This window comes from Mytilus edulis, chromosome 9, assembly GCF_963676685.1.
Source record: "Mytilus edulis chromosome 9, xbMytEdul2.2, whole genome shotgun sequence".
Lineage (NCBI taxonomy): Eukaryota > Metazoa > Mollusca > Bivalvia > Mytilida > Mytilidae > Mytilus > Mytilus edulis.
The window spans coordinates 1,450,865-1,595,043 of record NC_092352.1 but is presented as its reverse complement, the minus strand read 5'-3'; the positions used below and the strand labels follow the sequence as shown (position 1 = coordinate 1,595,043).

The 144,179-nt window shown below is 32.1% G+C and overlaps 2 protein-coding genes across 3 annotated transcripts; both read left to right on the top strand.

Moving 5' to 3' along the window:
* The first annotated feature begins 28,693 nt into the window (after positions 1 to 28,693).
* LOC139487436 (fibrillin-2-like) lies at positions 28,694 to 136,801 on the top strand. 2 transcript variants are annotated; one of them, XM_071272216.1, is made up of 70 exons: positions 28,694 to 28,901; positions 34,571 to 34,648; positions 38,120 to 38,611; positions 39,259 to 39,380; positions 43,035 to 43,340; positions 48,284 to 48,491; positions 49,402 to 49,506; positions 50,153 to 50,274; positions 60,457 to 60,762; positions 62,863 to 63,070; positions 64,065 to 64,315; positions 65,098 to 65,311; positions 66,110 to 66,361; positions 66,820 to 66,951; positions 67,429 to 67,632; positions 67,827 to 68,084; positions 69,717 to 69,927; positions 71,505 to 71,674; positions 72,477 to 72,641; positions 73,654 to 73,776; positions 74,247 to 74,369; positions 80,004 to 80,135; positions 80,867 to 80,983; positions 81,958 to 82,224; positions 83,290 to 83,421; positions 84,370 to 84,495; positions 85,583 to 85,708; positions 86,949 to 87,080; positions 87,322 to 87,579; positions 88,213 to 88,326; positions 88,820 to 88,945; positions 89,317 to 89,451; positions 91,188 to 92,477; positions 93,491 to 93,612; positions 97,492 to 97,797; positions 98,875 to 99,082; positions 100,054 to 100,304; positions 101,100 to 101,313; positions 102,156 to 102,407; positions 102,846 to 102,977; positions 103,432 to 103,635; positions 103,829 to 104,086; positions 105,963 to 106,173; positions 107,354 to 107,523; positions 108,315 to 108,479; positions 109,901 to 110,023; positions 110,456 to 110,578; positions 112,191 to 112,322; positions 113,048 to 113,164; positions 114,149 to 114,415; positions 115,491 to 115,622; positions 116,564 to 116,689; positions 117,387 to 117,512; positions 119,677 to 119,808; positions 120,047 to 120,304; positions 120,938 to 121,051; positions 121,545 to 121,670; positions 122,009 to 122,143; positions 122,681 to 122,803; positions 123,231 to 123,488; positions 123,788 to 124,054; positions 124,447 to 124,710; positions 126,642 to 127,283; positions 130,315 to 130,424; positions 131,182 to 131,252; positions 133,576 to 133,766; positions 134,508 to 134,613; positions 135,086 to 135,102; positions 135,823 to 135,958; positions 136,560 to 136,801. In XM_071272216.1, the coding sequence occupies exons 2-70, from the start codon at positions 34,576 to 34,578 to the stop codon at positions 136,768 to 136,770; spliced, it is 13,800 nt and encodes a 4,599-aa protein (XP_071128317.1). In that variant the 5' UTR covers positions 28,694 to 28,901; positions 34,571 to 34,575; the 3' UTR covers positions 136,771 to 136,801. The 2 variants fall into 2 exon arrangements, with proteins under 2 accessions (XP_071128317.1, XP_071128318.1); XM_071272217.1 differs by having other exon boundaries at positions 28,795 to 28,901; positions 38,201 to 38,611.
* A 6,647-nt stretch (positions 136,802 to 143,448) lies between these two features.
* On the top strand, positions 143,449 to 143,940 carry LOC139489372 (uncharacterized). Its single transcript, XM_071275682.1, has one exon. The coding sequence runs from the start codon at positions 143,449 to 143,451 to the stop codon at positions 143,938 to 143,940; it is 492 nt and encodes a 163-aa protein (XP_071131783.1).
* Positions 143,941 to 144,179: the final 239 nt, after the last annotated feature.

Sequence of the window (144,179 nt, the reverse complement as noted above, 5' to 3'; positions counted from 1 at the left end):
TTTAAACAATAGCAAAATCAAGAGCTGTAACACATCAAACGAATGGAAAACTGTCATATTCCTGAAATTGGTTTAGGCATTTTTTTGTGTAGAAATGATGGATTTAACCTGGTTTTGAGGCTACCTAAACCTCCCGATTGTGTGACAGTCGCACTGAATTGCATTATATAGACAACAAAGTGTGAGTAAAATAAATAGATAAATAATGTAACAATGCAAACAAGTTTTTTTTGTAATATATATTTTTACTTTTTCATATTATTCTCAAGGCTCATTTTCAAAAAAAGATGTACAACTAATACTTTTGTAATAGCTCATACATATATGGTTAACCATAGTTGTTACGGATATTAAAATACTAGGTCAATAATACATTTCAGAATACATTTTGATTGAGCTCTATTTCTTAATATTGTCAATATTTGGCCAATTTTCTTTTATTTTTATTGCTTTCTTGGTCGAGCACAAACTCAAAGAGACCATGTTAATCTCATAGTAATATCTACATATCTGTTCAGTATCAGAATACATATATTAAGAATATCTTAAAATACATGATATTTAACACACAATACACAGTGTATGTAAAGTGCGGATCCTAAAATACCATTTTCACTGTATATGCCATGCATTTCTAATGTAGAATGGTAAATAAACAGACGAAAAAATTATGATTTTTGAAGAAAATGAAGAAAATTGTTCACATGTACTATATTTAGTAATAAATAATACAAGTTATACAAAATAAGAGAAGGGAACGGGTTTTTAACGCACCGAGAGCCATCCGTACGTGAAATATATACCGAAATAGGTGAATATTTAGGACCTTTTACGAACAAATCGTGTAGGTGATTAAAAACTAGCAGGGAAGATGTAGTTGCAGAAAAATATTCATTACAACACAATTATTAATGTTGTATAACGTAGAATAGCTTTTGTTATTCAGTTTGCCCATATTGTATTGAATTCCACTATGATGCTATCTTTATGCGAGTCATGTTTACTGTTGAATAATGATACTTTACTTTCATTTTCACTGTAGAGCGATTCATTAGTATTGTATATGCGGTGCATTTTCACTGTATGAATTTTATTAATTTTTATGCATTAAATTCCAAATTCAGCCGACTTGCACAAACAATAATTAAAGTAAGAAAAGGAATTGATAGTGCTGACTTTGAGATGAAAAGTTTGATTGAACACTCCGATAAATTCAATAGAATTAATATTTATTTCAAATAAAACACATCGTTGTCATAATATAACAATATGTGGATCATTTCAGAGTTGAAAGTGTTTCTTAGATTAATGCAAAATATTTTCAAATGCATGCCAACTTGATAAAAGTCATGTTTCTGCAGTAGTCATTATACGCATGTGCAAACAAATTTTATCATCGGATTTCGAGTATGAGTCTATTTACCAATCATAAGAAGCATGTCATAGAATTTTTTATAATTCATCAGAATCTTTATTTAGAGTGTAGTTATATTTATCCAATCATTGAAACTTCATCACTGAATACGTACATCTCGCATGTCTATCGAAATAGAATGGGATAAAAACAACGATACTTTCTAATATTTTTTTTATAAATCACTTCTTGACCAATTTCAATGATGTTTTGAAGTAAGATTTTTGATTTTGGGTCCGGTTTTAAATTGGCCCACAGGGTCCAAAATAAAACGTGAGGTACTTTGGTAGGCTGAATCCATACATGATTGTGTTTATTATTATTTTTTTTATTTTTGGCCCATATAACAAGTTTATGGGGTCCAAACTGTCAAGAAATAAATTCTTTTGGATTTCAACAATAGTTGAATATTTGGGGTACTTTGGAATGCTGAATCTTACCGTGTTTTTAAATTTGGGATTTTGATATTTTGGGCCAAGTAATGGAAATGGTCCACATTGAGGCCCAAAGGGTCCGAAATTCAACATTCTTTTGATTTCATCAAAAATGAAGTCTAGCTTGAATGCTGTGTACATACTTACCCCAAACTGTAGTATCAAATGTGCTGTACAACACGTACATCATGTTCCAATGCAACTTTATCAGTATACGTTTTTGACAGATAAAGTTTGCCCTACACAACTTGACTTGCATTTCACGCTTTAATGACTTTGGATAATTATATGTCACATTGTCGTTTCATTTTATACAGTAAAGAACATGCAAACAACAATCGAGGTAAAAACTATCTTTCCTTCAGAATATGGATGTTGAGACATTTGGGGGCTCAACAATGGGGGAGGCAAGTGAAGATGAATCTCAGAAAAAAGAAAGAAAGTTAAGGAGGGGTCTTCATACCAATGCACGTATTGTCCTTTCAAGACAAAATGGGTAGCTAGTTTTCTCAGGCATAAGAAGATCCACACTAAGGGGTTAAACAAATTGAATCAATTAGTTTATGTGAAAGATTTTAACTGATTTAGTCATTAAAAACGATCCGATTCAAGCTCAAATATGAAAAATCTTCCAAATATGCCAAAACATTTCACTTTTCAGATGGTTTTGTCAAAAATGAAAGTGGCCGCATCCGTGTTCATCCTCAACCTTTATATACGTTATGTATTGTCATAAAATACAACTTAATTTTCAATATTAAGGATGAACACGAATGCGGCCACTTTCGTTTTACACGAATACCGTCTTAAATTTAACTAAAATGCTAGAATTGTGAAGATTTCAGTAATTTAGCATGACTTTATGGTGCTAGTACTCGATAAATGTGCATTGTTATGTCAAAAACAACCCATATTTATGAAGCTTAAGCATTCTACTGTCCAATAAATAACTAAAAGTTTACATTTTATCAACTTTGTAAAACTGTTATATTTTGGGGCCAAAAAGGGGTCTTACTGGACCTACTCCTTTGGACAAAGCTTGATACTATCTGAATTTGGATTGTGATCAGATTTATGACGTTATACAGGTTTCTGACACAAGGTAAATGTGGTCGAAGATCTTAAATCGTATGCGCAATACTGTGCTGTCAACGTATACATGTATTTGTTCCACCTAACAGAAGTTCCAATGGAAACTTTGTTATAAACATTGTCATAATATCTATTCCTGTTGAAACAAATATTTTATAACATTTATTCCGTTAGGAACATATACTGTAATATTTCTTCCTGTGGAAATAATATTCCAATTTATCTTTTCCTTTTGGAACTTATATTATAAAGAAACTTCTATTACGTGACAGTGCAACTGAAGGTTTCTTCCCGCCCATAACATTTTGTTTTCCTTCTAGGATAAATAACCATTAATCCAAATCCGAGTCTTTCCTTTCTGGTAATGAACCTTGTAGTACAATTTTAGAGAGATCCATACACTGGAACACAAGATATTGTCTGGAAACTAGAAAAATGTTTGTTTTGCCATTTCTTTTGTCCCTAATTTCTGCATGTTTGGGGCAATTATCCCCGAATAAAATCCCAGTCTTCCATTTGTGATAATGCGAAAAAGATCCAAAAACGTCTAACAAGTAATTATCCGGAAACTACAAACATGATTGTTTTTTTGTCCCTTTTTGTTCCTTCATTCCCAAACTGTTAGTACCATAACCCCAAAAGTAAACATAACATTCTACTTGTGGTATTGAACACTGTGGTACAATTTCAGAACAATCAAAATTCTTATACACACAAGTAATTATCCTAAAACTAAAAACATGCTTCTTTTAGGCCCCTTTTTCGTAAACGGTTAGAACCATCATCCCCAACATTATCCCAACCTTCCTTTTGTGGTATTGAACCTTCTTTGAAATTTATATAGATCCATTTACTTAAATTAAAGTTGATCGGAAACCAAATGGGTCTTCGGACGACGCAGACGATAACGACATCATAGCAATATACGAACCGGGAAAAAAACATTGCGGGGAAACATTTCAGTTTACAGTTCACACATGTCAATACTGTGGGAAAACGTATAAATGGCCAGCCAGTTTCTATAGACATAAACAAGTTATATACATAGATGTTAATATTAAAGTAATCAAATAAGTTTTTCATTTGTTTCAAGTTTAATTATTACATTAATCTACAATAAAAATTCATCGCATTTTCGAAAATTCTACATCAGAAATGAATGCCATACAGTGATAATTCATCGCATCTATAGTGAAAATGGATCGCTTTTAATAACTGATATCCTATGTTATGTTGCTTTTATTACACATATTTTAACTTTAATACTGTTATTTACATACTCGCATACAACAGTGAAAATGAAGTGACTGGATTCGCACTTTAAATACACTGATACAACACTTGTTAAGGTTAAACATATTTTAGTTAACAGAATTTGACGAGACTGGCATCAAAGTGAGAGGGTTAGCGCTATAAAACCAGGTTTAATCCACCATTTTCTTCATTTGAAAATGCCTGTACCAAGTCAGGAATATGACAATTCTCGTCAATTCGTTTTTGATGTGTTTTGTTATTTGATTTTGCCATGTGGTTATGGACTTTCCGATTAGATTTTCCTCTAAGTTCAGAATTTTTTGGATTTTACTATTTACATACTTCTTCCAACTTTTGAAAAATATTAAGCCAGACTGTTCGAACATATCTACATAAAAAAAGAGATGTATACATGTTTCTTTAGTTTCTGTACAAAAAGTGCACACTTCTGTTTTACTATATTTACACTTCATAAGTAAAGTATTTGTACTTAGAATTCTAAGGGGTAATGTGTATTGAAATGCCTTTAATGTGGGATCTTCGGTAATAAGTATAGGAAGACTAAAAAAGAAACTCCATTCTTCCGCCACGACATATAATCCAAACTTTAATAAATCATCTACCAAGAACAGTTAATTCTGATTCAGATCTCATTACTTCTGATACTGTCAGTCTTTACACAAATATCTCTTATGCCTTAGTAATTACAGTCGTAAAATATTGGTTAGAAAATGCGGAAAACGTCATTGAAAACAGATTAACAATTTAAGAATTTATCCTTGCAACTCCTACTAAAAAGAAATGTTTTTACTTTGACGGCACATACTGTCATCAGAAAAAAGAAACATCTATGGGTATGTATATGGCGCCTTAATATGCCACTTTGGTACATGGATATTTGGAACAATTGTTCTACGAAAAAAATAATCATAAATACGGAAATGAGTTTGCCACTTACCTACGTCAAAACTGGAAACAATTTCTTGACAATTGTTTTATTATTTGGAATTTGGATATATCTGTCTCAGGTTTTCGATCTGATTTACATTATTTAGATCCACATATTCGTTTCACTAGGAACGTAAATGTCAAGAAAATGTCTTTTTGGTGTATTTTAGTAATTATAACGGAAAAAATGAAATTGTCACAGTTATCTTCTCTAAAGACACCGATACAAATATGTATTTATATGTTTACTCAAACCATCTAAAACATGTAAAATTAAATATACCTTTTAAATCCAGTGTTAAAAACAAATACCACTACTAGTACAGACACATTGCGCAAGATTGGAAGCATTAAAAGTGTATTAAAAAAAGCAACAATATCCGGAATTAGTAATGAATAACGGAATTCAAAAGGCACAGACAAAAGGGCCAATTATTACAGAATCATGGCGATCCGAAACAACGAAGCATCATCGAAAAAAAAGAAAAAATTATCCCGTTTGTCACAACAAAAAGTGATCAATTGAGACCGTCATTATCTTTTATTAATTTTCTTATATATATTTATATAAAGATCAAAATGACAATTCTACGCTGTTTTATGGTAAATGAAATGAGTTTAAAAAGTGACATACCTTGCAAAGTCTCATTGTATATATTTTGTTTTAATTCATTTGTATTTTTGTTTGTTATAAGTTAACATGAGCTACCTTCCAAGCATCTCCATGTGCTACATTTTTATCTAATTGAAACTGTGCGCAAAATGTAACCGGAAACATGAAATCCCACAAAATGAAACTTTTCAAATTTTCTCCTTTTCTCTCATGTTTGTAGAGTCTTGCAAGTATTACAACAAAGTCAGTCTACTTTTTGTTCAAATTCAAATCTAACGAGTTCCCGCCATTTTTCAAAAATTGCTTATCAAAGTCAAGTGAAAGCTTTATTCTGATTGGCTGAATATTTGTTTAGTATCAAATCAAAAACTACTTCTTCAATACTTTGGATATAAAACAATTTTGTACATTTATCGTTAGTCAATAGGTATCAATTAAAGACCAAGTTTATATTTTTAAAACTTTACCCCAAAAAATTAACAAATAATAACTTGAAGATATTTTGAAATGAAAATGATTTAACATGTTGAAGTAATATCTAGTAATTTAAAGAGATTGTATTTTTGTTTGTTTTGGTAGGCGGATGACTTATGTAGTAATTGTGTGATCGCCCCCTTTTTTTTTTAGTAATTTTAAGTAAAATTGTAATTTTTAAGTATTTCAAAGTTTTATTTAGATAAAATTGCTAATTGTTCAAATTTTTCCCGACTGTTCAACACACATATATGTTGAAATTTTATAATTAGGAAGCATTTATTATATTTTTTTTTTATTTAACCTCATGCAAGTGAACGATACTATGTAGTGCCTTAGTATACGTAAAAAGGCCGCACGGTGATCTATAGTTGTTAAATTCTGTGTCATTTTAGTCTCTTGTGGAGAGTTGTCTCATTGGCAATCATACCACATCTTCTTTTTTTTAAGTTAGTAATAAGAAGTTTTGTTTAAGAAGTACAACTAATATGTGTAATTCTTTGAATGCTTTTACTAAATTCAAGTAAATTCGTTCTACTTAAATATCTTTGTTAAAATAAAGATAAAGCGTTTATCTGTGTAACTTGTAGTGTTCATATATAAGTTTCTGATTTAAATTTTGATCTAGACCTTTTTGAATTTATCTGAAAATATTCTCATTTAGGAAACACAAATGTATGATTGACTTTTTTTTTTGTTTTATCTAATAATAATTATTTTGTTTAGGAAACGGGACAAAAATAAAACATCGCATATATTTTGAAAATAAACCGCAATATACAGTTTATCAAACTCTTTTTTTTAAATAAGTCGTTTCGTTTTTAGCTCACCTGGCCCGAAGGACCAAGTGAGCTTTTCCCATCACTTGGCGTCCGGTGTCCGTCGTCGTTAACTTTTACAATAATCTTCTCCTCTGAAACTACTGGGCCAAATTAAACCAAACTTAGCAACAATCATCATTGGGGTATCTAGTTTAACATATGTGTGGCGTGACCCGGCCAACCAACCAAGATGGCCGCCATGGCTAAAAATAGAAAATAGAGCCGAAATGTAGATTTTGGCTTATATCTCTGAAACCAAAGCATTTAGAGCAAATCTGACGGGGTAAAATTGTTTATCAGGTCAAGATCTATCTGCCCTGAAATTTTCAGATGAATCGGACAACCCGTTGTTGGGTTGCTGCCCCTGAATTGGTAATTTTAAGGAAATTTTGCTGTTTTTCGTTATTATCTTGAATATTATGATAGATAGAGATAAACTGTAAACAGCAATAATGTTCAGCAAAGTAAGATTTACAAATAGGTCAACATGACTGAAATGGTCAGTTGACCCCTTTAGGAGTTATTGCCCTTTATAGTCAATTTTTAACCATTTTTCGTAACTCTGAGTGTTCCATTACAAAAATCTTCTCCTCTGAAACTGCTTGGCCAAATTAATCCAAACTTGGCCACAATCATCTTTGGGGTATCTAGTTTAAAAAATCTGTGGCGTGACCCGGCCAACCAACCAAGATGGCCGCCATGGCTAAAAATAGAACATAGGGGTGAAATGTAGATTTTGGCTTATATCTCTGAAACCAAAGCATTTAGAGCAAATCTGACATCGGGTAAAATTGTTCATCAAGTGAAAATCTATCTGCCCTGAAACTTTCAAATGAATCGGACAACCGGTTGTTGGGTTGCTGCCCCGAAATAAGTAATTTGAAGGAAATTTTGCAGATTTTGGTAATTATCTTGAATAGTTTATAGAAAGAGATAAACTGTAAACAGCAATAATGTTCAGCAAAGTAAGATCTATAAATAAGTCAACATGATCAAAATTATCAGTTGACCCCTTAAGGAGTTATTGCCCTTTATAGTCAATTTTAACCAATTTTTCGTAAATTTTTGTAATCTTTTACAAAAATCTTCTCCTCTGAAACTACTGGGCCAAATTTAACCACACTTGGCCACAATCATCATTTGGGTATCTAGTTTAAAACAATGTTTGGCGTGACCCGGCAAACCGACCAAGATGGCCGACATGGCTAAAAACAGAACATAGAGCCGAAATGTAGATTTTGGCTTATATCTCTGAAACCAAAGCATTTAGAGCAAATCTGACATGGGGAAAAAATGTTTATCAGGTCAACATCTATCTGCCCTGAAATGTTCAGACAAATCAGACAACCTGTTGTTGGGTTGCTGCCCCCGAATTAGTAATTTTAAGGAAATTTTGCAGATTTTGGTTATTATCTTGAATATTATTATAAATAGAGATAAACTGTAAACAGCAATAATGTTCAGCAAAATAAGATCTGCAAATAAGTCAAAATAACCAAAATTGTCAATTGACCTCTTAAGGAGTTATTGCCCTTTATAGTCAATTGTTAACAATTTTCATAAATTTTTGTTAATTTTTGTAGATATTTAGGAAATATTTTCGACTGTTATTACTGGACCAAGTTCATTATAGATAGAGATAATTGTAGCTAAAAGAAAGATCTACAAACACATCAGCATCACCTAAACACCATTTTGTCATGAATTTATCTGTGTCCATTGTTAATATGCACATAGACCAAGGTGAGCGACACAGGCTCTTGAGAGCCTCTAGTTATTTATTTTCACCAATTCATCCCTTATTTCCAACAATAAGTTTTAAAACGCCTCGTATAATGCATATCGTTCAATTGGCCAACGATATATGAATACTTGCAAATATATTTCATTGAGCATTTATTTTCCATTTCGACTGAATTGTCTGTTATTGGCTTTGTAATAATGGCAAATTTGATAGAAATACAAGTGCAGTATATGGAAAAATCGTTTTGTTTAAAACACAATGTTAAAGACATGTAAAGAGAAAGTTATGAACAATTTAAGTTTGTAAGGTTTAATCAGTTGACCTAAACTAAGCTATAAAATATTACAAAAATGTACATGTAGAGAAAATTAAACAGCTTCTTTACTTCCTCTGAAATCTAATTCTAATAGAAGTAATTTGCATATTTATTTCAGGATCTCAATGCAGTTTTGTAACAGACAGTGATATTTCATTTTACATGTGACCAGTATAATAAAGAATTTCACTGGATTGAGCTCTCTGTCTAAGTGTACTTTTAAGGTTCCTTGCACTGAGTTCAATTTGGTGATATGCGTTTTAATACCTTCTGTATGAATTTTTAAGATTTAAAATCAGACCATCCATATCTACATGACCATGAAATGAAATTTTAGGTAAGATGAGGAAATATTTTGCATTATCTTTCACAACTGTCAGCACATGGTACTACTGAAGCAATAAATGTTTTCTTTAATTTTTACTGGAATTAAAGGATTTAATTTTCATTTGAACCTAACATTCTTAAAATTGAGAATGAAAATGTTACCTGTCAAAAGAGCAGAAAGAAGTCCAAGGCCACCAATGGTTTTCAACAAAGCGAAAAAATCCATCACTCGGAGGCGGGTTTCATCTGGCCCATAAACACACATGTATACAAGTTCAAGCTCCAAAACATAAAAAAGAAATTACTATTAAAAAATTACAAGACTAAAAAAAACCCAGAGACTCATGGCTTGGAACAAGCACACTGACATGCCAGCTCTAGACCTCAATTAAACTGATTGAAAGAGGATGTCTTCATAATATGAAAATCCAGGATACTCGCTCGCATTGGAAGTGATTATTATGCCAGCCAGCACAAAATATATTAGAACATACCTGGTCTAAATTGATCTACCAGACAACCAATAAAAGAAAGAATAATTAAATACACACAGAATGCTAATTTCAAAACATGCAAAGGCTCCGTGTTGAAGGCCGTACATTGACTTGTCCCATTGGCACTTACACCACATCTGCCTATATCTATATGATGTACGGTTGTTAAACCTGTACTATCTACTTGAAATAACTCATCATAGATACAAGGATTAAATTTTGTATTTACTCCAAAGGCGCGTTTCGTCTACAAAAGATTCATCAGTGACGCTGGAATTATAAAAAAGTTATAAAAGCCTAATAAAGTATGACGTGGAAGAGCGTTGGGGACAGCTCAGGTAATCTATTCCTGAGGTAGAAAAGCCTTAGTTTTTCAAAAATTCAAAATTTTTGTAAACAGTTGATTTGTAAATATGACCATATCAACGATAATTCATGTTAACACAGAAGTATGGGACTGGTAGTACCCTTGGGGAATTAAAACTCCACCAGCAGTGTCATCGATCAAATGGTTGTTAATAAACTCATCATAAGAAGTACAAATTGTCATTAATTGATAGATAATATTTATGTAAAAGGACGAGACTCACAAAGCCTATAACTGACTTCTTGAATTGAATTGCGTTATTTACTTATTTAATTAGTCCAATTATATATATTTTTTTATATCATGATATGAAAACTGCACGTTTCTATTTTCATCATCACATTCCATTAAGATTCATTTATAACTTTATTCTCAAAAAATATATTTTGACATAATTAATCATGCAACAAATACTATAGTCATGGTGTTAAATTTGTATTCTTCATATTACTTTTCTTTCTCGTCGAAATCTATAATCATTGATTAAATAAATAAAATATATATTTGAAAAACAAATCTTTGAAATAATTTAAACCAAAGCACGGGATTCTAGGAGCATGCGAAAAGTTTCTTGATTCACAATACAATTTTACTTTATGCTCCTTCTATGTATGTATAAGTTTACCTTGCCCTTAAAATAGCCTGATACAAATTTTGAGTGTGTAGCCAATGGAAATTCAAGATAGCCAACACAACTAAACACAGTGTCAATTAAAACTATGAGATATGAATAAACAAAGATTTCCCCATGTCTTGTATATATTTAAACACAATGTATCTCGAATGATCCTACATTTACTTTTTGCTATTTTGAATACCATGCAGGTTCTGAAATCAGATATGACTACAATAGTGGAACATAAAGCCATAATAGAAACATACAGGTTCTCAAAACTAGATCGCAGAATACAATCCAAATTGTGCATCTATGATATTTATCTACTTATGTTATGTTCTGGTGTTTTCTGATGTGTATCTCAAAAGAAAAATTGTCACTAGAGTGCAATAGTAGTTCACCTTGGCTGTATTTGACAAAACCTTTCCGAATTACGGGTCATAAATGCTCTTCAGCTCATGTTCTTATTAAAACTAAGTATGATCAAGTAATTGTAAGTACTATTTAGTAAATCTGTAAGTAATATAATTACTCAAAGTGAGTAAAGAGTAATTATATATTTTTTTAAAGTGCACCATTTTACCAGGAATAGCTCATCCAAATAAAATAATTGCAAATGTAAGACTGGTGATTTCCGTATCTATTTAAATAATTCACATGAACATATCTAATGATTTGGAAAATAAGCAGGACAGTCTAATGTACAAAAAGCACATAGGTCAGTCACCATGTGGTGAAAAGGGGACTTGAATTTTGTTCACCTGCAGATCACTGAATAAATTCTATCAATTCTTTTTTAACTAACTCGTTGTCTTAGAAATAGTTAAAGATTGAGTCTATTGAAAATTATTTTACAAATAATTAATGAACATTCATCATTTTCATCTTTGTAAGTTTATTGTCAATCATTTATTGACAACAAAAACCTTCAACATTATTCTATGAAACATAAAACCTGTTTACATATAATAAACACATGCTGTTGTCTTGCTGAAATTATATCAACAATTACATTGTACCTCTGATGAGATATTGTGAACAATGTACAAATTTTCATTTTTAATAACATGAAGACAAAGGTCTCATCATGATATTTTGAAATAAAGTACCGTTTTCTATCACATAAGTTCCCGTTTTTCGTTATTTAAGGGAAACAATTCACATTTCTAATGCAAGTAGTATATTTCTTTTTAAAGTGCTATATATAAAAAATTTCTCTGTACAGACAGTTACAAAACTTTATATCTGTATTTTCAACTAAAAAGAAAATACGGGGTTATTCAAATAGGTTTTTTTGAATTTGAAAACATTGTTTGAAAGACTATTCATTTGGTTTTTTCTTTATCTAAGGAAACTCATTAAAATTGTACTGATTTTATGCTACAATCATTGAAAGTAATATATCCTTTATAATCTATTTTTCAATTTCCTTGTTGGCCGATATTAATGATATCTAACGCATGTGCGTCTTGGGAGGGGCACATTTTTGGACATATAATGTTTGTTGGTAATTAAAATGTAACGTTAGATTAAACAGAACTGTTGATATTATATTCCGTTTTCCTTTTGTATCATATTGCATTGCGTTCTTATTTGGAAAGGTAAGTTTATTTTGTTTATTCAAATTAATGTTAAGGATAGTAGTGATTATGAAACAGAATTATTTAAGTTGATCATATCAACACTTTCAGCGTTTGGTATGCCCACAATTCAATTGATTAATAATTTAAAATAATTGATATAAAATTGAGAATGGAATGTGTGAAAGAGACAACAATCCGACCATAAAACAGACAATATAGATTGTTGGGTTTCATTAATTTTAATACAAGACTAACAAAGGCCGGAGGCTACTGACTTGGGACAGGCGAAAAAATGCGGCGGGGTTAAACATGTTTGTGAGAACTCAACCCTCCCCTATACCTCTAGCCAATGCAGAAAAGTAAACGCATAACAATACGCACATTAAAATTCTGTACAAGAGAAGTCCGAGTCTGATGTTAGAAGATGTAACCAAAGAAAATTAACAAAATTAAAAACCAATTGTTCAGAGAACCATTGATGGTCTTTCCACCAGTAAAGATATTTTTTTATATGAAAATATTCAAATTTGGTTTTAAATGTCAATTTTAGCGTCAAATGACAGCTTATTGAACGCTGATTCCAAAAAAATATGGTTTCTATACAAAAAGATATAAATAAGGGAAATCATTCTTTACTTCCGGTTTAAAAGATGTTACTTCCTGTATTTTTTTATAGTTTACTTGACACTGATTCCAAAAATATATGGTTCTATATACTTTTACATTAATTTAGTACAAAAAATAGCTACTTCCGGTTTACTAATTGTCACCTCCGGTTGGCTTTTTCTAGATCACATTGCTTGCAACCTAATGCAAAAAGCCCCATGGCTTTATCATGTATACATATGAGGTAAAAGCAAAGGGTAAAATCTTGATAAAATCTTCAGTCCTTTTTTGGCAGTTTTTAGATCTGGTTTTGGATGTCAGTCAACTTTATTAAGAGTAATTGAAGATTGGAAATTAGCCTTAGATAAAAATAAATACCTTGCAGCTATCCTTATGGACTTGTCAAAAACATTTGACTGTCTCCCCCATGACTTACTGCTACTGAAACTAAAAGCTTATGGTCTATCCAAATCATCACTTGATATGTTATATAGTTATTTAACAAAAAGAAAACAGTGTGTGAAAGTAAACCAAAATTTAAGTGGTATGCTTGACATATTTAAAGGGGTACCACAAGGTTCTATCCTTGGACCCATCCTATTTAATATTTTTATTAATGATTTGTTCTGTTTTGTAAAAAATTGTTCTTTATATAATTATGCTGATGGCAATACTTTGTCAAAGTCTGGAAATTCCTTACAAGATGTAATTTCTGCTCTTGAGGAAGACAGCAATTTTTTAATACAGTGGTTTTCTTCCAATAAAATGCAGGCCAACCCAGAGAAATTTCAAGCTATCTCTCTTGGCAAAAAAAAAAAAACACATGATAAAAAGATTGTGTTTGATTTGAATGGTATTTCTATATCATGTGAGGATGAGGTTAAACTACTTGGAGTTACGATTGATTTTAAATTAAACTTTAATTTACACATTTCAAATATTTGTAAAAAGGCTGCAAGGCAATTAAATGTTTTGAAAAGATTTGGGAAACATCTAAACAAACTTAGTAAGCTTACAATTTACTACTCTTTTATTATGTCAAACTTTAGTTATTGCCCTTTGACTTGGCATTTCTGTGGGGAACAAAATACCAGGAAAATAGAAAAAATACAAGAAAGAGCGCTTCGATTTATTTATGAAGACCATCAGAGCTCATACGAAACACTCCTGCAGATTTCGAACCTTTCATCATTAACAACTCGTAGAATGCGCTCAATTGCCTTGGAGACCTTTAAAATAATTAATAAAAAATGTCCTTTATTTATTCAAGATTTAGTTGTAATAAAAAATAGTTCATATAATTTCAGGTATGTAAACACTGCTGAGGTACCTAGACCTAGAACCTCCAGTTATGGTAAAAGATCCTTTAGATTTGAGGCAGCACAAGTATGGAACTCACTTCCTAATGAGGCTAGACTCATGACTTCTTTTGACCAGTTTAGGAATTATATAAATTCCTGGTGTGGGGGTCAAAACTGTTACTGCAGTTCATGTCGTTTCCACCCAGTGCTGTCTCAAAGCTTAAATTTCTTTCTTTCTTTTTATAATGGCCTTTTGCTCTGCTTTTTATGCATTTTTTTTTAATATATCTGCCATTAAATGCTAGTGCTTATATTTATTTATTTATTGTTTTTATGCTTTTAGTCTGTTATATTTTATGATCCCAAGTGATTTGCTGATTCCCCCGTTTCAATGCTCATAGAGGCGTTTGCCACATGAACTTTGACTCTGGAGACTCACAAATCAAATAGAGTTGCTTTCATTACATTGCATGTTTTTTTTAGTTTTATTTGGTAGTATTTGCATGATGCTGCATGTTTTTTATGTGATAGTCGGTTAAAGAGCTCACCAGAGCTCATGTTTTCTCTGTTATAATGTATATATATGCCGACTCTAAATAAAATTTACTTACTTACTTACTTACTAGAACGTTAAATTTACCTATGACCTTGAGCTCAATTCCAAGGTCATCAGCCAAGGACCTCAAATCAAAAGACTCTAGGCCTCTACCTTATAGTGTTAATGAGTTATATTACCATACAACTAATGTTAGATATAAAAAGGGGGGAAAACTCACCTCAAATGTCTACATACTCTTTCAACTAATATTTACGTGTTACGACATGTTGCAACTAACAATTGTGTGAAAATATTTTGTCGATATCTTATAAGATTTCTGAAAATAAGAGATCACAAGCCAAAATCACAATTTTGAACATGACCTTGACCTTTGACCTTGACCTCATTTCTATTTTTTTGGACCAAGGACCTCAAATCAAAAGACCCTAGACCTTTATCACTTATGGTTTTCCAGTTGAAAGTACATTTCACTTATATCAAATACAAAAGGGGAAATTACTCTCATATGGAGTCTCCGGATAGTTTCGGTCAAAATAAATCAAATCATCCTGAGGATATAACGAGCAATTTGTTAAAATAAATTTGTCGGTTTCTTATACGGTTGCGAATATTAAGCGATCACAAGAAAAACAGTGTTCGGGCAGATAACTCTTACATTGAAAAGATTTTGGTTACGTGGTGTCAGTTACAAAAGTTTTATAACTGTTCGATATTATATACCATATGTCTAAGCGACATCTTTCGAAACAAAAACAAAATGCGAAGGAAAAAAAAGTTGGCGGAAGAAAAAAAAAAATAATAATAATCAGAAGAAGAAATCCAATAGGTCTTTCCACGGAAAGGTGGAAAGACCTAATGACAATAATACATAAATAACATCAGACAACTAGCAGTTAACTGACATGCCAGCTCCAGACTTCAATTAAACTGATCGAGAAATTATGTCTTCATCATATGAATATCAGGCACAATCCTCCCCGTGAGGGGTTTAGTATCATACCATCATACCATATATGAGAAGAACATAACCCGTGTCATGCCAACAACTGGTTTATTAATAATAGATGTGTTTAGTTCCGATGCAAAGACCCTATAAGTGAATCAATATCAACGCCAAAATATGCAATCTTTAATGACCTGACAAAGTATCGTAACTATATCCCTTCTTAATAAGTCTATTGAAAGATTTTGTTAGCTTCTGTGGTGAATACTGACATTTTTGTGCTTTATAAATAATATTTCTATAAAATATTGGATGTGAAATACCTGAACGTATAAGAAGTCTGCATGTTGAGCTATATTTCCAAATGATGTCCTTATACCGATGATAAAATTTAGTAAATGCTTTGACCAGTTTATATCGAAAACCCTGGTGTAATAGTTTTTCAGTAATACATAAATTTCTCTCGTTAAAATCTAAAACATTGTTACATACACGAGCGAATCGTACAAGTTGAGATATATAAACACCGTAAGATGGTGACAAGGGAACGTCACTGGTCCATCTAAAATGGATAATTAACGATAGGAAAAGAGAAATCATCTCTTTTATCAACAATTTTAGTATTAAGCTTTCCGTTAATGATATATATATATATATATACATATCAAGATCGAGGAAAGGGCAGTGGTCATTGTTAGTGCTAGCTTTATTTAAAGTAAGTTCAACAGGATAAATTTCTTTAGTATACATGCTGAAGTCGTCATAATTGAGAGCCAAAATATCATCCAAATATCTAAAAGTATTATTAAATTTGTGTATCAGATGTTGTTTCTATGGGTCTTTGCTGATTTTTGTCATAAATTGTAACTCATAGCAATACAAAGACAGGTCCGCACAGCTAGTCCCCATTGGAATTCCGATAACCTGACGATATACGCGAACAAAAATGTTATCAAGTAAAAATTCAAGGGCAGATATAGTATCAAAGCATGTCCAATTGACATAGTTTTTTTGTTTATTGCTACTAAAAAATTACCTAAAAGAGTTTGAACATATATATTCACATTCTGACTTTTTATATGCATTTAATTAGGTGTGTGATTTTTTTCTTAATGAGCATGTGAGGCAATGTGGTATATAGGGTAGAAAAATCAAAACTTTGAACAGATTCAAAAATCACCAATATACATGTAGGCATGCAATTTATCAAGTACTTCCAACGAGTTTTTGACACTCAAAAAGTAATTAATTCCACTATTTTTGAAGGCCTTATTTGAACAATTTATTATCAGGTTATAAGTGTACTGTTAAGAAGAATAGATAATTTAGTAGTGGAACAATGGCTTGAAGACGAAATAAATCTATATTTGTAAGGTGTTTTGTGTAGTTTCGGAAGTCAAAACATAGTTGGGACTTTCATTGTTTTTGGTTCTGCTTGTAAAGCGGTAGCTAAAAGTTTATGTTTGTTACAGATGTCGTTTTCTGAAAATGGAGTCAGTTGGAATGTTAATGAATAGGTGATTTTTTTTTTGTAAAATCTCAATGTAAAATTTACGTCAAACAATAATAATATTGTTAGCAGCTTTATCGGCCGGGACAAAAACAAATTCCTTGGTACGAGAAATAGGTTTATTGCACTTATTGTTAAGTGTAAAATGTTCTTTAAAATGTTGAATACGTATATCAACTATGTTCATTACTGAATTAAAAAAAGAGTCCAAAGATTTTTTGTCAGCTTTTTCCCGTTTTATCCATTTCAAACAGTAAGTACGGAGTGAGGCGTTGATGATATCACGACACTCATTCCAATTAATAATTGACGGGGGACGATATTTAGGTCCTTTACTGAGGAATTAGTTTAACTCTCGGTCTTGAACGATATTAAGATCTCCTGTTATAACATGGGAAATGGGTCCATAAATGTATTCAGAATTACTGCAATTACATGAAGTAGGTGTATTTTCACTGATATTAACATCTTTACACAATTGGCTATAATTAAACACAAATTTACGGGTAGATTTCTTGTAAATTTAACAAGTAAGAGGAAGTTCGGTATAATCAAAATATCCAGGAATGCACATTTTATACTATAAAGTTTAATGCCAAAATTACTGATTGGTAAGTCCCGTATCAAATGGCAAACTCAAAAATTTAAACACACAAAACAAACAGGTAACAACTATCAAATTCCTAACTTGGTACAGACATTTTCTTATGTAAGAATGGTGGATTAAACCTGGTTTATAGGTTACTAAACCTCTCACTTTTATGACAGACGAAAGTTTGTTTAAAACTCTATCATACCTTCATCTTCTTCTGCTGGACAGTTGAGAAAACAATGGACGCCAACATCTTCAGAGTGATGACAATGCGATGTTTCGATAGAGTGTGTACAGTTCAGTAATTTACTTTCTGAACCAAAACAGTCTATGTCATTTAACCAAATAGTACCCTGGCCGTCATAAACAAGTTTCGAGGGAATAATCTTTCCGGAGCTATAAATAAATGAAAGATACAAGGGGTTACATATTCCCTACTTTTGGTTCTGTAATTTATATTCTGTTTATTACTCTAAAGTGGAATACTCAATCATTCACGTCCCGTACAAAAAACATTGGTTGAGAGGTTCTACTACTCTTTAATTGTTAATGTCTGTGTCATGCTGGTCTATTGTGGACAATTGTCTTATTGCCAAGCATACCACATCTTTTGTTTTATATTTCCGTTCAGTCATTTACTTTTTTGTCAAGTACTTCTAATGTCTAGTTGATTACACGAAGAAAACGTGTTTGTACAAAGACAATATTGGGAAGAAACAATCTAATTTTCAAGTAAATCAATTGGATATAATATCAGTGTAAAACTTGGTGACTTGGTGTATCAGAATATCACGAATAAGTCAAACATATAAGTTATGTAAAAGCTCGATGGTAACCACATGTGTCTATTTACAAAGGAAGTTTTTTTTTTACTAAAATGATATTATGTTAAGCAAATTATTGGTTTTTGAGATATAATTGTACCACAACTCAGACGAACATGCTTTCAACTTCACTTTAAGAAAGCACGACAGAACGCATGATTACAGTTTTCATGGTATTCAGAGAAAATATCAGCTGTTTGTTGATAAAGGAGAAGGTCCAGTAAAACCCTTTTTTCCCCTAAATATAGCAGTTATTTATTGGAAAGTAGAATGTTTCTGCTGCATGAATATTGGCTGTTTTTGACAATAAAATGCACATATGTCGAGTACTAGCATCATTAAGTCATGCGAAATTACTCAAATCTGCACAGTTTTAGCAATTTAGTTAAATTTTAAACTAAATTTTAGACGGTTTTCGCCTTAAATGAAAGTGGCCACATTTGTGTCCATTCTTTATATTAAAATGTAGTTGTATTAGATGATAATACACAACATATAAAAAGGTTGAGGATGAACACGGATGCGGCCACTTTAATATTTGACAAAAACGATCTGAAAAGTGACATTTTTTGGCATATTTGATAGAGTTTTTCACATCTAGGTATTAATCGGAGCGTTTTGAATGACTAAATCAGTTAAAATCTTTCACACAAACTAGTTGAATCAACTGAATTAGACACTCCTGGAATTTGAGGCCAAAATCGGCCCTTACCGGACCTACTCTTTTCATAATATCCATGGACTTTTTATTTCGCAAAATTACGGTTATCTATCGGAATGCAATTTTATCTTTTTTTCGAATAAATGTTCGTGTTCTAGGATGACAGAAAAATGAAATAACAGAATGATTGAATGAATTCATAACGGAATGGTGAAAAACTGTATGACTGGATGGTGGAATGAGATACTGATAGAATGACAGAATGAAGAACGGAACGACAGATTGAGTTAATAGCAGAATAAGGAATGATAGACCAATTAAATAACATAATGATTGTATGAATGAAAGAAGGACGGACTACATAAAGATCTGCATATGCTAAATACTTTTGAAATTAGCTTACGAAACTAATTATATAGTATCGAATACAGATTTTTGTGTAAAAAATTAGCTGTCGATCAAACATTTTTTGATATTACATTTATAATTTAAACTTTTGAACCTTAGATGAACCCTAATACAAAGGCCATAAATTGTGACAAATGGACTTATTGGAATTGATTTTTATATTTTGTAACTGCTTCAAAATCAATACACACCAATATCCGAGCTGTCGACATGCCACCTCTGCATCAACATTTTCAAACTGATTATCAAAAACTGTTCCCCATTCACCTTCATGATAAATTTCCAATCGTCCTTTATTCGTTTGACTTGTCGAAAGTATACGCAAATCACCTAAAGATAGTTAGGCCAAAATTAAGATATAAGGTACGTATGAACATACATTTCATTTATTCATATCTTCAGAGTGATGACAATGCGATGTTTCGATAGAGTTATTTACTTTCTGAACCAAAACAGTCTATGTCATTTAACCAAATAGTACCCTGGCCGTCATAAACAAGTTTCGAGGGAATAATCTTTCATCGTCCTTTATTCGTTTGACTTGTCGAAAGTATACGCAAATCAAATAAAGATAGTTAGGTCAAAAATAAGATATAAGGTACGTATGAACATACCTTTTAATTTATTACTTCATTGTCTAAATTAATTACAGTTCAAAAGTTAAATTGATAACGTCATCTTTTATGGTCGAATCATTTGGTATGCACTGAAACTCAGGTTTACCACGTATCAATGGATGTATCAACGTCGAAGGCTATGACTGCATGTAACATACACCAAAATGATTGTCAGAGAGGTCAACCAATTATGTTGGGCATGTTTTGAGTTCTTTTGTTTACTTGTTGAATATGCTTTTGTTATATTCATAAAATTGTGGTTTTTTTTCAGTTGAATTTAAGTATATAAATTTGAAATATAATGGTTCACTTTGATAAATTGTGACTTGGATGGGGAGTTGTCTCATTGGCACTCATACCACATCTTCTTATATCTATGGCATGCATCTGTCTGCATTCGACGATTTAATTAGCAGTTGACGATGTGGCCGTTAACGTGTCCCGCAAATAACGTCGGTAATCAAATATTCTTTAGACGTGGCGTTTTTACTACAAATTGATCTGGTCATTGATGGTCATTAACAAATCAAATCTGCCTGTATCGTTGTTTGATGGTCAAAAAGGAGCGTTTCTGACGTCCAATTATCTGGTTACATCACCATTCCTTTTTCTTTTTGCAATTTTGTTATGTGCCTATTTGGACTTTTGTTGTTCAGTCTTTGCAATATCATGCAAATGTCATGAATATGGATATTTTTTCAACTGATTTTAGTGAACATATGAATTGAAAAAATTGTATCACTTAGAAATAAGCTTATAATCATTTATGGGTTTAAAATTTTGCTTTAAGAAATTCGCGCTAGTCAGATATTTATTTTGTTAAACAGAAAGAAGTATGAATAGTACTTATTTGAAAAGCAATCATGTCTTGCTTAAAACAATCGTCAAATAAGTTAGTTGCGTTTTTCAAGTCCGTCAGTATAAATGCATTTAGTCCTGAATATGATGGATAAAAAATCATTGTAAATTTCTTTATCATTATTAAAATTAATAGTTATTGTTACTTGAAAGTGTAATAATAATGGGGTAGGTCAAAACGAATGTCTAATTAAATTTACCAACCCAATAGCTGGCACTCGACCCCACATAATAAGTTCATTGTAGTTAGAAGAATGGTCCATACCAGTTGATTCATTATGTCTATAAAATAAAATATGGTATTAATAGACATTTTTAGAAAAAAGTATGATAAAAAACTGAACTCCGAGGAAAATTCAAAACAGAAAGTCCCTTATCAAATGGCAAAATTAAAAGCTCAAACACAGTAAACGAATAAACTATATCTAAAACGGTTAACGAGAGTTTCATTCGTGTTTAAAGTTGACTAAGAAACAACGGTTCTTTATTTAAAAAACAAAACAAAAAAACACTAGTAATACATAGTAAACTTAAATGTTTTTTTTATTTGAATTCCAAGGCGAATATGCGAATCATACAAACAGACACTATTGATTTATATGTTTATCGACCACATATGTCATTGTGTGACAAAGTCATTATGATTAAATATATTTTATTATGTAATTACAAAGTCAAGAATGTTTTTAAAGTTCAAATGTTCGATTGTTCACACACTGTCTTTAAAGTTGAATTGTTCGAATGTTCAATATCTCACACGGGCACGTGATCGTATAGTGGTATAACTGTTCGTTCCTGTTAGAGTATTTCGGATATTAAGCGCATGAGTTCCAGCCTACCCACGAGGGGGAGACCTTGGCGGAATCTTTGGTACCAATCTGTCCTAATCGAATTGTGTTCTTGAAGTCCATTGAGGGATCTTATATAGTCCAGTGGTCCATACAAATGTCCATAGCTGTAGGCCGGTTACGTAGTAGTCTTGTTGTTGAGTAAGACTAGTCTGTGGTTAATTGTCAAACTATGCAATTAACCCCTGACGGATACATGTACATGGTCATTTATGGCTGTAGGATATATGTCTATAATATTCGTATACATTATTATTAAGTGTCTGAAGGTTACATATAATTGTTTCGGATTTGCTGTATTTAATAACTTCCTGATGATTAACGTATGGAACACAATTGTGTTACAATTGCAGTTAGAGGAATGGTCCTTATCAGTTGATTCATTCTGTCTATAAAACACAAAATAGTATAAGTAGCCATTGATGGAAACGAGTAAAATTGAGAATAGAAATGAACAATGTTTCAAAGAGACAACAACCCGACCAAATAGCTTTATTGCAGCGAGAAACTCCCACACACGGAGGCGTGCTACAGTTAAAGAAAAATGTTTACTAGGTTAGTCTTAATGGACCGAATTCGATGTCAGAATATATATCAAAAGAAACTAAACAAAATGACCACGATACATAAATTAATTACTGAAGTGCCAGGCACAGACCTATGTCTTTATAATATGAATATCAAGCATATTTCTTCCCATTAGGGGTTAAGCATTTAGGTCTTATAACTATGGTTTTATTCAGGTTTATTGTCACAAAAAAACAACATGTCATCTAAAACCACTATAAACACATAGTATATGAACTCTAAAGTAAAAATGCGAATCCTGACTAGCAGACCATATAGCATTGAATATTTTTTTTATTGGTATAAATATTGATTTTGTTATCAGTAAATTTAAAGCAAACTAAATATTACTAGTATGTTATATACCTATACACATTCATGGATCTACAATTAGTCGATACCTGTAACTTGGCATTGCACAAGGTCATGTTTTTCACTGACTGTTTATGACGTCTTTACACTAAATTCATTGAATGTTGGATGTGTACGGATTGATAGTTTAGTTTAAGATGCATTTTTTTTTATTAGTTGTAAGTGACTTTGAACTAGCTGTCAGATAACTGCGAGTACTCTCAGATCTGTTCATTGTGCCTTTGTGTAGTCGGTATGTACAAGAACCCGGCCACGTCCACTTGTATTTTTTGTCCATCTGATTTTTTTAGTTCGTTCTTATGTTGTACTGTTTTACCAGTGTCCGAGGTTAGGGGAGGGTTGGGATCTAGGTAACATGTTTAACCCCGACACATTATTTATGTATGTGCCTGTCCCAAGTCAGGAGTCTTTAACTCGGTGGTTGTCGTTTGTTTATGTGTTACATATTTGTTTTTCGTTCATATTTTTTTGATGTAAATGAGGCTGTTAGTTTTCTTGTTTGAATTGTTTTACATTGTCATACCGGGCCTTTTATAGCTGACTATGCGGTATGGGCTTTGCTCATTGTTTAAGGCCGTATGGTGACTTATAGTTGTTAATGTCTGTGTCATTTTGGTCTCTTATTGACAGTTGTCTCATTGGCAATCATACCACATCTCCTATTTTATATATAGATCTATATGTACATACCACTTAATATGACATACTGTCATGACTGTGGATTCATGTATTTTCGTGGGTATCAATTTTCGTTGATTGCCGAAAACTTGCATATTCGTAGATGTGTGATTTCGTGGTTTTGCCAATCTCTGTATACAAAGCCTATAGAAACTATTTTATTCGTTGAAGATTTGAATTCGTGGTTCACCTGTATCCATGAAACCCACGAAAATTGGTATCCAACAAATAATAATGAAGCCACAGTATATCACCTTCTATCCCATTTTCCAAGGGTATTGGCATATATTGAGAGAAGCTGATGACAAAGAAGGTTACGTAAACCTCATAAGTCAGAAACATCCTGAGAAAGTCAAGGTAACAAAATCAAAACAACAATAAGACAAACAACATGCTTTGTGTCAATCTAATGAATAAAATATATAATTTGGTTTACTGTTTTGGTGCATCCCAACCGTCAAAAGCGAGGATTAGCCACCTACAAGATTGCTTAGTTCCACTGCATTCGGAATGTATCTAAAAGTTCTATCCGTATATTATGTAATTTATATAGCTGGCTGTATACATGGTATATAAGATTTGTTTTGTTTTTGTTTTTTTCTGTTAGTTTCGCTTTTAAAATGTTTTCAATTTGTCCTGTCGGGCTCATTAAACTTGATATGTGGTATCGGTTTTGTTCATTATTGATGGTTGTACAGCGACCAGTAATTGCTGGAGTCTACCTCATCGGTGGAAATTTTTCATTTTCAGCTATACCATATCGTATTGTTTTTATAGCAAATGAAGGTAAACTGACAGCCGTTTTGTATTGGGAACAAAAGGGTGGCACAGATAAAACTTACCTTTACCACTTTACAAAATTTTCAACGTTTTAGTTTTTTTTGTACAAATACTTGATATTTTATTCTTGTTTTCGGTGAATCTTTAGCAATTAAGAATACTTCCTTGATATGCCCCATTTAATATTTTGAAACTTGACCTTACAGTGTTACAACAAAACAACTTAAACTATGCGATATTTATATCTTAACGTGACAATTTGAAAGTTATACGAGAACACTGACCAGATTATTTAGAAATAAAAGTGTTTTAATGTTAATGTTCGTAATACAATATGAAAGCTGACAAAAGAAAATATTAAAAAAAAAAAACTTTTTGTAAAACATGCTTAAGTGATATTAAATTTATGATACTATACTATTTATAAACAAACAGTATGTCTAGTTAATCATTCGTAATGACGATCACAAAGATGCGTGTTTAACTTTAAAAGTGCATGTATTCAGGCGATCCAATCTATCTGGTGAATGACGTCATGAAGGGTGGCGAATTCTTTTGGGCGAAGGACATAACTCGGAAGTGGAATGTTGGGTTAAATGACATTCTTTCAAAATTATTCTGCAATTATAAGTCGGCTTATATTAAAGTTGATTTTAATTAACACAAATTTGATACGAAAATGTTGGGTTTGGCATATCATTTGCATATGTAATAACCTCAAATTTGTCCTACTGATTTTTCTGAAAAATGAGGTTAATGATTATAATGCCTACATTCCAAATGACGTAATAAACAAAACTCAAAACCTGGTGTTGTTCATTTAAAAGACACAATGTTGTAATTGCTAATATTTTGGAGATTGTAGGCTTATTTTGTACATTTTTTTGTTGTGAAGACTGTATTCACTAACTGCACATTTACTCAGTATTTTATATACAACCATGGACGCTGTCTATAACGTTGCATCATTGAATCTACTTAACATTACTTCCGAGACTGAGTGTTCGTCGTACGATCTCTATAATAATAAATAATTAAAAAAATGGCATTTCAGTACTGAATCTTTTTCTAGGACTCTTTAAAACAGTTACCGAAATTATTTTTATTTCCAGTGGACCCTTTCTACAGAATGGTCTTTTATGTATTAGTTCCTACCGCTGCCTAGCCTAATATATGAAGTATAGTTTATATCATGACACATACTTAATTAATTAACTCTTACAATACTCACAACAAACCAGACATAGCGTGATTGAAATATGTTATCATAATTGACCGTAATTAATTACAATTTCTCCAGTAATTGAATGTAATGTGTCATTATAATGCATTTCAAATACATCATTGTACATCCATTACCTTAGTTAATGTTCTAAGCTGACAAAGTAAAGCCTATATATTATAGTCTCTGTGTAATAACACAACAATGGGAGATTCTTCATTTTGTAATGAATTTATAAAACAAATAAAATACAAAGAAAAAAATAAATATTTTAAAAACATGCCATCATTTCTGTATCAAAGAAATCCTTAGTAAGTCACTGTCTAATACCTTAACTAGCTTGTTACCTACATGTATATTTAGATAGATATTGTAAGACATTGAGTTAAAATAACCAATAAATATAACCTCTAGCTTTTTGTTTGATTATAAACTATAAAATTACTGTTTTTACAACAGTTATAGCATGTGTATGCTTGCATGAAATCTATGCCCCCCTATATCTCTAGCCAATGTAGAAAAGTAAACGCATAACAATACGCACATTAAAATAAAGTTCAAAAGAAGTCCGAGTCTGATGTCAGAATATGTAACCAAAGAAAATAAACAAAATGCCAACAATACATAAATTACAACAGACTACTAGCAGTTAACTAACATGCCAGCTCCTAACTTCAAAAAACTGATTGAAAGATTATGTGTTCATCCAGGGATTGGGTATTTAAAAATGTAATGGTAATTAAGAGTAATGCATTACAATTTTCCATGTAAATGAATGTAATGTGTAATTGGGCATTTTTTATCTACATGTAATGGTAATTTAATTAATTACATTGAAAAAAGCATGTAATGATGACTTACTTTTGAATTACATTTCAATTACATTTACTTTTATGGTGTTACAGTTAAGGATTTGTGTTTAATAATATAGTTTGCTTTTTTAATATATGAAGTCTGTAATTCATTCTGAAGTTTTTATATCATTTATTGGAATATTCTTATAATTTAAAAAATGTGATAATCATATAGAAGGGTTGTTTAGTTTTTAAGAAAGATCTTTAACTACATAGATTGATAAGTAATAAACACCTTGTTAAACAAAAACAATAAAACATCTTTCTCAGACAGTTCATTTAGAATTTAAAATCACTGCAGACAATCATTTTGTCAAATTAGTATACACAAAAGGATTATAGAAATAAAAATTAACAGCTGTAAAAACAAACAGCAATTAATCAGATTAAAATGTCCAGGGGCAATGCCTCTATTACAGATATTTTATCTAATTAGCAAAGTATTGCTAATATTTAGACATTATATAATTGTTTGTACGAAACAGAATATTCAATATTGTGACAAGCACACTTTTTAATATTTTTAAAGTAAATTAAAAAAAATATTTAAAATTCATTTATAACTTCTTTATTCATATTATGTTTAATTCAAATAAGTTCATTTCTGAGATGTCAAAATACCCTTTGATGTATTGGCAAGCTAATGGGAACAAATTTCCCCTCCTGTCAATATAATGATTTTCTAATTATAAAAATTCCATGTGCTGATCAAGCAATATCTTGCACAACATAACTCCTGTCGAAAGACTATTTACAATTGCTGTTGTCAGACCAGAAGATTCAGACTAACTGACAAATAATTAAAATAACTATTTAAAATCAAAATGATTATCAAATGCAACGCTTAAAATATGCTTACATGAATATTTTACACATACATTATAGATACATGTATAATATTGTTAAATGTAATGTGTAATTTAATTAATTACATTCCAATGTAATTGACACCAAGTCTGTCTTCATCATATGAATATAAGGCACAATCCTTCCCGTTAGGGGTTAAGTATCATACTATCATAAAATATATGAGAAGAAAATAACCCGTGTCAAGCCAACAACTGTTTTTTTATGTTGCTTGATTAGTGCTAATTTGTTATTAATTTAAAGCCAGGGACATTTGTAGCGTATCAATTATCATATCATGAAAGTATATATTCATGCAATCCATGTCTTCTTAATTATAACAATTATCTTGTTATAGGTCAGAAGTGTGATTTGCTAAGCTAAATCAGTCTCTGATATAGGAACTGTATAAATGACAAAAGGTGGTATATTGTGATTAAGGAAAAGGCGAGACAATAAAAACATTTTAGTTGGAAATATATAGTGACATTGGTATACATAGGTTTACCTTTGAGTTTTGGACACTTTGTCACTATATTTGTATGCGAGTAAAATACACAACAGAAGAGATGTGAATAAGAAGACGTTTGGTACACTGTTCAAACCTATATTGGTCAGCAACCTAACAAAAACAAATAACTAGCATAGACATATATTGGCTATTTTCGATATCATTTCATAGTGACTATTAGAAACACAGCTACGTCATTTTTGTATGATGGACTCCTGAATAAAGAGTCTACCTATTTTACCTCAATCGTATGACTGAAATGAACATTTTAGAGTTAGATCGTTATGTGCAATTGAATATGTTTTATTTACATATTACCTGTATAAAAAAGGTTTATATTAATTGTAAACTGGTATCTTTTGACAACAACAATAATCTTTCGATAATATGCTCATAACCCTTGTATATGAAATATGTATTTTGAGGATTTAACATATTGTTTTTGTCGTATATTACTGTTACATCAACTTACATACTATTTATATACATATATACAATTTTATATTCACCTTGAACGATTTGTTGGCCTAGTTAAGAAATTAGCAATTAATAGCTTGAAGTAAATTCTTTGGTTTTCCACATCTCATATTTCTAATGATAGCGTTCAGATTACATGCATGGTTCTTATATCCGTTTTACATTGTTACCCGAAGCTAATTACGTGCTGATGCGTCCGGGTCCCGAACAATTTTATATTTAGGGAAAGTTTCTGATTTTTACTGAATTATTTGCATATTACCCAAATTGTAGGACGGTGAAACTCATAGCGTTTAAAATATTTTAACGCGTTTAACCGCAATCTGCAGTTGCAGTTAAATTTTGACCATAGTGGGTAAGAGATTGATCTGTGAGTATTTTTTATTGCATTATGAAATTGAAAAACATAATTAATATTTTTTATTAAATTTTAAACCTGGTACCCTTTGTTAGCTATTATTCGTGTGTATCTCTGTCCTGCATGTTCTAATTTGTTTCCGTTGTATTGTTGTCATGTGATGTTGTCATGTTAATGTTATATTTGACATTGCCATAAAAGCGGGAGTTTGGCATGCCACAAAACCAGTTTCAACCCATCATTTATTTATTAAAAGGTCCTGTTCCAAGTCAGGAAAATGGCCATTGTTATATTATAGTTCGTTTCTGTGTTTGTTACATTTTAATATGGTGTTTCTGTTGTGTCGTAGTTCTCCTCTTATATTTGATGGGTATCCATCATGTTTAGTTTGTAACGCGGATTTGTTTTTTTCTCTTAAACTTTCGAACAGTGGTATAGTACTGTTGCCTTTATTTATGATGGAGCTTCTATATAAAAATTTAGGCGACAAAACAAATGTTGTAATAACAGTTTAATGACCAGCAAATGAAAGAGTTCTATTCAGAAAACAAAACCCAACAGTATTGTAAAACAACAAACGTCTTGTGAAATCATTTAAGTTTTAAGTTTGTATTTTTGAAAATGAAAAAAGAAAACTATTATCAAGGGCTATCTACAGCCATACATGCCATGACTAGATGTGTTGAAGGAATAAAATGTAGCTTTGAAATGAAAAAATAGGCAATAAATCGCACTACAAATGCGCTTGTTTTAAGTATTATAAAAGTTTAAAGGATAATTGTGTCATGAAATAAATTCATACTTCATATATGAGTCAGCGGAGGTACAGTAACATACATGACTATTCTTAAGAAAGCGTTAAGCAAAAATAATACTAGTTTCGATCACAGTATCAAAGATTGATATAAAAATGGATTAGTACTGAAAGTCTTTTATTTGTTATTATTGAGACCATACCCTCCTTGAAGCAACGTCATTAGCAGTACATGGTTGTATATAAACAAAGTGAGTAATTTTGCACAGTAAGTATACAGTACGCTAAAAGGTAAGCACCACCTATTATTATTGCATCGAAATTTTTTCCAATTTAAAAAAAAAATCAATTATTCCTCGATAGGGTTTAGGTATGGAAACATGGAAGGCCAAAAGATAGTGTAAATGGATTTTTGCTCTTTTGACTCGGTTACAATCCATGCCCAGTGTGGTCTAGCGTTGTCGTCCATGTACAAGGGTCATGACCATGTTGACGCAACGGGGGATTATCAAAATGAAGGACTACAATGTTTTAGGCACTAAACCTCTGTCTGTCTGTATGTCTGTCCGTTTATGTGACCCTGCAGGATATGCATACTCAGCTTACATCGGTATAAGAAGCAACCCCGTACTGCAACACCACCAGGACCGAATGAAATCATTGGGCAAATGTTGGTTTGGTCATAGGCCGTATTATTTCCCCGCGAAATTCGTAATATGACGTCTACTGGTCGAAACATAAATCGACTCTCATCTGACCAATGAGAGTTTGTCAGCTTCTCATGTTCGAGCATATATAGTCATTATCCTATTGAAACCTGCATGTAAAGTGCCTGCCTGTTAGGGTATGTCTTTGGACAGTACGACTTGCTCTTCGGTTGCTTCTATGAAGTCGAAAACCAATTGTCGCACACTAACACGACCACCAGGAGAAACAGTGTGTTTGTAACCGCGCAGATGCCCTTAAATATAAATAAAAAAGTTGTTTGACTGCTTTATCGGAGTTCAATCTTTTTGGCCGTAAAGAATTTTTTAGTGTATGTTAAAGGCAATTCATAACAACAAACATTAATATTTTTTTCGCAATAGTTAAAAAATATTGTGAGTTATATATCGATGGTGCTTAACTTTTGGCGGACTGTATATATACTCCATCCAAATAAAACTAAACCGATTTAGATATATCTGGAAAGGAAAATTAATGTCAAGTAAGAAGACGTTTACAAAATCAGGATACACATGAATAAAATATTTGGGAAAATAGTCATTTAGACAGACACCCAAAATACGTAACAATATGGCAAACATATTTAGTGCGTTCGAATCTGAATGTGTCGATACAAAACATTAACAAGATGTGATTTGAAAAAAAAAAAATAATAATGTTGTTAAAATATGTTCTCTTTTGAGCCTGTAAACTACCAAATAACAATGAGCTGCGTTGATATTTGCTTTTATTTTTGTTAAGAGTTTAGAATACAAGCAGCAATTGTATCAACACTTATATGATCCTACTTAGAATTACAGAATAATTTCAAAAGAAAGAGACCGATTCCGAGTTGTGTCCTACAAAGTCGGCAATTATGCGCGCCTTCATGACATCATTTACCATATATAAATGATCGCCTGTATCCCTGTACTATTAAAGTTCAACAAATATATCCGTGATAAATACGTAGGATAAAGTGTGTTCCGTAGGTATATTATATTAGGTTTGATATCACTATCATGACTTTAGTATATTTTGTTTTATAAAATCTATTAAAAGGTAAAAAAGTCAAAATTTGTATTTTTCAAAATAATTGTGTTAATATTTCTGTCTTATTCAGAAATATGTGCACCAAAAAGAATTAAACTTTTTATAAGTATCAATGTGACATGCCCTTGTTAATTTTTGCTTTGTGCAGTACATGCATTTGTTCAAACTTTATCGATTGAATTAACATAATAAACTAATTGTTATGTTCACACTGTAGTTAAGTATATGTAACATTTAAGGCCAAGTTATCCGTCTTATCAAAAAGGAGATCTGATATGATTGCCAATTTCACAGCTACATGTACCTTTCACAGTTTTTAGCCATAATCGTTGTGACGTATGTGAATAATTTTCTGTTGTCATAATCTGACTTTTATACAAACCAAGTGATGAAGATAAACAGTGCTTCTATTTCCAAAAGTTTTTTTTAAAGAAATTGCTATGGATCACAATAAAAATCAGAAGATGTAGTATGATTGTAATTAGACAACTCTCCATTTATAAGAGACCAACCGATGTAAAAGTTTATAGCAAAAGGTACAGCCTTCAATAAAGAACTAAACCAATCTGCATATCATATTTGATTTTGCAAACACCAAGAGCATAATTATTTGTAGATTTTGTCACTATCAAGTATATACATGCATGTACTAATGTATTAGCGTGGTGTCAGTCCCGTTACATAAAGTTGCCCTTGGAAAATTAATCAGAAACCCCCTCCCCACAAAAACAAATTAAATTGACAAGATATAAGATCATGATGGTCATGCCAGTTGGCAGTTCAGAATATATTAGGTTATTGTATGGAGAGAGCAGAGCATGTCACTGAGTATAAAACTATGATGGTTTGAGATGGAGATATGTCTCATTTCTTTATGTGGGGTTCCTGCATGGCATGATCTGAAGGTACACGTTTTAATTGCATTAAACAGGTGTTGTCATGTCCATCAAAGTAATACGGTTTATTCAGAAATGTGTGCAATGTTGTTATTGCAAAAAGTTGCAAATAGGTAGGGAAAGTGAAAAAAATCATCATAAAATGTGAAAGCATATCTATATGCACCATTTTAGGAAATTGCAATCACAAAACTAGCAAGTGTGTGGATTGTCAAACAGCTACAATAAGTTCTGTCAAAGTATATGATTTTGAAATGGACATACAAACCTCTTTCATATACATATTATACCTTAAACATTGTTAAAGGATAAACGTCAGTCAGAGGTAATCATCCATGGAACACAACACATTGTCTTGAGGTGCTGCACACATGTGCCAAATATCAAAAGATTTTGTCACAGGATAAACAGATCTGCTCCTGACACTTTTTGTAAACAAAAATCATCTTTTTACTTTGAGGTCAAAGGTCAAAGTACAGCAAAAATTGTATTATATGTATCTGTGGCATTGACTTATGATCTACTGGCTAATTCAATAAAAATTTTGTTACATTTCCCAACTAAGTAATTTCATGGTGAAAATTTGTACAAAAGAAGCCAACAGGAAATGAACAGCGTACATTTTAGTGTTGCTATGGCAACCTAATGAACAGAGTGGAGACAAGACTACACCTTTTCTCCTTTTATTTTTTTTCATCAAAATCTATCACTTACATTTTAAACATGATAAATACAATAAAGATGCAAAAGTGTATGGTATTTTGCAACTTAATCCATGTAATACCATTTTGGTTTGCCAAAGAATAATTTTCTCAATTTTACAATTTTCTCTTATTTTTGCATTTTCATACCTAATTTTTGAAAAAAAATTAAAAGATACCAGAAATTTTATTTTCATTTTTTTTTTACACCAACATAATACTAGACTTCCATATAAGTAGTTTAGTCATAACTGTTGTTTTTCTCTGGTGGTTGATAATTGGAAAACGTAAAAAACTTGCTTTTCTCAATTTTCTCAATTTTCCCCATTTTAGCATTTTTTTACCTTATTTTTTGAAAAAAATTTAAAAGATACCAAAAATTTTATTTTCATTATTGTTTACACCAACATAATACTAGACTTCCATATACTAGGTAGTTTAGTCATAAGTGTTGTTTTTCTCCGATGATTGATAATTGAAAACGGTTAGAAACTGGCTTTTTCACCATTCATTTCAATGAAAATTCGCAGTTTGAGTGCTTATATTGAATTTCATTTTTTTTAGTTGAACAGTCCTGCCTGGTGCTCTCTGACATTGCCTCTTAAATGTTTCATGCTTAGCTTACATATTTTATTACTAATAATAACATAAAACACTTAAAAATTTCCTTTTTATGACATTTTCTAATATTACGTTATAAATAATGCATATTTTTTTGTCGTTTAACACCCGAGGGTCAAATTGCAAAATGTTAAATGGGGCGTTATCCACTTTGAAGTTATGAAAACAATATAATGATGTCAAGATTAACCGAAAAAAAATGAATGAAAAATCTAATTTTGGTACAAAACAACTGTTAAAAGTTTTAAATGTTGTTAAAGTGTAAATGTCATTTTAAGTTTGCTTATATGTGTTTTTTCACATGCCCATCTGCCTGCAAATCGTCAAAGATAAAAACCAATACGAAAAGCCGTTTGTTAATATTCATTTACTATGAAAACAATAATATATGATTTAATTGACAATGAAACAGTTTCCACTGAATAATAAAATTAACGGTACCAATTTTCTTGCACCAGATGCGCATTTCGACAATACATGTCTCTTCAGTGATGATCGTGGTCAAAATATTTGAAATCCAAAGCTTATATAAAAGATGAAGAGCTATAATAAGGTAGACACCAGCAATAATTAGAACGAAACAAAGCCTGTTGTTTGTCTTTTGGTTGTTTCCTTCTCAGTTTGTTTAAAACTAATGAGTTTTGCCTTTACGCTACCGTCTGTATCATCCGCTTCTCTGTTCATTTGATAATATATTTGACAAAATGGTATAGTAGGTGATATATCTGATAGTGAGTGGTATGAACATATAAATCAGTACTTTGTATCAGTATGAGTCCCATTATAACCTTGGGATTCAAATAGAAAAAAAGTTGGTTTTACTATGTATTTCTAGCGGTTTTTTTTTAATTTGAGATGACCCTTTTTTGTTGTCAACTTTAAACGTGATTAAAATCCTAGTTATAGACCTAGTTTTCGCAAATGTCTAATAATACTACATTTTTTTTATAGACAGCATGAATCAACTGATATGGACAATTATTGTAACTACAATGACATCACGATGTGTGGTCGAGTGCCAGCTATCGGGTTTGCTAGTTTAATCTTACTTCATTATTAGTATCATTATCACTTTTACGTAACAGTAACTATTGTATTGAAATAAGATATGGAACGAATTCCTTGATTCATTAGATACATAGTTAGATAATTCAATTTAATTACACAATAGCTAACATTCTTTATATATGTTCAAGTAATTTTAATAAAATACATTAAATAGCATAATTGCAAACTTAATTTTGATTTATATCCAACGTTTACAAATTACAAATTAACCCGTGACGTCAGTTTTTGTGGCGTTGATACATTCATATGACGGACAGTTCGCAATTCTATTATGCTGTGTTTGTGAACTTCCCTTATCATTTTAGTTATTTGTTATTATTCTATGGTTAGCATGTCGAAATATACTAATTGAATCATGTGGAAAGATTGATTGCTTTAGTTCTGATTAAATTTTTCTTTCGCCTTATTTTATTCTTGCAATAAATATTTGTTTCGCAATATGTCGCTTAGATGTTTCTCATATTGTATCGTATAGTAAGAGTTATCTCCCCGAACACTGTTTCCTTGTGACTACATATTCTCCGTAACCGGAAAAGAAAGCGACAAATTTATTTTAAGAACATTATCGTTATATCCTTCGCATAATTTGTCCTATTTTGACCGAAGCGATATAAAGACTCCATATGAGAGTGATATAACATGTATAAGTGATATGCATTTCAATCTTGTAAACCATGAGTGACAGAGACCTAGAATCTTTTAATTGCAGCTTCATGATCCAATAATAAGAAAATTAAATCAAGGTCAGAGGTCAAGGTCATATTTTAAATTTTGATATTAGCTTATTTTCAAGTCTTTTAAAAAACTATAAGATACTGACAGCATATTTTTACTTAATTGTGAGTTATGATATGTCGTAACACATGAATTTTGGTTGAAAGGGTACGGTTACATTAAATTGGAGTTTTTCCCCCTCTTATATTAAAAATAAGGCATAGAGTGATATAACTCATTAACCATATATAGTTTTAAAGACCTATAATCTTTTGATTTTAAGCCTTTGGTTTATGACCTTGAAATTGAATTCAATGTCATATGTTAAATTGACGTTCTAGATTTTGATCTTAGCTTTTACCTCATATCTATATGATAAAGCCATGGGATTTTTTGCATTACGTTGCAAGACACTTAAATATTGAACCGCCAACGGAAATTACCTTGTGTAAACCGGGAGTGGCTATTTTTTGTACTAATTTAATGTAAAAGTATATTGAACAAAATATTTTTGGAATCAGTATCAAGTAAACTTTCGAATTAAACCGGAAGCAACATATATCAACCGGAAGTAACAATTTATCTCCCATATTTAAAAGAAAATGTATAGAAACCATATATTTTTGGAATCTGTGTACAATAAGCTATCATTTGACGCTTGATATAATATTTCAAACTGAATTTTCAAAGTTCTATATCAAAATTGATCTTAATGGGTGGAAAGACCTTCATTTTTTCTCTGAACAATTGGTTTTAAATTTAGTTATGTATTTCTCTGTCCTGTGTGTTCATGCATTTTTTTTAGAAATGTCGACACGGTAAAAATATATGTTCTGATGTACAGACGTGGTGGAATGACTAAAATTAGCTTCTAGTATACACCTTGTAAAATTCGTTTGTTCATCGCCCAAATTTAAAATGACAGTCAAACGTAAACATTCGAATCGTTTTTTTTTTGTTTTTTTTAAATAATTTTATTGAATATTTAACTTCACGGGAGGCGCTCTAAAAAAGAATAAGTTTGTTTAAGCTTAGAAAAGTAGCAACATTTTAACCGATTAGTCAATTATCATTTTTTAGTATTCGATACTAGGTACTACTGAGCGATATTCGAGTACTTGTTGACATCCCTAAATATAATTTATTTGTATTGTATTCCCATCGTGTAATGTTGTCATTTTAGCAGTATATTTAAAATTGTCGTCAAGCGCGAGGTTTGACTGGCCAAAAAAACAGGTTTCAGATGAACAAATCCCGGTAAAAAAACAAAATCAAGAGTAACACATCAACCACAAGAGGAAAGCAATAGAAGAACAGAAACAAGGTTGAGAAAAATATCAATAATTTTCAGAAATATTATAATCAAACATAACTCTGTGAAAAAATTGTGTTTTAACAATGACTAGTTTTTGCGTAATTCAGTTTTAAAATTTTACGACCAATCAAGTCGGTCTTTGTAGTCAAATTTTGAGAAAACGGGTGAGGGATACAAAAATGATTTTACAAGAATTATGTACATCCCATATCATTCTTGTTCTTTTTCAAATTTCTTAGATATGTGTTTTTTAATCATGTATAATTAAAAATTGAAATGATATGCAAATTGTTCTTCAAACTGAGAAAAATCACAAATTCATAAAGGAGTAGGTCCAGTAAGACTCCTTTTTGGCCCCAAAATATAGCAGTTTTACAAAATTGTTAAACTGTATACTTTTAGTTATTTATTGGACAGTAGAATGGTTCTGCTTCATAAATGTGGGCTGTTTTTGACAATACGATGTACATATATCGTGTACTAGCACCATTAAGTCATGCTTAATTACTGAAATCTTCACAATTCTAGCATTTTGGTTAAATTTTAGACAGTTTCCGTGTAAAACGAAAGTGGCCGCATTCGTGTTCATCCAAAATATTTAAATGTAAGTTGTATTTGATGATAATACATAACATATATAAAGGTTGAGGATGAACACGGATGCGGCCACTTTCATTTTTGACAAAAAACATCTTAAAAGTGACATTTTTCAGCATATTTGGTAGATTTTTCATATTTAAGCTTGAATCGGAGCGTTTTTAATGACTAAATTAGTTAAAATCTTTCACATAAATTAATTGAATCAAATAAAATAGACACACAAGTGTTTAAAAAGTGGTCAACATCTTTCGTCAGATGAACCTGAAATTTGAGGCCAAAATCGGTCCTTACCGGACCTACTCCTTTGACAGCATGGTAAATTTTACCTAAAAAGCTTCAAAATATGATTAAACTTTCTTTTATAAACACCTAGCTATATGTTTTATGAATTGATTCAGATTGGTGCACTTCATCTTTATTGAAAGTATGAAACAAGTTTAATTGTGGAACTGTGATTATTTTCACGAAAATAGCCCAAAAATACGTAGAAAGTGATAAACAAAATGGGAAAATCATCAGAATCAGTATTTTCAAAGGGTCGTAGCCAAAAAAAAAGTGCATAATCATATGATTTTTTCTTCACCAATTATTTTTTTACAGTCCTATACACCCCAAAAATTAGGTTTACAGAAAAAGTTTAATTCTAGAAATTTTTGGCTTCTCAGAGGAGAACATCCTTAAAGGACAAAATCATTAAACAACCACACATGCCTGTTTTTTTTACAATATTTAATAGATTTTGCTTATACTGTATTACTTTTCAATATGTAAACGATGTACATAACATTATCATAACTAACTAGCATCTACAACTGAAGTAACAACCTTGGAAACTAAAAATGCGGCAACTACCTTAGAAACTAAAACTGGGGTAACTACTTTAGAAACTACCACAGAGGCAACTACCTTAGAAACTACCACAGAGGCAACAACCTTAGAAACTACCACAGCGGCAACTACCTTAGAAACTACCAAAGAGGCAACTACCTTAGAAACTATCACAGAGGCAACTACCTTAGAAACTACCACAGAGGCAACTACCTTAGAAACATCAACTGCGGCAACAACGTTAGAAACAACAACTGCAGCAACAACGTTAGAAACCAGAACTGAGGCTACATCATTAGAAACGACAACACACACAACAACATTAGGAACTGCAACAGCGGCAACGACTTTAGAGACCACAGATGAGATATCAATACTACAAACCACAACTCACCCTGTGACACCAATAACGTCTACACAAACAACAACCATAGCACATACAACATCAGCTGCAGAACGTTCCTCAGGTATGATATCGTTTTTAAAATTTATATTTGATTATAGACACATATACCAGTTTGTTAAAAAAAAAACATGACAGACGTGCATTTCTTCGGTTTGATCGAAAAACGAAATTAGGTCGTAGACAAATATAGATTTTCAACATTGATACAAGTCATTTCGCACTGTATTTAGAGGAGGAATATTACTCTAAATTCAAAGCTCCAGAAACAAATACGTTCATTGTACTTTACAAAAACAACAGCTGAAAACAATGTGAAATAAGATCACTAACGTACACAACGGATTTTCTGGCGATATTCATATTTATTGTACAACAAACAATGATTCATGATGATAGACTTATACTATTAATATATTTTTTTTGTGCCCCAGTAATTCTGCAAAAGTCATAAATCAATCAATAGATCTTAAAAATCTAGATTTACAATCTTTTTGCATCTATCAGTATGCTTATCTTTGAATTAGAGAATATACATACATGTAAGAAACAACAATTATATACATCAACATACCGTCCTGTTATCAGAACAAAAAGAATTCAAAGAGGTTACTAGTACTGTTTATCATCAAACTGTAATCCTGACTCTTATATGTTCATGTATACATGTTGTTGTGTGATGTTTAGAAAACATGTATAAAAATATTCCAGAATTTATAGCATTCGGAGAACAAACTGGTGATTCACGACTGTATGGAGATGACGTATCAACTAATAACTTAACATGTTTCACATCAATTCCTTTCTTGGGTGAAAGTTACAACTACCTGACAGTAAGTTTATACTATTCTACACATTTCAAATCATATGCAGATCAGCAAACTCAATTTTTTTTTACTGTTTAATTTTTTTAATTTTTGAACCGTGTTGCTTTTTATTCCCTAGTTGTTTCAATTTTTGCTTATATCGGCGTCACACATCAGCGTATAGCTTCGAGGTACGCCAAGCGTGTTATAAAATTCATGTACGCTGCCAACATGCTTATAATTTTGGATGCATTCAACCTGTCAATCATATCTGTAACGTGTGCACAACGAGCTTTAAGCGTTTATTGAGCGTACGCAAAGCGTATCTATGCGATTATGGGGCGTTCAAGAAACGCATGTTGGCGTATGTCTGACGTTTGTCTTACGTAGATGGAATGCACGCTACGAAGGAAAAACAATTTTTGGATGTATTTGAGACGCGTCCCGGTCGTATCTTGGACGTTCTATTAGAGGGATTTTGTTACAAACACACTCGCATACGTTTTAGTTAAAGTCGAACGACCTTGAAGCGTATACAACGTGCCCTAAACGTGTCTCAAACGTATCTGTAGCATTTTCAATGCGCTTGTAGCGTATGTATTACGTGCGTGTAGTGTACATGTATACGCAAGACATATGCTTGAGTTAAATGAAAATGTAGATGCTGCGTAACAATTTCCTCGAGTTGTAGCGTTTATCAAGTGTATACCTTTGTATTGCGACGTACTTCAAACTTATGCAACTTATGCTTTTATGTACATTTGGTGCACGCCGGACTATACGCCAATGTGTGATGCCGTCATTAGCTAGGCGATACAGGTTTTTGCACAGAGGAGAGATTTGATGACGGCATTTCGAAAAAAATCTTGCTTTTTTTGTCATATCTATAAACAGGGAACTCTTCATTAATTGTAGAACATAATTAATCTCTATTTGTATATGATTTTGTGCGTTGTATAGTGAATTGAAATTTATCCTCTTCTCCTAAAATACAAAAAAGAAGATTGACTGTATGTCGACCTTTTTTCAATTTTAAGAACAGTATAACTGTTTCGTTAGGTAGAAAGTCCCTGTTACTACAATATAAATTATTTCTGTTTTTTAAATAATATTGTACACTGTCATCATGGCTAATTTTGATAGAAGTTCCTTCAACGGGAGGTACCAAGACCTGGTTGATAAATATTCCGTATCACAAAAAAATACATGATGGTATTGACGTATAGATTTTGCGTACTGACGTTGTTTATAATCTTAACTACATATAATATTGTTCTTTTATTTCTCTTTGTTCAATTATCAATATTACTTTGACTGTTTGGTCTGTTTTATATGATATCCATTTGACATGGCTCAGTACTTATACATCCCGTCAATGTGTTTGTATTATCTTTCATTTTTTGCTTGTGTCTTTTGTCTATGCGACTTTTTGTGTTTCCTTGTTTCTTATTACTTGACTCTAAACGTTTAAAGAACCCAGCATTGTGTTATTGTTCTTTTATATGATAATATGTTATAGTTCTTTTATAAATTTGATAATACTTTGGACGACAAACGACAAAAATATTTCATTCACGTAGTAGTATTAACCATATAATGGATTCTTAAAAATTCTAAAGACCTGCTGGTTAATTTTTAATCTCGGTCTGTTTCTGTAATTATTTAACATTACTTTTGATTTTATCACCCGGCATAACATCATTCTCCATGTGAAATTATAATAGTTTTGAATAGAAATTGAACGACAAAATGTTTTTTTTGTGACGATTGCATTTTATAACGCTCAACACGAGAAACAAGGAATGTGTCTTTTTAATTTGAAAGATGCTTTTGGTGGTTTTTATATATGTTTGCCTGTCTTGAGATTGTAACAGTGATGACTGCTGTAACTTTATTTTGACTATTTTACCTATTATGTTCGTTGTTAAAATAGCGGAATTTGATGCGACTGTAATAAAAGTGAGATGTTCAGCGCTATAAAACTAGGTTCAATTCAAATACCAAATCATAAAACAGTTGTTGTCCATTCGTTTGAAGTGTTTTATCCTTTGATTTTGCCATTTGATTAGCGATTGTGATTTTTTTTTATGCTATATAAATTCCAAAATAGAATTGCATTATTTGTTCTGAAAGGAACAAAGTTTATAGAAACAGATAGTATGGTTCTGTTTAAGCAAAAAGTCCCAGGGTAACTTCAAAACACTGCATGGCATGCCTTTTGTTTTTGATTCTGTCTGTGCTACTCATGCCTTTTATCTTAATTTTGCTAGATTATTAAAGATAACTTAATGTTATGGTGTTGACTGTTGACAAATCATAAATTTAAACTACTGCTGACTTACTTTCAGGTGTCCCAAAAGCTACACATATATATACACGATCCAAATCTGTCACATGAATAACATTGGTTAATGTTTGGAGTTGTCAAATATCAAAAACTAGATGTGTCAAAGCGACGCGAACGGCCCCGTCCCAAAAAGTTTTAAAATCTGCAATTTCAATATAAACACATGTGGACACAAACATGATGGTAGTCTCATTTATCAAAAATCAGCTCAAAATCTGGAGTGGAATAGAGAAAAAATCCGTATAACTGTGATTTTCAATAATTTATCAAAGCCCGTAATTTCAGCGAAAATTAGCGGAGTGGAACAAAACTTAAGCTTGACCTATAACTCATCATGGTTAACTCACATACCAAAATTCAGCCCAATATCTAAAAGCGTTCAGAAAAGAAAGCCCGTATAACTGTGATTTTCAACAATTTCTCAAAGTCCAAAGCCCGTAATTTCGGCAAACTTAGTGGAGCAGACCGAACTTACACTTGATCTGTAACTCACATACAAAAAAAAACAGCCCAATATCTGAGGGCATTTAGAAAAAAACCGTATAATGTTGCGGAATGACGGAATGACGTAATTTCGGAATGACGGAATGGCGGAATTTTGGAATTTTGGAATGACGGAATTTCGGAATCACGGACAAGGGTAAAACTATATGGCACCGACAACTTCGTTGCGGGGCCATAAAAAAAACCATCTAAATCTTGTGTATACAAGGTCATCCATAATTATGTGCTTAATAATGTAGTACTGGGTATTCAGATGATAGAAAAATACTGCGACAGTCTGGTGACTTCTCTGTATATTGCCTTATCATATAAATATATATGAATTTATCATTGTACGTTGTATTTTATCATTATGTTCCGTTTATTTTTTACAGTGCGCATTGCCAAAATCGTAAATTGTATGTTAGAGCTTATGTTTATATGTTTTGATGTTATGGGGAAATAAAAAAAAAACACACTATTTGACGATTCGTAAGTAGACGAAACGCGCGTCTGGCGTATCAAATTACTGGTACAAATCTTTTACCATTAATGGGTTGATGCAACTGCTGGTGGACGTTTCGTCCTCGAGGGTATTACCAGCCTAGTAGTCATCACATCTGTGTTATGCATTATATGGTAATTTTTATCAATTACTGTTTGCAAAATTATGAAGAATTTGAAATGGTGAGGATTTGTTTATCCTAGTTGGTGAGTCGTATGTAGTCGAAGCATGCGTCTGACCTATCAAATTATAAGCCTGTTACCTTTGATTATCACTTATTATGCCTATTGTTATCAAGTCGTTACACTGTATACATTAATTATTACTTTTTACATTACATTCACAGTTTTCTTCAAATGGTCTGGCATGCATGGGCTGCATAGATAGATCATATGTTCCACGACAATTGAGTGTGTATTCAGGTCGAGATATTATAGCTGCATTATGGACAGATTTAGTTGTATCTAGATCAACTGATAAGATGTTTTATCATCTCTATAGTGACGATGATGATTTTGGAAATAGAACCCTGATTGATACAGTGTTGAATAAAGTCTCTTCTAATGTCAATTATTACTCTCAAACAAGTGACTTCTTGGCGTCTTGTGTGTATATTGCGACATGGGAAAATGCTAGGCTATTTAATGATGAAGTAAGTACACATAGTAAGATTTTATAGACAATTATTTAGTGAGATTGATACATTGGTTTATGAACCACTGAGACATGATATTCACTGACACCAATAACTAAAAAGGAAAAATCATATAATGTCTCTCTTTGATTGGTGTATCATTGAAAGTACTATATTAGGCGAGCGCCGATTTGAGAAAAAGCCTCTCGTTAAGGTTTTTAATGCACCTATCTAACACACAGCTAATTTTGGTATCAATTGAAAGAAAAACTTCTAGAGCGTACGATGTGGGTGGTCGTCAAAGTTCCCTATGGTCACGTTTCTTGCAAATCTCGCGAGAACACAGACATATCGAAATGATTTGGATTATACGGTGACATTTAACATTGAATATATCGGCATTGTTGTAAATATATTTTTCATTTTTATCTAAGATAGCTTTGACTACATTCTAAAAAGACATTGAATAAAAAAAAAAGAAGATTTTATAAAAAAAATAGTTAATTCAGAGGCATCTGTCAGACCAACCCTAAAATGTAAAAATAAATACCATATTTTTTAAGATTGTCAGTGTCAATGACTTATTAAATCTCTCATATGTTTCATTTTAGAATTTCTATATACCTTGAAAAAACACACATCAAAGCTCAATGACTGATAATAAATGTTTGACGACTTTTCTAAAATCTGCATTATCAAACGGTTTTCCGGATCTGTATCGTGTTTATCCCACACGCTCAAAATTTATATAAATTGAGTGTCTAATATGCACAGGTAACATTTGAGATGCCCCAAAACACAAGTAGTGTTTTAACATATTACTAAAGCAATATTCGTATATGTGTTACCGAAAGACCATTTTAAGCATTACTAACAATATTGACATGTGATATGTAAGCAACAGACTGCATTTTGTAGAATAGTATATTCTTAAATATTATCATAATTTCTCATAATGGATGAGTGTCCAAGTTCTGTGAAATGTGCGTCACCTCCGATGAAGCGCAGTCGCATGTCCATAAATTGGCAACGCTGTTTAATATGTCAAAATATTACACAAGAGACTCTCAGTATGACAACTGATAGAGGTTTTACAACCTTAATAAATGCTGTAAGGAAAAGACAAGATGATGTGTTTAGGTTGTTTTTGAGTGCGGTTAATACATTAGAGGCTTTGTTGGTTTAACAAGGAAGAAGGCTACATTGATAAGATGGTATCTTACAAGGCATGTGCTTAGTCAGATAACATCGGCAATGAGAGCACGTTCGTGTCTTGTCCAGGTTGATGACCAATGTCACGATGCAGCAAAACCAGCTGCAATGAAAAGGGATGAAAAACATGTACAAGACCTAATTGTTTATAAAACAGAAAATATGACAAATCTATTTGACGTTGATAATCACCCCCGTCAGCTCATTTGCATTTCAACTGGTCTCTTTGCAAGTCACGACATTGAATATTCACTGTTAAAATCAGTTGAAACTGGAAGAACTAAAGTGAAGATATTTTGTTGAGTCATCTCTATCAACAGACAATGTAGGTAGCTTTTACCATCCCATCAACATATCAGGGCTGAAGACCTTTGAAGATATGAACCCCAAAGTACAACTAAAATGCAAATCTGGGCAAGTTATAAAAGGTCATTTGAATCCCAAGCTTGTGTTAAGACGTGCACTATCTATTACTAAATGTAGAGATGACGTATCTGTGGAAACTGACTTGTCCTATCCAATTTGTCCCATTCCCACTGCATTATTTCATGACGTTGAAACTATGAGGAAGACAAATAAGTCTGATCTTGCCCATGAATTGGAAAATTTAGTAGGATCATGCAGTCCCTTACATTCCTCCATTCGACCACAGTGTTACCGTACTAATAATAGATAGCATGAACTTAGTTCAGTCATTTGATTTTAAAAGGATGTCCACATTCTGAGATTTGACCAAATCTTACATTATGCAGGTACAAACAAGGTTGTTGATGTCTTCGATCGCTATGACACTGAACATTACATAAAATCAGTAGAGCGACATAGACGATTGGCAACAACAACTACGCCAAAAGTTGATCAAATCGCTGAAGGCCGAACTGTTCCAGACTGGACAAAATTTCTATCAGGCAACAAAATCAATCAAGCTCTGATTACTTTCCTTGGTGATTATCTGAGCAGAAATTTGTCTCATATGTTCAAGGAGGAAAATAATTGGTTCTTGCCGGTGCATTTTCCAATCCAGAAATAGTGCAACAACTCTCTAATTAGCATGTAATCGCTCTCCCAGACCTTTTCTATTTGCACGAAGAAGCAGAAACAAGAATCTTGCTTCATGTTATACACTCTGATAAAATCTTTCAGCAGTTGAACATAAGGGGACGAATCATAATCAAGTGTTCCGATACAGATGTGCTTGTGCTCTGTGTTCATTATTTCAAGGTTCTTGTGTCGACTGAACAAATGTGTTTTTTGACGGAGTCAACTAATTCTCTTAGGGACTGTAGAAGGTACATACCAATCCATGAATTAAGTAAATCTCTTTCACTTTTACTAGCTAACATTCTCCCAGTAGTTCATGCTTTACCTGGTTGTGAAACCACTACCGCCATATTTATTTTCGGCAAAAAGACTGTATTCAAGTTGATAAGAAAATCTCCGAGTAAGTTTACAAATCTCCAAAACTTTGACACGATTTTTTCCTCATCAGTGTCAGCAGCCAGAGAGCTTATTTCAAGCTTGTATAACCCAAAAGACAAATTCGCTTCATGATATGTTGACTTAAAGAAGTTATGTGTTAAACTTGCAACATGCAAAGACACAAGTTTGTTGCGATTGCCACCAAGCGAACCTGCATTCAAGGAACATGTTGCATGTCTTCAAACAAAAATATGGATGTCCTCACATCTCGATCACCCTAATCATTTGTCTCCTTATGAATACGGATGGAAGAAGAGTTCACCTTGCCCGGATCCAGTCTACTTTTTCGGCATGATGACGTCCGATTTCCTGCAAGATTTACTATTTTCTTGCAAGGGGAAATATATATGTAGCACGTCATGTATTTGCCGAGAGCAGCAGATGTCTTCCTCTGAGCTTTGTCCATGTCAGGGTAGTGATACCTGCCAAAATATATATTGTAAAGAGGACATCGACCTCGAAGATCAAATGAATGACGATGATGAATATGAAAACGATACCAGTGACTAATAGCGAAAGAGCATTTGAGCAAAGGGGCAACATAAAGTGTAATTTGCTTCACTGTTATTCAATGTAAATATGTATATTATTATCAATTTTGAGTTTTTGTAATTACTCTACCAGTTGAAATAAATGGTTGTGTACTGAAATTCCGTATGCGATAAAAATGGTAGTTGAAAATTATTTTTAGAAAAAAAAAGAAAAAAAAACTCCCTTTCTTTTGATCTGCGACCTTGACGTGGTTGGCATGCTTAAGACAATTAATTCATAATGTATTTATATTTGTCGAACTAACAGGAGACCAAAATAACATAGATTTTTAACTGTCCTGTAAACATAGTAAACGTGCGCATTAAAGCAGTTTTACGTTGTGTTTTAATATAGTTTTATCAATATTTTGTCGGTATAAAAAACATGCTAGGAGAGACATTATAACTTATAAAACTAGTTATATATGTTATTAATATAAAATCAATATAATTTGTGTGTTTTCGGTGCAAAATTAAATATTACCGAGCGTTTTGCGTCAATACCTGTAAAACTTATGATCTTCACAAAAATCCGAGATGTTTTCATTTTAACCACTTTTTTTTTTAAATTTTATTTCAGAAACAAAAATAAGATAGACTATAGTTCATTAAATGATATATTTCATCTTATTTTGCAGATGAATTATTTTTTTAAACTGCATTTTTCGAACAATATCGTCAAATTATGACTTATATTTTTCCCCCTTTTTTGCCGTTTTTAGAAAATTGTGACCATTTCCCAATTTGACGACCAGGCAATTCTAATAGTACTATTAAAGACCTTTCAAATGATATATCATATAGCCGTGTGTGAGGTAGGTGCATTAAAAACCTCCGAATCATTGTTTTGGCGCTCGCCTATATTGTTTTATACCTATCTCTTATTTTTAGTACATGTATATGTTCAAGATGTTTAATTGCTTATTGTTTGTTATATTCTATCTGTTTTGACACTTGCTGATTTTGATAACATTAGGTTAAAATGTAATAAATACTGAAAAAAAGGAAAAAAAAAAGAAAAGAAAAAGGTAAATTTACAAAAATTTCATAAACCTACGATAAAAACTTTGCTTGAAACAACTATTAAAGTCTATGCTATCTGTATTTTTATATTATATACCCTCTCATGATTTATTTTAATGCGAATATAAAATGCAATATACCTTTTGCTTTCAGCTATTAGGAGAAATGATATTTTTATTCTTTCGTTCGTCAGTCTGTCTGTCTCGCTTCAGGTTAAAGTTTTTGGTGAAGGTAGTTTTTGATTAAGTTGAAGTCAAAAAAATTTGAAACTTAGTACATATGTTCAACTAAACTTTTTATATATATATATATAGCAACACGACGGTTGCCACACGTGGAGCAGAATCTTCCAGAGCACCTGAGACCATCTCATTTTTTGACGAGATGCGTCTTTCTAAGTCAATAGTTTTCTATGTTGTGTCTTGTGTCCTGTTATTTGTGTGTTTGTCATTTCCTTTTTAGCAATGACGTTGCCTGTTTATATTCGATCTATGAGTTTGACTTTCCCTCTGCTATCTTCAGCCCTTCTTTTAGACATTAAGTATTAGGTCCTTAGATCTACTATGGAAATTGTTTTAAATCAAGTTAAAATGATAAATGATACCTTGGTACCCATAATGCTGATAGTATCTGTATATAAATATTGTCATTCAGGGGAAATATGGTGTTTAAATGTAGTTTCATATACATTCAATTAAGTTCTTTTTTTCTTTCTAGAACACTGTAACATTTCAATTTATTTTGGCAACAAATGGTGCAAAGACCTATGCTTACTCCTTGTTTAAGGATGTCAGTATCCTGTCTCCACCTGTTGGCAGACAATGTGCTATAGGATATTCTGGACTAGGTGGAACTTTATCAAGTATATACTCATTCACAGAAAGTGCCTTTAACGTTAGTGAATTAAAAGGGAACACATTTGATGGTGGGTATATAATGACAATTTAAAATATCAATGCCAGGAAAACAGGAAAACTGTCGCATTTGACATGTTTAATACTTGTATTTAAACGCACAAATAATGTTTAACGAATAATCATACCCTTATTAATGATAGTTCTATGTTATCTTAACAAATTAATATGTTCCAAAATGTTTGACGAAATGTATATATGCATATGAATATGTAAGCCTCAGTGGTTTGCAACCTAAGTGTCTTCAAGTTTTCAATATATTAAACTCAAAGAAAGATACTGAGCATCTAATATTGTACACTAAAATTGCATTTTGTCTCAATAAAACTTATCTGTAACTCTAGAATCATGACAGTTGAAAAACCAAACCATTTAGGAATTTAATCATGAAGCTGGCATATATGACATACGATAAACTCTGTATATCTGAAGGTTTTTGTTCTCTAGAGATGACAAATCAAGACATCATGTATACTGACAAACCTTCTGATGATGCGTAATACCACAAACCTTCTTTTATTAAAATAATTAAACAAACTCGTTGATACCAGAAATAAAATTTTGTATGCTAGACCAACGTTTTGTCTTTGGATTACTCATAAAAAACAAGCAAATAAAAAAGTTAAAAGCAGAATAAAATGAACTAAGATGAAGAGCATAGAGAACCCAAAGTTACAAAAGGTTTTGCCAAAACAGCAAACTTTAAGGTAAACTATTCTTGGAGTAGAAACCATTGAAAAGTTTACAAAAAGGTCACTTAAGTAGGATAATGACCATGCATATCAATGTCTGTTTTATCAGCTGAGATACATAAATGCCTTTAAAATCGTTGAAACATTTTGTATTCTAATAAGCAATCTAAAGAACAAATATATTTTCAACTGTAATTGATGGAATCATATATTTTAAATTCTATTGCAGGTGTTAATGGTGTATACTTTATGTCACTTAACCCTGTGACACCAACAACGTCTACACAAACAACAACCATAACACATACAACATCAGCTGCAGAACGTTCCTCAGGTATGATATTGTTTTTAAAATTTATATTTGATTATAGACACATATACCAGTTTGTTAAAAAAAAAACATGACAGACGTGCATTTCTTTGGTTTGATCGAAAAACGAAATTAGGTCGTAGACAAATATAAATGTTCAACATTGATACAAGTGATTTCGCACTGTATTTAGAGGAGGAATATTACTCTAAATTCAAAATTTCAGAAACAAATACGTTCATTGTACTTTACAAAAACAACAGCTGAAAACAATGTGAAATAAGATCACTAACGTACACAACGGATATTCTGGCGATATTCATATTTGTTGTACAATAAACAATGATTCATGATGATAGACTTATACTATTAACATATTTTTTCATGCCCCAGTAAATCTGCAAAAGTCATAAATCAATCAATAGATCTTATAAATCTAGAGTTACAATCTTTTTGCATCTATCAGTATGCTTATCTTTGAATCAGAGAATATACATACATGTAAGAAACAACAATTATAGACATCAACATACCGTCCTGTTATCAGAACAAAAAGGATTCAAAGAGGTTACTAGTACTGTTTATCATCAAACCGTCATCCTGACTCTTATATGTTAATGTATACATGTTGTTGTGTGATGTTTAGAAAACATGTATAAAAATATTCCAGAATTTATAGCATTCGGTGAACCAACTGGTGATTCACGACTGTATGGAGATGACGTATCAACTAATAACTTAAGATGTTTCACATCAATTCCTTTCTTGGGTGAAAGTTACAACTACTTGACAGTAAGTTTATACTATTCTACACATTTCAAATCATATGCAGATCAGCAAACTCAATTTTTTTACTGCTTTTTTTTTCTAAATTTTTGAACCGTGTTCCTTTTTATTCCCTAGTTGTTTCAATGTTTGCTTATACCGACGTCACACATCAGCGTATAGCTTCGAAGTACGCCGAGCGTGTTAAAAAAATCATGTACGTTGCCAACATGCTTATAATTTTGGATGCATTCAACCTGTCAATCATATCTGTAACGTGTGCACAACGAGCTTTAAGCGTGTATTGGGCGTACGCAAAGCGTATCTAAGCGATTTTTGGGCGTTCAAAAAACGTATGTTGGTGTATGGCTGGCTTTTGTCTTACGTAGATGGAATGCAAGCTACGAAGGAAAAACAATTTTTGGACGTATTTGAGACGCGTCCCGGTCGTATCTTTGACGTTCTATTTTGGGGTGTTTGTTACAAACACACCCGCATACGTTTTAGTTAAAGTCGAACGACCTTGAAGCGTATACAACGTGCCCTAAACGTGTCTCAACTTATCTGTAGCATTTTCAACGCGCTTGTAGCGTGTATATTACGTGCATGTAGCGTACATGTATACGCTAGACACACGCTTGAGCTAAATGAAAATGTTTATGCTGCTTAAAAATTTCCTCGAGTTGTAGCGTTCATCAAGAGTATACCTTTGTATAGCGACGTACTTCAAACTTATGCAACTTATGGTTCTATGTACGTTTGGTGCACGCTGGTCTATACGCCAATGTGTGACACCGGCATTAGCTAAGCGATACAGGTTTTTGCACATAGGAGAGGATTTGGCGACGGTGTCTCGAAAAAATTCTTGCTTTTTTTGTCCTATCTATAAACAGGGAACTCTTCGTTAATTGTAGAACATAATTAATCTCTATTTGTATTTAATTTTGTGAGTTGTATAGTGAATTGAAATTCATCTTCTTCTCCTAAAAACAAAAAGGGATTACGAAGATTGACTGTATGTCGACCTTTTTTCAATTTTAGGAACAGTATTACTATTTCGTTAGATAGAAAGTCCCTGTTATTACAATATAAATTATTTCTGCTTTTTACATAATATTGTCCACTGTCATCATGGCCAATTTTAATAGAAGATCCTTCAACGGGAGGTACCAAGACCTGGTTGATAAATATTCCGTATCAACTTCACAAAACATGCATGATGGTATTGACGTATAGATTATGCTTACTGACGTTCTTTATAATCTTAACTACATGCAGTATTGTTCTTTTATTTGTCTATGTTGAATTATTTATATTACTTTTACTGTTTGGTCTGTTATATGTGATATCTATTTGACGTGGCTCAGTACTTATACATCCCGTCAATGTGTATTATCTTTCATTTTTTGCTTGTGTCGTTTGTCTATGCGACTTTTTGTGTTTCCTTGTTTCTTATAACTTGACTCGATACGTTTAAAGACCACGGCATTGGGTTATTGTTCTTTTATATGCCAATATGTTATAATTCGTTTATAAATTTGAAAATACTTTGGACGAAAAACGACAAAAATATTTCATTCACGTAGTAGTATTAACCATATAATGGATTCTTAAAAATTCTAAAGACCTGTTGGATAATTTATTATCTCGGTCTGTTTCTGTAATTGTTTCTAACATTACTTTTGATTTTATCACCTGGCATAGCATCATTCTCCATGTGAAATTATAATGGTTTTGAATAGACATTGAACGACAAAATTTCTTTTTTTGTGACGTTTGCATTTTGCATGACTGCTGTAACTTTATTTTGACTATTTTACCGACTATGTTCGTTGTTAAAATTACGGAATATGATGCGACTGTAATAAAAGTGAGAGGTTCAGTGCTATAAAACTAGGTTCAATTCAAATATCAAATCATAAAACAGTTGTTGTCCATTCGTTTGAAGTGTTTTATCCTTTGATTTTTCCATTTGATTCGCGACTTTCCGCATTGAATTTTCCCGGAGTTCAGTATTTTTGTGATTTTTTTTCATACTATATAAATTCCAAAATAGAATTGCATTATTTGTTTTTATAGAAACAGATAGTATGGTTCTGTTTAAGCAAAATTCCCAGGGTAATTTCAAAACTCTGCATGGCATGCCTGCTGTTTTTGATTCTGTCTGTGCTACTTATGCCTTTTATTCCAATTTTGCTAGATTATTAAACATAACTAAATGTTGTGGTGTTGACTGTTGACAAATAATAAATTTAAACTACTGCTGACTTACTTTCAGGTGTCTTAAAAGCTACAAATATATATACACGATCCAAATCTGTCACATGAATAACATTGGTTAATGTTTGGAGTTGTCAAATAGTTAAAACTAGATGTGTCAAAGTGACACAAATGGCCCCGTCCCAAAAAGTTGAAAAATCTGCAATTTCAATATACAGGCATGTGGACACAAACAGGATGGTAGTCTTTCATATAAAAAATCAGCTCAAAATCTGGAGGGGAATAGAGAAAAAATCCGTATAACTGTGATTTTCAATAATTTATGAAAATCCAAAGCCCGTAATTTCAGCGAAAATTAACGGAGCGGAACGAAACTTAAGCTTGACCTATAACTCATCATGGTTAACTCACATACTAAAAATCTGAACATTGCTGAAGGCGTGTAGAAAAAAAGCGTATAACTGTGATTTTTAACAATTTCTCAAAATCCAAAGCCCGTAATTTCGTCAAAAATTAGTGGAGCTGAACCAAACTTACACTTGATCTGTAACTCCTAATAGTTAAATTTCATACCAAAATACAGCCCCTGATCTGAAGGCGTTTAGAAAAAAAGTCCGTATAACTGTGATTTTCAACAATTTCTCAAAGTCCAAAGCCCGTATTTTCGTCAAAAATTGGTTGAGCGGAACGAAGCTTACACTTGACCTTTTACTCATCATGATTAACTCACATACCAAAAATTAGGCCAATATCTGAAGGCGTTTAGAAAAAAATTCTGTATAACTGTGATTTTCAACAATTTCATAAAGTCCAAAGCCCGAAATTTCGGCAAAAATTAGTGGAGCAGAACGAAACTTAAACTTGATCTGTAACTCATCATGGTTAACTCACATACCAAAAATCATTATTGTCAGTGACGTCGCCTTGGGCGGAAATACGTACTTGTATATTAAATGTAATAGCTGAACAGTTGTTGTAATATCGTTGCCTGAACTATCATCTATATTTATGGTGCCTTGACCAATGGATCTCGTAAAATTGAAATCAGTCCGATCGGGGAACAGAAGCGCTGTTACCAGATTATTCCGAAGATTAGATGAAGCCAAGGAAAATTCGAATTTCGACGAAGAAGAAGTTATTGCAACACTCGGAAAACTAGTGCAAAACCAAACATTGTTTGAGGACTTAAACAAACAATTTCTAAAGTTAACAGAACCGGAAAATGTGGAAAATGAGATAATAGATTCAGATGAATATTCAGTGGATATGGAAACGAAGATTCGCCACATACGTAAGTTCATACAAAATGTCCAAACACCACAGTCCCGTCATATTGATTCACATATAACAACCCACACCTTAAATCCAGAAACTATACCGTTTGTTCCAACGCACAACATAGCCAACCCACACAACGCACAGTCGTTTGAGAACCCGTCTGTACAAGCCAGTCATACGTTCAACACACAGCAAAGTACATTTTCGTCAGCTAGTAGTCACCGCCTACCAAAACTTTCGCTTCCAATATTCTCAGGCAACATCTTAGAATGGCAAACTTTCTGGGACTCATATGAGTCGGCCGTACACCTTAACTTGTCACTTACAAATGTACTAAAATTCAATTACCTGAAAGCACAGCTAGAACATGAAGCACTAGATTCTATAGCAGGGTTCGCACTAACAAATGTAAACAACGATGAAGCCGTAAATTTATTAAAAGAGAGGTTCGGTCAACAAGACAAAATCATAAATGCATACATGCAGGCATTATTAGAAATCCCTTCGCCCAGAAATCATCTAACAAGCTTACGAAGTTTTTACGATAAAATGGAAAGTTACGTCAGGGGATTAGAAGCTTTAGGTCAGACACAAGAAACATATGGTACTCTGCTTGTTCCAATGATTATGAAGAAATTACCCGGGGAAGTCAGACAACATCTCGCGCGAGAACATAGAATACAAACTTGGGTATTATGGGACCTCTGTAAAAGCATTTTAGATGAAATTAATATAATAGACGCAGGACAAGAGATAGAGTCGACAAACCATTTGCCCACAACATCGTCTTTCTTTGCCGGAGCGAAATCGGCAAAGTCCAAATCTTTCAAGAATATTGAGACAAGACCTTGTGTGTTTTGTCATGAAATACACGCACCTACCCAGTGCAGTAAAATAACCGACACAGAATCCCGTATGATGATAGTAAAAAGTGATAAGTTATGCTTTAACTGCCTCGGTAAACACAGAATAAATGACTGTAAATCTAAACACACATGTAGAAATTGTGGTAAGAAACACCATACAAGCTTGTGTAATGCACGTCCAACAAACAACATAAAACCAGTGAATGAGGTAAACCATAGAAACGGGAGTAGTAACTCAGTGCATACAAACTTCCACGCGAAAGATAACAATGGCAGCAACCCGTCAAACCCGTCATCGACAAACGTTCAACTCGTAAATGAACTTCATGATACAGAAGAAGATACTACCATTTTGTATTCTCAATCGACAGAATCGCGATCAAATGTACTATTAAAAACCGCCGTATCTCAAGTAGGTTCGAATCAGCACTTTATCGATACGAATATTCTTTTTGACGAAGGAGCTCAAAGATCGTTTTTGACGCAGAACTTAGCCAATAAACTCAATTTACAGATAGAAGGAACAGAGATAATACATTTATCGACATTTGGAGGTGAAGAGAAAAACACGAGACACTTAGAAAAGACACAATCTATCTGAAAACCGATGCAGGACACGTATTGCCAATCAAATAAAGGCAACAGTAGTATACCACTGTTCAAACTCATAAATCCATGGACAAAAACAAAATCGGGGTAACAAACTAAAACTGACGGAAACGCTTAAATATAAGAGGAGAACAACGACACAACACTACAATGTAACTAACACACACAGAAATGGACCAAGCATCAGATAAAATCCCACGAGAATAACAAATATAACTTCAAAACCAAATACATGAATTTAGGATAGACAAGTACCGTGACACGTCTTATCGCAATGTCAATTTACACTAAAAAATAAGAGAAAACAAACGACTCAACGTCAAATTGTAACACACACAGAAACGAACTATAATATAACAATGGCCATATTCCTGAATTGGTACAGGACATTTTTAAAGGAAAAAATGGTGGGTTGAACCTGGTTTTGTGGCATGCCAAACCTCGCACTTTAATGACAATGTTAAATATAACATAGAAATGACAACATAATATTACAGGACTAAATACAAATAAATAGTATAGGTGCAGATCACTACTGGGACATTGTAGAAGACCATAGTGTACGGGGAAACAGTCCGACCGCCGTGAAATCCAAGATAGGATATTTACTTTCGGGACCTACATACAGTAAGAAAACTAACACGTCGAAAACTAGCATGTTTAATGTTTTAATATCACACAAAGATGAAGAATACAATTTGGAGAGATTTTGGAATTTAGAATCAATAGGTATAAATAGTAAGGAGTTAGACGAAGACGACGATGCCTACATTAAAGCATATCAGGCCAGATCAATTGAGTTCAGAGAAAATAAGTATTTCGCTGGGTTACCATGGAAACAGGATCATGATGAATTGCCTACAAATTTAGCAGTCACGAAGAGAAGGACAGAAAACGTCATTAAAAGACTTACCCAAAAAACCTGATATGTTAAAGAAGTACGGGAACATTATACAAGAACAGGAACGAAGGGGATTCATAGAGAGAGTGGATGAAACAGCTGAAACTCAAGAAAAAATACACTATATTTTCATCATCCAGTACAGAAGGAATCAAGCACTACGCCTATCCGAATCGTTTATGACTGCAGTTGCCGCCAGTCGCCTAATTCGCCTAGTTTGAATGACTGCCTCTTGGACATACCGCCGAAACTAAACGACCTGACAAAAATCCTGATGAGATTTAGGGCCAACCCTGTCGCCATAACAACGGATATTGAAAAGGCCTTTTTACATGTTGGATTAAACGAAGATGACCGAGACGCTACACGTTTCTTGTGGCTCAGTAACCCATCCGACCCAACAAGTAATCTACAGACTTACAGGTTCAAATCCGTCCTTTTCGGAGCGAATTGTTCGCCGTTTATGCTTAACGCCACGATACTGAAACATTTACAACGTTACAATAGGACAACAGCTACATTGATGGAAAGAGACTTGTACGTGGACAACATTCTGACAAGTTTACAGAACGAGGATGAAGCTAATACGTATTATAAGGAAGCGAGAACAATGATGAAGGAAGCCGGATTCAACCTACGATCGTGGACATCGAACAGTGAAAATATACGCACGCTAGTTAAGACGGAAAATGTACTAGATAAGGACATCAACACAAAAGTACTTGGTATGTTATGGAATAGCATATCTGATGATCTGATGTACCAGAAATGTGAGATTCAACTACGAGACATTGTAACAAAAAGGGAGATTTTGAAACACTCTTCGAAAATATACGATCCACTTGGAATACTCAGCCCCGTAACAATTCGAGCAAAGATGCTCATACAGGAGCTATGGAAATGTAAACTTGATTGGGATGAACCAGTTCCGGAAAACTTTAAGGCTACTTGGATTAATGTAGCAAGCGACTTAGAGAAAGCGACACCAATCGTATTTCCGAGATATTATTTCTCCGGTAATTCTACTTCGGAACAATTTGAACTACATGTATTTTGCAATGCGAGTCCAAAAGCGTATGGAGCGACTGCATATCTGAACAACGGAACCGAAACCACGTTAGTGATGGCGAAAAGCAGAGTAGCGCCAGTGAAAAACCTAACATTACCGCAACTAGAACTTATGGCCGCAGTTTTTGGAACTAGACTAGCGTCACATGTAAAATCGACTTTTGAATGTAAAAATGTGTTTTTCTGGTCGGATAGCTGCATAGTATTACACTGGTTAAAATCGTCGAAACCGTTATAACGATTTATTGCGAATCGAGTGCGAGAAATAACGGAATTTACAAATCAACATGAATGGAGATATTGTCCTACAGAATACAATCCAGCAGATCTCTTAACACGAGGAATTGACGCCGATCAGTACATCAAAAGTGTCATTTGGAAAAAAGGACCAAATTGGTTAACGAATCGGACAAAATGGCCAGAAATAACTCCAACAAGTAAAGCAGTATTGACAATTACAGGAGAAAACGAAGACGAGGAATTTCTAAACAATGACGTTCATACTGATTACTATGGTATTAGTAACATCATAGACATTTCGAAATATGGGACCTTCAGGAAATTGATTCGAGTACCCGCTTACGTTCATCGGTTCATATCTAATTGCCGATTAACCAAACATCTGAGAAAAAGTGGAGTCTTGACGACAAATGATATTAATACCGCGGTGCGTTCATGGATATTAGATTGCCAAAAATCTTCATATTCCGCCGAAATAAAAAGTTTACAGGACACACGAAATAAAAACACAATGAAATATCCAAGAATAAGACAATTAGGACTCTTTATAGATGACGATGGCCTTGTGAGATGCAACGGAAGGATTCACAATGCACCGATTTCAGAGAATACTAAATTTCCATATCTTATACCTGCAAATCATCCACTTACCAAACTGATAGTGATAGACGCACACGAACGTTCACTCCATTCTGGACTAAATGCTACGCTTACTTATGTACGACAATCGTATTGGGTACCGACACTTCGACAATTTGTTAAGAAGTTATTAAACAAATGTGTAACTTGCCGCAAAGTTATGGGAAAATCTTACAACAAACCGGATCCGTCACCCCTACCGAAAATAAGAGTACAAGAAGCTTCGCCATTTACCCTCACATGAGTCGATTACACAGGTGCTTTATACATAAAGAACTTAGAAGGAACTTTAAGGAAAGCTAATATATGTTTATTTACATGCGCATCGACAAGAGCAGTTCACCTCGAAGTAGTTCCAAACTTGAGCGAACATTCATTTATTCAGGCATTTCGACGCTTTGTTAGCCGTAAATCTTTGCCTAAAATTCTAGTGTCTGACAATGCAACTACATTCATTGCAGGATCTGCAGAAATAAAAAGATTATGTGAATCGGATATAGTAAAAGATACTTTATCAACACACGGTGTAGAGTGGAGATTCATACCGAAACGTGCACCTTGGTATGGTGGATTTTGGGAGCGCTTGATTGCTCTGACGAAGACAAGTTTGAAGAAAGTGCTTGGACGATCCCAAGTAAACATGGAAACACTTCAAACAGTTGTTACGGAAATAGAAACTATCTTAAATGACAGACCGCTAACATATCCATCGTCCGATATCAAAGACTGTGAAGCTTTAACTCCGTCTCATCTACTATACGGAAGGCGCATTTCAACATTACCATACCCGCAATCAGAAATTGAGAATATCCTAGACCCGACTTACATGGGACATAAAGATCTTAATAAAAGTGTATACAGACAAACGCAATTGATTCAACATTTCTGGAAAAGATGGAAATCCGAATACCTTACGTCTTTACGTGAATTTCATAGGACAATCGGAAAAAATAAACAATTAATAAATACAGGAGACATCGTACAAATTCACAACGAATGTCCGAGGATAAACTGGAAAATTGGGATCGTAACCGAACTAGCCAGAGGTATTGATGGACTTGTAAGATCAGCACGAATAAGGACCAGCACAGGAGAAACTACAAGACCGATCGCAAAATTATATCCGTTGGAAGTAACACAAACGATGACAAACAACTCTAACTTTCCAATTGGTGAACAGGAACATATGGAGGACAGACCGAAACGAAAAGCTAGTCTTAAAGCCCGTGAGACGATACAGAAGTGGATTCACCAGTGATGTTAGCGATGAACATTAACAATTACACGTTTTAGTGCAAAGTTGAATTTTATTTTATTTCATGAGAGACTTTAATTGAATTTAATCGCTAAATGTAATTTCCGTTTTTATATGATTTGCTCAGTATTACAAAGAAAAACACAACGCGAGAGACAATTTCGAAGTGATATTATTTTTAATGGACAATTGAGATTTTTTGAAAATTGTGATAATTTTTACTTTTTCGCGGCCCCAGTATGTTGAGATTATCGCGGGAACATAACGTTCCAACCATTGTACATGTCTATTGTCGACGTCGTATTGTCAGTGACGTCGCCTTGGGCGGAAATACGTACTTGTATATTAAATGTTATGGCTTTACAGTTGTTGGAATATCGTTGCCTGAACTATCATCTATAAATGGTTTGTTTGCGGAATATCGGAATGACGGAATTTCGGAATTTCGGAATGACGGACAAGGGTAAAACTATATGGCACCGACAACTTCGTTGCGGGGCTATACAAAAAACTTCTAAATTTTATGTATGAAAGGTCATCCATAATTATGTACTTAATAATGTAGTACTGGGTATTCAGATGATAGAAAAATACTGCGGCAGTCTGGTGACTTCTCTGTACATTGCCTTATCATAAAAATATATATGAATTTGTCATTGTACGTTGTATTTTATCGTTATGTTCTGTTTATTTGTAAACGTGCACATTGTCAAAATCGTAAATTGTTTGTTAGAGCTTATGTTTATATATTTTGAATATTATGGGGAAACAAAAGAAAACACTATTTGACGATTCGTAAGTAGACGAAACGCGCGTCTGGCGTATCAAATTACTGGTATAAGTCTGGTACCACTAATGTGTTGATACCACTGCTGGTGGACGTTTCGTCCTCGAGGGTATTACCAGCCTAGTAGTCATCACATCTGTATTATGAATTATATGGTAATTTTTATCATTTACTGTTTGCAAAATTATGAAGTATTTGAAATTGTGAGGAGTCGTATGTAGTCGAAGCGCGCGTCTGACGTATCAAATTATAAGCCTGGTACCTTTGAATATCACTTATTATGCCTATTGTTATCAAGGCGTTGAACTCTGCGCATTAATTATTACTTTTTATATTTTATTCACAGTTTTCTTCAAATGGTCTAGCATGTATGGGATGCAGATATACTTCCTATGTTCCACGACAATTGAGTGTGTATTCAGGTCGAGATATTATAGCTGCATTATGGACAGATTTAGTTGTATCTAGATCAACAGAGAAAATGTATTATCATCTCTACAGTGACAATGATGATTTTGGAAATAGAACTCTGATTGATACAGTGTTGAAAAAAGTCTCTTCTAATGTCAATTATTACACTAAAAAAAGTGACTTCTCGGCGTCTTGTGTGTATATTGCGACATGGGAAAATGCAAGGCTATATGGTGATGTAGTAAGTACACGTTGTAAGATTTTATAAACAAATATGTCCTTTAAGTTTGATGGATACAATGGTTTATGAACCACAGAGCAGAGACATGAAATTCACTGAGGCCAATAATTGAGGGTGATATCATACACATGCGTCTCTGTGTCTGATGTATCATTTTAATTACTTTTATACCTATCTCCTATTTCTAGTAAATGTATCTGGTCAAGATGTTTAATCTCTTCTTGTTTTTTATATTAAATATTTTATCTGCTTTAGCACTTGCTGATTTTGATACCATGAGTTTAAAATGTTTATACAAATTCACTTAAAATAAACACTGAAAAAGAGAAAAACAAAATAAAAAGGTATGTTTACAAGATTTCATAAACCTACACTATCGACTTTGCCTGAAACAACTATTTAGGTTCATGTTATCTGTTCTTTATATTATACAAGTACACACCCGTGATATCGCGGGTCCGTGACTGACTTAAAGTATATAACTATGCCTAAGCCTTATTTTAGTAATTGGTATTGTCATCTGATAAAGTCATGTCGATTATGAGATACACAGGTTTTTTAGCTTTCAAATCGTTCTGTTTGAACCCGTCGACCTGGAACTTATCAATTATTGGAAATATTAATTATTTGGAAAACAAAAGGTCCTGGCTATCCAGGAATGGAGTATTTTCAGCCCTTTGATTATAACCCGTGTATATAGCAAAATCCTAAATACACCGTTTGGTGGTGCGCCTGTCAAATGCGGAACGTACAGATAAGGTAATAGCTAACAGGTGAATATACTATTGGTATCGGTATCGGATTAGACCCGGAACTTGTTAATTATTGGCAATATTAATTATGTGGAAAACAAAAGGGTCTGGAGTGGTGTAATTTTTAATCTACACCATTGTCCTATATTAGTTCTATATAGAGTTGAATTCTTTGATTTGTCGTTTTTACCCGATGACGGCTGACAAATTGGACCTCGTAATTTTAGTACTATAGATTAGTTATATATATAAATTTGAAATTTTTTGATTCGTCGTTTTTACGTGATGACGGCTGACAAATTGGACCTCGTAATTTTAGTATTATAGATTCGTATTGTTATCTTAGAAAGTTTAACTGATTAAAATACTACAATAGGTAACAATTTGACAATTAAGTAGTGTCAACCCTGTGATTATGACCCGTGTAATACTATATAGCATATTAATCCTGAATACACCGTTTGGTGGTGTGCCTGTCAGATGCGGAACGTACAGATAAGGTAATCGGTAACAGGTGAATATACTATTGGTATCGGTATCGGATTAGACCCGGAACTTCTTAATTATTGGCAATATTAATTACGTGGAAAACAAAAGGGCCTGGAGTGGTGTAATTTTTAATCTACACCTTTGTACTATATTAGTTATATATAAAGTTGAATTCTTTGATTCGTGGTTTTTACGTGATGACGGCTGACAAATTGGACCTCGTAATTTTAGTATTATAGATACCCTCTTATGATTTTTCTTATGGTGAATATAATGTTTTATAAAGCAATATACCCTATGTTTTTAGCTATTAGGAGAAAAGACATTTTTATTTGTTTCTTCTTTTTTCGTTCGTCAGTCTGTCTTTCCATCTTCTGGTTGAAGGTTTGGTCAAGGTAGTTTGAATAAGTTGAAGTCCAATCAACTTGAAAATTAGAACACATGTTCCCTATATTCAATGAAACATTTTGGTATATAAATAGCAACCGGACGGTTGTCACACGTGGAACAGTATCTTGCAGAGCATCTGTGTGTTGCTTAGTCAACAGTTTTCTATGGTGTGTCTTGTGTACTGTTATAGGTGTGTTTGTCACTTTCGTTTTCAGCCATGACGTTGTCCGTTTATATGCGATCTATGAGTTTGACCGTCCCTCTGTTATCTTTTGCCCCTCTTTTAGACTTTTAGTATTAGGTCTTGAGATCTACGATGGAAATTGTTTTATACCAAGTCAAAATGATAAATGATAACTTTATACCCATTATCTTTATAGTATCTGTAGATAAATATTGTCAGTCAGGGGATATATGGTGTTTAAATGAAATTTCATATACATTTATTTATTTTCTTTTTTCTTTTTAGAAAACTGTAACATTTCAATTTATTTTGGCAACAAATGGTGCAAAGACCTATGCTTACTCCTTGCTTAAGGATGTCAATATCCTGTCTCCACCTGGTGGCAGACAATGTGCAATAGGATATTCTGGATTAGATGGGTCTTCATCAAGTATATACTCCTTCACAGAAAGCGCCTTTGGCGTTAGTGAATTAAGAGGGAACACATTTGATGGTGGGTATATAGTGACAATTTTAACGATTAATGCCACGAAAACAGAAAAACTGTCGCATTTAACATGTTTAACACTACTATTTAAACGCACAAATAATGTATAATGAATAATCATACCTTTATCAATGATAGTTCTATGATGATTCTGAACAAATTTACCTGTTCCAAAAAGTTTGATAAAATATATATATGCATATAAATATGTTAGCCTCAGTGGTTTGAAACCTCAGTTTTTACTATATTAAACTCAAAGAAAGATACTGAGCATCTAATGTTCTACACCAAAGTTACATTTTTACTCAATAAGACTGATCTGTAACTCTAAAAGCATGACAGTTGAAAAGCTAAATCATTTAGGATTTTTTGTAATCATTTAAGCTGGCATATATGAAATATGTATGTCTGAAGATGACAAATCGATACATCTATTGAACTGAAAAATCTTCTGATGGTGTGCGTAATACCACAAACCCTATTTTATTAAAAATAAATAAACACACTTGTTGATACTAGAAATAAAATTTTGTATGCTAGTCCAACTGAGACTAAATATAGTAAATATAGTAAATCTTTGCATTACTCATCAAAAACACGCAAATAAAAAAGTAAAAAGCAAAATAAAATAAACTTAGGTGAAGAGCATTGAGAATCCAAAGTTACAAAAGGTTTTACCAACACAGCAAAAGTAAACTATTCTTGGAGTAGAAACCATTCAAAGTTTTACAAACAGGTCACTAAAGTATGATAATGACCATACATATAAATGTCTGTTTTGTCAGCTCAGATACATGAATTCATGCCTTTAGTTGTTAATGTCTGTGTTATTTTGGTCTCTTGTGGACAGTTGTCTCATTGGCAATCATACCACATTTTCTTTTTTATATTTAAAATGGATGAAACAATTTGAATTTTAATAAGCAATCTATAGGCCAAATATATTTTTAATTGTAAGATGATTATTTACTGGAATCATATATTTCAAATTTTATTGCAGGTGTTAATGGTGTATATTTTATGTCACTTCATGCAAAGGGTCCAATACAAGATAATCCAGCTTCTCAGTGTGTGAGGTGGTATCGTAGAAATGTCGATTCAGTTAGATGGAGCTTGAGAAATTCAAGATGGCTGTTATCGAATATTTGTCCTTGTAATCAGATAATGCTTGTTTTTGATGGAAGATTTTTTGTCTTTTCGTTTCAAAATAATGCTGTGTGCTATGCCAACTACAGATTTGGCACCAGTCGTGTAAGTACACATGTATACCTGCTGTAATGTGTATCACTGAATTTATGTAGATGAAGACAATTGTTAGCCTATCCTGTTTAGAATTAAATCTCGTATACACCTGTTGATTGATATCATGTTATAAATTGATGTTTAAATGCAATACATTTACATTCTCTGTCATCTTTTATCTATGATAAACAGTAATTAACAGGTAATACCCTTTATGTTTATAGACCATCACAACATTTCTTTGACTCGAAATAGACCTTGGAAGTGATTTTACTAATCTATGCATTTGTGAAGATCTAGATTATAAAGAATGAAATTGCCTGTTCAAAGAATACCCTGCCATATGTTAAATCGACACAGAATAAAGCAACATAAAAAACAACCATAGATCTTTATGAGAGGCCTTGTTTGTATTTCGTATAAAAAAAAACCAGCTTATATATAACTTTTAAAAGATATGAAGCACACACAACCTTAATGAGCAAAAGTGGCATTCAAATGTAAATGTTTATAACTTAATGTTGGATGTAACGTGTCTTCTGATTGGCTGACATTGTTTTGTTTATTATCTCATAGACATAACTATATCATGGGACCAGGATGTCATCAACGTTTTTTCATGATTTACGCCATTTGAAAATGGAATTTAGGATTTGAATATTAGAAATAACTGTAATATGTTTTCTGTCTTTTAAAAAAAAAAATAACATGTGGTGCACCAAATTTATAATGTAACTTCTTCATAAAATATTAGTCATTCCTTAAATAAATAAATAAACTTTATATAACAGATTTGCTGCTATCACCAGTGGTGGGGGTTCCTTCTTTGGAATCGTCCAGATGCTGGTACTTTGGTTACAGGGAATCCTTTTACTGAGAATGTTACATACCAAAGTGATAATGTTATCCCTAAAGAAAATTGTTGTGAAAAATCGAATAATTGTCATCTGTACTACAGCGTAAGACCTGTTGGATTTTGTTACAGGAGGTCACCATTTGGTATATGTAAGTACATGTATTATGCAGATGTAAAGGTGTATATAAAATCCGCTAAAACAAAAATTATGCAAAATATTCACAAATAGATTAGCTTGGCTCTTATTAATTCAACAACATCAAGAAAATATTAAATCATAAACTTTAATTAACACAAAGTGGAATTACAGCAAGGTGATATTTCTTTTGCACTGTGTTTAAGGCCTCCTTGTGACCTTAAGATGAAGAAAAGCAAACAAAGGACCGTTACTGTTGCCTTGTGTGGGTGTATTGCTGTAAATGTACTGTATTTTCAGTCAAGGATGGAGTCCAAAAGGCGAAAAGATGTCCGTTTACAGTTTGAATTGTACCTTTTGTTTTGCTGTAAAGAATTGCTATTTAATGTTAGCTTTTACATAATGATTACTCGTGTACATGTACAGGTAGTACCATTATTTACGTTAGAAAAATAAAAGCGATTATTTATTAAGGTTAAAGTCTCAACATTTTGTGCCTATTATACATTATGGATTCTTAGAAAATGTAAAATATTATGCAAAGATGGCTTGGTTTTGTATATTTGAATGCATGTATTGGTACCATAATTTCCTTCTCTTACCCTTCCAGAGCACCTGATTTCACTCCCGATTTTTAGTGGAGTTCGCGTATTTTCTTATATAACATTGATAACTGTTGTCTTGTTTAACTCCTTAGTTTTGTGAGTCTTAGTTTACTCCTTGGTTTTGATTGTCACTGTCTTCGGTCTCGTTATAATTAAAGTAACTCGTTGCATATGACTTCAATTGGTAAATTATTAATTATTTTCAGTCTTTACCTTTGGGGATCCACATGTTGACACATTGGATGGATTTCAATACACATTTAACGGCTGGGGTGAATACACAATGATGAAAATTGAAAATGAAAATGTAACATTCGAAATTCAAGCTAGAACAGATTTAGCAACATCAAAGAATGGAACTGGACTGAAGAAAATAAATGCAACTATATTTAGTGGTTTTGCTGCCAAGGAAGACGGGAATGTCACGATGCAAGTAGAACTAGCCAGTGATTTGGAGAGTAAGTTATAGCCCCTATTTATGTTAAAAAACACCAGATTGAAATTATTATTTTTTTGGTTTTGATAAGTACCTGAACTACTAGTATTCAAACGTTGTTAACTTTGTCTTGGCAGTATCATTTCCGTTTTTGAAAACCCAGTTTTAGTCCAAAGGAAACTATTTTTTATCTTTTTGAAGTGATAATGAAAATATATATTTAACCATGGTATTTATCCAGTTGAGACAGTGCATCTGCTTTAACTGTGATTCCCCTGCATTTTTATCTACAGATAGTTGATATTGCATTATATATGGAAATGAAAAACGATTCGAGAATCCCTTAGCTAATCAAAATCAAGGAATGATATAAAACGTGTGTCCAAGGTGTATTACCTAATGACAAAATACATTATACTATTTAGTTTTATGTTGTTATTGCCTTTCTCCAGTAATATTTGAAAACTGTTTTAATTACAGCAATGGTAGTTTATGGTAATGGCAACGACTTCACAACACAGTTTAATACTGATGAAAATTTTGCTGTTTTTCTAACTGGCATCGTTTTAAGACGTCAAAATCATACACTTGTTGTTGCCTTCTCAGAGTCAGGTGATTTAAACAATATTTTTATCTATTTATATCTATCTATGTATTTGTTGATTTGAATTTCATAGCAAGGGATTTTATTAAGGTATTTTACCAATATTGCATTTGGGAAAAGAACTCGCTAGATTTAGTCGACTTTACCATTTTGGTTTACCCTAAATATTTGGTTTTGACAGCTGATAGTTTGATAATTATAATCCGTGCTAAGGAACAACACTTGTATCATGCATGACACAGTAAGACCGTTAGATATGTTTACTTATGATATCTTTAATTTTTCACATATCTCTGTGAAAGAATAATTTGTTGATTTAAAGAAGTAAATATGTTTGACACTAAGCTTATAAATTTAAGTTGTATTTTAGGATTTTTACGCTCATTATCTTTTTTGTGAAGTTTATTACCGTACATAAAATGGATAAAAAACATTAAGATATTGAATTATGATTCTTTATTTAATAAAAGCCTTTACATTTGCAGGAATTCAGTTAAATTTTCAGGTGAAAACTCGGCAGTTGACTTTATCAGCATCAGTTCCTGAGGAATTCAAAGGGCAAGTTACGGGTCTCATGGGAAACTTTGATGGAGACAAAACCAATGAATTTGTGTTACCAAATAGAAATATACTTTCGTCTGGTGATGTTGATTCTGAAAGAAAAATTTATAACAATTTTGGTCAGCTATGTAAGTAATTAAATCTCATGTTCAGTGATGTGTGTTTAAAAACAAAATGACACAAAAAAACAAACTTTTTGGTTTGAAAAATTTTCTTTTGACTTTTGATATTGTAAGAGTCTTATGTCTATTAAACTTCACTATTCAATAACTTTTACTGTGAGGTATCTGTTTTAATATAATATTACATGTTTTCATTGTAGGGGAGACAACTTCAGATAATTCAATATTTTATTACACTGATGGGAAATCCTGGGCTGATTACAGTCACCAAGATTTTGTTCCAATCTTTATTGATGAATTTGATAATAGTACACTCCAGTTAGCCTATACCGTCTGTGGTGGCAAGAGTGACCAATATAAAGCTTGTATCTTTGATTACCTGGCAACCGGTGATCAATCATTTGCTGATGATACTCAAATAACAAATGCGGAGGCTGAGTCTGAAACTACACAATTACGTTAGTTCTATTTTTTATTTCTAAACTTTAAAGACAGTATAACAAATGTTTTGAGATGTAAGCGTTTAATTCAATTTAAGATTGTTGAATGTCTCAATCTTTGAATTGAAGGACAGCAATACTAGCCAAGGTTTTGGGAATTTTGTGTAGTTATTTATGTTATGTCCAAAACATCATATCCCCTCTTTTCTACGATGCTCGACAATGACAAAATCTTTTATTCGAATATTTTATATGACTGTTGCATTTATTTGATTAAATCATATAAGTACATGTTATGTCTTTTCACATTAGAATAGGAATTTGGAATAGGAAAGATATTTACAGATCGAGTTGGGATTAATTCATTAAACATTTTCTTGATGGTATTTTTCTGTTTTGGTTCTTATAAATATCCTTGAATTTCAAATATTCTACTTTTGTGTGAACCCGGTGATAATAGATAAATCTGGAAAATGGCCTCAGCTATATATGTATTTATAATTATATTTATATTTATATAGATAAAATCTTATTATAAAAAGGCAAAATGAGGTTGTTAAATTTGATATTTTCCTGTTTTGTGCTTTTTTGTTACATAAAATTTAGAATGGAAATGGGGAATGTATCAAAGAGTTAACAATCCGACCATATAACAGACAACAGTTAAAGGCCACAAATGGGTCATCAATGCATTGGTTTCTTTTTATAGTGATTAAAATGATAACACAATGGGGACTGTTGTACCCCTATTTTTGACATTTGTAACTATTGTTTCTGTCTGTTTTGTTAACGATGCGACTGTCACACAAGTGAGAGGTTTAGTATAGGACTATGTTCAATCCACCATTATTTACATTACATACGAACATGGTTGTACCAAGTCAGTAATGTGACAGTTGCTATCCATTCGTTTGATGTGTTTGAGCTTTTGATTTAACAATTTGATAACTAGGGACTTTCCTTTTTAAATTTTCCTCGAAGTTCAGTTTTTTGTGATTTTACTTTTTATTCATACAATTTATAAATTAAGTATTATCTACGAAAAAGGGAAGACCTCTTTTGAATGTTTTCTTCACAAATACTTCACTATTAAATTTCTAAGCACTTTCAGAAAAGTAGTTCTCTAGGGGAGTCAAGATATAATTTATGTTTGGTAAGAACATAAAATTGAGAAAGGAAATGGTGAATATGTCAAAGCGACAACCACCCGACCATAGAGCAAACAACAGCCGAAGGCAACCAATGGGTCTTCAATGTAGCGAGAATTCCCGCACCCGTAGGTTTAATTCCAATTCGCCTGAAGGGAGAATGATAAATTTATTTAAATTTAGTTTCCAAAGTATTTGGATCAGTACTAGACACAAAATATCTCACTCGTTTGTCCAACATGTGAAAGTAACAATGCTTACAATTAGGTCTTATGTTGAAGAAAGTTACATGACAGATTCAACTATCTACTGTATCCTGGAACTGGCATAATAAGAGTTAAGTTACCTGAACTCCTTTGAAGTCATTGGGGTTGGTATTCCTCAATTCTTTCTGCATTTTCTGTTTTCTGTATAGTTTTGAATAGACCCTTTGTCTAGTGATCGATTCTACTTTGGTGAATCTGTTATTATAATATTATTCAACTATTTCATTATCTTCCAGAAAATGAGGCACCAGAAATAAGTGGACAAGAATCTATCAAAGTAATAGTAAATCAATCTATAGTTTTAAACTTCACTGGTCATGATGATAAAGCAGATTTTAGATACAGTATAATAGATCAGCCAGGTGAAGGCACTTTCACATCTGATAATTCCACAGGATATCTGACATTAACGTGGACACCTGCAAATCTTAATACAGAAAAAATCAGGTGAATTTAGTAGACATTTTGTTTTTAGGAAATTATAGGGTTTAGGATTGAAAAAAAATTGGGCGTTCTATGTTTAATGCAGCATGTAATTATTTGGTATTCATTATGTACGTGTAAACTTTTTCTTACTTGTGTATTACGATATTTTCCTTTCCAAACATTTTAATTTCAATTATTGATAAACGCTAGGCAAGCCTCAAGCTTAAAATATATAAATTTATCCGTCTCAAGTAGAGAAAAATCATTACACATTTGTTGCAGTGTAGGAATCTGTTTCTTTTATGATTGTACCCTTCCTTTTTTAATGATTTGACAAAAAGTTGCTTTCTTAATATGTGACGCAATATGGTATTCATGCATGATCGCCTTTGAGATCACTTCGACCGAAAGGCCATGGTAGTGTGTTTCAACTTTTTTTTCCTTTAAAAATGTCCTGTACCAAGTCAGGAATATGGCCATTGTTATATTATAGTTCGTTTCTGTTTGTGTTACAGTTTAACGTTGCGTCGTTTGTTTTCTCTTATTTTTGAGTGTAAATTGACATTGCGATAAGACGTGTCTCGGTACTTGTCTATCCCAAAATCATGTATTTGGTTTTAATGTTATATTTGTTATTTTCGTGGGATTTTGTCTGATGCTTGGTCCGTTTCTGTGTGTGTTAGTTACATTGTAGTGTTGTGTCGTTGTTCTCCTCTTATATATATGCGTTTCCGTCAGTTTTAGTTAATTACCCCGATTTTGTTTTTTGTCCATGGATTTATGAGTTTGAACAGCGGTATACTACTGTTGCCTTTATTCATCACTCGGCATCCGTTGTCCGTCCTCCGTCGAGTGTCGACGTCGTTCTTGTCATCGTCAACATTTACAAAAATCTTCTCCTCTATCATGTTGAGATCTATTTGCCTTGAAATTTTCAGACGAATCAGACAATTCGTTGTTTGATTGCTGCCCCTGAATTGATAATTTTAAGGAAGTTTGCAGTTTTTTGGTTTTAATATTGAATATCATTAAAGATAGAAGTAAACTCTAAATAGCAATAATGTTCTGCATAAGAAGATCTACAAATATGACAAATGATATAAATTGTAAATCGACCCCTGAAGGAGTTATTATCCTAAATGGAGGACAAAAATGGCAAGAAGGTTGCCTGTGCTATATGAAAAGGGAAACGTTTGTATTTGCGTACCATTTTTATTTAAATAATAAGTTAAAATTAAAGAAAACGATATCATTTTCTAATTAATTTGAGTTTATACATTTTGTTTCAAAATTTTATTTAGTTTAGTTGAATATTAGTTTCCTTTCAGACTTTGATTAAATTGTATATATATCAATGTGTTATAATTTTACATAATCTTTATTTTTTGTACATAAATACATGTAACCTGAATAAGGCATTGAGTCTTATCGTGACACATGTCATTTCGGGGTGCATTATACTGCCTATACGGTATTAGCTTTGATCATTGTTGAAGGCCGTACAGTGACCTATAGTTAAACATTTCTGTGTCATGTGGTCTTTTGTCAAGAGTTGTCTCATTGCCAATCATACCACATCTTCGTTTCTATATTCACAGGGTAACTACCGTGGACAGTGATGGTTTAACAGCTGATGCTATAGAGGTGGTGATTATAGCATGTAGTGGATGTTCAGGTGACCAAGGAACATGTGACTATGACAATCTCAGAAATGAATCAAATCCAAACTACTTGATAGCCTCTTGTAACTGTACAACTGGTTGGTCTGGTAAGCACATGTTTTAAATGTACATTTGTAGATGATATTTGATTTCAGAGTGCATCTTGTCGGATAGTCAAACTCAACTCAGTCAAACGAGCTATCACAATTTAATTGTATACAATTTTGGTCAAAATCAATGTTAAAAAATGTTGAGAGGAATTATCAGACTAACATCACATATAGAGGACACCAGTTTGGGGTTCTTTATTCAGCGAAAAGAACTATTTCCGTATATGTCTAATTTTGCTTTCTTCCCCTCTAAAAATTAAAGTATTTTAGAAAACCGACAATAAAAGCAGCTGATTGACTAACTACTGTGTAAGTGCGTACCTAAATTAAGAAAAAACAAAAACATGTTCCGTGTGCTTTGTATGGGATACCAGACATATTGACAGTCACATATACAATTCATCAATAGAAAACTTTATTCCTTCCCTTTTACAGTGGATGATTGTGCTATTAATACAGATGGTTGTGCTGAAAACCCGTGTGCTTTAGGACGTACCTGTATATATTTATTCCTTCCCTTTTTCCGGGGATGATTGTGCTATTAATACAGATGGTTGTGCTGAAAACCCATGTGCTTTAGGACGTACCTGTATATATTTATTCCTTCCCTTTTTCAGGGGATGATTGTGCTATTAATACAGATGGTTGTGCTGAAAACCCATGTGCTTTAGGACGTACCTGTATATATTTATTCCTTCCCTTTGTCAGGATGTGATTGTGATATAGATACAGATGGTTGTGCTGAAAAGCCATGTGCTTTAGGACGTACCTCTATATATTTATTCCTTCCCTTTTTCAGGTGATGATTGTGATATAAATACAGATCATTGTGCTGATGACCCATGTGCTTTAGGACGTACCTGTATAGATTTATCACCACCTGATGAAGTACTAGCTGGTCGTGGTTACAACTGTTCTAACTGTCCAGCAGGCTATACTATTACAGATGATGAAAAATGTGAAGGTAAACATAGAGATCGATTGATTAAAAATCATTTAAATGAGAGTATGAATAAGGAATACATTTCATTATAATTTTAAACAGTAAAGGTACAACATGAGTACTTCAATTTCAACAAGACTTTTCACACGCAAACTCTTTTTGAATCAATTCAGCGTGATTTCTTTTTCATATATTATATCATCGATCCACAGTGTTATATTCTTCCTTTAGTATTTTCCTACTTTTTTTTCCTCATGAATAGAACATAAAATATACTGCACGACTTTAGAAACGCAACACTAGATTAATCTTTTAAATTCCCATTTTTACATAAGCAATTTTTTGCTAACAATCTCATGAACAGAAAGATCTTTCATTTCTTCAATGTTTAAAAAAAAGTCAGTTCGAAAGTTGAATTGATTACGTCATTTTCAATGTTCAAATAGTGTGGTATACACTGAATCCCTGGTTTTCCATATACCAATGAACGTGTCACCTTCAAACGCAATGACTGCATATCACAAACGCAAAATTGAGTGTCAGAAAGGTCAACCATTTCTGTTCGGCATGTTTTGTGTTCTGTTTTGGACCTTCGGAGTTTGCCCTTGTGCCATCTATTACAATGGGTTTTGGCAATTATGTGGTTGAAACTTTTAAGCTTCAAATGTTTTTCTGCAGTCAATTCTTTGGCAATTCAGGAAATAAGAAACATTTATGGCATTAATCTGTGAAAAATGGCATTCAGCAATTTGATAAGCAGTTGATTTTGTGGCCTTATATCTGTCTCGCAAATGGCCAAGGATTGAAAGAACTGTTTCATGCGATCTCAATAACCCGGTATGATCAATTACGTCAAATGTTGATTTTTTTGAAAGGGGAAGAACGAAAATAAGCATGCATAATACTTGTATAAAGATCAAACATGATTTGGTGAAAAAAATCAACAAGATGAGTGTTGCGTTTTAAAAGTCGGTCAGTATAGAATGACAACTTTGAAAGATTGGTGCAAGTAAAATGACACTTTCATTTTCAGATATAAATGAATGTTTAGATGGAATAGATAACTGTCCAGCGAACAGTAATTGTACAAACACAGATGGAAGCTTTACATGCATCTGTCTAGAAGGATTCCGAAAAGTAGGTTCGGAATGTCAAGGTATGTACAACGATAACAAAAGTTAAATTTTAGACTCTATCATATAAATGACTTTGTTTATGTGAAAGATAAATAAACCACAACAGTTAATACAGATGTTTAAGTCTGGAGTTTGAAAACAAGAGATTTAAGTTCATGTGTACAGAAGCTTCCCTTTCGGTAATTTATTCAGCTTAAAAATCAATAAAGTGTGTTTCTCTTATGAATTTATTTTAGAATATATATTTTTTTAGAAAGTACTATAGTCCAATAAACTACAAAAAACGTTGTTTGTATCACACTTCTACACCGTTTAAATTTACAAGTTTATAAAACGATATCATTTCAAGGTAACATGCTATCTTATTTAAATGTTGACCAATGCGATATAGAAAACTGATAATTACAATGAATTATAAACTTTAAAAAATTCAATAATGTAATCAAGTTAACCTATAATGAATTCAAAATACTTAAGTATATTTTCACAGACATTGACGAATGCACTGAAAGGACAAGTGGTTGTGAACAGATATGTGCTAATAGCGATGGAAGCTTTACATGTAGTTGTGTGTATGGATTTGAGATACTAGCTGACGGTAAATGTAACCAAAGTAAGTTTAATTTGGAACATTAATCACCACTTCAACTAAAAATAGGAGGCCAGTGTATTGTATTTAGGTCATTGTGTTAGATGAATTTCTCATTTTGTTTATTATATTTGAAAATGAAAATTATATGTTACTTTTATCAGGTGAATATTGAGAAAGTTTTCTGAACGTAATATCATACAGAACAAAGGCTTGTATAGTACATAACTTTATTTTCCTAAATTAAACATGCCAGAAGTGTTGCTCACTATAGAGTACGATAAGCAGAAATAAGAGAAAAAAACAGCATATTAGCAAGGTTTGTTAATGTGTCGCCATGTGTGTTATTGAAACTGTAAAGGGCCATCTTATCAACTAATAATTGAATTTACCTAATACATAATAATATTTAATTTTTATTTATTATCAAATATAAACTGATATATTCAAAAAATGAATTCTTCCCTACAAATCACTAATTTCTTTTCACTGCATTGCATCAAATAAACTGAAATTTATTTGCAATTAACAAAACAAAAAGGGGAAAGAGTCTTAATGTTCAAAGAAAAACTTTTCGAAGAATTCAAATAGAGAAATATATACAAATTATCAGTGTTATTCGGTCATAAAAAGTAAAAACACAAAAATACTGAACTCCGAGGAAAATTCAAAAAGGAAAGTCCAAAGTCAAAAGGCAAAATCAAAAGTCCAAACACATCAAACGAATGGATAACAACTGTCATATTCCTGACTTGGTACAGGCATTTTCTAATGTAGAAAATGATGGATTGAACCTGGTTTTATAGCTAGCTAAACCCCTCACTTGTATGACAGTCGCATCAAATTCCATTACATTCATTTGTTAATGATTCGTGGACAAAACAAACATACTCAAAGAGTAAAAATGTCAAAAATAGGGGTACAGCAGTCAACATTGTGTTATCATCTTAATCACTATAAAAACAACAAATGTAACGAAGAAGCACAAAAAAGGCATACATCAAATTTAACATCCTCTTTTTGTTTATCTTATACGATTTGATTTATCTATGTAAAGTCTACCCGTAAAGGATGGAAAATTTTCAGTACTGGTGTAAAATTGCGCGTTTGAAATTCGCACAGGTAGACATAAAATAATTTTGTCGTTCAAAGTATGACGGCATACATAAATGCAGAGTCACGTAAAGTAAATATAACAAAAAACAGACTTAACAGAAAAGTAATAATAATAAATAAAATAATTGTGTGTTTCAAAGTATGATGGGATACATAAGTACAGAGTCACGTCAAATGTAAATCATAAAAAAACTGGCTTAACAGAAAAAGTAGTATTAATGAATAAAATAGTTTTGTCATTCAAAGTATGGCAAGATCCATAAGTAAAAGTAATATCAATAAATGAAATAATTTTGTCGTTCAAAGTATGATGTTTTACATAAGCACAGAGTCACGTCAAATGAATATCTCAAAAACAGACTTAACAGTAAAAGTAATATTAATAAAGACAAATAAAAGAATACTATAACACGTTATTAAGATGATAACCAACGTCAGTACGCAAAATCTATACTTCAAGACCATCTTGTATTATTAGTGAAGTTGATACGGAATATTTGTCAACAAGTTCTTGGTACCTTCCGAGACGTTCTTTGACATACCCCTGGTTCATCAACTTTCTGCTCAGACACTGGTGACGTTTTACAAAGTCTGAATATGAGCTGCAAGCTCTTGAATACCGAATAAATTGGGAAATGTATATTCCATATGCAGATGAAGTTGGTATATTACTACTAAGGTGGGGGAAATTGATAATTTTGAAATTGAAATCGTACCGTTTGTCATAGATTCTGGTACTGAGATGACTGTGTATGTCAAATTCGAGGTATAAGTCTAAAAATGAGGCGGAGGAAGCCGTGTCTGTTGTCTCTTTAATTTCTAGTTCTGGTGGGTATATTAATGGAATCCAATCAGAAAAGTTGGGATTGTTAATGGAAAGAACATCATCAATATATCTGAAAGTGAATTGATTTTCTTGTTTTTGACAAGTGTCTGAAGGAACTCCGATTCATATGAAAATAAGAAGAGGTCGAAGGTAAGGAGAGGCGCACAGTTCGTTCCCATGGGAATGCCGACAATTTGTTGAAAAAAGTCTACCTCCAAATTCAACAAATATGTTGTCAATAAGAAACTCCAGCATACTGATCACTTGTTCCTCTAGATCTGTGTAGTATGTTTTACCCTTTCGTTCCTTATTAACAAAATATGCCTTATGGTATCCTAAAGTGATAACTTTATAGCGTATGCTACCATTTTTATGATGAAAAGCATTGTGGATTATTTCTTTTGGACGGTTTTTCAATTTCACATGGGGAATGGTTGTATACAAGGTTGAAAAATCAAAAATTTTGATAGAACTAATTTCAGAAAAAGACCGAGATTCAAAATTATCCAGAAGTTCTTTAGAGTTTTTAAGAATCCACATATGGTTAATACCACTACGCGAGTAAACAGTTTCACAGTATATCTGAAGACCCTCTTTAACTGCGGACAGGATTTTAGTCAATCTAATGGACGATTCTTTAGTAGAACATGCAGATGAGCCCGCAATGTACCGTTATTTGTACTGAATTTTGTGATGTTTAGGTATTTAATACAAACAAGGTAAGTCCTTCGATTTGTTGTTTAGTGCAATGTTCATAGAAGCCATGAAGGACTTATGATTCGCCAAAATCTCATCCTTGTCAAATGATATGTTTTTGTATGTGGGATTACCAGAGTGCTCATTTATTCCTAATTCTTTTATAAGACACTCGTAGTAATACGATTTACATATAAAGACAATATTATTTGAAGCTTTGTCCGCAGGAACAACAGCATACTTATCTTGAAGAGATGATAGACATTTTACAGGCTTTTTGTCACTGAAAATGGACTTAGATCGATCATTCACACAGTCTTTCAACTTATGAATGCGACGTTTTATCAGAGACCTGATTGTTTTGACACATTCTGACAAAGTGTCCTGTTGAACTTCTTCTCGTTTAGCCCATGCTCTGGCATAGTCCTCAATGGAATCCATAATTATTTTGAAGTTATGGTTCCAATTGATGTGTTGGGGTTCTCTAAACTTAGGACCACGAGAAATCACCTTTCGGAGATTTTCATGCTGAATTATGTTTAGATCCCCAGTAATAACATGGCCAGAGCGGCTGTAATTGTAAGGCGAGTGGGAACAGTCACATGTCAGAGGTTTTTTTTAGGTGTTGTTCTAAATCAAGGTCCTGTAATGCTTGTTTATATTTAAATATTTTGGGTGCAATGGTTTTGGTGTAACTGTAGGATACAATAGGAACAGACTGATTTTGAAAATAAATAGGAATTTTAGATGTTATATAATTACCTCCTTGTGACGTAGATCTAGAACGTTGCTGTTGTTGATTGCATCAACTCCTCTATTGGTAAAGTAAACAAGAAGAAATTTCCTCTTTTCCTCATGTAAAGGTTCCGATCTTACTGGTTTAAAGAGACGGAAAAGAGCTACATCACAAATTATACTGACAAGTCTGTATATTGGAGAAAATGTATTGGTGCCTCCTTTGTCAAGTGCATAATCTCTCAAACATTTTAGAAAATTAACAGGCAGTGAAAAAGAAATAGTTCTAATATAATGTAACCCTAACGGATGATGTAAATGAGAAAGAAGGTCATTGAAGCTTCCAGAGGCCGATCTAGATTTGGAAGACTTTTTTACATTAGGCCGATGGAAACGTTTTTGTCCATGACTACGTTGGTTTCGTAAGGTAGTATTAAATAAACTCATTACATTAACATCACTGCAGGCTGGCCTTGACAAATTTCCTACTCCTTTGACATTATAATTGCAACCATATGGCATTGCAGTACCTAGTTCCCTTATCCAGAAATTTTCTCTATCTTTTCGAAAAGGAGTACTAAGTACAGGGCTATTTGTGCAGTGATAAATTTTCTCAATGATGCGTACTTTTATAGATAACGAAGGATCATGGTCCGGTTGATTAAAATGGTTATAAAGAACCCTGAATTGCGGATCTTTATTATCAGACCGGTGTTGATTCATCCTTTTACGTAAAGTTTGTCAAGTTTCACCAACATAGAGTAGTCCACACAAAGTACATTCGATTCCGTACACTACATTGTACGTGGAACAGTCCAGAGGCTCGAAAGATTTAGTATAATACGTTTTTCCTGTTAAGTTACTGGTGAAATCAGTACATGTCTTACACGTGCTCCTTTTTCCTTTTTTTGTGTTTACAAGAAGAAATGATAGGTGTTGATTCACTTGTAGCAGGTGTATTCAAACAGTCAAAAATATTAACGGAACATGGCTTTAATTTATGAAAAGTATCTGAATTTTTAAAGTAGTAATCATCTTCTGGCTGAACGTACGTCAAATCAGGGGTATCCCGGAAGATATTCCGTGGAACACACAAATCAAATGCTGCAGTGTTCCGTGCAGCAAAAGAGGACCTTGGAAACCCGGGCGACGTCCCAGCCGGTTTGTTCTTTGTTTTTTTTGTATTCATCATGAGTAAAGCTACCAAGTTAATGATGCCCTCGGGGAATAATCCACCAGCAGTAAAGTATCTTCTAGGAAGAAACTTGACATCGACTTAGTTGTAGTAAAAAGTAAAAACACAAAAATACTGAACTCCGAGGAAAATTCAAAAAGGAAAGTCCAAAATCAAAAGGCAAAATCAAAAGTCCAAACACATCAAACGAATGTATAATAACTGTCATATTCCGGACTTGGTACAGTCATTTTCTAATGTAGAAAATGGTGGATTGAACCTGGTTTTATAGCTAGCTAAACCTCTCACTTGTATGACAGTCGCATCAAATTCCATTACATTGTTAACGATGCGTGAACAAGACTTTTTTCGATATTTAAAATTTTTGTTGTATGACGTCAGAGGAGTTCATTTTGCATGTGAAATTATCGGTTCTTATTTCACTGGGAAATTAATGTAACCCATTGAAACCAATATCATACCATTCGTTGTTCGTTCTATTTTGGTGTTTTATAAAGACGCATGTGTAAGATCCTTCAAACGTTAATGTGAAAGATATGTTAAAAATGATTGTATGCAAAGATAAATCTGTTTGCAAAGTGGTTTCAAGTACACTCTCCCCGTATTTAATGTCATTTACACATGCTGTTGGAAATTGTATTTTAAACATATACAAGTTCCTAAACTGTTTTTTTGTTGTTGTGATTTTGACTACTTTTAACACTCGTGAAGTATTTTAAAACCACTTACAAGCAATTACAACTACTATTTATTGACGAAAAACTATTTTTTTCATGGAAATACATGTACTGCAAACAATCACACACGATTTGAAATTTCCTGAGTGTCTTGAGACATTTTCTAACAGTTAATTGTTTTCCCCTGCAATTGCCTGATAAGAAGGGGAAGTGGGCTATTTAAAAATGCAAAATATACAAGCTTGATTGCACAACTTAAAGATTTATTTATATTTGAAGATAACATTATAATTTAACATCCGATAATGTTGAATCAATGTTTTCAATATGCATGATATACTTTACCAAGTCATTATCTTCTTGTTAGTCAAATCTTCATATAACTGGTTGTTTAATTTTTTTCATCTTTCCAGCAATATTTGATGTCTGTGCACTGCAGAATTTAACCTGTAGTTATGGTTGTGATAACACTACAAATCCAGGAACCTGGGAGTGTATATGTCCTGAAGGGTATCTACTTCATATCAGTAGCGGCAATTGTTCTAGTAAGTGTCATAATAAACAAAAAATATGGTATGGTTGCCAATGCACAAAACTTCATCCAGAGACATCTTAACCTAATGTTGAGCAACTTAAGAGTGCTATCCAGTCTTCGGCAATAAATAAGGTCAGAATGTATAGTAAATCAGTAATTATTACAACTTGACAAAGGGAAACCCCCAAGGGCTATATTCATACCAAAAATAATAACTATAACCAATTCACTTTATGAATTTATGAATTGATGACAGTATTAAACCAATTAACACCACTGAACCACGCACCTCGATTTGTTTAGTACAATAAAAAAGTTAGATTTGCAAAAGGCCACAACCAGAAAAGCAGAATATAATTTATGCATTTTGATTGTCAAACAGCAATATGTATATATCAGATCTGATATTTATATATTCACAAACCTTCTGAAAGAATAACATATGCTAGCATGTATATATAAACATATATTTTGCTTTATCTTTGTCACCTAGTGTGATATACTTAAACATGAAATTAAAATTCCTGTTATATGGCAAAACTTTAAAATGCTTTATAGCCAGCTTTTCAGCATGATCCAAGGCACTAGGTTAAAGACCAAGGATGGTTTTCTTTTAACAAATTGTGACTTGAATGGAGAGTTATCTCAATGGCACTCATACCACATATCTTCTTATATTAGTATAAGTAAAATTGTACATATAGAAATCTTCCTGCAACAATTGATAATTTAACATTTCAGATATAAATGAATGTGACGCTAATGTATGTACACAGACTTGTCAGGATACTGTTGGGAGCTATACTTGTTCCTGTTATGCAGGCTTCAAATTAAATGCTGATAAAACTTCTTGTTCAGGTGAAAATTATAAAAACAAATAATGCCTGAACTTGAATATTTGATTGTCATGATGCACATATCTCATCACTATCTCTCTCTATTGAATATATATTAGTCTAATAGTAATACACTATCCTTCATAGAGCCTTCAAAGACAAGCAAAATAAAAACCATCAAATCAATTTAGATCACTAATAACATGCATTTTTTTTTTTCTGATGCTCCCTCACAGATTGAATAATCGTTGATTTTTTTCTTTTCTGTTCTCAAAATAAAATTTGCCTAACTAAGATGTTATAAAACTTTTAAACAATGGTTATTACCTCGTACAACAGATCAAGTTCAAATTTGTATGTCATAAAGTTCAGCGTCTTTTCAAATGAACAAATTGCTGTTCCTGTTCTCTAATTTCAATTTTCCCCAACCAAATGTTATGAAATTTATACACTATACTTTAAGCACAAAACTAAAATCAGGTACACATTATTTTTACTTTTCTTCATTTATTTTCCTTTAAAACATGTTATGCAAGGGGACATCAGTTGTGCAATGGACAGATTCCTCGTTTATTCTAAATAGTATTGCCCATCACATAATTGAACAAATTAGTTCGTTTAAAATGAAAGTGTTTTATTGCAAATTAAACCTTTAAAAAACAATCATTGTATAGACATATATAAATACATACTTGGCAAAAGACTAAGTATAATATTGATAGTAATTCTTATGTTTTTCTTGTACCGAAATATGTATAGTGATCAATACTTCATAACTGATTTGATTTCGGGGAAATTTGATTAAGTACCGTAAATAAACAAATTATCAGCAGTAAAAGATCAAAAGAGGGGGGGAAACATAAAAACGAATTTATACACTTTTGACAGTCTCTCAAAATCTAAGGTGATGAGAAAGTACATTTGTAACATAAGTCCAGTCTGATTTACTATGTTTTGTGTTTATTATTTGTATAAGCATGTTCTATCTTGTGACAGCCTGTGTGAGTCCATTTTATGGTGACAACTGTGGAAGTCAATGTAGCTGTGGACCAGGCGCATTAAGGTGTGATCCTAGTCGTGGATGTGTTTGTAATAGTGCCTGGACTGGAACTAATTGTGACGTTGATGTCGATGAATGTGAAGATACTCCAGGAATATGTCAATCTGACGACAAGAGTTGTGTAAACGAAGATGGCGGATATGAATGTAACTGTAGAGCTGGTTATGAAAAGGTGTCTGCAGACGACAGCGTTCCCTGCGCAGGTAAATATTATGTTCATTATGTATTGTAAATTATTATGTAAACACATATTGGAGAACGAGTCCATCTTTTATTGGTTGTACCTACGTAGTACTACTTAAATGTTATGTTTGTATAAATAAAAACTCAAGTCAATTTTAGAACAGGTGTAATTGTTTTTGTTGTACTCTTCTTTTCTGTCTTGAATGCTAGTTTAACTAGATGTAATGGTGTATTTGTTGCATTAAAACAAGTATCAATGGTTTGGTTTAAAACCAGCTTTGTTGTACTACTTTCAAAACCAAAAAGAAAGGTCTTTGTTATAATGTCCAAACTGCAGGATAAGTTAAGTAAGCTGGTTTCAATTTTGAAAAATTAAAAACACAGTTTCAGTTTCAAACATTTTATTATAAATGGTACACTACTCGTATTTTATATCAATATAGTCTACTACCACAATGTATTTCATTTATTATATATATTTATAAGTCTGAATTGAAAACAACGTTCAAACGCATAATTGCGTTGGATAAAAAAGGCAATTGCTATACGTGTACATACAAAATTAATTAGTAGTGGGGTACAAATACAGCACAAACAACTTTTTCAAAAGATAAAACAAGTCCAAAAGTGTATTTTAACAAAGCACATTTGACTAGCAGGTCAAACTACTGGTCTTCTTAAACCCTACTGACTGCAATTGCGATTGCCGTATAAACAGATCACAACATGTAATAAATTGGATCTTATTATTAAATTATAACCAAACAGAAAACAAACATCTTTTGAAAAAGACGGTATCCTACAAACATGAGGTTCAAAAATGTGTACACCATATCTAGATTTCAACCATGTATCTTCATTGATTTGAAAGGAAAGCCATATAATTTACTTCTATTAAGGATAGACTCTTGCATATATTTATATATACCATGTTTTTGTTTGATTGTTCTTTGACCATTCTAATCATTCTCATCATTTATCGTGTTTTGGTTTGTAATTCATTTGATTGTATAGCTCAAATTTCGGGCACCAAGATAGGTTAATAATATAATCAGATCTTGTCCTATTTGTATGCTTGATTATAGATATAAATGAATGTAGCAGTGCAATAACAAACAATTGTTCAGCAACGATTTCAACATGTCAAAATACAGATGGTGGATATACCTGTAGATGTAACACTGGCTACCAAACAAAAAATACATCCGAATGTGAAGGTATGATTATAAACGTAAAACAAAAATTATCAGAGAAGAGGTCCAATATATATGTACAATTCACAGTAGTGATGCCTTGAGTTCTAAGGTTTTAAAAGATTCAAATGTGACATCATGCACAAATTTTAGTTCATTGTTCAAATCAAGTGGAGCAGATTCCGGAGTGGCATCCCTAGTTCCTATTCTAAAAAGCAAGTTTTTGGAAAATTGTTGAGATTGCATCTGTGCTTAGTCCAGCTACTTAGTAGTTAATGATTTTGCTGAGGTCAATAGTTACGTCGTTTACCAAAATATTGTTTAATTTCATATGTTTAATAGCCTGTTGAGGGCAACATTTAAACACTTGATAGTCAACTTGAAGAAAAAAAAACAAAGTCATAACTATCAAGTAGTAAAAAAATAGAGCAAAATGTAGTTTATATTTAAGAGATACCAATCGACAGCTTAACAAAATATAACACAAAGTGTAACATTTTCTTCAAACCTAGTTATAGCAATTATTAATATCAGTTACTTGTCCAATTTTATGGATATTCTATATTATCATTTCAAAGGTAAAAATTGAACATTTGTATCCCTCATTCATGACATGCAATGTGTTGGCTATCACCTAACTAAAATAATTTGACCAGGTTTGGGTACATACACTGAGACAAAACATACTCAATGACAAAAATATCCCAAAAAGACTTCTAGAGAGAAAAAATAATTGTTTTCAACAATATGCTGTTGTTTATACAGTATTTCAGACTCCAAATCATCTGAAATCTATAAATAATAATTGTGAATAAAACCTGAAACACTGAAAGATAATTTTCCGTTTACACTAAATTTTCTAAATAACAAAACTATTAAGATATAACATGAAGACATCGCTGGCAATGAATTTGTTATTTTACATAGTTTGTAGTGATAGATCTTAATTAAAAGATCTTTGATATACTACAGATGTAGATGAGTGCACATCAGAGTCTGATGATTGTGAACAAGACTGTGTCAATAATGTAGGAAGTTATAACTGTCGGTGTTTCTTTGGGTATGAACTAAACAATGACAGAAAAACTTGCAAACAAGGTAGGTTAATTAGTTTCTGTTTATTTAAAGGGCACTAGCTGTCAAATTCGTGTTCAACGATTTTACTCAAATTCTTATATTTGACTACGAAAATGGAAAACATTTATCGAAATATTAAAAAGTCTAAAATAAAGAATATACCGTGCATGAGCTCGATAATTATAGCTTCGTTTCGTATGCAACATAATTAACTGTCAATTTGACCTACGATTGTCATATACGCGATATAAACATAAATATAGATAAACATAGTTATCAAACTCGTGTATTTAGATTTGTCTTTTTTTGTCTGTTAATTTCATATTATAGATTACAAAAATATATGTTAAACATCATTTTTACCTATATAAATATGTTGTGTGGATCAAATAAGGCCATCAAATGATTTGCTGCACTTTAAATGTTGACATTATTTTTCTTTAAACAATTGAACACGAAAAATGCATGCAGCATCCATCTTTAACTAAAGCGATATATATTATTTCACTATTTTATTAATGATTGAACCCAAAATATAATCTGATTTTATATTTTATTATATATCTAGTTGCTAGTGCCCCCTCAAATAAGATTCTGAATATGAAAGAAACTGAATATGTTTCTGTATATTAAACCATTTTCTGTATATTAAATCAATTTTCTGTATAATGACATAGTTTCTGTATATTAAATAATTTTTCTGTATAATGGATATATTTCTTTATAATGAATTAATTTCTGTTTATAAGAGTTTAGGTTCTGTATATTAATTAAATATTCTGTATATTAAATAAGTTTAAGTATATCAAACTCATTCTTGAATGTCGAGAAAAATACTTGATAACATAAAATATTATGAATAATATTCACAACAACTCTGCAATTGATTCGAATAATGCAGAATCTTTATATATTATAGATAATAGAATGTTTAAAAAATATTATAGGTTATAAGAACTCAACAATCTCAATATTTCTGATGTTTTTTCACTGATACATAAACCTTTTATTTGCTAGTTATATTTCTTTTATTAAAATATATACTTAAAGAATGTTTACAGATGATAGATTTGAACATGAGGTTCTAGTATAGAATTTTAATTTTTAGTGTCTGATCCATGTGGTAGCCTGAGTAACCTGACCTGTAGTTATGCATGCAGATTAAAAGACAGCACTGCATTTTGTTATTGTCAATCTGGATATGTACTACAGGCTGATAACCAAACTTGTACAGGTAAATCACTGTTATTACGTCATTTCTGGAATAATATCTTTCATCGAAAAAGATCGTCAATTTCGCACACGCCTGTATCCCTGCTCTAATAAAGTTTCCAACGCTTTCAGAATCGTCATTCTGAATGGAAGTATAGAAATAATTTATGTTCCGTATTTACGTTACTTGATTCCTATACGACTGAGGGAGGGTAAACATCTAATTAGATTTTGGTTTCCACAATATTTTGTTAAGTATAGAATAAAACAAAATCACCCGTTTATCAGCATGTGTTGGAAATGACGATACCTACATTCTGGTCACGTGGTGAAGGAAGTCAACTAACTACCGTATCACAGAATCTCCGTATTGGTAATACCTTACAGATATTAAACAATATATTCATATAATGAGGACTTTATTTTGAGCTTAAAACCAACCAAACAGCAAAAGACAGACTGGTATAAAAAAAGAGGATGTGGTATCATTTCCAATGAGACAACTGTCCACAAGAGACCAAACTGACACAGACATTAACAACTATAGGGCACCATACGGCCTTCAACAACGATCAAAGCCAAAACCGCATAGTCAGCTATAAAAGGCTCTTATAAGACAATGTAAAACGAGTCAAACTGACGGCCTTATTTATATTAAAAAAATGAACGAAAAACAAAAATGTAACACATATACAAATGACAACCACTGAATTACAGGCTCCTGACTTTGGACAGGCAAATTCATAAATAATGTGGCGGGGTTAAACATGTAAGCGGAATCCCAACTGCCCCCTAACCTGGGACAGTGGTATAACAGTACAACAAAAGAACGAACTATATAAATCAGTTGAAAAAGGCTCAACTCATCAGATTGACAAAAATACAAGTGGACGTGGCCGGGTAATTATACATTTCGACACAAAAAGACACAATGAACAGATCTGAGAGTACTCGCAGTTATCTGACAGCTAGTTCAAAGCCACTAATATCTCATAAAAACATGCATCTAAGGCCACCAACATGACCAACGGGTCTTCAAACAAATTAGAAAATTATGCACTCAAAGGTTATCTTCCGCCACACTTAAATCTGAAAAATACAACTGAACATAACATTTCAAAATATTTAAGCCTATTAACAAAGACTAGAGGTTCCAATTTGTATGGAAACATGATAATGCATGTATTCCTTGTTGATATTGAACAAAAATTAAATTGAAAGTTACCACAGTCAAATATTTAAAAACAAATATTTTTTTGTAGATATAAATGAATGTAACGATGACAGTAAAAATCTGTGTTTTGATAAGTCAACATGCTCTAATAAAGCAGGAGGTTTTAAATGTAGTTGTACAATTGGTCATTTCTTGGAGAACGATCAAAGAACTTGTTCAAGTAAGTACAAAATATTTAGAAAAGAAAAAGAAAACCATATTTTTTAAATGATTTTCCCCCCTTTAATTGAAATGAGATTATGTCAAATTGCAGTTGTTACAAAAATAATCGCTTTATCTTTTTGGCAGAAAAATAAATATTTTTTTAAAAATTCAACTAAGTACAAAAATGTATGGACCTTTTTAATTTGATATATATATTATATGACATATTGGTAACACTAGCTTTATGTACATTACAGATTGTGATCAGTTCCACTGGGGTGAAAACTGCAATAATACATGTAACTGTGGTTCTGGGGCAGAGAGATGTGACAGTGCCACTGGATGTTTGTGTAAATCAGGATGGCAGGGGACCACGTGTGATGCTGATATAAATGAGTGTAATGGTGTAGTCAACCCATGTGATACCTCTCTTAACCAAAGATGTATCAACACACCTGGCACCTTTGTTTGCAAGTGTGTGGCTGGTTATCAGAATGAAACCGGAACTTGTACTGGTAAACAAAATAAAATTGAAAATGGAAATGGGGAATGTTTCAAACGACCCGACCATAGAAAACGGACGCAAGATACCAGAGGGACAGTCAAACTCATTTATCGAAAATAAACTGGCTATGCCATGGCAAAAACCGAAAAAGACAAACAGACAAACAAAAGTATACATGACACAACATAAAAAAAACTAAACAAAAAGAAACACAAACACACAACAGCAATAGGTCACCAATAGGTTCTACAATTCTTCGAGAAATTCCCGTCCTTCAGCTAAAAGCCTGATTTTTATATCAATACTATTCTTAACATTGTTTTAGCTTAACTGTTATATTGAAGTCCAACTAAAATGTCTTAAATAATGAAAACAAAGTTAAATGATCTAGAATAAAATCATATACCATCAAACCGTAGTACAGCCCTGTTCAAGTCATTTGTACATTGTCTATATTATATGAAAAATTACTTTATGAACTAATTTGTGACCTGTGATCATGTTCAGTTTTTTTCCTGTATAAAGGCTTGGCTTTGTTAATATTCAAAAGTAGAAGTAGTTGAATCTAATTTAAAATCCCTGATTTTGTTCGTAGAAAGGTGTTCAGGGCACTTTAGTAAACCCTGATTACTTTTTATTTTAGATGTAAACGAGTGTGATAACAATCCATGTGATCAACTATGTACCAATACAGACGGAAGCTTTACATGTAATTGCAGAACTGGCTTTACAAAAGATGCAAATGAGAAATGTCAAGGTAATGTGGATTATCTAGTATTTTGTTGTAAAATTCTACATCAGATCCCGGTACCACATTCTGTGTAATAATTCTACTAGGATATATTCAGCAAAAATGTTATGTGATTTGCTTATAATTTGTTGAAACAAACGAAAAGTGAACCAACGACTTGACATTAGTTTAACAAGAGGGAAAACAATTTAATAGCTCATTGTCTATTTTAATTGTAAAATTGTTAATTACGAAGTTTTATAATTTTTTTGTTTTCTTTACCTCTAATTATTTTAATCAAATGTTATTTGATTAAAATATTTAGAGGTAAAGAAAACAAAATGTTTTCATTGACTGCTAAAATAAACGAGCACAACATTAGTAATTTAAAAAAGAAATTTAATGAGTTGCAACTTTGAAATAGCTGCCAAAATATAGAGAAAAACATTTATATTCAGTGACGTTTTGGTGGACATTTTTTATTACGCGAATAATTAGAAATCTTATTATTAAATTGTAGATATCAATGAATGTGATACAACCTTGAACAAGTGTGACCAGAACTGTCTTAATACTCCAGGAAGTTATAAGTGTTCTTGTAATGATGGATACCTTCTCAGCCCAACAGACCAGAGGAAATGCACAAGTAACTTTTTTGGTCCAGGAATTCTTAATTCCACTTTGTTAACTACATAGTAGGAAATAATAATTTACTCTTATTTCATATAATCAGTTTTTATTATACGTATTTCATGTTGGTTTTTAATAGGTCGAACATTGATTAAATAATCAGACTTGTGTTTTGAATAAATTAACTGTGTTTACTAAATTTCGTTTTGATTCGGGCTACCATTGACATGATTATAGGATTCGACTTATGCAACTTTTAAAAAAAATGGCTGTAATATTTTAATGTATCAATCATATATGAAAATAAGTTTGTAAAATATGACCACAAAAGTGTGTATGCATTACAATATTTAAAGATATTATGAGTATTTATTATTTTTTTCACAGTTAAGACCCAATGTTCCAGTTTGAATTGTACCAACCCAGGAACTTGTGCTGTTAAATCTGATGGATCAGAATACTGTACATGTCCAACAGGATTCAATCTAACAATGACTGATAATGTAACTGGGATCTGTGAAAGTAGGTTTTCCCTTGATTTGATTGAGACAGTTAATATTTCCAAAATGTGCTCCATTGTTAGTATTTATCTTATTACTAAAACTGAATCCATCATTTTGTTTATTAATATACTTTAATGTAATGGTGAATGCAACCATTTGTGGCAGTATTCCCTATTCAACTTGTAAAAATTCATTTGGTTCTTATGATTGTGCCTGCAATGCTGGATATCAGATTAATGGTTTTAATCTCTGTGAAAGTAAGTGTTGCTTATCAAATTGATATCAACTGATATAAGTTGAGTTATTGCCATCTATAACTAAAAAAAGAAAGCAAATTTAATATGGATTTCATGTTTTCATCTCAACATCTCGTTCATGACGGAATTCTGTAAATTTAATAAAGGAAAATGGATAGTTATGCATTTTGTATTCCAATTCGGTTAAAACAAAATTATCATGTATAATACATTTGTTAAAATTTCTGCATATCAAATGACATCTAATAAAATTTCCTGCTGGCATGTCTATACAACCATGCAGTGTTTATATTTCTTTTGTACACAGTTTTATTGTACATCAGTTTTTAATTATTATTTCACTCAGATTGATAGAAAATATTGAATAAATTTGTCCAAGTGGTTCAATTTTTTAAATCAACATTATTAAATTGGTTATGCAGGCCTCGTTTCAAGTGTGTACCCTTTAATGTTTGTATGTTATTTTATTGCATGGCATTGATGCGACCATGTGCAACTCTGCATTATGTTTTTTGTTTTTTGTTTTCTATTTTATTTATTCTGCTTAAACCATCGAACCTAAATAGTATTTAATATCTCATTTGTGGATCTAATAATTTGTGTATGAATGCTATCTATGTTGGCATGAGATATTATGCTATGTTTTACCAAACATGTAATTCTAGATTGCTTTATCTTAAGGTAGCTCTGTTGTTTTCCTCAATCTTAGATTTTAAAAAAGCAGATAACAATCGGTCTTAATCTTTGATGACGTGTTCAAATTTCGAGAGTAATATGTAATTCATGTGTAAGACTTTCCACTTTTATATAAAATAAATTATATGTTTCATCATATTTACGGCTGTATTTTTCAAAATACAGATAATTTTTGTTTTATTATTTTTGTTTTAAATTTGGCCACATAATGGTACAAAGCTCAAATAGAAGGGGGATAAATAGATATAATAGAGTGTGTTGTGAATTTTGCTATTTTGTTATGAAGCAAGAAAACGAGTCCCGTTACCCAATTACTTCTTTTTCTTATCGGAAAGCATTATTAAAGCTATATTCTCAAGTTTTATCTTAAAGTTATATGGTTTAGATTTTGTTTTATCACTCTTTGGGTTTTCCATACATAATCTATAAAAAATCTAAACAATTTTGCTCAACCAGTAGCTCGAGAAAAAAAAGCACGATGATCCATACTTGTTATTATATTTTACAAAAAAAGCATGATACTAACTGCATTTTGACAAATTATGAAAACATGCATTAAATTTAGACCCCCGATCTACCAACCTTTTGGATTATCATGAATGCAATAGACTCCAGCCTCTTTGTGCTTTATCAATTCTAAGTTGTGCCTGAAATTTTAACTTTAAATCCATTGCGTTTATTTGAAGAAAAAAATCTGTCGTAATACATAGCTGACAATAGTCTCTTCTAATAAACTATAATTGAATGATATCATCTGTACCATATATTTATAGAAAAATTATCTATTTTTTTGCTGCATAAGCTCTAGAAACCCCTACTGAAAGAAACACTACACAAGAATCAACAACACAAGACGCTACAACACAAGACGCTACAACACAAAAGGCTACAACACAAGACGCTACAACACAAGACGCTACAACACAAGACGCTTCAACACAAGAAGCTACAACACAAGAAGCTATAACACAAGAAGCTACAACACAAGAAGCTACAACACAAAAAGCTACAACACAAGATGCTACAACACAAGAAGCTATTACAAAAGAAGCTACAACACAAGATGATACAACACAAGAACTTATAACACAAGATGCTACAACACAAGAAGCTACAGCAAATCAAGCTACCATAACACAAAAGGCGACAACGCATGAAGCTACAACACAAGATGCTACAACACAAGAAGCTACAACACAAGATACTACAACACAAAAATCTACAACAAAAGAAGCTACAACACAAGAAGCTACAACACAAGATGCTACAACACAAAAATCTACTACAAAAGAAGCTACAACACAAGATGGTACAACACAGGAAGCTACAACACAAGATGCTACAACACAAGTTGCTACAACACAAGAAGCTATCACACAAGAAGCTACAACACAAGAGGCTACAACGCAAGAAGCTACAACACAAGAAGCTACAACGCAAGAAGCTACAACACAAAAAGCTACAACACAAGATGCTACCACACAAGAAACTATTACAAAAGAAGCTACAAAACAAAATGGTACAACACAAGAAGCTACAACACAAGAACCTGCAACACAAGATGCTACAACACAAGAATCTACAGCAAATCAAGCTACCATAACACACGCGGCGACAACGCAAGAAGCTACAACACGAGATGCTACAACACAAGAAGCTACAAGACAAGATGCTACAACACAAGTTGCTACAACACAAGAAGCTATTACACAAGAAGCTATAACACAAGATGCTACAACGCAAGAAGCTACAACACAAGAAGCTACAACACAAGATGCTACAAGACAAGAAGTTACAGCAACACAAGCTACCATAACACAAGAGGCGACAACGGAAGAAGCTACAACACACGGTGCTACAACACAACAAGATACCACAATACAAGTAGCGACAACTCAAGAGGTTACCACAGTTAAGACAACAACTCAAGAAGCAACCAATAAGGCAACTCACAAAGTAACAACACAAGAAACAACAACTGAAAAAGTAACAACACAAATAACACCAACGGAAAAAGCAACAACACAAGAAACAACAACGGAAAAAGCAACAACACAAGAGGCATCAACTGAAGATGGCACAACTACTGAAGGTATCCAAAATCTGAAGTAAAAAATTTAAAAAGAAGCTGCAGTTTTTTACTTTGAAAAACAAAAAAAAGATAAATTTCAATTTCTTTTCATATAAAAATTGCAATAGAATGACATTGAAATTAGTTATCAAAGGTACCAGGATTATAATGTATTGAGCAAGACGCGCGTTTCGTCTTCATAAGAATCATCAGTGAGGCTCATATCAAAATATTTATAAAGCCAAACTAGTACAAAGTTGAAGAGCATTGAGGATCCAAAATTCCAAAAAGTTGCGCCAAATACGGCTAAGGTAATATATGCCTGGGATAAGAAAATCCTTAGTTTTTCGAAAAATTAAAAGTTTTGAAAACAGGAAATTTATAAAAATGACCACATTATTGATATTCATGTCATCAACGAAGTATCAAAAAGATACATTTGATGATATACTTTATTTTAATTAAATTTATTTCGATTCATTGAATCTTTAAATTTATGTACTGCAACTGCCTATACAAGGCAGCAAAAACATTGAATTAATACAAAGGTTGATTATGCTTTTGACTACAACTTTCATAATTAATGTTTTGTCACATAAAATTGTACATGAAATTTATGTTCCTCAGGTGAAAACAATGTGAAATAAGATCACTAACGTACACAACGAATATTCTGGCGATATTCATATTTGTTGTACAACAAACAATGATTCATGATGATAGACTTATACTATTAAATTATTTTTTCATGCCCCAGTAATTCTGCAAAAGTCATAAATCAATCAATAGATCTTAAAAGTCTAGAGTTACAATCTTTTTGCATCTATCAGTATGCATATATTTGAATCAGAGAATATACATACATGTAAGAAACAACAATTATAGACATCAACATACCGTCCTGTTATCAGAACAAAAAGGATTCAAAGAGGTTACTAGTACTGTTTATCATCAAACCGTCATCCTGACTCTTATATGTTCGTGTATACATGTTGTTGTGTGATGTTTAGAAAACATGTATAAAAATATTCCAGAATTTATGGCATTCGGAGAACCAACTGGTGATTCACGACTGTATGGAGATGACGTATCAACAAATAACTTAGGATGTTTCACATCAATTCCTGTCGTGGGTGAAAGTTACAACTACTTGACAGTAAGTTTATACTATTCTACACATTTCAAATCATATGCAGATCAGCAAACTCAATTTGTTTACTGCTTTTTTTTTTAGATTTTTGAACCGTGTTACTTTTTATTCCCTAGTTGTTTCAATGTTTGCTTATACCGACGTCACACATCAGTGTATAGCTTCGAAGTACGCCGAGCGTGTTAAAAAAATCATGTACGCTGCCAACATGCTTATAATTTTGGATGCATTCAACCTGTCAATCATATCTGTCATGTGTGCACAAAGAGCTTTAAGCGTGTATTGAGCGTACGCAAAGCGTATCTTTGCGATTAGGGGGCGTTCAAGAAACGTATTTTTGCGTATGTCTGGCGTTTGTCTTTTGTAGATGGAATACACGCAACGACGGAAAAAAATATTCTTGGACGTATTTGAGACGCGTCCCGGTCGTATCTTGGACGTTCTATTTTGGGGTGTTTGTTACAAACACACCCGCATACGTTTTAGGTAAAGTCGAACGACCTTGAAGCGTATACAACGTGCCCTAAACGTGTCTCAAACTTATCTGTAGCATTTTCATCGCGCTTGTAGCGTGTGTATTACGTGCATGTAGCGTACATGTATACGCTAGACACACGCTTCAGCTAAATGAAAATGTTTATGCTGCTTAACAATTTCCTCGAGTTCATCAAGTGTATACCTTTTTATTGCGACATACTTCAAACTTATGCAACTTATGCTTCTATGTACGTTTGGTGCACGCTGGTCTATACGCCAATGTGTGACGCCGGCATTAGCTAGGCGATACAGGTTTTTGCACATAGGAGAGGATTTGACGACGGTGGCTCGAAAAAATGCTTGCTTTCTATAAACAGGGAACTCTTCGTTAATTGTAGAACATAATAAATCTCTATTTGTATTTAATTTTGTGCGTTGTATAGGGAATTGAAATTCATCTTCTTTTCCTAAAAAACAAAAAGGGATTACGAAGATTGACTGTATGTCGACCTTTTTTCAATTTTAGGAACAGTATTACTATTTCGTTAGATAGAAAGTCCCTGTTATTACAATATAAATTATTTCTGCTTTTTACATAATATTGTACACTGTCATCATGGCCAATTTTAATAGAAGATCCTTCAACGGGAGGTTCCAAGACCTGGTTGATAAATATTCCGTATCAACTTCACAAATATGCATGATGGTATTGACGTATAGATTCTGCTTACTGACGTTGTTTATAATCTTAACTACATGTAGTATTTTTCTTTTATTTGTCTTTGTTCAATTATTAATATTACTTTTTCTGTTTGGTCTGTTTTATGTGATATCTATTTGACGTGGCTCAGTGCTTCCCGTCAATGTGTATTATCTTTCATTTTTTGCTTGTGTCGTTTGTCTATGCGACTTTTTGTGTTTCCTTGTTTCTTATAACTTTACTCTATACGTTTAAAGACCACGGCATTGGGTTATTGTTCTTTTATATGTCAATATGTTATAATTCTTTTATGAATTTGATAATACTTTGGACGACAAACGACAAAAATATTTCATTCGCGTAGTAGTATTAACCATATAATGGATTCTTAAAAATTCTAACATGTCTAAAGACCTGCTGGATAATTTTTATCTCGGTCTGTTTCTGTAATTGTTTCTAACATTACTTTTGATTTTATCACCTGGCATAGCATCATTCTCCATGTGAAATTATAATGGTTTTGAATAAACATTGAACGACAAAATTTCTTTTTTGTGACGTTTTCATTTTGCATGACTGCTGTAACTTTATTTTGAATATTTTTCCTACTATGTTCGTTGTTAAAATTACGGAATATGATGCGACTGTAATAAAAGTGAGAGGTTCAGTGCTATAAAACTATGTTCAATTCAAATACCAAATCATAAAACAGTTGTTGTCCATTCGTTTGAAGTGTTTTATCCTTTGATTTTTCCATTTGATTAGCGACTTTCCGCATTGAATTTTCCCGGAGTTCAGTATTTTTGTGATTTTTTTTTCCATTCTATATAAATTCCAAAATAGAATTGCATTATTTGTTCTGAATGGAACAATGTTTGTAGAAACAGATAGTATGGTTTTGTTTAAGCAAAATTCCCAGGGTAATTTCAAAACACTGCATGGCATGCCTGCTGTTTTTGATTCTGTTTGTGCTACTTATGCCTTTTATTCCAATTTTGCTAGATTATTAAACATAACTAAATGTTGTGGTGTTGACTGTTGACAAATAATAAATTTAAACTACTGCTGACTTACTTTCAGGTGTCCCAAAAGCTACAAACATATATAGACGATCCAAAACTGTCACATGAATAACATTTTGGTTAATGTTTTAAGTTGTCAAATAGTTAAAACTAGATGTGTCAAAGTGACACAAATGGCCCCGTCCCAAAAAGTTGAAAAATCTGCAATTTCAATATAAAGACATGTGGACACAAACATGATGATAGTCTCAAATATCAAAAATCAGCTCAAAATCTGGAGGGGAATAGAGAAAAAATTCGTATAACTGTGATCTTCAATAATTTATCAAAATCAAAAGCCCGTAATTTCAGCGAAAATTAACGGAGCGGAACGAAACTAAAGCTTGACCTATAACTCATCATGGTTAACCCACATACCAAAAATCAGTCCAATGTCTGAACATTGCTGAAGGCGTATAGAAAAAAAGTCGTATAACTGTGATTTTCAACAATTTCTCAAAATCCAAAGCCCGTAATTTCGTCAAAAATTAGTGGAGCGGAACGAAACTTACACTTGATCTGTAACTCATCATAGGTAATTTTCATACCAAAAATCAGCCCCTTATCTGAAGGCGTTTAGAAAAAAAATCCGTATAACTGTGATTTTCAACAATTTCTCAAAGTCCAAAGCGCGTATTTTCGTCAAAAATTGGTTGAGCGAAACAAAGCTTAAACTTGATCTTTTACTCATCATGATTAACTCACATACCAAAAATTAGGCCAATATCTGAAGGCGTCTAGAAAAAAATTCCGTATAACTGTAATTTTCAACAATTTCATAAAGTCCAAAGCCCGTAATGTCGGCAAAAATTAGTGGAGAAAAACGAAACTTAAACTTGATCTGTAACTCATCATGGTTAACTCACATACCAAAAATCAGCCCAATATCTGAAGGCATTTAGAAAAAAAACTCCGTATAATGGTTTGTTGCGGAATGTCGGAATGACGGAATTACGGAATTTCGGAATGACGGACAAGGGTAAAACTATATGGCACCGACAACTTCGTTGTGGGGCCATAAAAAAACTTCTAAATTTTATGTATAGAAGGTCATCCATAATTATGTACTTAATAATGTAGTACTGGGTATTCAGATGATAGAAAAATACTGCGACAGTCTGATGTCTTCTCTGTACATTGCCTTATCATACAAATATATATGAATTTGTCATTATACGTTCTATTTTATCGTTATGTTCTGTTTATTTGTAAACGTGCACATTGTCAAAATCGTAAATTGCTTGTTAGAGCTTATGTTTATATATTTTGATGTTATGGGGAAATAAAAGAAAACACTATTTGACGATTCGTAAGTAGACGAAACGCGCGTCTGGCGTATCAAATTCCTGGTATAAGTCTGGTACCACTAATGGGTTGATACCACTGCTGGTGGACGTTTCGTCCTCGAGGGTATTACCAGCCTAGTAGTCATCACATCTGTATTATGAATTATATGGTAATTTTTATCATTTAGTGTTTGCCAAATTATAAAGTATTTGAAATTGTGAGGAGTCGTATGTAGTCGAAGCGCGCGTCTGACGTATCAAATTATAAGCCTGGTACCTTTGAATATCTCTTATTATGCCTATTGTTATCAAGTCGTTGAACTCTGCACATTAATTATTACTTTTTATATTTTATTCACAGTTTTCTTCAAATGGTCTAGCATGTATGGGATGCAGATATACTTCCTATGTTCCACGAAAATTGAGTGTGTATTCAGGTCGAGATATTATAGCTGCATTATGGACAGATTTAGTTGTATCTAGGTCAACAGAGAAGATGTATTATCATCTCTACAGTGACAATGATGATTTTGGAAATAGAACCCTGATTGATACTGTGTTGAAAAAAGTCTCTTCTAATGTCAATTATTACACTAAAAAAAGTGACTTCTCGGCGTCTTGTGTGTATATTGCGACATGGGAAAATGCAAGGCTATATGGTGATGTAGTAAGTATACGTAGTAAGATTTTATAAACAAATATGTGCTTTAAGTTTGATGGATACAATGGTTTATAAACCACAGAGCAGAGACATGAAATTCACTGAGGTCAATAATTGAGGGGGATATCATATACATGCCTCTCTGTGATTGATGTATCATTTTAATTACTTTTATACCTATCTCCTATTTCTAGTAAATGTATCTGGTCAAGATGTTTAATCTCTTCTTGTTTTTGATATTAAATATTTTATCTGCCTTAGCACTTGATGATTTTGATACCATGAGTTTTAAATGTTTATTCAAATTCACTTAAAATAAACACTGAAAAAGAGAAAAACAAAATAAAAAGGTATGTTTACAAGATTTCATAAACCTACACTATCGACTTTGCCTGAAACAACTATTTAGGTTCATGTTATCTGTTCTTTATGTTATATACCCTCTTATGATTTTTCTTATGGTGAATATAATGTTTTATAAAGCAATATACCCTATGTTTTTAGCTATTAGGAGAAAAGACATATTTATGCGTTTCTTCGTCATTCGTTCGTCAGTCTGTCTTTCCATCTTCTGGTTGAAGTTTTTGGTCAAGGTAGTTTCAATAAGGTGAAGTCCAATCAACTTGAAAATTAGAATATATTTTCCCTATGTTCAATTAGACTTTTTATATATATGAATAGCAACACGACGGTTGTCACACGTGGAGCAGGATCTTTCAGAGCACCTGAGACCATCCAATTTTTTGACGGGATGCGTGTTGCGAAGTCAATAGTTTTCTATGTTGTGTCTTGTATTCTGTTATTTGTGTGTTTGTCATTTCCCTTTTTTAGCCATGACGTTGTCCGTTTATATTCGATCTATGAGTTTGTCTATCCCTCTGGTATTTTTAGCCCCTCTTTTAGACATTAAGTATAAGGTCCTGAGATCTACTACGAAAATTGTTTTATACCAAGTTAAAATGATAAATGATACCTTGGTACCCATAATGCTGATAGTATCTGTATATAAATATTATCATTCAGGGGAAATATGGTGTTTAAATGTAGTTTCATATACATTTAATTATTATTTTTTTTTTTTAGAAAACTGTAACATTTCAATTTATTTTGGCAACAAATGGTGCAAAGACCTATGCTTACTCCTTGTTTAAGGATGTCAATATCCTGTCTCCACCTGGTGGTAGACAATGTGCAATAGGATATTCTGGATTAGATGGATCTTCATCAAGTATATACTCCTTCACAGAAAGTGCCTTTAACGTTAGTGAATTAAAAGGGAACACATTTGATGGTGGGTATAAAGTGACAATTTTAAAGATCAATGCCACGAAAACAGGAAAACTGTCGCATTTGACATGTTTAATACTTGTATTTAAACGCACAAATAATGTTTAATGAATAATCATACCTGTATTAATGATAATTCTATGTTATCTAAACCAATTAATCTGTTCCAAAAAGTTTGATGTATATATGCATATAAATATGTTAGCCTCAGTGGTTTGAAACCTAAATTTCTTCAAGTTTTTAATATATTAAACTCAAAAAAAGATACTGAGCATCTAATGTTCTACACCAAAGTTACATTTTTACTCAATAAGACTGATCTGTATCTCGTAAATCATGAGAGTTGAAAAGCCAAATCATTTAGGATTTGTTGTAATCATTTAAGCTGGCATATATGACATATGTATGTCTGAAGATGACAAATCGAGACATCTATTGAACTGAAAAATCTTCTGATGGTGTGCGTAATACCACAAACCCCCTTTTATTAAAAATTAATAAACACACTTGTTGATACCAGAAATAAAATTTTGTATGCTAGTCCAACGTTATGTCTTTGCATTACTCATCAAAAACACGCAAATAAAAAAATAAAAAGCAAAATAAAAGAAACTTAGGTGAAGAGCATTCAGAACCAAAAGTTACAAAAGGTTTTACCAACACAGCAAAGGTAAACTATTCTTGGAGTAGAAATCATTCAAAGTTTTACAAACAGGTCACTAAAGTATGATAATGACCATACATATAAATGTCTGTTTTATCAGCTCAGATACATGAATGCCTTTAGTTGTTAATGTCTGTGTCATTTTGGTCTCGTGTGGACAGTTGTCTCATTGGCAATCATACCACATCTTCTTTTTTATATTTAAAATTGATGAAACAATTTGAATTTTAATAAGCTATCTATAGGACAAATATATTTTTAATTGAAAGATGATTATTTACTGGAATCATATATTTCAAATTTTATTGCAGGTGTTAATGGTGTATATTTTATGTCACTTCATTCAAAGGGTCCAATAAAAGTGAATCCAGCTTCTCAGTGTGTGAGGTGGTATCGTAGAAATGTTAATTCAGTTCGATGGAGCTTGAGAAATTCAAGATGGCTGTTAGCGAATATTTGTCCTTGTAATCAGATAATGCTTGTTTTTGATGGAAGATTTTTTATCTTTTCGTATCAAAATAATGCTGTGTGCTATGCCAACTACAGATTTGGTACCAGTCGTGTAAGTACACATTTATACATGCTGTAATGTGTATCACTGAATTTATGTAGATGAAGACAATTGTTAACCTATCCTGTTTAGAATTAAATCTCGTATTCACCTGTTGATTGATATCATGTTATAAATTGATGTTTAAATGCAGTGCATTTACATTCTCTGTCATCTTTTATCTATGATAAACAGTAATTAACAAAGGTAATAGCCTTTATGTTTATAGACCATCACAACATTTCTTTGACTAAAAATGGACCTTGGAAGTGATTTTACTAATCTATGCATTTGTGAAGATCTAGATTACAAAGAATGAAATTGCCTGTTCAAAGAATACCCTGCCATATGTTAAATCGACACAGAATAAAGCAACATAAAAAACAACCATAGATCTTTATGAGAGGCCTTGTTTGTATTTCGTATAAAAAAAACCCAGCTTATATATAACATTTAAAAGATATGAAGCACACCTAACCTTAATGACTAAAAGTGGCATTCAAATGTAAATGTTTATAATTTAATGTTGGATGTAACGTTACTTCTGATTGGCTGACATTGTTTTGTTTATTATCTCATAGACATAACTATATCATGGGACCAGGATGTCATCAACGTTTTTTCATGATTTACGCCATTTGAAAATGGAATTTAGGATTAAAATATTAGAAATAACTTTAATATGTTTTCTGTCTTTTCCAAAAAAAACCCAAAAAAAACATGTGTTGCACCAAAATTATAATGTAACTTTTTCATAAAATAGAAGTCATTCCTTAAATAAATAAATAAATACACTTTATATAACAGATTTGCTGCTATCACCAGTGGTGGGGGTTCCTTCTTTGGAATCGTCCAGATGCTGGTACTTTGGTTACAGGGAATCCTTTTACTGAGAATGTTACATACCAAAGTGATAATGTTATCCCTAAAGAAAATTGTTGTGAAAAATCGAATAATTGTCATCTGTACTACAGCGTAAGACCAGTTGGATTTTGTTACAGGAGGTCACCATTTGGTATATGTAAGTACATGTATTATGCAGATGTAAAGGTCTAATTTATTGTACCATACCATAACATAACTTATTTCTGTGATATTTGATAGTATATAAAATATGTTAATACAAAAACTATGCAAATATAAATAATCACAAATAGATTAGCTTGGCTCTTATTAATTCAACAACATCAAGAAAATATTAAATCATCAACTTTAATTGACACAAAGTGGACTTGCAGCAAGGTCATATTTCTTTTGCGCTGTGTTTAAGGCCTCCTTGTGACCTTAAGATGAAAAAAAGCAAACAAAGGACCGTTACTGTTGCCTTGTGTGGGTGATTGCTGTAAATGTACTGTATTTTCAGTCAAGGATGGAGTCCAAAAGGCGAAAAGATGTCCGTTTACAGTTTGAATTGTACCTTTTATTTTGCTGTAAAGAATTGCTTTTTCATGTTAGCTTTTACATAATGATAACTCGTGAACATGTACAGGAAGTACCACTATTTACGTTAAAAAAATAAAAGCGATTATTCATTAAGGTTAAAGTCTCAACATTTTGTGCCTATTATACATTATGGATTCTTAGAAAATGTAAAATATTATGCAAAGATGGCTTGTTTTTTTTTATTTGAATGCATGTATTGGTACCATAATTTCCTTCTCTTACCCTTCCAGAGCTCCCGGTTTTTAGTGGAATTCGTATATTTTCTTATATATCATTTATAACTGTTGTCTTGTTTTACTCCTTAGTTTTGTGAGTCTTAGTTTACTCCTTGGTTTTGATTGTCACTGTCTTCGGTCTCGTTATAATTAAAGTAACTCGTTGCATATGACTTCAATTGGTAAATTATATATTTATTTTCAGTCTTTACCTTTGGGGATCCACATGTTGACACATTGGATGGATTTCAATACACATTTAACGGCTGGGGTGAATACACAATGATGAAAATTGAAAATGAAAATGTAACCTTCGAAATTCAAGCTAGAACAGATTTAGCAACATCAAAGAATGGAACTGAACTGAAGAAAATAAATGCAACTATATTTAGTGGTTTTGCTGCCAAGGAAGACGGGAATGTCACGATGCAAGTAGAACTAGCCAGTGATTTGGAGAGTAAGTTATAGCCCCTATTTATGTTAAAAAACACCAGATTGAAATTATTATTTTTTTTGAACTACTAGAATTCAAACATTGTTTACTTTGTCTTGGCAGTATCATTTCCGTTTTTCCGCAGTTTAAGTCCAAAGGAAACTATTTTTTATCTTTTTGAAGTGATAATGAAAATATATATTTAACCATGGTATTTATCCAGTTGAGATAGTTCATCTGCTTTAACTGTGGTTCCCCTGCATTTTTATCTACAGATAGTGGATATTGCTTTATATATGGAAATGAAAAACGATTCGAGAATCCCTTAGCTAATCAAAATCAAGTAATGATATAAAACGTGTGTCCAAGGTGTATTACCTAATGAATAAATACATTATACTATTTAGTGTTATGTTGTTATTGCCTTTCTCCAGTAATATTTGAAAACTTTTTTAATTACAGCAATGGTAGTTTATGGTAATGGCAACGACTTCACAACACAGTTTAATATTGATGAAAATTTTACTGTTTTTCTAACTGGCATCGTTTTAAGACGTCAAAATCATACACTTGTTGTTGCCTTCTCAGAGTCAGGTGATTTAAACAATATTTTTATCTATTTATATCTATCTATGTATTTGTTGATTTGAATTTCATAGCAAGGGATTTTATTAAGGTATTTTACCAATATTGCATTTGGGAAAAGAACTCACTAGATTTAGTCGACTTTACCATTTTGGTTTACCCTAAATATTTGGTTTTGACAGCTGATAGTTTGATAATTATAATCCGTGCATGACACAGTAAGACCGTTAGATATGTTTACTTATGATATCTTTAATTTTTCACATATCTCTGTGAAAGAATAATTTGTTGAATTAAAGAAGTAAATATGTTTGACACTAAGCTTATAAATTTAAGTTGTATTTTAGCATTTTTACGCTTATTATCTTTTTTATGAAGTTTATTACCGTACATAAAATGGATGAAAAAACATTAAGATATCAAATTATGATTCTTTATTTAATAAAAGCCTTTACATTTGCAGGAATTCAGTTAAATTTTCAGGTGAAAACTCGGCAGTTGACTTTGTCAGCATCAGTTCCTGAGGATTTCAAAGGGCAAGTTACGGGTCTCATGGGAAACTTTGATGGAGACAAAACCAATGAATTTGTGTTACCAAATAGAAGTATACTTTCGTCTGGTGATGTTGATTCTGAAAGAAAAATTTATAACAATTTTGGTCAGCTATGTAAGTAATTAAATCTCATGTTCAGTGATGTGTGTTTAAAAACAAAATGACACAAAAAAACAAACTTTTTGGTTTGAAAAAAATATTTTGATTTTTGATATTGTATGAGTCTTATGTCTATTAAACTGCACTATTCAATAACTTTTACTGTGAGGTATCTGTTTTAATATAATATTACATGTTTTCATTGTAGGGGAGACAACTTCAGATAATTCAATATTTTATTACACTGATGGGAAATCCTGGGCTGATTACAGTCACCAAGATTTTGTTCCAATCTTTATTGATGAATTTGATAATAGTACACTCCAGTTAGCCTATACCGTCTGTGGTGGCAAGAGTGATCAATATAAAGCTTGTATCTTTGATTACCTGGCAACCGGTGATCAATCATTTGCTGATGATACTCAAATAACAAATGCGGAGGCTGAGTCTGAAACTACACAATTACGTTAGTTCTATTTTTTATTTCTAAACTTTAAAGACAGTATAACAAATGTTTTGAGATGTAAGCGTTTAATTCAATTTAAGATTGTTGAATGTTTCAATCTTTGAATTGAAGGACAGCAATACTAGCCAAGGTTTTGGGAATTTTGAGTAGTTATTTATGTTATGTCCAAAACATCATATCCCCTCTTTTCTACGATGCTCGACAATGACAAAATCTTTTATTCGATTATTTTATATTACTGTTGCCTTTATTTGATTAAATCATATAAGTACATGTTATGTCTTCTCACATTAGAATAGGAATTCGGAAGAGGAAAGATATTTACAGATCGAGTTGCGATCAATTCATTCAACATTTTCTTGATGGTATTTTTCTGTTTTGGTTCTTATAAATATCCTTGAATTTCAAATATTTTACTTTTGTGTGTACCCGGTGATAATAGATAAATCTGGAAAATGGCCTCAGATATATATGTATTTATAATTATATTTATATTTATATAGATAAAATCTTATTATAAAAAGGCAAAATGAGGTTGTTAAATTTGATATTTTCCTGTTTTGTGCTTTTTTGTTACATAATATTGAGAATGGAAATGGGGAATGTATCAAAGAGTTAACAATCCGAGTATATAACAGACAGCAGCTAAAGGCAACACATGGGTCATCAAAGCATTTGTTTCTTTTTATAGTGATTAAAATGATAACACAATGTGGACTGCTGTACCCCTATTTTTGACGTTTGTAACTATTGTTTCTGTCTGTTTTGTTAACGATGCGACTGTTACACAAGTGAGAGGTTTAGTATAGGACTATGTTCAATCCACCATTATTTACATTACATACAAACATGGTTGTACCAAGTCAGTAATGTGACAGTTGCTATCCATTCGTTTGATGTGTTTGAGCTTTTGATTTAACAATTTGATTACTAGGGACTTTCCTTTTTGAATTTTCCTCTGAATTCATTTTTTTGTCATTTTACTTTTTATGCATACAATTTATAAATTAAGTATTATCTACAAAAAGGGGAAGTCCTATTTTGACTGTTTTCATCACGAATACTTCACTTAGGATTCATTTGGTAAAACATCTTTTTTTTACTGAAACAATGTAGTATTTTAAAATGTGTTTTGATCAATTGTTCTTATCATAACTTTATGACATCATTCACAGATAAGGCGTGCCTGTATCCTTGGACTATTAAATTTCTAAGCCCGTTTAGAATAGTAATTATATAGGGTAGTCAAGAAATAATTTATTATTGGTAAGAGCATAGTCTTAATTTCACATTCGCCTGAATGGAGAGTGACCAATTTTTTTAAATTTAGTTTCCTTGAGTCAGTATTAGACACAAAATATCTCACCCGTTTGTCCAACAAGTGAAAGTAACGATGCTTACAATTTGGTGTTGATGAAAGTTACATGACAGATTCAACTATCTACTGTATCCTGGAACTGGCATAATAACAACAACAACAACAACAACAATACTTTATTTTAAGAGGGTTACACAGTTAGCTATATACATGTAACTAATCCTCCCTGAGAACCTCATCATGAGAAATCAAACAAAATGCAAACATATACATTGTATACATTAGTATAAAAAGTCACGTATGATAATAATGTTCAATACAACTTGATAAAATGTGATGAAAAAAATAAACATGACGACATGATCAGTTTTTAATATTATTGATATAATAAGAGTTAACTTACCTGAACTCCTTTAAAGTCATTGGGTTGGTATTCCTCACTTCTTCTGCATTTTCTGTTTTTTGTATAGTTTTGTATAGACTTTTTGTCTAGTGATCGATTCTACTTTTGATGAATATTTTAATATAATATTATTCAACTATTTCATTATCTTCTAGAAAATGAGGCACCAGAAATAAGTGGACAAGAATCTATCAAAGTAATAGTAAATCAATCAATAGTTTTAAACTTCACTGGTCATGATGATAAAGCAGATTTTAGATACAGTATAATAGATCAGCCAGGTGAAGGCACTTTCACATCTGATAATTCCACAGGAAATCTGACATTAACGTGGACACCTGCAAATCTTAATACAGAAAAAATCAGGTGAATTTAGTAGACATTTTGTTTTTAGGAAATTATGGGGTTTAGGATTGAAAAAATGTGGACGTTCTATGTTTAATGCAGCATGTAATTATTTGGTATTCATTATGTACGTGTAAACTTTTTCTAACTTGTGTATTACGATATTTTCCTTTCCAAACATTTTGATTTCAATTATTGATAAACGCTAGGCAAGCCTCAAGCTTAAAATATATAAATTTATCCGTCTCAAGTAGAGAAAAATCATTACACATTTGTTGCAGTGTAGGAATCTGTTTCTTTTATGATTGTACCCTTCCTTTTTTAATGATTTGACAAAAAGTTGCTTTCCTAATATGTGACGCAATATGGTATTCATGCATGATCGCCTTTCAGATCACTTGGACTGAAAGGCCAATGAAGTATGTCTCATCACTCGGCATCCGTTGTCCGTCCTCTGTCGTGTGTCGACGTCGTTCTTGTCATCGTCAATTTTTACAAAAATCTTCTCCTCTATCATGTTGAAATCTATCTGCCTGTAAATTTTCAGACGAATCAGACAATTTGTTGTTGGATTGCTGCCCCTGAATTGATAATTTTAAGGAAGTTTGCTGTTTTTTGGTTTTTATCTTAAATATTATTAAAGATAGAAGTAAACTCTAAATAGCAATAATGTTCTGCATAAGAAGATCTACAAATATGACAAATGATATAAATTGTAAATCGACCCCTGAAGGAGTTATTATCCTAAATGGAGGACTAAAAAGCCAAGAAGGTTGCCTGTGCTATACGAAAAGGGAAACGTTTATATTTGCGTACCATTTTTATTTAAATAATATGTTATAATTAAAGAAAACGATATCATTTTCTAATTAATTTGAGTTTATACATTTGTTTCAAAATGTTATTTAGTTTAGTTGAATATTAGTTTCCTTTCAGACTTTGATTAAATTATATATATATATCAATGTGTTATAATTTTACATAATCTTTATTTTTTGTACATTAATAATCTGAATAAGGCATTGAGTCTTTTCGTTACACATGTCATTTCGGGGTGTTTTATACTGCCTATAAGTATTAGCTTTGATCATTGTTGAAGGCCGTACAGTGACCTATAGTTAAACATTTCTGTGTCAATTGGTCTCTTGTCAAGAGTTGTCTCATTGACAATCATACATCATCTTCGTTTCTATATTCACAGGGTAACTACCGTGGACAGTGATGGTTTAACAGCTGATGCTATAGAGGTGGTGATTATAGCATGTAGTGGATGTTCAGGTGACCAAGGAACATGTGACTATGACAATCTCAGAAATGAATCAAATCCAAACTACTTGATAGCCTCTTGTAACTGCACAACTGGTTGGTCTGGTAAGGACATGTTTTGTCTGATGCTTGGTCCGTTTCTGTGTGTGTTAGTTACATTGTAGTGTTGTGTCGTTGTTCTCCTCTTATATTTATGCGTTTCCGTCAGTTTTAGTTTGTTACCCCGATTTTGTTTTTTGTCCATGGATTTATGAGTTTGAAGAGCGGTATACTACTGTTGCCTTTATTTAAAAGTACATTTGTAAATGATATTTGATTTCAGAGTGCATCCTGTCAGATAGTCAAACTCAACTCAGTCAAACGTGCTATCACAATTTATTTGTATACAATTTTGGTCAAAATCAATGTTAAAAAGTGTTGAGAGGAATTATCAGACTAACATCACATATAGAGGACACCAGTTTGGGGTTCTTTATTCATCGAAAAGAACTATTTCCGTATATGTCTAATTTTGCTTTTTTTTCCCTCTAAAAATTAAAGTATTTTAGAAAACAGACAATAAAAGCAGCTCATTGACTAACTACTGTGTAAGTGCGTACCTAAGTTAAGAAAAAACAAACACATGTTCCGTGTGCTTTGTATGGGATACCAGACAGATTGACAGTCACATGTACAATTCATCAATAGAAATCTTTATTCCTTCCCTTTTTTCAGGTGATGATTTTGATAATAATACAGACGGTTGTGCTGAAAATCTATGTGGTTTAGAACGTACCTGTATATACTTATTCCTTCCCTTTTTCATGATGTGATTGCGATATCAATACAGATGGTTGTGATGAAAACATATGTGCTTTAGGACGTACCTCTACATATTTATTCCTTCCCTTTTTCAGGTGATGATTGTGATATAAATACAGATCAGTGTGCTGATGACCCATGTGCTTTAGGACGTACCTGTATAGATTTATCACCACCTGATGAAGTACTAGCTGGTCGTGGTTACAACTGTTCTAACTGTCCAGCAGGCTATATTATTACAGATGATGAAAAATGTGAAGGTAAACATGGAGATTGATTGATTAAAAATCATTTAAATGGAATACATTTCATTATAATTTTAAACAGTAAAGGTACAAAATGAATACTTCAATTTTCAACAAGTCTTTTCCGCGCAAACTCTTTTTGATTCAATTCAGCGTGATTTCTTTTTAATATATTATATCATCGATCCACAGTGTTATATTCTTCCCTAAGTATTTTCCTACTTTTTTTCTCATCAGTAGAAAATAAAATATATTGAACGACTTTAGAAACGCAATACTAGATTAGTCTTTTAAATTCCCATTTTTAAATAAGCATTATTTTGTAAACAATCGTATGAACAGAAAGTTCTTTCATAACTTCAATGTTTAAAAAAAAGTCAGTTCGAAAGTTGAATTGATAACGTCATTTTCAATGTTCAAATATTGTGGTATACACTGAATCCCCGCTTTTACACATACCAATAAATGTGTCACCGTCAAACGCAATGACTGCATGTAACAAACGCAAAATTGAGTGTCAGAAAGGTCAACCATATCTGTTCAGCATGTTTTGTGTTCTGTTTTGGACCTTCTGATTTTGCACTTGTGCCATCCATTACGAAGGGTTTTAGCAATTATGTGGTTGAAACTTTTAAGCTTCAAATGTTGTTCTGCAGTCAATTCTTTCTTACTTCAGTTAATAAGAAACGTTTATAGCATTAATCTGTGCAAAATGGCATTCAGCAATTTGATAAGCAGTTGATTTTGCGGCCTTTTATCTGTCTCGCCAATGACGTTGCATTATCAAATTCTATTGACGTTGCATTTTCACAATACATCGATCTTGTCATTGATAGTCTTCAACAAACCCCGTCTACCGGTATCATACACCTTATCGCTAATCCCGGCTGACCCGGCCGCTTGACCTTTTGACGCATACAACAATCTTTTTTCCATTGTAGCGTCAGATATTTTGTTTTATGACGTCAAAATTTTACGGAAACCTGTGTGATATCCAGTAACGGCGGACAAATAGCGATAAGGTGTATTGTCGGAAGGACAGTAAGACGAGTTTCTGAAGTCAAATTGTTTGGTTGTAGCACATTTACGTTTTCGTGTTTGCAGTATTCTAATGGGTTGATTCCGTTTTTTAATTCCTCCGTCTTGGCAATATGGAGATGCAACTTTTTTTTTCACTGATTTAAGTGTGGCCAAGGATTGAAAGAACTGTTTCATGCGATCTCAATAACCCGGTATGATCAATTACGTCAGGTAAATCAAATGTTGATTTTTTGAAAGGGGAAGAAGGAAAATAAGCATGCATAATACTTGTATGAAGATCAAACATGATTTGGTAAAAAAAATCAACAACATGAGTGTTGCGTTTTAAAAGTCGGTCAGTATTGAATGACAACTTTGAAAGATTGGTGCAAGTAAAATGACACTTTCATTTTCAGATTTAAATGAATGTTTAGATGGAATAGATAACTGTCCAGCGAACAGTAACTGTACAAACACAGATGGAAGCTTTACATGCATCTGTCTAGAAGGATTCCGAAAAGTAGGTTCGGAATGTCAAGGTATGTACAACGATAACAAACGTTAAATTTTAGACTCTATCATATAAATGACTTTGTTTATGTGAAAGATAAATAAACCACAACAGTTAATACAGATGTTTAAGTCTGGAGTTTGAAAACAAGAGATTTAAGCTCGTGTGTACAGAAGCTTCCCTTTCGGTAATTTATTCAGCTTAAAAATCAATAAAGTGTGTTTCTCTTATGAATTTATTTTAAAATATATATTTTTTTAGAAAGTACTATAGTCCAATAAACTACACCGTTTAAATTTACAAGTTTATAAAACGATATCATTTCAAGGTAACATGCTATCTTATTTAAATGTTGACCAATGCGATATAGAGAACTGATAATTACAATAAATTAAAAAATTCAATGATGTAATCAAGTTAACCTATAATGAATTCAAAATACTTAAGTATATTTTCACAGACATTGACGAATGCACTGAAAGGACAAGTGGTTGTGAACAGATATGTGCTAATAGTGATGGAAGCTTTACATGTAGTTGTGTGTATGGATTTGAGATACTAGCTGACGGTAAATGTAACCAAAGTAAGTTTAATTTGGAACTTTAATCACCACTTCAACTATAAATAGAGGACAGTGTATTGTATTTAGGTCACTGTGTTAGATGAATTTCTCATTTTGTTTATTATATTTGAAAATGAAAATTATATGTTACTTTTATAAGGTGAATATTGAGAAAGTTTTCTGAACGTAATATCATACAGAACAAAGGCTTGTATAGTACATAACTTTATTTTCCTAAATTAAACATGCCAGAAGTGTTGCTCACTATAGAGTACGATAAGCAAGAAATAAGAGAAAAAAACAGCATATTAGCAAGGTTTGTTAATGTGTCGCCATCTGTGTTATTGAAACTGTAAAGGGCCATCTTATCAATTTTAAAACTAATAATTGAATTTACCAAATACATAATAATATTTAATTTTTATTTATTATCAAATATAAACTGATATATTCAAAAAATGAATTCTTCCCTACAAATCACTAATTTCTTTTCACTGCATTGCATCAAATAAACTGAAATTTATTTGCAATTAACAAAACAAAAAGGGGAAAGAGTCTTAATGTTCAAAGAAAAACTTTTCGAAGAATTCAAATAGAGAAATATATGCAAATTATCAGTGTTATTCGGTCATAAAAAGTAAAAACACAAAAATACTGAACTCCGAGGAAAATTCAAAAAGGAAAGTCCAAAATCAAAAGGCAAAATCAAAAGTCCAAACACATCAAACGAATGGATAACAACTGTCATATTCCTGACTTTGTACAGGCATTTTCTAATGTAGAAAATGGTGGATTGAACCTGGTTTTATAGCTTGCTTAACCTCTCACTTGTGTGACAGTGGCATCAAATTCCATTACATTGTTAACGATGCGTGAACAAGAATTTTTTCGATATTTGAAATTTTTGTTGTATGACGTCAGAGGAGTGAAATAACCACGTTGATTTTGCATGTGAACTTATCGGTTCTTATTTCACTGGGAAATCAATGTAACCCATTGAAATCAATATCATACCATCCGTTGTTCGTTCTATTTTGGTGTTTTATAAAGACGCATGTATAAGATCCTTCAAACGTTAAAGTGAAAGATATGTTAAAAATGATTGTATGCAAAGATAAATCTGTTTGCAATGTGGTTTCAAGTACACTCTCCCCGTATTTAATGTCATTTACACATGCTGTTAGAAATTGTATTTTAAACATATACAAGTTCCTAAACTGTTTTTTTGTTGTGATTTTGACTACTTTTAACACTCGTGAAGTATTCTAGAATCACTTACAAGCAATTACAACAACTATTTATTGACGAAAAAACTATTTTTTTCATGGAAATACATGTACTGCACACACGATTTGAAATTTCCTGAGTGTCTTGAGACATTTTCTAACAGTTAATTGATTTCCCCTGCAATTGCCTGATAAGAAGGGGAAGTGGGCTATTTAGAAATGCAAAATATACAAGCTTGATTACACAACTTAAAGATTTACTTATATTTGAAGATAACATTATAATTTAAAATCCGATAATGTTGAATCAATGTTTTCAATATACATGATATACTTTACCAAGTCATTATCTTCTTGTTAGTCAAATCTTCATATTACTGGTTGTTTAATTTTTTTCATCTTTCCAGCAATATTTGATGTCTGTGCACTGCAGAATTTAACCTGTAGTTATGGTTGTGATAACACTACAAATCCAGGAACCTGGGAGTGTATTTGTCCTGAAGGGTATCTACTTCATATCAGTAGCGGCAATTGTTCTAGTAAGTGTTATAATAAACTAAAAATATGGTATGGTTGCCAATGCACAAAACTTCATCCAGAGACATCATAACCTAATGTTGAACAACTTAAGATCGCTATCCAGTCTTCGGCAATAAATAAGGTCAGAATGTATAGTAAATCAGTAATCATTACAACTTGACAAAGGGAAAGGCCTAAGGGCTATATTCATACCAAAAATAATAACTATAACCAATTTACTTTATGAATTTATGAATTGATGACAGTATTAAACCAATTAACACCACCGAATCACACACCTCGATTTGTTTAGTACAATGAAAAAGTTAGATTTGCAAAAGGCCACAACCAGAAAAGCAGAATATAATTTATGCATTTTGATTGTCAAACAGCAATATGTGTATATCAGATCTGATATTTATATATTCACAAACCTTCAGAAAGAATAACATATGCTGGCATGTTTATACATACATTGCTTTATATTTGTCACCTAGTGTGATATACTTAAACATGAAATTAAAATTCCTGTTATATGGCAAAACTTTAAAATGCTTTATAGCCAGCTTTTCAGTGTGATCCAAGGCACTGCATTGAAGACCAATGACGATTTTCTTTTAACAAATTGTGACTTGAATGGAGAGTTATCTCAATGGCACTCATACCACATATCTTCTTATATTAGTATAAGTAAAATTGTGCATGTAGCAATCTTCCTGCAACAATTGATAATTTAATATTTCAGATATAAATGAATGTGACGCTAATGTATGTACACAGACTTGTCAGGATACTGTTGGGAGCTATACTTGTTCCTGTTATACAGGCTTCAAATTAAATGCTGATAAAACTTCTTGTTCAGGTGAAAATTATAAAAACAAATAATGTCTGAACTTGAATATTTGATTGTCATGATGCACATATCTCATGACTATCTCTCTTTATTGAATATATATTAGTCTGATAGTAATACACTATCCTTCATAGAGCCTTAAAAGACAGGAAAAGTAAAAAGAACAACCCATCAAATCAATTTAGATTACAAATAATGCATTTTTATTCTTATGCTACCTCACAGATTGAATATTGTTGATTTTTTTCTTTTCTGTTCTCAATATAGAATTTGCCTAACTAACATGTTATAAACTTTTAAACAATGGTTATTACCTCGTACAACAGATCAAGTACAAATTTGTATGTCATAAAGTTAAGCGTCTTTTCAAATGAACAAATTGCTGTTTCTGTTCTCTAATTTCAATTTGCCCCACCCAAATGTTATGAAATTTATACACTATACTTTAAGCACAAAACTAAAATCAGGTACACATTTTTGTTGCATTATTTTTACTTTTCTTCATTTATTTTCCTTTAAAACATTTTATACAAGGGGACATCAGTTGTGCCATGGACAGATTCCTCGTTTATTCTAAATTGTATTGCCCATCACATAGTTGAACAAATTAGTTCGTTTAAAATGAAAGTGTTTTATTGCAAATTAAACCTTTAAAAAAACAATCATTGTATAGACATATATAAATACATACTTTGCAAAAGACTAAGCATAATATTGATAGTAATTCTTATGTTTTTCTTGTACAAAAATATGTATAGTGATCAATACTTCATAACATATTTGATTTCGGGGAAATTTAATTAAGTACCGTAAATAAACAAATTACAGCAGTAAAAGATCAAAAGAGGGGGGAAACATAAAAACGAATTTATACACTTTTGACAGTCTCTCAAAATCTAAGGTGATGAGAAAGTACATTTGTAACACAAGTCCAATCTGATTTACTATGTTTTGTGTTTATTATTTGTATAAGCATGTTCTATTTTGTGACAGCCTGTGTGAGTCCATTTTATGGTGACAACTGTGGAAGTCAATGTAGCTGTGGACCAGGCGCATTAAGGTGTGATCCTAGTCGTGGATGTGTTTGTAATAGTGCCTGGACTGGAACTAATTGTGACGTTGATGTCGATGAATGTGAAGATACTCCAGGAATATGTCAATCTGACGACAAGAGTTGTGTAAACGAAGATGGCGGATATGAATGTTACTGTAGAGCTGGTTATGAAAAGGTGTCTGCAGACGACAGCGTTCCCTGCGCAGGTAAATATTATGTTCATTATGTATTGTAAATTATTATGTAAACACATATTGGAGAACGAGTCCATCTTTTATTGGTTGTACCTACGTAGTACTACTTAAATGTTATGTTTGTATAAATAAAAACTCAAGTCAATTTTAGAACAGGTGTAATTGTTTTTGTTGTACTCTTCTTTTCTGTCTTGAATGCTAGTTTAACTACACTGTAGATGTAATGGTGTATTTGTTGCATTAAAACAAGTATCAATGGTTTGGTTTAAAACCAGCTTTGTTGTACTACTTTCAAAACCAAAAAGAAAGGTCTTTGTTATAATGTCCAAACTGCAGGATAAGTTAAGTAAGCTGGTTTCAATTTTGAAAAATAAAAATCACAGTTTCAGTTTCAAACATTTTATAATTAATGGTACACTACTCGTATTTTATATCAATAGAGTCTGCTACCACAATGTATTAAATTTATTATATATATTTATAAGTCTGAATTGAAAACAACGTTCAAACACATAATTGCGTTGGATAAAAAAGGCAATTGCTATACGTGTACATACAAAATTAATTAGTAGTGGGGTACAAATACAGCACAAACAACTTTTTCAAAAGGTAAAACAAGTCTAAAAGTGTATTTTAACAAAGCACATTTGACTAGCAGGTCAAACTACTGGTGTTCTTAAACCCTACTGACTGCAATTGCGATTGCCGTATACACAGATCACAACATGTAATAAATTGGATCTTATTATTAAATTATAACCAAACAGAAAACAAAAATCCTTTGAAAAAGACGGTATCCTACAAACATGAGGTTCAAAAATATGTACACCATATCTAGATTTCAATCATGTATCTTCAGTGATTTGAAAGGAAGGCCATATAATTTTCTACTATTAAGGATAGACTCTTGAATATATTTATATATACCATGTTTTTGTTTGATTGTTATTTGACCATTCTAATCATTCTAATCATTTATCGTGTTTTATTGGTTTGTAATTCATTTGATTGTACAGCTCAAATTTCGGGCACCAAGATAGGTTAATAATATTATCAGATCTTGTCTCATGTGTATGCTTAATTTTAGATATAAATGAATGTAGCAGTGCAACAACAAACAATTGTTCAGCAACGATTTCAACATGTCAAAATACAGATGGTGGATATACCTGTAGATGTAACTCTGGCTACCAAACAAAAAATACATACGAATGTGAAGGTATGATTATAAACGTAAAACATAAACTATCAGAGAAGAAGTCCAATATATCTGTACAATTCACAGTAGTAATGCCTTGAGTTCTAAGGTTTTAAAAGATTCAAATGTGACACCATACACAAATTTTAGTTCATTGTTCAAATCAAGTGGAGCAGATTCCGGAGTGGCATCCCTAGTTTCTATTCTAAAAAGCAAGTTTTTGGAAAATTGTTGAGATTGCATCTGTGCTTAGTCCAGCTACTTAGTAGTTCATAATTTTGCTGGGGTCGATAGTTACATCGTTAACCACAATATTGCTTAATTTTATATGTTTAATAGCCTGTTGATGGCAACTTTTAAACACTTGATAGTCAACTTGAAGAAAGAAAACAAAGTCATAACTATCAAATGGTAAAAAATAGAGCAAAATGTAGTTTACATTTAAAGAGATACCAATCGACAGCTTAACAAAATATAACATAAAGTGTAACATTTTCTTCAAACCTAGTTATAGCAATTATTAATATCAGTCACTTGTCCAATTTTATTGACATTCTTTATTATCATTTAAAAATTGAACATATGTATCCCTCATTCATGACATGCCATGTGTTGGCTATCACCCAAATAAAATAAATTTGACCAGTTTGGGTACATACACTGAGACAAAACATACTCAATGGCAAAAAAATCCCAAAAAAGACTTCTAGAGAGACAAAATAATTGTTTTCAACAATAGGCTATTGTTTATACAGTATTTCAGACTCCAAATCATCTTAAATCTATAAATATTAAATGTGAATAAAACCTGAAACACTGAAAGATAATCTTCCGTTTACACTAAATTTTCTAAATAACAAAAATATTAAGATATAACATGAAGACATCGCTGGCAATGAATTTGTTTTGTTACATAGTTTGTAGTGATAGATCTTAATTAAAAGATCTTTGATATACTACAGATGTAGATGAGTGCACATCAGAGTCTGATGATTGTGAACAAGACTGTGTCAATAATGTAGGGAGTTATAACTGTCAATGTTTTTTTGGGTATGAACTCAACAATGACAGAAAAACTTGCAAACAAGGTAGGTGAATTAGTTTCTGTACATACTTAAAAAGGGCACTAGCATGCAGTATCTCTAACTAAAGCGATATATATTATTTCACTATTTTATTAATGATTGAACCAATATAATCTGATTTTATATTTTATCATATATCTAGTTGCTAGTGCCCCTTCAAATAAGATTGTGAATATGAAAGAAGTTTCTTTCATACTGAATATGTTTCTGTATATTTATTCAGTTTCTGTATATTTATTCAGTTTCTGTATATTTATTCAGTTTCTGTATATTAAATCATTTTTCTGTATAATGAATATATTTCTTTATAATGAATTAGTTTCTTTTTTTCAAATTTTTTTCTGTATATTAAATAAATATTCTGTATATTAGATAAGTTAATGTATAGTATGAAACTCATACTTGAATGTCGAGAAAGATACTTGATAACATAAAATATTATGTAATAGTCACAACAACGTTAACTCTGGAATTTGATTTGAATAATGCAGAATCTTTCTATATTATTAATCATATAGAATGTTTAAAACAATACTATAGATTATAAGAACTCTACAATCTCAATACTTCTGATGTTTTTTCATTGATACTTAAATCTTTTATTTGCTAGTTACATTTCTTTTATTAAAATATATATTGAAGAATGTTTACAGATGATAGATTTGAACATGAGGTTCTAGTATAGAATTTTAATTTTTAGTGTCTGATCCATGTGGTACCCTGAGTAACCTGACCTGTAGTTATGCATGCAGATTAAAAGACAGCACTGCATTTTGTTATTGTCAATCTGGATATGTACTTCAGGCTGATAACCAAACTTGTACAGGTAAATCACTGTTATTACGTCATTTCTGGAATAATGTTTTTCATCGAAAAAGTCGTCAATTTCGCACACCTTTATGATTTCATTAACCAAATAGAAAGCACGCCTGTATCCCTGCTCTAATAAAGTGTCCTGCACTTTCAGAATCGTCATTCTGAATGGAAGTATAGAAATAATTTATGTTCCGTAAGTACGTAAGTTGATTCCTGTACGACCGAGGGAGGGTAAACTTCTAATTAGATTTTGATTTCCACAATATTTTGTTAAGTATAGAATAAAGATAAATCACACGTTTATCAGCATGTGTTGGAAATGACGAGAATTACATTCTGGTCATGTGGTGAAGGAAGTCACATGACAAATATAACCAACTGCCGTATCACAGAACCTCCGTATTGGTAATACCTTACATGAAAAGTGTAACTTGATGGTCACAGATATTAAACAATATATTCATATAATGAGGACTTTATTTTGAGCTTAAAACCAACCAAACAGCAAAAGACAGACTGGTATAAAAAAAGAGGATGTGGTATCATTTCCAACGAGACAACTGTCAACGAGAGACCAAAATGACACAGACATTAACAACTATAGGTCACCGTACGGCTTTCAACAATGAGCAAAGCTCATATCGCATAGTCGGCTATAAAAGGCCCCGATAAGACAATGTAAAACGATTCAAACGAAAAAACTGACGGCCTTATTTATATTAAAAAAATAAACGAAAAACAAAAATGTAACACATAAACAAACGACAACCACTGAATTACAGGCTCCTTATTTTGGACAGGCACATACATAAATAATGTGACTGTAATATTTTTTTCTATCTACAAATCATATTACATCTCTGACTCAAAGAGAACAAAAATAGATATCTTTAAAATATTCAAGGCAGAAATATAATATATAGTTGAAGTCAATAATGTAATTAAAAGAAAAAACAGTAAATTGATCATAAAAACCCTAAACTACATAAATGATCATAAATAATAATAAATATCCCTGAGGTCATATGACCCAAGTATTAAGTCACATGACTTGAGCATGTCAGGTGACAATAATGTACTTTAAGATCTAACACATGTTAAAAAAAATGAAAATATATTATTCAATATTGTTTAATGTACACTTTTTTTTTCTTTACTTCTTCTTTTACTATTTATTTTATTTTGATTTTGACAACTTTGTGTTGTACACTCTGATGTTGTGTATAATCATGTTTACCTGGGTAGTTTAGATATATGATCTTAGTCTAAACAGAGACATGATCTAAAATACCACAGTTTTCAAATAAGTTAAAACTTCGATTATGATTCAAAACATCACGAAAATTATGGTCAACTTACCTTTTAAATTATACAAATTGTCTAGACGTATTATGAATTAAATTTATCCAAATCACAAAGATGATGATGGCAAAATAATGCACATTCATCTAATGTTAAAAACCACTATCGGACGGAAGTGAAATTCTCCGGTAAACATGAAATCATATAAAATATTGTAATATTGTAATGTAACATCAATTTACTTTTATTAGATATTCTCCCTGGATACCTAATAACTAATATATCAGGGATACTTAGTGCAATGCTGTACACTAAGTAAATTGTTAACAGCAATAGAGTGCAATAAAATATATTATCCACGTTAAAAAAAAAAATAATGTGGCGGTGTTAAATATGTAAGGGGGATCCCAACCCTCCTCTAACCTGGGACAGTGGTATAACAGTACAGCAAAAGAACGAACTATAAAAATCAGTTGAAAAAGGCTTAACTCATCAGATTGACAAAAATACAAGTGGATGTGGCCGGGTAATTATACATCCCGACACAAAAAGACACAATGTACAGATCTCAGAGTACTCGCAGTTAACTGACAGCTAGTTCAAAGCCACTAACATCTCATAAAAAAAATCATGCATCTAAGGCCACCAACGGGTCTTTAAACAAATTAGAAAATTATGCACTCAGAGGTTATCTTCCGCCACACTTAAATCTGAAAAATACAACTGAACATAAAATTTCAAAAATATTTAAGCCCATAAACAAAGGCTAGAGGTTCCTACATGTATGGAAACATGATAATGCATGTATTCCTAATTAATTTGATTGAAAGTTACCACAGTCAAATATTTAAAAAGTTATACTTTTTTTGTAGATATAAACGAATGTAACGATGACAGTAAAAATCTGTGTTTTGATAAGTCAACATGCTCTAATATAGCAGGAAGTTTCAAATGTAGTTGTACAATTGGTCAGTTCTTGGACAACGATCGAAGAACTTGTTCAGGTAAGTACAAATTATTTAGAAAAGAAAAATAAAACCATTTTGTTTTTTTAATGATTTTTTCCCCTTTAATTGAAATGAGATATGTCAAATTGAAGTTGTTACAAAAATAATACAATTAATTTTTTTTGCAGAAAAATAAATTATGTTTTCAAAATTCATCTAAGTATGGACCTTTTTAATTTGATATATATATATATTACAAGACATATTGGTAACACTAGTTTTATGTATAATACAGATTGTGATCAGTTCCACTGGGGTGAAAACTGTAATAATACATGTAACTGTGGTTCTGGGGCAGAGAGGTGTGACAGTATAACTGGATGTTTGTGTAAACCAGGATGGCAGGGGACCATGTGTAATGCTGATATAAATGAGTGCAATGGTGTAGTCAACCCGTGTGATACCTTTCCTAACCAAAGATGTGTCAACACACCTGGCACCTTTGTCTGCAAGTGTGTGGCTGGTTATCAGAATGAAACAGGAACTTGTACTGGTAAACACAATAAAGTTGAGAATGGAAATGGGGAATGTGTCAAACAACCCGACCATAGAAAAGGGACGAAAGATACCAGAGGGACAGTCAAACTCATTTATCGAAAATAAACTGGCTATGCCATGGCAAAAACCGAAAAAGACAAACAGACAAACAATAGTATACATGACACAACATAAAAAAAACTAAACAATAAGCAACACAAACACACAACAGCAATAGGTCACCAATAGGTTCTACAATTCTTCGAGAAATTCCCGTCCTTCAGCTAAAAGCCTGATTTTTATATCAATACTATTCTTAACATTGTTTTAGCTTAACTGTTATATTGAAGTCCAACTAAAATGTCTTAAATAATGAAAACAAAGTTAAATGATCTAGAATATAATCATATACCATCAAACCGTAGTACAGCCCTGTTCAAGTCATTTGTACATTGTCTATATTATATGAAAAATTACTTTATGAACTAATTTGTGACCTGTGATCATGTTCAGTTTTTTTCCTGTATAAAGGCTTGGCTTTGTTAACAATCAAAAGTAGAAGTAGTTGAATCTAATTTAAAATCCCTGATTTTGTTCGTAGAAAGGTGTTCAGGGCACTTCAGTAAACCCTGATTACTTTTTATTTTAGATGTAAACGAGTGTGATAACAATCCATGTGATCAACTATGTACCAATACAGACGGAAGCTTTACATGTAATTGCAGAACTGGCTTTACAAAAGATGCAAATGAGAAATGTCAAGGTATTGTGGATTATCTAGTATTTTGTTGTAAAATTCTACATCAGATCCCGGTACCACATTCTGTGTAATAATTCTACTAGGATATATTCAGCAAAAATGTTATGTGATTTGCTTATAATTTGTTGAAACAAAAGAAAAGTGAACCAACGACTTGACATTAGTTTAACAAGAGGGAAAACAATTTAATAGCTCATTGTCTATTTTAATTGTAAAATTGTTAATTACGAAGTTTTATAAATGTTTTGTTTTCTTCACCTCTAATTATTTTAATCAAATGTCATTTGATTAAAATATTTAGAGGTAAAGAAAACAAAATGTTTTCATTGACTGCTAAAATAAATGAGCACAACATTAGTAATTTAAAAAAGAAATTTAATGAGTTGCAACTTTGAAATAGCTGCCAAAATATAGAGAAAAACATTTATATTCAGTGACGTTTTGGTGGACATTTTTTATTACGCGAATAATGAGAAATCTTATTATTAAATTGTAGATATCAATGAATGTGATACAACCTTGAACAAGTGTGACCAGAACTGTCTTAATACTCCAGGAAGTTATAAGTGTTCTTGTAATGATGGATACCTTCTCAGCCCAACAGACCAGAGGAAATGCACAAGTAACTTTTTTTGTCCAGAAATTCTTAATTCCACTTTGATAACTACATAGTTGGAAATAATAATTTACTCTTATATTATATAATCCATTTTTATTATAAGTATTTCATGATGGTTTTTAAAAGGTCGAACGTTGATTAAATAATCAGACTTGTGTTTTGAATAAATTAACTGTTTTTACTAAATTTCGTTTTGATTTGGGATACCATTGACATGATTATAAGATTCGACTTATGCAACTTCAAAAAATGGCTTTAATATTTTAATGTACAAATCATATATGTGTGTATGCATTACAATATTTAAAGATATATATGAGTATTTATTATTTTTTTCACAGTTAAGACTCAATGTTCCAGTTTGAATTGTACCAACCCAGGAACTTGTGCTGTTCAATCTGATGGATCAGAATACTGTACATGTCCAGCAGGATTCAATCTAACAATGACTGATAATGTAACTGGGATCTGTAAAAGTACGTTTTCCCATGATTTTGATTGAGACAGATTATTAATATTTATCTTATTACTAAAACTTAATCCATCATTTTGTTTATTTATACACTTTATAATTGCAATGGTAAATATGAATAAAAAGAGAAGGGGGATAAATCTTAAAAGGACAGCAACAAAAGTAACAATCATTTACCTTGAGGGAAACACATAATACGTCTTCAACAAGCGATACAACTTATTAAATTTCTATACTTTCATTTTTTTTAAATACAACAGTAATTAAGTTTGAAAGACATGAAGGAACTCTGATAACTTAAATGATTCTTTGATTTTAATGAAAAATACAGAAATACATAAAACACAATACATGGTTCAAGAAATTTAAAAAAAAAATCCCTTCACAACTTAATTGTAATGACTACAAGACCAAAAAAAAACTGAAAATAATTCAAAAAAATCTAAAAGGTGTATTTCACCAGAAATTAATATATAACAGTATATTTATCATGTTTATAGCGTACATAATTAAAGACCGGTATGTTTGTTAAAAATTTCAGACATCGACGAGTGTGAGACGAGCAATCCATGTGCTGATAAATGTATTGATAAAACACCAGGGTACGAATGCTCCTGTACCAAAAATGGTACCAAACTGGACAGTGATGCACAGAGTTGCACAGGTTAGTAAACAATTTGAGTGTTTCTGTTGTTTCGATGTTTCCTTTTATAGTTAATGTGTTTCCCTCGTTTTAGTTTGTAACCCGGATTTGTTTTCTCTCAATCGATTTATGATTTTTGAACAGCGGTATACTACAGTTGCTTTTTTTATGTAGTTAATATTTACTTTTCATATTTTTTAAATAAATGGAAAAAAAATCTCGATGTAAAAGATTGTTTCGTTATGATCAAATGAAAAGTTGTGGAACTTTGTATTGAAGAAAGATGTTTCCATTTATATTTTTCCCTTAAGTCGAGGCATGTAGTTCAATACTTATTAAAACAAACTTAGATGTTCATATTATATGTAAGTCTGTGTGAAATTTACCTGCAACAAATGCCATGGTTTTGATCTATACTAAACTAAACTAAATTCAATCTGAACTGTAGCCTGTGCTGAAGGAGAATGGGGACAGAACTGTGCTGAAAACTGTACATGTGTGATAGCAAACACCAACTCTTGTAACAACACTGAAGGAAGTTGTAATTGTAAAACTGGCTGGGCTGGGGATTATTGTGAATCAGATGTCAATGAATGTACAAGCAACTCAACAATATGTCGGACGTATTCAATGTGTGAAAACACCAATGGATCCTATGTTTGTGTCTGTAATGATGGTTATTTTAACTCCGCCGATGTTTGTAACGGTTAGTTGACAGAATTTATTTTTTATCAATGTCTGTTTTGTACTTCAACTTGACTATTAACTTCAAATGTGTGTTTATGTATTTCTCATATTTACAGAGAGACAGTATATAATCTTCCAGATAAGAGGATCTGGACTTTGTTTATAAAATATTGAGTAATGGTAAAAAAAATCATAAAAAAATTGCCTAAAAATTAAAAAAAAATACTGAAATAAAAACCTCCAAATCCTTTATATCAGATAATAAGGTAACAATGTATTAATTTCTTATTCCTGACCTAAAAATCATTTCCTTTCCAGAATGCAGTTCCAACACATTTGGTAAAGACTGTGCTCAGACCTGTAGCTGTGTTGTAACCAATACAGAATCCTGTAACAATGTTGACGGTAGTTGTACTTGTAAAACTGGTTGGTATGGAACCACCTGTTCTGAGGATGTTGATGAGTGTAATGTTACTCCCTTTATATGTAATACTACATCTAATTCTGAATGTAGCAATTTAAATGGTACCCATGAGTGCAATTGTGTTACTGGATACCAGAAAATAGCTGATGGAAGTTGCCAAGGTAGGCTGATATTTCAGATACATTTATTATCGTGGATACCAATTTTCGTGTATAAGGGAAAAGTTTCATTTTTGTGGATATTTGATTTTTTATGGATTTGCAAAAACTGTATCAATGCAAATAGAAGATTTGTTCTTCGTTTACCTATTCAAACGACATCAACGGAAATTGGTATCCAATGAATAATAATGAATCCACATTAGAAAAACTGTATTTAAATCTATGTTTAAAAAATGGTCATTTGCAATTTTATTTTACATAATTTTGTATGTCAGTTCAATATTCACTTTGATTCATACAAATTTGTTGTAAACATTATAAAAGCAGCATGTAAGCTATTATTGAATTTTTGGTCCACATACTCCCACTTTACAAACGTTTTTTTTTTTCAGAATGTGGCAGTTCAAATTATGGAGATAGCTGTTCTCAGGCCTGTACTTGTATTGTTTCCAATACACTGGATTGTAACAATGTTAATGGTAGTTGTACTTGTAAACATGAATGGAATGGCACCAACTGTGAATTGGACATAAATGAATGCGAAGATGCAACCACTTGTGACAGTATTCCCTATTCAACTTGTAAAAATTCAGTTGGTTCTTATGATTGTGCCTGTAATGCTGGATATCTGATTAATGCTTTTAATCTCTGTGAAAGTAAGTTTTGCTTATCAAATTGATATCAACTGATATAAGTTGAGTTATTGCCATCTACAACTGAAAAAAAGGAGATGTAATATGGATTCCATGTTTTCATCTCAACATCTCTTTCATGAAGGAATTCTGTAAATTCTATAAAGGAATATGGATAGTTATGCATTTTTTTATTCCAATTATGCTAAAACAAAATTATCATGACTGTAAAATACCTTTGTTAAAATTTCTGCATATCAAATGACATCTAATAAAATTTATTGTTGGTATGTCTATACAACCATGCAGTGTTTATATTTCTTTTGTATACAGTTTTATTGTACATTAGTTTTTAATTATTATTTCACCAAGATAGATAGAAAATATTGAATAAATGTGTCCAAGTGGTTCAATTTTTTAAATCAAAATTATTAAATTGGCCATGCAGGCCTCGTTTCAAGTGTGTACCCGTTAATGTTTGTATGTTGTTTTATTGCATGGCATTGATGCGACCATGTGCAACTCTGCATAATGTTTTTTGTTTTCTATTTTATTTATTCTGCTTAAACCATCGATCCTAAATAGTATTAATATCTCATTTGTGGATCTAATAATTTTTGTATGAATGCTATCTATGTTTGTATGAGATATCATGCTATACTGTACCAAACAGGTAATTCTAGATTGCTTTATCTTAAGGAAGCTCTGTTGTTTTCCTCAATCTTGGATTTTTAAAAAGCAGATAACAATCGGTCTTAATCTTTGATGACATGTTCAAATTTCGAGAGTAGTATGTAATTCATGTGTAAGACTTTCCATTTTTATATAGAATAAATTATATGTTTATCATATTTACGGCTGTATTTTTCAAAATATAGATAATTTTTGTTTTATTATTTTTTTAATAAAATTTGGCCACATAATGGTACATAACTCAGATAGAAGGGGGATAAATAGATATAATAGAGTGTGTTGTGAATTTTGCTATTTTGTTATGAAGCAAGAAAACGAGTCCCGTTACCTAATTACTTCTTTTTTCTTATCTGAAAACATATTATTAAAGCTATATTCTCAAGTTTTATCTTAAAGTTATATGGTTAAGATTTCGTTTTATCACCCTTTGGGTTTTCCATACATAATCTATACAAAATCTAAACAATTTTGCTCAACCAGTAGCTCGAGAAAAAAAGCACGATGATCCATACTTGTTATTATATTTTACAAAAAAAGCATGATACTAACTGCATTTTGACAATTTTAAAAACATGCATTAGATTTAGACCCCCGATCTTCCAAACTTTTGGATTATCATGAATGCAATATAATCTATCCTTTTTGTGCTTCATCAATTTTAAAAGAGGGACGAAAGATACCAAAGGGACAGTCAAACTCATAAATCTAAAACAAACTGACAACGCCATGGCTAAAAATAAAAAAGACAAACAGAAAAACAATAGTACACACGACACAACATAGAAAACTAAAGAATAAACAACACGAACCCCACCAAAAACTAGGGGTGATCTCAGGTGCTTCGGAAGGGTAAGCAGATCCTGCTCCACATGTGGCACCCGTCGTGTTGCTTAAGTGATTACAAATCCGGTAAATAGTCTAATTCGGTAGGTCATATTCATGAAAGGGAAGGGGATTGTAGTTTCGACGTAAGGAACATATCCGATATCATTTGTGAAACGGTTATTCCATAACGGTCAACCAACTCGTGATGGCGTCCGTAAAATTTACGAAGGGATGATTTCAACTTCACCATTTGGAACTCTTGGTTTAATAGCTCCCTTGTGCCTGAAATTTTAACTTTAAATCCATTGCGTTTATTTGAAGAAAAAAAATCTGCCGTTATACATAACTGACCATGGTCTCTTCTAATAACTATATTTGAAGGATATTATATGTACAAGATATTTATAGAAAAAATATCATTTTTTTTTTTACATAAGCTCTAGACACCCCAACTAAAAGAAACACTACACAAGAATCAACAACACAAGAAGCTACAACGCAAGTAGCTACAACGCAAGAAGCAACAACACAAGACGCTACAACACAAGAAGCTACAACACAAGAGGCTACAACGCAAGAAGCTACAACACAAGAAGCTACAACACAAGAGGCTTCAACGCAAGAAGCTACAACACAAGAAGCTACAACACAAGAAGCTATAACACAAGAAGCTACAACACAAGAAGCTATTACACAAGAATCTACTACACAAGATGCTACAACACAAGAAGCTACAGCAAAACAAGCTACCATAACACAAGAGGTGACAACGCAAGAGGCTACAACACAAGATGCTACAACACAAGAAGCTACAGCTACACAAGATACCATAACACAAGAGGCGACAACGCAAGAAGCTACAACTCAAGAAGCTACAACACAACAAGATACCACAATACAAGAGGCGACAACTCAAGAGGTTACCATAGTTAAGACAACAACTCAAGAAGCAACCAAAAAGGCAACTGACAAAGTAACAACACAAAAAACAACAACTGAAAAAGTAACAACACAAGAAACAACAACTGGAAAAGCAACAACACAAGAGGCATCAACCAAAGATGGCACAACTAATGAAGGTATCTAAAATCTGAAGTAAAAAAATAAAAAGTAGCTGCAGTCTTTTACTATCATAATTAATGTTTTGTCACATAAAATTTTACATGAAATTTTGATAAGAAAAATTTAGAATAAACAGACATAATGGAAAACAAATGCTCATTTACTGCACTGAGAATAAGTTAAGAATTTAGGAAGGAAAAACAGTGAGAAAAATAATGAAAAATGTAACAAATGGACTTCTCTTCATTTTCAGTTTTCAATAATTTATTCTTGTACATTTGTTTTTAAGATTATACCAACTATTTAGATCATTCCCTTGTAAATAACTTATTACAAACAAAATTGAATGTGCAACTTCTCTACTGCATTCTTTTTAAGGATTATTGCAAAAATGCTTTACATATTAAGCTATATTATTCATGGTAAAGCTAAGCGATATGATATCAGTATTTAGCTTTATTAAACAGCTTTTTTAGCTGTTGAATTCCTAATGAAAGTTACTGCACATGCAGGCTTTTTACTCTGATAGTGCTTGATATGCATATAAAGGTTACTAAACTAATCACTGTTTACAATTGCATTGCTGCAATGGTTTGCTTGCAGCTAGGACTTTTATGATTGCCTATAATTATGATCTGTGCTAAAGTTATTTCATTGAATAGGAACCAGATTCTTTTTTTTCAGATTGCTTGTTACAATTGTACTCCAATGCCCAAGCTCCAATAAACTATTCCTGAGAAATACTCTATGAGTATCTAGAAAATACACAGATTATAATAAAATATAAACACATTTTTTTTTCTCAATTGTATCAATCATTTTAGATTTAGGAAAAACACATTTTGAAATACTGTTTCGTTTTTATTCATAACCCTTCATTGTCATAGTTTATATATATTAACATATGATACACATCAAAGAATTTCAGAAAAATAACCGTCAAATAATGGTACAGTTTCTACTCTGTACACTAGTATTCCACATTCCAAACTTAAAGACAAATTGAAAGAGTTGGTATTGCTTTGCTTCGTAAAAAAGAATGGCCAACGTAGATACAAGTATCTTGTCTTAGGGAGGGATAAATCCTACTTTATAAAGGATCACTCTGATTCGAACAAAAAATTCTCTGAAACTGATACTATCAAGATGCTTGATTTCTTGATTGACAACATATTTGTTACGTTCGGAGGACGTGTTTTCCCACAGACTGTCGGCATTCCAATGGGAACAAACTGTGCCCCTCTACTTGCCGACTTGTTTCTTTATTATTATGAGGCTGACTTCATGCAGAAACTTCTTAGGAAGAAAGATAAGAAGTTAGCAATATCCTTTAACTCTACTATTCGCTATATTAGATGATGTTCTTTCACTACATAATTCAAAATTTGGTGACTGTTTGGAACGCATCTATCCAATCGAGCTAGAGATAAAGGATACTACAGATACAGTTAAGTCGGCCTCATATCTTGACTTACATCTAGAAATTGACAATGAGGGTCGGTTGAAAACAAAACTTTACGACAAAAGAGATGATTTCAGCTTTCCAATTGTGAACTTTCCATTTCTAAGTTACAACATTCCAGCAGCACCTGCATACAGGGTATATATCTCCCAATTGATACGATATTCCCGTGCTTGCATTTCCTATCATGATTTTCTTGATAGAGGGTTGTTGCTCACATGGAAGTTATTAAACCAAGAGTTCCAAATGGTGAAGTTGAAATCATCCCTTCGCAAATTTTACGGACGCCATCACGAATTGGTTGACCGTTATGGAATAACCGTTTCACAAATGATATCGGATATGTTCCTTACGTCTTAACTACAATCCCCTTCCCTTTCCTTATGTGACCTACCGAATTAGACTATTTGTTATCACATAAGCAACACGACGGGTGCCGAATGTGGAGCAGGATCTGCTTAACCTTCCGGAGCACCTGAGATCACCCCTAGTTTTTTGGTGGGGTTCGTGTTGTTTATTCTCTAGTTGTGTCGTGTGTACTGTTGTTTGTTTGTCTTTTTCATTTTTAGCCATGGCGTTGTCAGTTTGTTTTAGATTTATGAGTTTGACTGTCCCTTTGGTATCTTTCGTCCCTCTTTTGTGAGTAAGTGTTGATAATTTCATGCATCGTCATAAACTCTTTAATATAGAAGATAGAATAATTGGATAATTCTATCTTACATTCATATACAATTAATGATACAGATGCCTAATATTACGAAGGTCTCATCTATTAATTGTCTGTTGTTCTTGCATTCTTTATATGGGTCAGAGACTGCTAAAGACTAATTTATTATCAAGTGATTTAACTGATTTTAAGCTGTTATGAGCAGAGAACAGATTTATTCGGTATTGGAATCAGTACAAGTTTTACATGATTGTCAGACAGGGTTAACCTGACATCATTTTCAAAATTCATTGGTCAGCATGCAGATTTTATGATTAGATTCACTTTTTAGACACTTAGCAAAAGGTCATTAGTATTTGATCACTGATTCTCGTGTCCATCTCCAAAATAATTTAGCCTGAACCTCATTTCTACAAATATTTGCTCATCCATTCGTTTAGATGATTAGGTATGTATACTATTTACAACAGCTTAACTGTATTTTGTAAACATACTGACAGTAAAGTCTACATGTCTTTCTTACATTGTTGTTTCAACCTTCACCTTAGTTTCATGGATCATGTTTATTGTCGTTTTCTTGTTTACTATATACATTGTACCAATGTTTTTAAATACGTTATTATCATTCATCTTTTTCACTCACAGTCTCTAGCATTTAAACTGCTCCTATAATATCATATAAAAAAGAAGATGCGGTACGATTGTCAATGACACAACTCTCCACAAGAGACCAAAATGACACAGAAATTAACAACTATTGTTCACGGTATGGCCTTCAACAATGAGCAAAGCCCATACCGCATAGTCAGCTATAAAAGGCCCCGAAATGATCATGTTTAGTCAGAATTATGAATCTGAACTACGAGGTACCCATATTTTAATCTTTTAATCTTTTTAAATCTAAATATTTTTTTTTCAGGTGAATTAAAAGTAGAAGTAATTCTGACAATAGGTGTCACGCCCAATGAAGACATAACCAATGAAAATACTGTGTACTATCAAGAATTATTTAATGAGACTGTTTCTGTGGTAAGTTCATAAACAATGCATGTGTTATTGAATGATAATATAATGATCTGAAGATTGCTTATTATAATTTATTATAGTATCCATCTTGATTTAAAACCTGATTTTGGAAAGGCATTTTTTTTTTAAACTTTAAGGTGAAATGGGATCGTTTACATCTTTGTAATCATGATAATATCTAAAAAGAACAATCCAAAACGGTTAAGGAATAGTAGAAAAATCAGAACTCAAAGAAGAGTTCACCATGACCAAGAGTAAAAAGAATGATGGAACAATCAGAAGTCAGCACAGGAGCTCTGTGTCCTTACATTAAACAACAGAAATCTTGTTTTGAAATACCGGTAGTCTTAGAACCAATAGCAAAATTTAATTCATAAGTCTGATTATACTTAAAATTCTGCTACAGTCAGTTTCACTCTTAAAAAAACTTGTTTAACATAAATGCTCTAAATTATTCCAATTTAATTTGAAATCATCTTTACACTATTTAGAATGAAACTCACAAACAATCTTCATATACAAATAACATAACCCACATCAACATAAATCATGGCAGTGAACATTTCGACGACTTTGTAATTACTGTCTTGACACCTAATGTCAAAACATTCTGAAAATATCAGTATAAATTTTTAAGGAGAAATAGAACAATCAGTGATAACAACAATTTTATGACTTTAAATTATATTATCTTAATGTGATTGAAGCATAATTAAACCTTTTTCGGTTTGTGAAACATTTTATATTCTTTATTTTTCAGTTGACAACCTACTACTCTTCTTCAGCTGCAACAAAAGACAATTTCATTAAAGTAGTTGTGTATAGAATAAGGTAGGAAAAGCTTCACATCCCAGCTTGTAAAAAAAGGATTTTTTAAGTTCATATAGTACATGACCTTAATAATATAAAATGTATAACCTCTTTATGCCTCATAAATGCTACACTATGTGAGCTCTTCTGTATAAGTATTGCAGTTGTTGAGATTTAAGCTTATAGGTTGCACTTTGTAAATACAGCTGTTTCTCAAAACACGCCTCTTTGGGGAGTAATTGAATATTCATAGAAAATACATTTTGTTTACATACTGGTTCCCAGTTATGCTCTCTGTGTTCCATATCGCAGAGACAGAACTTGGGAATGTTACCAGTAAATAAACACGTGCATATTGTTTACATTCAAATCTGTGATAATCTTTCATTCCAGGTAGGGGTAGTTAAGAAAATTAGTGTAAGTTTAAACTCTGAGATGTTCAGGTCATATAAACGTTGAAAATATGCCGCACAGCCCTATATTTTGACCTTTGAAAAAAATTGTGGTGCATATGAACTTTCAATTCTAGGATAAGATTTTTTTCAAAACTTCATAGTAAAAGTGGTACAGTTTTAGCCGTAAAAGGAGTTCCTATGGGAAATTGCATTGTCAATATTTACAGAAATGCAACCTATATAGGGTGAAAAAGGGGAACATTCAGAATTTAACCAAATTTGCTTTATTTCACAGATTTTAAAGAAATTAACTCAAATAAGAAGTTTTATAAATATTTAATGAAGATTGATAGAATCCTGGGCCTTAAATATGATGACTCAGCATAAATTCACAGTTTACAGTATGCATAGTTTACTTAAAGTCCTGATAACAAAATTAAATCATAATATTTGCATATTTGTAAGTTAAATTGTTAAGAAGTGCTTATGTTTACTCTTCGCAGTCATTGAAACTCATAGATCCTTCCTGGATATTATTTATGGGGTATTTGTGTCCTTTCGATAACCCAAAAGTAAGCCGCAACACCTAAATCTGCTTTTTTGTCACCACGGCATAATAAATACAAGCTAGAAAAACAAAAATATCTCAAGAAAACTTACAATAGTGTGTTTTATCCTGAATATGTACTAAATATTCCAAATTGCTAGAAACAGCAGAATGATTTAGGAAATTTGAGGCCCCAGGGGCAAAAAACATAGAAAATTGCCTACCCCCTGGGTCATAAAACAAATAATTTAACTTGTAAATGCTATGATTTTATTATTTTAAAGTTCTTGATATAGAAAACAATAACTATGCTTGGAAGTTATGCAAAACTCAGATGTTAGCAGTCATCTCTACAACATTTTAAGTGAATTTATATCTCAGACTGGTATCTGCATACATACAACTATTGCAAATATGGCTTTGTTTGAACACTTCTAGTATATATAGTAGCTAAATTGTGTCAGATATATGGTTACAGATGATACTGTTGTGACAAGAATTCTAAATTGACCATTTGAGGCAGAAAATGTGTTCTTTAGTTGACAAATAGGCATACAGTAAGATGTGGACTGGAGATAGAGACTGGATTGGATACTTTATATAATCTTGAATGTTGTAATGATTGACTGCTAAACATTACATGTATGATATTCTGATATGCTTTCAATATGTTATCAAAACAGTTTTTAACAGGTTCTAGGCATTTTTTATCAGAAAATATGCAAATAGGGTAAGCTGGCAATAATTAAAGTCTTGTTTTCAAATTCTTTAAAAAATTGAAACAGGGGAGGGGGTATAAAATGTATAGTAAAGAAAAACTTAGAGTATACACAGTGATTTCTTTAAGACTTTAATTCTGATAAATGAGTATTAATGTGAGAAAAACTGATTTTAGAGAGTTTTCTATTTGAATAAATGTCTGTATAGGTTGCACTTTGTAAATACAGCTGTTTCTCAAAACACGCCTCTTTTGGGGAGTAATTGAATATTCATAGAAAATAAATTTTGTTTACATACTGGTTCCCAGTTATGCTCTCTGTGTTCCATATCGCAGAGACAGAACTTGGGAATGTTACCAGTAAATAAACACGTGCATATTATTTACATTGAAATCTGTAATAACCTTTCATTCCAGGTAGGGGTAGTTAAGAAAATTAGTGTAAGTTTAAACTCTGAGATGTTCAGGTCATATAAACGTTGAAAATATGCCGCACAGCCCTATATTTTGATCTTTGAAAAAAATTGTGGTGCATATGAACTTTCAATTCTAGGATAAGATTTTTTTCAAAACTTCATAGTAAAAGTGGTACAGTTTTAGCCGTAAAAGGAGTTCCTATGGGAAATTGCATTGTCAATATTTACAGAAATGCAACCTTAAGAACAATTTATAATTTTATTTCAGCAAAGGAAGTTTAGTTGTGAATCATACAGTCATATTGAATTCTAAAACTACGACTGGCCAAAATCATGTTGCTGCTGCCACTAATAACCTTGTAAATGGTGTTGATATGCTGACATTTGGTGCAGGACTAACTTCTCCGGCTGCAGCTGGTGCCACTTCCGCTGCCATTCATACAGCAGGAGGAGTTAAAGGTACTTTATACTCATACTCCTTTTCTTCCTTTATTCATAGGCTAAGTTTTTCTTTTGATTAAGATAATATTATCAATTCTTTATTTTTCTAATATAAATTCTATTGTAGAAATTCAATCAATAGAGCAAATGAACACAATATGATTTGAAATTCTTTAATTATAGTATTAAACAAAATCATTTGCTCTTCATTCTGTTTTAAAATGTAGATTATATGTTAGAAAATGACCGATGCATACCACATATTTAAACACTTAAAAAAGTATTAAAAGTTTTATTCATAATGCTATTAAATAGCTTTTTATATGGATACATGTACAATTTGCTACATTCGTTGTTTTTTGTTTGAATATTATTTATATCTACCTGATAACACACCTTTTGTCAATATAAATTAAAACTGAAATTAGTTAGATCAAAAAAATATTCCAATCTGTTATTATTTTGAATTCAGGAAAAATTGATACAAAAAAGTATAATAAAAACTAAGACAACCAGTGGTGTTTAGCCATGTGTCAATGATTAAGGCAAACTTTACTTTCACTGATATTCCAGTATAAACTATATAAGCCATGTGCGTGTGAGCATGTCAAATCATGTGTAGTTGGTTTAGTTTTCATCATACATTTCTTGTCAATTTTCCTGAATCCTAAAGTATTCAACGAATTTTTTGTTTTAGTATGATTGTTTCAATATCTTTGATGAGTGACAATACACCAGTACTTTTATTTGATCTTGCAGCTACAATTACGACATTAACAACTATTTGTGGCACATTTAATACATTGAACACGTGTCCAACAAATCAGCAATGTTCGGTGAATAGTAATGGCGTACCATATTGTGCGTAAGTTAACTTATGATTGTAAATATTAATTTCTTTTAAATTAATATTGTGTGTGTGTGTGTTTTTTTTATTCTAATGGTACTATAATAAACAATGCACAGGAAAAAATGTTTAATTTTTTAATGTCTTCTTTATTATTTTAAATTGTGAATAAGTCTCACTTGAAGATCAGACTAACAGAAGAAATAAGGCCCAAATGCCAGTAAAGAGTTCCATTGTAGCTATTAAACAGATACACTAGATAAACTAAAATCATTCTACTCTTTATAATGATAAATATTTCCTACATTTACGCTATCCTTTTTTAAACTTATAAATTGATTAATATTATCAATTCTTATGTTCTTTTTCCTGTTTTATGTTTTGTATTCTGTGGTTTTATTTTTTTATTACATCTTTGATGAGTCATAGTGTAGTTTTTGAGATTTACAATCATGTACTATGAAATTTTAAACTTGTCTTCGTTTTTTAGGTCACTTAAGAGTACAGGTAAGTTCAGATAACAAAAATTCATACACAAAATATTTATACCTTAATAATAAGATATAAAGTAGCTGCCAATAGAAGTACAGAAATTGTTAAAAATTAGAAAAAAAATAGTCCGAATAATTTTGATACTGAACATAAGAATCACCAACTATTACAGGAATATAACAGTTGTTATCCATTTGTTTTATGTGTTTGAGCTTTGAGTTGCCATTTGATTAGAGCTTTTTGGTCCTCTGTGAGTTTAATTTCTGCAAGGTTAAAAGTGACAAAAAGAAAAATTGTATCACACTCAGTAAGCTTGTTAATGTATAAGATAAAAGCGATGAGATATCTAGTTTGTATTAAAATCATAAGTCATACGGATAGATATAATGTATAAGGAAAGAGAAAAGTTAGTCACCTTATAGTTTGTGTCTTGTAAAACAAATATCAAAACACATCAAAAACGAATGGACAAGTAACATGTTTTTTGGAAACGGAAATGAATTTTGCAATTCAAATAATATTTAATAACCTGCAATTTCAATTTATTATAGTTCGTTAATTGTTATTTTTACATCGAGACGAGTGAACCAACAACTTCTAATTACAGGCTGTTGGAGTAACAATTGTTCTCATTAGTTAGATATACAGATTAATCATTTTCTTTTATTATTTTAATGTGTTTACCTAACAGATCCTAGCTAATAATAAATGTTTAATCTTATTATTTAATTTCAGATAATTTCCCACTGATAATAGGCCTTGGCGTTGGACTTCCTTTATTTTTCATGGTCCTAGTATTGATCATAGTCCTATGTGTATGTAACAGTAAACGTCATAAACGTAACTCGTTAAACGATGATGATTTAGACAGGTGAGAATATCAAAGAACTATCAAGTTAGTTAAGGTTTTATTTGCAGTTGGTAATGATTTGAATTTCATATGATCTTTGTTTTTCTTAAAGATTCAAACAAATAATTATAACCATTTAGTGTATTGCCAAATCTTCATATTGGGTACAACAGGTTACCATTTTAAGCATATGCAGATATAAATACAGAGTAAACAATAGCTAAATCAATCAAAGCTAACACCTTTTAGTGGTTATAAATCAGAACCATTTTATTTATATTTTTATATTCTGTCGATTTAAGAATTGTATTCAAAATTCTGTTCATTTAAATGATAAGAAAGTAAGTGATGTATAACATATTTCCAAAACAAACTTCAACAGGTTCATGCACATTGTGTTACCCGGGGTACCTGGGGTACTCCCATTTAAATTAATTCTCTGAACTGTATTTTTTAATAGGATTTAAGAAAATTAAAATGCCAAGTTGTTTTAGGAAGCAAATATATTTTCAACGGTTTGATTTCCAAATTGTACAGTTAATAGCTTCAATATTTGCCTGTCTCCAATAAATTAGTCATTTGAACATATATTAATATGCATATTTCATCTTTTTCTTTTCAGAACAATGCCAGCTCATGAGGGATTTTTTGCTGGTGCTATACCTGGTCGATTCAACAGCTGGAAGCGCCCTAGAAGTAATGCATTCTATGGTTACGAGAATGATAGGTCTTTAGAGTCAGAAAGAGGAGCATATGATAATGGGATGTTTCGTGGAAAAGTTCTGTATGGGTCTTTATCGTATAAAGAGGCCAGAAACAGATCCAAAGACTGATCGAGTTTTTTGGTAAGTTTTTTTTATTTATATAGACTTAAGTCATTGTTAATTAATCATTTTTTAAAGACAAAATTAGTTTGTAAAATTAAGAACGTGAAATTAGGAATGGAAATAGGGAATATGCCAAAGAGACAGCAACCCGACCAAGAGAAGATAACAGCCGAAGGTCATCAATAGGTATTCTACAGAGCGAGAAAATTCTCCACCCGGACGTGGTCCTCAATAACTCGTGTACTAGTTGAACTTACATTTACTAAGTGAAAAGTAAAATCACAATCACAATTACTGAACCCAGAGGAAAATCCAATCGGAAAGTCCACAATCACACGGCAAAATCAAATAACAAAACATATCAAAAACGAATGTACAAGAACTGTCATATTCCTGACTTGGTATAGGCATTTTCAAATGTAGAAAATGGTGGATTAAACCTGGTTTTATAGCGCTAACACTCTCACGTTAATTCCGTTATATTTACAATGATGCGTGAACTAAACAGTCATTACAAAAAAAATAGTCAAAATATGGGTACAGCAGTCATCATCGTGTAACAATTTTAAAAGGAACAATTTAACAGAACACAAAAACATCTCTCTATAAACACATTCATTGATTCGCGTGTTTGACGTCAGAAAATGTTATACATCACATATATTTGTCGTTCAATGTATATACAAACAATTTAAAAATTTCACATAGGCAATGTTAGCATACAGGGTTAAAATATAAAAAGTATGTAAGAATTAATTTCAGAAATAGACCGAGATTTAAAATAGTCCAACAGTTATATAGAATTTATAAGAATCTACAAATAGTTCATTCCACTACCCGAAAGAATAATTTTGACGTTTTTGGTTCAACGTATTTTGTAATTCATAATAGAAATATATTATAATGACATAAAATAGAACAATATCATACTGACGGGATCTTTTGAATTACATAGTCATGTTATAAGAACCAAAGAAATACAAAAAGTCGCATATACAAAACACACCAGCTAAAAATGAAAATGAACGTCACACTAAACTCCAAAACTTATAAATGAAATTAAGTTAAAAAAAAATACAAGACTAACAAAGGCGAGAGACTCCTGTGACAAGTGAAAAAATGCGTCGGGGTTAAACATGTTTTGTTAGATATTAACCCTCTCCCTATACATTTTTGTTCATGTCTGAATGAAATGAAATGAAATGAAATAAATCTCGAAAAGATGAAGAACAATAAAATGTTGCCTTAAAGTTTATTTGCTTTAATTTGTATATTTTTAATAACATTAAATTTTATTTTTGCAGATAGTTAAATACATTTCAACAAGTGTTCATTTAAGAGGCCTTTAGTCTAATCATGTGACAATTTTAAAGATATTCTTCATATGATGAAATAGAGACATAAACGCATTGACATTTCGAATTATGTAACTATCATGTTGTATATATATATTCAGATGTTAAAATTATGTTAAAAGTGATTTGTGAAAAAGAAATAATGAATTTCATATATTTAGAAATAATAATCTTTATACTTGACAGCCGCTCAATTGTAATTATTTTAAGGTAAAATATTATAATATAAAAACTGCTGTATTATAAAAAAATTAATGGAAAATGATTATGTAATCACACAGCAATACAGGTGTATTCTAATGAACAGAAATAACACAGGCATGTTGATGAACATTAATTTGTGCATATTTATCCAGGGTTTATAATTTAAAACTGTAGATATGTAAAAAATAAATAGATATTATATCAGACTGATTCCCTTAAATTGCAATTCATGTATTAAAGAATAAAATGTAATTTTGAGAAACAGGGAACTTGTTTTTTCACTGTTTTAATTTTTTCATCACAAATGCTATCATACGGATCATCATTTTAAACGATTATTTTTTATCCTAAATTGGGAACAATCAATACTTCTTTTGCAGTAATGGCAAAAACACGTTTATATATACAGAAATTGATGTTTTCATACTTATTTATTGAACATTGCATTTAAAATTCTCTAAAGTGTGATTTTTTGTAACGGCCAGTTTGTGGTTATAAATCAAAATTAACATTATGAATTGTCATTGCAGAATCTTGTTATTGATATGATGTTTTTTTTCTTCAATATTGCAATTGTCAAAGAATATTTCTCATTTTTAAGATATTTGTTGGATATATGAACTTGACGTGCCATATAGATACATTAAACATCAAATTTCTTCCCTCGTACTTAAAAAATCTAAATACTTGTTGTACAAAAGTGTTTTAAATTTTGTTCATTACGGAATCTATATATATACTCATTCCAGCTGTTAAAACAAGTCAGATTAAAAACAAATAGATATTTGAAAAATATAAAAAAAAAGTCACGAATAGGAACAGTGGTGAGTCTGATGACCCTCACCTTTTATAATTCTTCATAAATTTACTTTTAATCATTGAATCAATTGCAGTTCAAATTGAAAGTCAATACTGTTTTAATCATAATTGGAATAGTAATTTAATGTGGTACAAAGTTTTATTAAAATCAAAATTTACACATTTGTTTTTCTTTTCAAAATTAAAGACATGAAATACAAGAAGCACTTTAATAAGGTTTGATTACCTCATGATCAGTACATGTGTGTTTAAAAGATAAGAGAAAGCCCTATTTTTCCTGAACTTGTGTATCACTTATTTAGTGAATTCAAAAGGTCTTGCTCTTTAAGTCAAACAGAATGTTGTAATTTTGAATGAATGAAGCACCTGCTATATCCTCAGTTTTATGGTGAGGTTCATGTTGCTTAGTCTTTAGTTTTCTATGTTGGGTCGTGTGTACAATTGTTTTTTCTGGCTTTTTCGTTGTTAGCCATGGCGGTGTAAGTTAATTTTTTGATCTCTGAATTTGACTGTCCCTCTGGTATCTTTCTCTCTTCTTTTATTCAGAATTCAATACTGTTTGACGAAGTGTGATCTTTTTCTCCATGCAGGAAGAACTACCTTATACTTCACCACTAATCAGAAGAACAGTTGTATTAATTTCTTTAATTTTCTATCCCTTTTTGATTATAATATATCCCAAATTACAATAATATAAGTGCCTATAAATAGCAGCACATGACATACATCTCTGTCCAAATTACAATAATAGATATATTTCTAGTAAAAGGTTAACAAAAAGTATAATCACAAAAATACTGAACTCCGAGGTAAATTCAAAACGGAAAGTCCCTAATCAAATGGATTGAACCAGGTATTATAGCGCTAAACCTTTCACTTTTATGATAGTCGAATCAAATTCCGTTATTTTTACAACGATGCGTAAACACAATAGACATAACCTGTTGGTGAAATTCTGCTGTTGTCTGTTCTATTGTCGGTTTGTTGTCTCTTTGACACATTCCTATTTCCATTCTCAATTTTATAATCGGTAAAACAGTCAAAATATAGTTACAGCAATCATCACTGTTTACAATCCCAAGACAAATAAACATATACAAAAAACACAATAAGAATCTATCAAATTAACAAACACATTCCTTGTTTCGTATGTTGGGCGTCAGAAAATACAAACGTCACATAAAAGAAATTTTGTCGATCAATGTCTATACAAACCAATTTTAATTTCACATGGTGTATGGTGGTATGCAGGGTTATAAAAGTTACGTTAGAAGTAATTACAGAAACAATCAAATTAAACACCGATCTCTCATCGCTCCTGTTTCTCATTTGCATATCATTATAAATTCTAAACTTTTAGTTCACTCACATGTGACCTAAAAGCCGGTTTCGTTAGATCTCCCACGCGACATATCAGAAACAGGAGCGAAGAGAGATCGGTTTTTAATTAGATTGTTACAGAAATAAACCGAGATTAAAAATTATCCAGCAGTTTTTTAGAATTTTTAAGTATCCATATATAGTTAATAATACTACACGAATGAGATAATTTGTTGTTTGTCGTTCACAGTATTATCAAATATATAATAAACAATAACACAATGACATCTTATAGAATAATATGTCGCATATACAAAACAAACCAGCCAAATGAAAGATAATACAAACACATTGACGGGATATATAAGTACCGAGCCACGTCAAATATATATCACATTAAACAGACCAAACAGTAAAAGTAACATTAATAATTGAACAAAGAAAAATAGAAGAACAATATAACACCTAGTTAATATAACAAACAACGTCAGTACGCAGAATCTATACATCAAGACCATCATGTATTATTTGTGAATTTGAAGCGGAATATTTATCAACAAGGTCTTGATTTCTTCCGATGAAGTTTTTCAGAAAAAAGGACGAACCGTTCTTTGACATACCCCTGATTCATTAACTTTTTGCTCAGACACCGTTTGACATAGTCTGAGTAGGAGCTACAAGCGGTACAGATTTTTTATGTTTCCCCATTGAACGATGGCGGATCAGCCAAAATTATGCAGAATCATCAATTACCATATGCAGTTGAAATTACAATAGTTATCAAAGCTGCCAGGATCATAATTTATTACGCCAAACGCGCGTTTCGTCTACATAAGACTCATCAGTGACTCTCAGATTAAAACAGTTATAAAGCCAAACAAGTAAAAAATTGAAGAGCATTGAGGACCAAAAATTCCATCAAGTTGTGCCAAATACGGCCAAGGTAATCTATGTCTGGGATAAGAAAATCCTTAGTTCTTCTAAAAATTCATACTTTTGTAACAGGAAATTTATCAAGAATGACTATAAAATTGATATTCATGTCAACATCGAAGTGCTGACTACTGGGCTGGGGACGAAACGTCAACAGGCAGTGACATCAACTAAGTGGTGTAAAAAGTTATCAAAGGTACAAGGATTATGATTTAGTCCACCAGACGCGCTTTACGTCTACATAAGACTCATCAGTGACGCTCAGATTAAAATATTATTTGATCATACAGAAAAGGATAATGATATAGTGCGAGAATTAAATGTCATTGATCTGAATCGATTTTCCAATTTAAGAAAAATATTGCATGAAACAAGTATAATTCTCGCATAAAATGTACAATCCAAAGCTGTTTACACAATCTGCATCACCAGTCACATTCTTACATCTAATGTTATTATCTTTTAGCTTGTCACAAAGCACGTTAATAAGATATAGGAAGATATGGTGTGAGTGCCAATGAGACAACTCTCCATCCAAATAACAATTTATAAAAGTAAACCATTATAGGTTAATGTACGGCCTTCAACACGGAGCCTTGGCTCACACCGAACAACAAGCTATACAGGGCCCCAAAATTACTAGTGTAAAACTATTCAAACGGGAAAACCAAGGAGCTTGTTTGTTTTGACTGTTTGACATGAAAAGTTCCTTTTTAGTAATGGATAATAGATTTTTTTCTTTATCAATACTACATACAACAGACCATTTTTGTAGTGGTCTTTCTACAGATTTGACTATAGAACAAATATTGATGAGAAGTGTCAAATCTTGTGGAGGTCTAACCAGGGGCAGAAGAATGGGTGAATCTGAGAATGGGACAGATTTATCAAGTACTGTGAATTCATTATTATTCGTTGGAAACTAATTTCGTGGGTTTCGTGGGTACATATGCACCACGAATTCAAATATTCAACGAATAGCATAATACCAATGGGCTTTGTATGCAGAGACTGGCAAAACCATGAAACCAAATGTCCACGAAATTGCAAGGTTTCAGCAATCCACGAAAATAAATGAATCCACAGTAACTAAACAACTAAGTGATAAAAAAGCTAAAATTGATATGCCAATTAAAGATAAAAACAACAATATGCTAACAACAGAACGAGATCAATATTTGAGATGGAAGGAACATTTTCAAGAGGATCTTAATAGAAAAGAACCAGATAATCTAGAAAAATTTCCTCAGGCACCCTTGACCTTGAAATAGACACAGATCCACCTTCAAAACAAGAAATACAGGCAGCCATTAAAAGCTTGAAAAACAAAAAGTCACCTGGCATAGACCAACTAAATGCAGAACTTTTTAAGATAGATACAGTGCTAGCAGCGGATACTGTACACCCAGTATTCCAGAAAATATGGGAGCAAGCTGTTATTCCTAACAGTTGGTCTGAAGGCAACATCATAACAATACCAAAATCAGGAGGCTTAACTTACTGCAATATTTGGAGAGGAATCACCTTACTATCGATTCCATATAAGGTCTTCTGCATAATTTTAATTTCAAGAATAATAGAGGCTGTGGATAACTAACTACGACAAGAACAAGCTGGTTTCAGAAAAGGTAGAGGCTGCATAGACCACATATTGGTCCTATGTAACAACTGAGAACAGTGTCATGAGTGGCAGAGAAATCTACTAGTAAATTTTGTGGACTTCCAGAAAGCGTTTGACAGCTTACACCGGGAAAATCTTTAGGGTAGTTCTGAGAAACTATGGAATACCAGGTAAGATAGTGCATCTCATCAAGCAGTTCTATACAAATTTTTCAAGTACCATCAACTCTGAAGCTGACACTAGTTTCCTTGTAAAATTAGGAGTAAGACAAGGATGTGTTATGTCATCTGTGCTGTTCATAATTGCTATTGATTGGGTAATGAGAACAACCCCAGCAGAAAGTATTAAACAATGGACTGAGATGGACACTTTGTAACACAGGACACAGACTATGTTGATGATTTAGCACTTTTATCCCATACCAAAGACCACATGAAGGAGAATACCGAAAAGCTAGAAGAAACAGCTAAAATGATTGGACTTAAGATCAATGCCAAAAAGACAAAGCTAATGTACCTCAATACAGAAAGACATCCTATCATATTTATAGAAGGAAAACAACTGGAAACAGTAGACTCATTTAATTATCTAGGCAGTTGTATAACAACAGAAGGTGGTGCGGAAAGAGATATAAAGATCAGAATAGGGAAAGCTAGATCCGCATTCATTAGACGAGGCAACATCTGGAAAACAACAGCCTTTTCAAATAAGACCAAGCTCAGGCTCTATAACAGCTGTGTACTTTCTGTACTCCTATATGACTCAGAGTGCCGGAGAATGACTGAGAAAGATATTAACAGGCTCTCCAGCTACTATAACATATGTTTGAGGAAAATAATGAAAATATTCTGGCCAAACAAAATCTCCAACAAAGACCTACATGAGATGACCAGCACCAAGGACATGGAGACTTTGCTGATATAAAAAAGCTGGAGGTGGCTTGGTCATGTTATACGCAAAACATCTGATGACATGACCATGGTAGCCCTTAGATGGACACCAGAGGAAAAAAGAAAAAAAGGCCGACCTCAAAGAACTTAAAGACGCACCATAGAAAATGATCTAAAGGAAAGATAATATACGTGGGGCACAGTGGAAAGAAAAGCAGACAACTGAGAAAAGTGGAGGAAACTTGTCCTTGCCCTATGTGTTGTAAGGCATAG

What these genes read in the sequence shown, in the direction of transcription:
- LOC139487436 (XM_071272216.1), top strand. Translation starts at nt 34,576, where the DNA reads ATGAATCAACTGATATGGACAATTATTGTAACTACAATGACATCACGA. An exon ending in AAAGTTACAACTACTTGACA is followed by an intron (nt 93,613 to 97,491) that starts GTAAGTTTATAC and finishes TTTTATTCACAG; the next exon opens with TTTTCTTCAAATGGTCTAGC. An exon ending in ACAGATTTGGTACCAGTCGT is followed by an intron (nt 100,305 to 101,099) that starts GTAAGTACACAT and finishes TTTATATAACAG; the next exon opens with ATTTGCTGCTATCACCAGTG.
- LOC139489372 (XM_071275682.1), top strand. Translation starts at nt 143,449, where the DNA reads ATGAAGGAGAATACCGAAAAGCTAGAAGAAACAGCTAAAATGATTGGA.